The sequence below is a fragment of the Pelobates fuscus genome, chromosome 7 (genome assembly GCF_036172605.1).
Source record: "Pelobates fuscus isolate aPelFus1 chromosome 7, aPelFus1.pri, whole genome shotgun sequence".
NCBI lineage: Eukaryota > Metazoa > Chordata > Amphibia > Anura > Pelobatidae > Pelobates > Pelobates fuscus.
Window position 1 is genome coordinate 59,704,176 of NC_086323.1, and position 144,179 is coordinate 59,848,354.

General features: G+C 41.8%; 1 protein-coding gene across 1 annotated transcript; it reads left to right on the forward strand.

Annotated features, from left to right (window-relative positions):
- Nucleotides 1–60,029: 60,029 nt before the first annotated feature.
- Nucleotides 60,030–108,434, forward strand: PTBP2 (polypyrimidine tract binding protein 2). The gene is made up of 14 exons (XM_063428338.1): nt 60,030–60,137; nt 67,558–67,588; nt 71,634–71,709; nt 80,843–81,015; nt 91,063–91,206; nt 94,574–94,738; nt 97,060–97,170; nt 97,323–97,518; nt 100,526–100,668; nt 102,546–102,579; nt 103,015–103,107; nt 105,654–105,870; nt 106,792–106,869; nt 106,957–108,434. The coding sequence occupies exons 1-14, from the start codon at nt 60,130–60,132 to the stop codon at nt 107,084–107,086; spliced, it is 1,599 nt and encodes a 532-aa protein (XP_063284408.1). The 5' UTR covers nt 60,030–60,129; the 3' UTR covers nt 107,087–108,434.
- Nucleotides 108,435–144,179: the final 35,745 nt, after the last annotated feature.

Here is a 144,179-nt window from a genome sequence, read left to right on the forward strand (position 1 = left end):
ACACCGGAACCACTTCATTAAGCTGCAGTGGTTCAGGGGACTATAGTGTCCCTTTAATGTGAGGTTAATTAGAGATTAGTGTCACTAATAATATACTAGATTGCCTACTTACAACCAGATGAAGATGGTGATGGGCACTGGCTGCAGTTTCGCTCCACTGGTCTGGTGTAGAACCGGATCTCTGGAGGCTGTTTGTAACTGCGGTCACAAAATTAAATGTTCTGGGAGAACAGGAAGCAGCTCAAGGTCTGGGCCCCAGGGCCTGACGGTGAGTATTCCCATAAGGCCCACCCATAAGTCCACCTATATGTTCCACCCATTAAATTCGCTCACAGGGAGTGTAGTGTGTAGGGGATGTGTTATGTGTTATTGTAGAGGATCTAATGTGCGTGCTTATGGAATGTAGTGTATAGGCATACCAGTTTGTGTAGGTGATGCAGTGTGTTTGTGTGTAGTGGAAGCAGTGTGTGTTTGTGGTTGTGTGTAAGGGATCCATTGTGTGAATCTGTGTTTGTATGCATAAGGGATGCAAGGTGTGTGTCTGTATGTGTGTGCATTGAGTGTGTGTAAGAAATGCATTGTTTCCGTGTGTATGTAAGAGAAGCAGTGTGTGTATGTGTGTTTGCATGTGTGTGTAAGGGATGCATTGTGTGTTTCTGTGTATGTATAGGGATGCATTGTGTGTGTGTGCGTGTAGTGTGAAAGAGCTCTCCCTTCTGTCCCTTAGAGCTCTCCCCGCCCCTTAGTGGTCTCTCCTCTCCCCCCACCCTCCCCTGGGGTTCTCTTCTCACACCCACCCTCCCTGTGTTTTCCTCACCTCCCCTTCTCCTCATCTCCACTTCTCCTCACCCCCTCTCCTGTGTTCTTCTCACTTCCCCCCGTGTCTTCTCACCTACCCTTCTCCTCGCCCCCCTCTCCCTGTGTTCTTCTCACTCCCCCCCTCCCTCTGTTCTTCTTGCCTCCCCCTCTCCTCACCCCCCTCCCTGTGTTCTTCTTACTCCCCCTCCCTGTGTTCTTCTTACTCCCCCCTCCCCTCTTCTTCTTACCCCCCTCCCCCTTTCTTTTTACTCCCCCCTCCCCCTTTCTTCTTACTCCCCCTCCCCTCTTCTTCTTACTTCCCCCTCCCCTCTTCTTCTTACTCCCCCCTCCCATCTTCTTCTTACTCCTCCCCTCCACTTGTCTTCTTCTTACTCCCCTCCCCCCCTTTCTTCTTACTCCCCCCTCCCCTCTTCTTCTTACTCCCCCCTTTTCTTCTTACTCCTCCCACCCCTCTTCTTCTTACTCCCACCACCCCTCTTCATACTCCCCCTCCCCCCTTCTTAGCCCCCTCCACTTGTCTTTTTCTTACTCCCCCCTCCCTTGTATTCTTCTTACTCCCCCCTCCCTTGTTTTATTCTTACTCCCCCCTCCCTTGTTTTCTTCTTACTCCCCCCTCCCTTGTTTCAAACAGAACTTCTGGTCTTTCCTCCCTCAAGTGTTACTACTCCTGTGTCTGTCTCCTTCCAAGTCAACGGCGCCACATCACCTCTACCTCGCAGGCTCGCTGCCTAGGTGTTCTCTTTGACTCCGATCTCTCCTTCACCCCTCATGTCCAGTCGATCGCCAAATCATGCCGCTTCCATCTCAAAAACATAGCTCGCATCCGCCCCTATTTTTTTTTGTATAATATTTTTTATTGAATTTTCAAATATATAATACCTTTTATACAACTGAACCTTGACAATGCATGTGGTACATTCCATTCAACAGTTAGGATATTGTTTCACAGATATTTAAACTTTAAACATATAGAGATTGAATATGTAAATTAGTAATGGATTTCACAGAGGAGATCAACACAATCTATAGTATTTTACACCATAGCCATACTAACGAAGTTATTTAATACATGAACCAAAAATTTAGTTACTTTTATGTTTAGCTGCCGAGTTTCCGAATGCTAGACATTGCAGCTCTACATTAATGAGTTAGGTTCAGTTAGCACCTGTTATTAATTTTAACCAACTGGTGGGAAAGGGGAAGGGTAAAGGGTTGAGGAGGGGGGGAGGGGGAGGAAAGGAGTTTTAAGACCGGACTGTGCTGAGGAATCAACTTTACTCAGGATTCCCTGGGTGCACATTCTATTGGGCTGGTTTTCTCCAAATATCCCACTTTTCCCATGCTATTTGCCAAAATGGGTTCCTTGTTTTCATCTGCCGTGCTGCTATTTCATATGATTTAGTGGTCTCTACTGAGTCCAGACACTTATCAATGTCCGGGGAGTTTGTTGTTAGCCACAATCTACCTATGCACATGAGAGCTGCAATAATGACATGGTACATGAGATATAGGTCTATTTTCTTTAAGCCCTGAGGTAATGCTAATAACAAGTACGTTTCTGGTGTGAATGGTATGTTCCTGCCAGTAAGGCCTTCAATGGCTCTCGAAGTATTCTCCCAGAAAGGTTTCAGAGTGGGGCATGTCCACCATATGTGGAGCATCGTGCCCAGCTCATTGTTGCACCTCCAGCAGAGTTCAGACTTCCCCCTGTCGTATTTGTGTAGTGTAGTCGGTACTACATACCAACGATATAGTACTTTTCTACTTGTTTCTACGTGGGATGCGTTCAATGTTAGTTGTTTGTGGGCTAGTATTATTCTTGACCAATCTTCGTTTGATATATCTACCCTCAACTCTTGTTCCCACGCCCGTACAAATTGTAGAGTCTTGGGTGGGGTATTAGTACTAAGCATTTTGTACATAAGAGACAGTAGTTTTTGTGGTTGTGTAGTAGTGACACATACTTTCTCTAATAATGATAGGGTACCACTTTGGCTACGTGTCCTATCTACCGTAACATGTTTCTGCACCCACGAGTGTAGTTGTAAATAAGCGTAGTATGTTTTATGGGGCAAGTTAAACGTTTTGGAAAGTGAATCATAAGTAAGCAATTGGCCTCCCGACATTAATTGGGATAGGCATTTGACCCCATGGTTTTGCCATAGTCCATGGTCAAATCCCGGTATCAGAATGCCGAATGCTTGGATTGGTAGTGCTGGGGAGAAATAGGCAGCTGGATAGTGTTTTGTAATAAACTTGTCCCAGACGGCCAATGTAGCCGTTATAGTTGGGCTGACATTCCTGTATTTTGGCCTTTTGTCTTTGGGAATCCAGGCCAGTGTGGACATCGCTATGCCGCCCACCTGTGCCATTTCGATCTGGTGCCATGGTGGTGTCTTTACATGGTGAAATGTCGCTACGAGCGTACTCGTGAGAGCTGCCGTGTAGTACCTCCTAATCTCTGGTACCCCCATCCCCCCTTCTCTGAAGGGTTTGTACATAGTGGTTGCGGCCACTCTGGAGCGCTTTCCTCCCCAGATATATCTATTTAGTAAGCGTTGTGTGTCAACAAAAAAGTTATTCGGTACATGGATTTGAAGCGTCCTGAATAGGTATTGCAGCTTGGGTAAGATCATCATCTTTATTGCTGCTATCCTACCCATCCAGGAGACATATTTGCCCTTCCAACTGCATATCTGTTGCTTAATATTATTGAGTAATGGTAGGTAGTTTGCTTTATATAACTGCCCAGTCAAGGGTGTGAGATGAATTCCCAAGAAAGTTAAGTGGTCTCGTCTCCAGTCAAATGAGTGTCTTTTTTGTAGGCTAGTAATTTGGGTAGCTGAGAGATTGAGGCCCAGGGCTTGGGTTTTGCTAACATTAAGTTTGTAATAGGAGCAGTTCCCAAACTTTGTTAGTATATTTTGTAATTTTGGCAATGACTTATCTGGTTGTGATACGGTCAACATTACATCGTCGGCAAATAAGGTGATCTTGTGCGTTTTCCCCCCTATGGTTATCCCTTCAATAGCAGTGGATTCTCTAATATGCTGGGCCAGCGGTTCCAATGCCAGGATGTACAACAGTGGGGATAGTGGACATCCCTGTCTAGATCCATTTGAGATCCTAAAAGTTTTGGAGGTAAAACCCCCATTAGCTATTTTTGCTGACGGGTTGTCATATAGCGCCGATATTAGTCTAATTAAACTCTCCGGGAAAGCGAATTTCTGTAGTACTGCCGTCAGATATCCCCAGTGTAGCCTGTCAAACGCTTTCTCCGCATCTAATGACAGTGCCACACTGGGTACCCCGGACAGCTGGATACTGTGAAGGATGTTGATCAGTTTCCTGGTCCCATCTGAGCCCAGTCGGCCCCGTATAAACCCCACTTGGTCGTCTTGGATTAGCTTGGGTAGAAGTGTCCCTATTCTATTGGCATATATTTTGGTTAATATTTTTAAATCCGTGTTTAGGAGCGATATAGGTCTTAGATTTTGGCTTTTGTGTGGTGGTTTCCCAGGTTTAGGGAGAGTGGTGATATGCGCTAACAACATTTCTTGCGGGATTTTACCTGTCTGGATGATCATGTTATAAAGTTTCTCTAGCATAGGGGTTAATGCGTGAGAGAAGCTTTTGTAATAAGCGTTAGTAAACCCATCAGGGCCTGGGGATTTCCCTTTCGGGAGTGCATGAATTGTAGTTGCTATTTCATTTTGGGTAATGGGTTCTTCTAATAGAGATCTCTCTTGTTGTGTGAGTTGTGGTGTGCGTATACCTTCCAAGAAGGAGTTAATGTCCGAGGGAGTTGGCTGGTGCGTATGTACATCTTTTTTTAGGTTATATAATGTATCATAATAATCGGCTAGTAGGTTATTAATATCACAGGGGTCGTATACTCTATTTCCTTGTGGATTAAGTAAAAACGGTATTTTGGAATTTTGTCTTTTGTGACGCAAAAGAGTTGCTAAAGCTTTCCCCGCCCTACTACCCTGTGTATATGTTCGGAGCTGAAGTCTATTGGCAATAGTGGCTGATGTGTGGAGGTGGATGTCGTTCAATTGTTTTTTAATTTGATCTATATTTTGTTGGGTGGCCATGGACGGGTTGGACGTCTGTATAAGCGTTTCTTTTCTAAGCTGTCTCACAAGGGAAACATAATTTGCTTTTGCTTGTTTATGGAGGTAGGACGCCTGACTAATCAGGAGGCCATGGATGAATGCTTTGTGCGTTAACCATGCCGTGACCGAGGAGACATCTGGTGTGTCATTTATATCAAAAAATGCGTTAATCTCTTCTGTGAGTTTAGCTGTGAATTTAGGGTCTCGCAGGAGGGCCTCATTCAGACGCCACTGGGATGTTGCACGTGATTTAAATTTATCTAGTAGTGTTAGCGTGATGGGTGCGTGATCAGACCAAACTATATTACCTACGTCACTTTGTAAGGCCGTCGTTAGTAGGTCCCCTGACACGAATATAAAATCAATTCGAGTGTACGTTTTATGTACTGAGGAGTAATAGGTAAACTCCCGATCATTCGGATGGTGTGTTCTCCACACATCATATAAGTTATATTCCATAAGGAGTTTTGTTAAGGCCGTAGCCTGTTTGCATAGTGATTTACATCGTAAGGGACCTGCTGTCTGTGTGGAGTCCAGTTTAGGCTGTAGAATGTGGTTTAAATCACCACATACAATTGTGGAGGATGGGTATGTAGTGGGAATTTTGTGTAATACTCTCTGAAGGAAATTCTTCTGATTAGTATTTGGGCCATATATCCCAACCAAAGTATATAAATCATTGTTAATACTACAGTGCAGTATTAGGTATCGGCCTTGTGCGTCTTTTCTGAGGCTCAAAAGTTCGAATGTGACCGAAGCGTGGATAAGGAAGGACACCCCCCTGGATTTTGAGGAATATGTGGAGTGGTATTGTATTGGATACTCTTTGCCTGCAAATGTAGGGACCTTATTATGTTTAAAATGAGTCTCCTGTAAGCACAGTATATCAGCTTTAGTGTGCTTTGCTTCATCTATAAGGATTCTCCTTTTGTGCGGCGTATTCAGACCTCGTGTGTTAATAGACATTATTTTCACCATTTATGAATAACAAGTAAGCTCTGCTGCAGAGTGGTCTAATATTAAAATACCTCCACCTCTATGTGGGGGGGAGGTTTGTTGCACCTCGTGTAACGACCATTTAGGCAGATAATAATGAAATACTTGGCAAAGTAGCACTGCATTTTTGGGGTGGTAAAGGAAAAGATTGGGTGTGAGATTCGGCCCTGTATGGGTTTGTTGCCGGTCTATGGCATCTTGGGGTGGGGTGGATAAACTGGGGTAAAAACTGAGAACTATGTACAGAACGTCTCGCGTGGAGACAGTAAGTGGTGTTACCACTAACGAGGGATGGAAGAAATAATTTTCTACCATAAACGTGGCTATTGGGCGCCTATGGGTATTTTGATAGGTGCATCCACTGGGTGTAGGGTGTGCCGTGTGAATGGCTTATTCGCCTCACAGTTTACTGGGTTCTGGGGACTTCCGTCCGAGTTTGGGCCTACCTTCCGCCCCTTTCTAGAGACCTGTAATTTGTTAATTGTTCTCGGTCACCAGAGGAGACTAAGTATGGGTGGTATGGGGATGATTCGCCATAGTATGGGGTTACCTCGTTATGCATGACACCCTCTTAACCTAACACATGAGTGATTTTCTAGTTTACATAACACAACATAACCGACTATCACTCCTGTCGCTAGCTTCCCCCTCTATGCTTCAAATGCCCTACATAACAAATCCCAATACATTTTCAGGGAGCCTGGAGTGCAGGTCTCCGTTACCTCGGGGTCACCCACGACCCAGGTGAGCCCCAATTATTGGATTATGTCTTTTAGCAGGTGTCTCCTGCTCAGTCCGTTTAGCGGGCCGCTCACTCTGCAGTTTGCATGCTCGCAACATCCGAGCGTGTGTGGGTTCAGGGTACTCGCCTTCCGAAGGTTCGTGTTCTTTAAAGGCAGTGTCGGGTCGGAATGAGGGTATTCCTCCACTACAGGCAGATGGCCAGACCCGGCCCCCCCGTGATTGCCACTGCTCTGCGTACGCTTCGTCACAGGGATGGCGGGAGAACCTGGTCCGACCTCCCCGGCCGCCAAGACCCCCTGAGGAATCCCGCGCCCGGGACACTCCAAGCTTGTCGCTGGAAGCCAAAAAAAAGACTAAGAGAGAAGGAAAAATCACAGTGTCTCTATAAAGTTTTTTAGTCCTTGTTATAAGGCCATAAACATTCGTAGACCAGGCCTTCAACTGGTATTAAATTAGCGCTTAGGTTTGTCCCAGTCCCGTTTTAATGTACCTGCTTGACTCGTAGAGTTGGTCGCTGGTTCCATCGGTATATTCCATGCGAGTAATTTCGTTGTGCCTTCTATAGGGGTGTTCATCACCGTCGTGCCGCCATCTTTAGTAACAATCAGTTTAGTGGGGAAACCCCAGCGGTATCGGATGCCTCGCGACCGCAATGTGGTAGTGACTTGGGAGAACTCCCTCCGTTTTTTGAGGGTAGCAGCTGACAAGTCCGCATAGATTTTGATATCGGGGTAATCAGTTGGAGGTTGTTCCCGCATTCTGCTGCTTCTGAGTACATGCTCCTTAATGTGGAAATAGTGTGCCCGAAGTAGTATGTCTCTGGGCGTCGTCTGTGGGAGATGCCGGGGTTTCGGAATACGGTGTACTCTATCTACCAGTAGCATGTCTGCCGGTATTTCTGGAACATAAGCGTGCAGTAGCTTCCTCACATAGGCCTGCAGTTCGTCGGTGGCAACCTCTTCGGGGACTCCCCTTAATCGGAGGTTGTTCCGGCGTGACCGGTCCTCCAAGTCAGCTATTTTATCCTCCAGTCTAGTAATTTCTGTCGCCATGCGTTCCACATTTGTGGCCAAATCATTGTGCGCGGTAGCGAACTCGTCGCACTTGTCTTCCATGTGCGACGTCCGCTTGCCAAGTTCTTGGATGTCCTTGCGCATAGAGTCCGCCGTGTGCTGCCATGTGGTGATGAGCTTAGTGGAGAGTATCTCCATGGCTGCTGTTAGATCTGCTTTCGTGATCGGTGACTTGTCTGGTGATTGTGATGGGTTAGTGACCTGGTCGCCATCCTCCATTTCAGGATCCGTGGTGTCCGTCGAGGCCTGTGCCGCCAGAGACGCATGGGCGCTTTTCTGGCTAAAAAAATTGAGCTTGTCCGGTTTCGCCGAGCTCCTCTTATTCCTGTGGTGCGACATCATTGATTAATTTCAGTGGATGCTGCTTAGTTCGTTAGGATAGCATTGGATTAGGCGCCCTGTTGGTGGAGCAAAGAGTTCATGCGACCATCTTGCTCCGTGGTTAGCCACGCCCCCATCCGCCCCTATTTAACCCCAGACACAGCTAAGGAGCTGGTCCATGCCATTGTTCTTTTTCGTCTTGACTCCTGCAATCCCCTTCTTAGTGGTCTTACATGTTCCCAGATTGCACTGGTGCAATCTATTATGAATGCGGCGGCAAGGCTCACTTTCCTGTCCGCCCACACCTCCCAACGCCTCCCCCCTCTGTTAGTCCCTACATTGGCTTCCAGTTAGATATAGGGCTCAATTTAAAATTCTGGTGGTTGCTTACAAGTCTACATAATGCTGCTCCAACCTACCTTTCCTTCCTAATACACAAGTATGTCTCATCAAGGCCCCTGCACTCTGACGAAGACCTTCGTCTATACTCTGTCCATACTCCCACATCTGATGCTCGCCTCCAAGATTTCTCCAGGGCTGCACCTTTTCTGTGGAACTCCCTTCTCTGTTAGACTTTCACCCAGTCTCCACTCTTCACACTTCTTCAGGAAAGCATTTCATTTAAACTGTTAGCGGAGTTTCATCCCCCCCCCCTCCCCCCCATGACTCCTTTCCTGCAACTGTCAAAAAATAACCTACTAAGTTTCCAGTGAATACTTTTCTAGCAACCTATTTTATTACCCCTACTCATACCCTTTGTGTCACTATACCCCATTCCCTCTAGCATGTAAGCTCATTGAGCAGGGCCCTCAACCCCTCTGTTTCTGTGCGTCCATTTGTCTGGTTACAATTACGTGTCTGTTAGTCCACCCATTGTACAGAGCTACGGAATTTTGCTGGTGATATATAAGTAATAAAATAATAATAATGTATTGGCAGTGTGTGTGTGTGTGTTTATATTGGACAGTTTCTTTTTTCCCCTAAATGTTTGCTCATTGTGTTGATACCGGAGAAACTGACGGAAGCCAAGCACAGAGAGATGGACACAGGTTTCTTCAGGAAGGAAGAGATTCTTTATTGGATCACCGATCGGGACTCAGAGGGACTAATGTCACCAAAATACAGCAAGTTCTGAGCCCCGGACAATAGTGCAGGCTCCTTATATAGGCACATAACTCCTCCCATATTAAGCTCCACCCGCACATTCTCTTGACCAATCAATACAAATAAGAATTAACTTCCTGCTTGACCGCATGGCCTGTCCAGCACAATGGAGGAGGGGAATACTACATCCTATATTCTTGCACATGCTCCGTACACTACTGATCGTATCTTGCCTCGTGCAACCAACTGATCGATACGTCAGCATATGCACGTACACATGCCACGTGGTAATCTCGGCCTACTAAATTTATTTTTACCGAGATTCCACCACATTCCCCCCTTTGATGCCTCTTGATATTTCACAATTACTTGAGGCATCACTTAACCTTAGTTTGTATATACCGCAAGTTACCATGAACCAGACCAGACTTATCTATGATATGAATCTTCAACACTCATCTTCCTGCATTGGTTCTCCCTGATCTAGAGCCTTATATTTATAAATTGCCATTATCTGTGCAGCAGCCTTCCTCTCTGCTATATTTTCTATCAGGCTTTGCACAGACCTAACTACTAAGGGTATTAGACATGGCAGGAGTAGACACAACATTAAAATCAGTAGGACTCCACCTACCACTGCCTTAAGCCCTCCAAACCACTCATACCAGCTACCAAACCAACTACTTGGATTATACCCTTTCCATACCTGAGTAGGCACATGCGCTAGTTTAACCATATGGCTAGTAAGCTCAGCTATTGCTTGCCCTTCGTCATCTATTTGAAGACAGCAATTGCTCAGGTTAAACTTCCCACATACACCTCCCTCTACTGCCAAAAGGTAATCCAAGGCTAACCTATTTTGGTATACTGCTGTCCTCATCCTGGTATTATGCTTCGCTAGAAGATTGAGCGCTTGTGAGGTCTCGTTAGTAATGATCTCAACCACTGCCTGTAATCTTATAATACGGTTGAGCATATAAATTGGGGTTCTATAATCAAAGGTACCATCCTCTGCCCACGTGGCTGGCCCATAGTAATCTATAATACGCTGGGGAGGCCATTCATTATCTTCCCAGGTGCCTATCTCTATGGGTCCCCTTTTCTTCCTATGATTCACATCATACACTTTAACACCTAAAGTCTCACCTGTTTCGATAGGTAACAAGAAGAAGGATGGTTTGAGCATACCCAACACACATGCCCCTTCCCAGTCCTGTGGCAACTCCGAATAGGCTTTCTTACCACAGATCCAGTACAAATTTGCTGGGGCTCTCCAGTTAGATGTGATGGATAGATCAAACCACACATCCTTTAAATTGGCGTATCTTGCAAACGGGTTAGATGGTTCTGAGACATTTGAAGCCGACCACCAAGTTGTATTCTTTGTATCATCATCATAAGCTTTTTGCCCTAGACAAGTTAATTCTCCTACAGAAGTATTATACATCATCCCTTTCCTTGCTATGCAAACATAACCTATGATGGAGGTCTTTAATCTCCACTCAGATTTACCTCTAACACTCATATGATAATCGGCTTGTGTAGATATTAATTGGTCAACTGCCTCAGAACCGGACATTACCTCCTTTGCTTCCCAAGGCCATTGGTCTCCCATGTTAGTACCTCCACACACATAGCAGTTGGTAACATTAAGACTACCGGCAATACTTTCGGCTAAATCAATAAACAGGTTTTTAGCATTATGAGGGATCTTATTATCTATACTCATCTCTTCATAAAAGGAATGGTATACTTGATGAGTTTGGGAGGTTACCGTATCAGTCTCTATCCCTATAAACAATACTGTCCCAGGATCTAAACCCGTCCCATATATTTGAAACCCAAATAAATTACCATATTTATCTAAGAACTTGTCGGGGTAATTTATAAGTATATGGATTGGATTGCATTCCATAGACTTACAGTATGGATTGGTAGGCAACTTAGTCACAATCATGTCCTTGTCTACTGTCTGTCCCCAAGTTGCCCACCCCACACAAGACCAATATGGGCAAAAGTTATAATCTCTATTTGGGCATCTAGGACTCACATACTTATTTTTTCTACTGGGACAAATATATTTATCGTTAGACCCATACGTCCTCTCCCATCTAAGATCCCCACATACATTCCACGGCTTTCTACCACTTGATATCGCTTTACACGCATCAAATAGCAGAACACCTGAAGAATATACGGATTCTAATACCGTTTTATTAATTAGGGTCCCCTGAGGATCTCCATTCCTGAGAGTCAACCAAATCGTACGGGGTTGATACTCTGGACTGAAGCACTTAGGTTCTCCTACTCCTAAATGGCACACACTATATTCTATATTTAAGTATCTACATCTTGATACATCTCCTTTACACTCGTATTGCGAATGCCAAATTAGGGTCTGGGAAATATGGTTACCTGTTCTTGTAGTCTTAATGCATACCTCACAGCTAGGAGTGTCGGTACCTCTACCTTCCTGAATATAAAAATACACATATAAAAACATTATCAGAAACACATCTTTCGTCGGCATCCTCAGTCTTCGTCCGTGTGAAGGCACCTCAGCTTCCAGGCTGTAAGGGCTGCAGGGAATGGAGTTCTGCTCGTCTTCACAGGGGTCCCTTCGAGACTTTTCCTGACTTATACACTCGTTGGTGAGCGGACAGGCTTTATTATGGCCTTCTCACTCACTTACCAAATCTCTGAAACAATAAAATTTGTAATCCACAAGGTTCCTCGTCACTCCGACTGAGTCGTGCGTTTTAACAGGGATTCTCTGGATCTGCTGTAGCTTGCCAAGAATCGACTGCTGCTGGTTTAACCCTGGAGTGATGTATCCACGGAGTCACTTCGGCTACTTTTATCGCTGTAGGGGTAGACAAAAGAACAACATAAGGACCTCTCCACTTGGGCCCTAACGGTACATTATTCCACTCTTTAATCCACACTTGGTCTCCTGGGTGGTAACTATGAACAGGGGGATAAATATTCACAGGTAATCTATCTTGTACCCATTTCTGTACCTCCTCCATAGTCTTACCCAACTCTACAACCTGCTGCCGGGTAATTCCTTCTCCCAACTGACTCAAATCCCCCCTTAAGTTACCAAGTACGGGAGGTGGTCGCCCATACATGATTTCAAAAGGAGAGAGGCCCATCCTTCTGGTAGGTGTACTGCGGATTCGCAATAGAGCTATGGGTAAGAGAACGTTCCACTTAAGTTGGGTTTCCTGACACATTTTAGCCAACTGATTCTTAATAGTTCTATTCATTCTCTCTACCTTACCAGAACTCTGGGGTCTATATGCCGTATGAAGCCTCCACTTTATACCAAGCATATGAGTCAGTTGTTGTAGGCACTGATGAACAAAAGCTGGACCATTGTCCGATCCTATAGAGCAGGGTAGTCCATATCGGGGTATTATTTCTCGTAGCAGGAATCTCACAACTTCTCCTGCTTTCTCTGTACGAGTAGGACATGCTTCTACCCAGCCTGAATAGGTGCACACAACTACCAGTAGGTAGCGATGTCCACCAGATTTAGGCATTACTGTATAGTCAATTTGTAGATCGGACATGGGGAGTCCCCCCATAAACTGGACTCCTGGTGGCTTTACTGGTCCTTGCCTTGCATTATTTTTAGCACACGTTACACATCTTCGTACAATGGCCTGAGTCAAGTTGGACAATCTTGGTATGTAGAAATGTTTTCCGAGAGATTCTTCTGTGCTGTCTCTCCCAGAATGTGTCCCGTTGTGATAGTTTTGGACAATTTCTACCGCTAGTGATGCTGGAATGTCTATTCTTCCATCTTCTAACTGATACCATCTGTTCTCCAAATACTTTCCAGGTTCAGTTTTTAACCACTCCTCTTCTTGAGCTGTATAAACTGGAGTCCATTGAGACAGTGGAGTTGGTATAAGAGCAGCTATATGCTCCACATACTCCTGTCTTCCCGATTCAGCGGCACGCTTAGCTGCACTATCTGCCATCCGATTTCCTTTGGTTACATCACCATCTCCTCTCAGATGCGCTCGGCAATGTATAATACCGACTTCTTTCGGCTCCCACACTGCTTCCAGTAGTTGTAGGATTTCAGCTGCGTACTTGATTTCTTTGCCTTCTGAATTCAATAGTCCTCTTTCTTTATACAAAGCTCCGTGGGCATGAGTGGTTAAAAACGCATACTTGGAGTCCGTGTAGATGTTCACTCTTAAACCTTCAGCCAATTGTAACGCTCGTGTCAGTGCTATCAATTCTGCCTTTTGTGCTGATGTTCCTTTTGCCAGTGGTCGAGCTTCTATCACCTTGTCTATCGTTGTTACTGCAAATCCTGCATAGCGGATCCCTTCTTTCACATAACTACTGCCGTCGGTGTAATATTGAACATCGGGGTTCTGGATGGGAAAATCACGAAGATCTGGTCTACTTGAAAATACTTCATCCATCACTTCCAAACAATCATGTTGACTTTCAGTAGGTTGTGGCAAAAGGGTAGCTGGTTTTAAGGTATTTACAGTCTCTAAATGCACTCTTGGGTTTTCACACAACATTGCTTGATACTTGGTCATACGGCTGTTACTAAACCAATGATTTCCTTTGTAATCCAACAACGTCTGTACTGCATGTGGAACTCGTACATAAAGTTCTTGACCCAGAGTGAGTTTATCGGCTTCAGCTACTAGCAGGGCGGCTGCAGCTACGGCTCTTAGACAAGGTGGAAGTCCGCTGGCCACTGCATCCAGTTGCTTAGACATGTAGGCAACAGGTCTTTGCCATGATCCCAAGTACTGTGTCAATACTCCCACAGCCATTCTTCTTTGCTCATGTACATACAGGTAGAATGGTCGTGTGTGATCAGGTAGACCTAATGCTGGGGCACTCATCAAAGCCTTCTTCACATCTTCAAATGCCGTTTGCTGTTCTTGAGTCCATAAGAAGGGGTCGTGCTCTGTACCTTTGATAGCTGCATACAGAGGTTTTGCCAGTATCGCGTAGCTGGGAATCCATATCCTACAGAAGCCTGCTGCCCCCAAGAATTCTCGCACTTGTCTTCTATTCTTGGGTATCGGTATTTGGCACACAGCTTCTTTTCTCTCTGGCCCCATAATTCTTTGACCTTCAGAGATATGGAATCCCAGATATTTGACAGTTGGCAAACACAACTGAGCCTTCTTTCTAGACACCTTGTATCCTGCCTTCCAGAGAATGTGTAGTAGATCGTGCGTTGCTTGCTGACATATTTCCTTTGTAACTGCTGCTATCAACAAGTCATCTACATATTGTAACAATACACACTCTCCTGGGATGGACTCGAAATCCAGTAGATCTTGACTTAGAGCTGAACCAAATAGGGTAGGTGAATTTTTAAACCCTTGGGGCAGTCTTGTCCAGGTCATTTGGCGTTTTGAGCCCGTCACAGCGTTTTCCCATTGGAAAGCGAAGATACATTGGCTTTCTGCGGCAATTCGGAGGCAAAAGAAGGCATCTTTGAGGTCTAAGACTGTAAAATAAGTAGCCCCGCCCGGAATTAAAGCAAGCAGGTTATATGGATTGGGTACAACTGGATGTATGCTAACAACCGCATCATTGACTGCTCTCAAGTCCTGCACAGGTCGATACTCATCTGTACCGGGCTTTTGAACAGGCAGCAATGGGGTGTTCCAGGGGGAAGTACAGAATTTTAGGATACCATACCGTATGAACTTATCCAGATAAGATTGGATGTTCTTCTTAGCCTCCTGCGGGATGTGATATTGTCTTAGGCTCACTGGATAAACCCCAAGTTTTAGTTCGATTTTAATAGGTGGAATATTGCGGGCCAGTCCTGGTGGGTTGTTCTCTGCCCAAACTCCTGGTATGTTGAATAAGGATTCATCACTCCTAGGGTTTTGGATAGTCAACGCTGTATAAAGTCGCCACTCTTCTTCCTTTGGTACGGATAATGTCATAATACCTGAAGGTCCATTAAACTTTAAGGATGTTGTTCCATTTGGTAGGAACGTAATCTGCGCTTGTAATTTGGATAGCATATCACGTCCCAGCAATTGGACTGGACATTCAGGCATGTAAAGGAATTTATGTTTTACTACGTGGCCTCCCAATGTACAGAGTCGACTTTTAAGAACCGGTTTTGCAGCACTTCTTCCAGTTGCTCCTATTACAGTAATAGTTCTTCCAGATGGAGGAGCAACTAGATTAGTCACCACCGAATGTTCAGCACCAGTGTCGATCATGAACGCACTCCTTTTTCCCCCTATTGATACATCGACCATAGGCTCCGCTCGACCAAGGGGGATGGAGCCCGGTCGGTATCAATAGTCCTCCATGACTGTGTCAGCAAATCCTACAAAGTCCCTACCTTCTCTATCGCGGGACCTTTGCGCTACTGGATAGTACCTATCTTCCCTTACACTTCCTCTGTTCCCATTACTTCCTCTATTACCATTGCTCCCTCCGGGGCCTCCTCTACCTCTCGCTCTGCCTCTAAAGTTTCCATAACCTGCCCTGGGTCGGTCTCTCTCGTACTGCTCTCTTTGCGGATACTCGTTTCTCCAATGCCCTTCTTCCTTGCAATACGCGCACTGATTCCTACTCAAAGGCTCCCTATTCCATCTACTATCGCCTCTATCTGGGCCCCGTCTATCTACGCCTGCGATTGCTACCGCTAGCATATCAGCCTTTTTACGCATCTTGCGCTCTTCCTCTTTCTTACTTTCTGTTTCCCTGTTCATGTACACTTTATTTGCTACCTCCATTAGTTGAGTGATAGACATTCCTGCAAACCCTTCTAACTTCTGCAGCTTGCGCTTAATGTCTCCGTAAGCTTGGCTGACAAAGGCGGAGTTTACCATTCGGGAATTATCAGCGTCTTCCGGATTAAAGGGGGTATACAAGCGGTATGCCTCCAATAATCGGTCATAAAAGACACTGGGCGCTTCATCACTTTTCTGAATCACCTCAACTGTCTTCGACATATTAATAGCTTTCTTCCCTCCGGCTTTCATGCCAGCAATTATAGCGTCTCTATAGGCTTTTAGTTGAACCATATTTGCGCCATTAACATTCCAGTCGGGATCGGTGTTAGGGTAATGTGTTGCGGCCCATGCTGCTGGATTGGCTTGGTTTAAAGCACGGGCTTCATCCTCTAGCGCTTTAATGGCCGCTTGGTTAATCCTTGTCCTTTCCTCATTATTGAACAATGTCATTAATAACTGCTGGCAATCAGCCCATGTCGGATTATGTGTCTGAACTATCGAGGTGAACAGATCGGTCATAGCTTTGTGGTTTCTCAGTGTACGAGGAGTTGTGGGTCTTCCAATTCAAGAGATCGGTAGTCGTGAACGGGACATATACGAAGACTGGGTCAGCATATGCCATTTGACCTGCGGCATCGAGATAGGCTGACCCAGGATTCAGACGAAGAGGCATCTGGTAATGTTTGAGTTGTTGGGTACCGGTCAGTTGTCGGGTTAGTATAGGGCTACGTGGAGGGGCGTCAGTTATGGGTTCCAGTTGGGGGGTAATAAAGCATGAGGATGTGGGAGCTTGATTTTGGGAAAAGTCGGTGAATAGAACACTCCGAGCCGAGCTAGAAGAAGCTTGACCGGAAGTTTGAAGTGGCGCCAAATCAGGATATTCAGATCTAACGGGGGTTGGTTCTGGTTCCGGAAGGGGAGGTTTAATACGAGGGGGTGGATTCTGCACTGGAGGAGGAAGCGGAAGTGGATGGGGGCAATGGGGGAAGGGGTGTAGAACTTCCTGTACTCGTACCATTTCCTCCTAAAGGGAAGTAAGGGGGCGGCAAAGGGATCTCGGACTCAGGGGGCGTGTCCAAAATGGGCCTAACCATAGTCCTAGTGGACAAACAAGTCCTGGCCACCATGAGGCGACATTGCTCCTCGTGGCATATCTGAATCCATCTTGGCGAGTCGTTTACGGCCTGTCTCCAACAATCAATATATGGAAACTGTCCGTAAAGTTCAGGCCTACCTGATACAGCCACGTGTACACGCTGTACCAGAGTTGGATCCAAACTGCCACGTGGCGGCCATGCCGCAACCAAAGTAGGCCACTCCCTAGTGCACAAAGTGACCAAACGTACAGGAGACATTTTAACCCCAAAATCACATGTTTTAAATCCCTTTTTAAAATGCTTTACCATACAACCTAAGGGATCCAAAATCGTTGACTCCGACGCGCCCATACTTATCAATGGAACGTCGTTGACAATGAATACTATACACACACTCTATGCAACAGTCACACCCGTTTCCTTCGACAACAGCACCACGTGGTACAGTTACCAAGTGAAACGTACACAATAACACAATAAACACTCAGGGAATTCCCGTACACACACAGCTGTTACACCAGTCACTAAATAATCAATATTATGCCCTTTGGCGAAACTATACAGTCACCCACGCTATAATTCTCTATATATGAATTACCCGTCTATAACACACCCCAGTAACAGCGTCTTTTAAAAAATAGCGGTTACAGTACGGTTAGCATAGGTCAAAGCACAATTTAAGGTCACAATACAATTATTAGTGGTTATGGTGTTAAACATGCAATAGACGACAATGATTAGTACTTATATACAGTGTCAGTAAATATACAGGGTTATGGTACCGTGCACTATGATACAGCAACACACTATTAACACTCTCGCTAGACGGCTGAGCTCGCGCTATCTAACAAGATATACACTTTACCAACAATCTTTAACACATATACAATCCCAACTAAACTATTGGCCAGTACCTTGAATGGACTACCTAAAACTATCTACACCCGTTTTGGTTAGCCACACTGCCCAAGCACCACATATAGCGAACTAGAGGGCGGAATTTACAACAGAACCCTCTTAGTCTATTTACTCTATCAAAAATCTAGTGGGTTCCAAATTTACACGCCTTCCCACTTAGCCAAGATAGGTTGAGATCTAGCGAACCGAATTTACACAGGCGCCGCTTAGTCTCCCGGTCCCTCCGACCTAGCGAACAAAATATACACCCTAGAACGCTAGTCTAGACAAGACACCGGTGTCCGGCTAGGGCTATTTAAACAGGACCCCGCCTGACTCCAAACCAAATCAAACGGTCTTACTAAAGAGCATACGATTGAGCGGTGCACCTTCGCTCCTTCCCTCCGACAGAGGGGGCAGATTCCATACACAGATTTAAACCCCTTTTGGGCCTACCGCACAATCGGTATACCCCTAGTGGGTCTGCCGTCTAAAACAGCTGTTGTCTTACCTCCTCGTTCCTGAACCTGAGTTCACACTCATCGACGGGGACACCCCAGCACTTCTTACGTAGAGGCCGATGATCTCCTGGACAACAGACCAGTGGCGCCGAGACGAAGGGAAGTCCACGCAGAAGTTCAGGGGTGCAGTCGTAGAGAACGTGGGCAAAGATAGACCATCTCACGCCTCTGCCTCTCAGCTACCGTTGAACGATGAGCTTCCCGGCCAATGCACCAAATGATACCGGAGAAACTGACGGAAGCCAAGCACAGAGAGATGGACACAGGTTTCTTCAGGAAGGAAGAGATTCTTTATTGGATCACCGATCGGGACTCAGAGGGACTAATGTCACCAAAATACAGCAAGTTCTGAGCCCCGGACAATAGTGCCATAGCCCCAAAATACAGCAAGTTCTGAGCCCCGGACAATATCTCCTTATATAGGCACATAACTCCTCCCATATTAAGCTCCACCCGCACATTCAAAATAGCCCCAAAATACAGCAAGTTCTGAGCCCCGGACAATATCTCCTTATATAGGCACATAACTCCTCCCATATTAAGCTCCACCCGCACATTCTCTTGACCAATCAATACAAATAAGAATTAACTTCCTGCTTGACCGCATGGCCTGTCCAGCACAATGGAGGAGGGGAATACTACATCCTGTATTCTTGCACATGCTCCGTACACTACTGATCGTATCTTGCCTCGTGCAACCAACTGATCGATACGTCAGCATATGCACGTACACATGCCACGTGGTAATCTCGGCCTACTAAATTTATTTTTACCGAGATTCCACCACAGTGTCTCTCCTAAAATGTTTCCTACTCTGTATCCATTTCCTAAATACCTCAACAATCTTTCTATCCCTTTCCTAATTGCCCTCTCAGTCTGTTCCCTTTCCCTAAATTTCCCACTGGTCTTTCGGCTTTCCCTTAGACACCTAGGAGTCTATTCACTAAACAGTGATTTTAAAAAGGTGAGATGATGACATTATACATCTCCTCTGTTATTCAATAAGTGAGAATTGTTGGGAATTCAAAATTAATTAAAGGTTAATTTCAAGGGCAGAGTAGCCAGATCTGGAGAATGTTAACGGGTGTTATGGTCTTAAATTAAAAAGTAATTTTAAATTCCCAACAATTCTCAATTTATTGAAATACCCTTTTGGAATAAAGAAAAACAGTCTGTAAAGAATCTGTGGCGTAGAGTGAGCAGAGAAATCATGAACCTAGAGACTGCAAGCTTTGTGAAACAGAAACAGAGGAGAAAGATGTGGGTAAACACTAATGAGAGGGATTGGGCACTATGGAGGAAAGGGACAGCTGATCAGACCTCATTAAAAACCAAATGGCAAAATTTATACCAAAATAGCTGATTTAGAAGTATTCTCCAACTCAGCTACAGTCACAGCTCAGCTGTTTTTGCTTAAACTTTGTAATTCAGTTTTCAATGCACTTTAACCCACAGTTTAATGAATACACTTCTGAGAGAATGTAGTTACATTCAAGAGGGGAGAAAAACTAGTAGCAAGAGAGGTGAGAAGGGACAACAGCTCAATTAGCCTGCCCACCGGTGGGTCCCCCGCTCAGATCTCAAGCTGCTTTTAGCTCATCTTGTGCCATTACAGAGAGAATATATCTGAAACATATCAGACTGGTTGACCAGTACGGGCAGTCCAGATCCGAAATGCCAGCAAGTTCCCTCTGCATGAGAGATACAGCAACACCAAATGATCATTTCAACCTTGTAAGGTATCATCAGTGAGGTATAGCCAATATCCCTCAAGGCACCATGAGCAAGGGGTCCATGTCTGGATTGCCCTTTAAACTTAAAGAGAGAAAAACTAGTAGCAAGATAGGTAAGAACGGACAACAGCTCAATTAGCCTGCCCTTCGGTGGGTCCCCGCTCAGATCTCAAGCTAGTTTTAGCTCATCTAGTGCCATTACAGAGAGAACATATCTGAAGCATATCAGACTGGTCCCACCCGTACAGGCAGTCCAGATCCAAGCATTCAAGAGGGGGCGGCAAAACGGATCTTTGCCTAGGGCGGCAAGAATCCTTGCACGGGCCCTGAATGCATGCCATCCTTCGTTATTCCTGCAGCATCACCTGCGCGTGAAGATTTTTCGCACAGGGCGCCCAAATGCCTAAGGCCGGCCCTGAGTGCAGTTATAAGCTTAGGAAAGCTTACAGGTACACTCCAGGCACCCAGACCACTTCTGCTCATTGGAGTGGTCTGGGTGCCAATTCCCCCAACCCTTAACCCTGGATGTGTAATTACTGCAGTTTTTATAAACTGCAATAATTACCTTGTAGGGTTAACTCCTCTAGTGGCTGTCGATCAGACAGTCACCAGAGGGACTTCCGCGTTCTTAGAACACAAAAAGTGTTTTAAACTATGCTGGACGTCCTCACGCTATGCATGAGGACCTCCAGCGTCACCGGAATCCCCAGAGGAAAGAATTGAACAATGCTTTCCTATGGGGAGGTCTAATGTGAGTGGCCATTGCCGCGCATGTGCATTAGGTCTCCCCCCGCCGGCTGACGTCAGCGGGTGAGTAGCATGGGCACAGCCAGGCACAGCCGGACCCAGCGCCGAAGACAGCGGCACTGGATTCAGATAAGTCACTGAAGGGGTTTTCGACTTGTATACTTTTTCAATTTGTCAAACGTACTTTTTTATGTAAACATTGTTACCTCTCTTGTGATTACTAAATGACAACAATACAAAAAAAAAACATTGACCCCTACACTGCTAATACTAAACATTAACCCCTACACTACAACTAAACATTAACTCCTACACTGATGGCACTAAACATTAACCCCTACACTAACACTAAACATTAAAACCTACACTAACACTAAACATTAACATTAAACATGAACTTCTACACTAACACTAAACATCAGTTCCTACACTGCTAACACTAAACATTAACCCCTACCCTACACTAACGCTAAACATTAACTCTTACACTAATGTGGTGGAATCTCGGTAAAAATAAATTTAGTAGGCCGAGATTACCACGTGGCATGTGTACGTGCATATGCTGACGTATCGATCAGTTGGTTGCACGAGGCAAGATACGATCAGTAGTGTACGGAGCATGTGCAAGAATACAGGATGTAGTATTCCCCTCCTCCATTGTGCTGGACAAGCCATGCGGTCAAGCAGGAAGTTAATTCTTATTTGTATTGATTGGTCAAGAGAATGTGCGGGTGGAGCTTAATATGGGAGGAGTTATGTGCCTATATAAGGAGCCTGCACTATTGTCCGGGGCTCAGAACTTGTGGTATTTTGGTGACGCTAGTCCCTCTGAGTCCCGATCGGTGATCCAATAAAGAACCTCTTCCTTCCTGAAGAAACCTGTGTCCATCTCTCTGTGCTTCGCTTCCGTCAGTTTCTCCGGTATCATTTGGTGCATTGGCCGGGAAGCTCATCGTTTAACGGTAGCTGAGAGGCAGAGGCGTGAGACGGTCTATCTTTACCCACGTTCTCTACGGCTGCACACCTGAACTTCTGCGTGGACCTCCCTTCGTCTCGGCGCCACTGGTCTGTTGTCCAGGAGATCATCGGCCTCTACGTGAGAAGTGCTGGGGTGTCCCCGTCGATGAGTGTGAACTCAGGTTCAGGAACGAGGAGGTAAGACAACTGCTGTTTTAGACGGCAGACCCACTAGGGGTATACCGATTGTGCGGTAGGCCCATAAGGGGTTATTTGTGTATGGAATCTGCCCCCTCTGTCGGAGGGAAGGAGCGAAGGCGCACCGCTCAATTGAACGCTCTTTAGTCAGACCGTTTGATTTGGTTAGTCAGGCGGGGTCCTGTGTAAATAGCCCTAGCCGGACACCGGTGTCTTGTCTAGACTAGCGTTCTAGGGTGTATATTACGTTCGCTAGGTCGGAGGGACCGGGAGACTAAGCGGCGCCTGTGTAAATTCGGTTCGCTAGCTCTCAACCTATCTTGGCTAAGTGGGAAGGCGTGTAAATTTGGAACCCACTAGATTTTTGATAGTAATCGACTAAGAGGCGCCTGTGTAAATTCGTTCCTCTAGCTCGCTATATGTGGTGCTTGGGCAGTGTTGCTAACCAAAACGGGTGTATATAGTTTTAGGTAGTCCATCAAGGTACTGGCCAATAGTTTAGTTGGGAATTGTAAATGTGATAAAGATTGTTTAGTAAAGTGTATATCTTGTTAGATAGCGCGAGCTCAGCCGTCTAGCGAGAGTGTTAATAGTGTGTTGCTGTATTATAGTGCACGGTACCATAACCCTGTATATTTACTGACACTGTATATAAGTACTAATCACTGTCGTCCATTGCATGTTTAACACCATAACCACTAATAATTGTATTGTGACCTTAACTTGTGCTTTGACCTATGCTAACCGTACTGTAACCGCTATTTGTAAAAGACGATGTTACTGGGGTGTGTTATAGACGGGTAATTCGTATATAGAGAATTATAGCGTGGGTGACTGTATAGTTACGCCAAAGGGCATAATATTGATTATTTAGTGACTGGTGTAACAGCTGTGTGTGTACGGGAATTCCCTGAGTATTTATTGTATTATTGTATACGTTTCACTTGGTAACTGTACCACGTGGTGCTGTTGCTAGAGGAAACGGGTGTGACTGTTGAATAGTACGCGTGCATAGTATTCGTTGTCAACGACGTTCCATTGATAAGTATGGGTGCGTCGCAGTCAACGATTCCGGATCCCTTAGGTTGTATGGTGAAGAATTTTAAAAAGGGATTCAAGACATGTGATTTTGGGGTTAAAATGTCTCCTGTACGTTTGGTCACTTTGTGTACTAGGGAGTGGCCTACTTTGGTTGCGGCATGGCCGCCACGTGGCAGTTTGGATCCAACTCTGGTACAGCGCTTACACGTGGCTGTATCAGGTAGGCCTGAACTTTACGGCCAGTTTCCTTATATTGATTGTTGGAGACAGGCCGTAAATGACTCGCCAAAATGGCTCCAGACATGCCACGAGGAGCAATGTCGCCTCATGGTAGCTAGGACTTGTTTGTCCACTAGGACTGGTGTTAGGCCCATTTTGGACACGCCCCCTGAGTCCGAGATCCCTTTGCCGCCCCCTTACTTTCCGTTAAGAGGAAGTGACGCAAATGCAGGAAGTCCTGCAACCCTCCCCTCATTACCCCCATCCACTTCCGCTTCCTCCTCCAGTACAGAATCCACCCCCTCTCGTACTAAATCTCCCCTTCCGGAATCAGAACCAACCCCCATTAAATCCGAATATCCTGATTTGGCGCCACTTCAGACTTCCGGTCAAGCTTCATCTAGCTCGACTCGAAGTGTTTTATTTACAACCTTTTCCCAAAACCAAGTTCCCACATCCCCATACCCTATTTCTCCCCGACTGGAACCTATGACTGACGCCCCTCCACGTAGCCCCATACAGACCCGACAACTGACCGGTGCCCAACAATTAAAACACTATCAGATGCCTCTTCGTCTGAATCCTGGGTCAGCCTATATCGATGCCGCAGGCCAAATGGCACATGCTGACCCAGTCTTTGTATATGTCCCGTTCACGACAACCGATCTCTTAAATTGGAAGACCCACAATTCCTCGTATACTGAGAAACCACAAGCTATGACTGATCTGTTCACCTCAATAGTACAGACACATAACCCGACATGGGCTGATTGCCAGCAGTTATTAATGACTTTGTTCAACAATGAGGAAAGGACAAGAATTAATCAAGCGGCCATTAAAGCACTAGAGGATAAAGCCCGTACTTTAAACCAAGCCAATCCATCAGCATGGGCCGCAACACATTATCCCAACACCGATCCCGATTGGAATGTAAATGGTGCTGATATGGTTCAACTCAGAGCCTATAGAGACGCTATAATTGCTGGCATGAAAGCCGGAGGAAAGAAAGCCATTAATATGTCGAAGACAGTTGAGGTGATTCAGAAAAGTGATGAAGCGCCCAGTGTCTTTTATGACCGATTATTGGAGGCATACCGCTTGTATACCCCCTTTAATCCGGAAGACGCAGATAATTCCCGAATGGTGAACTCCGCCTTTGTCAGCCAAGCTTACGGAGATATTAAGCGCAAGCTACAGAAGTTAGAAGGGTTTGCAGGTATGTCCATCACCCAACTAATGGAGGTAGCGAATAAGGTATATATGAATAGGGAAACAGAAAGTAAGAAAGAGGAAGAGCGCAAGATGCGTAGAAAGGCAGACATGCTAGCGGTAGCGATCGCAGGCGTAGATAGACGGGGCCCAGATAGAGGCGATAGTAGATGGAATAGGGAGCCTTTGAGTAGGAATCAGTGCGCGTATTGCAAGGAAGAAGGGCATTGGAGGAATGAATGTCCACAAAGAGAGCAGTACAAGAGAGACCAACCCAGGGCAGGTTACGGAAACTTTAGAGGCAGAGCGAGAGGTAGAGGAGGCCCCGGAGGGAGTAATGGTAATAGAGGGAGCAATGGGAACAGAGGAAGTGTTAGGGAAGATAGGTATATCCCAGCAGCGCAAAGGTCCTGCGATAGAGAAGGCAGGGACTTTGTAGGATTGGCTGACACGGTCATGGAGGACTATTGATACCGACCGGGCTCCATCCCCCTTGGTCGAGCGGAGCCTATGGTCGATGTATCAATAGGGGGAAAAAGGAGTGCGTTCATGATCGACACTGGTGCTGAACATTCAGTGGTGACTAATCTAGTTGCTCCTCCATCTGGAAGGACTATTACTGTAATAGGAGCAACTGGAAGAAGTGCTGAAAAACCGGTTCTTAAAAGTCGACTCTGTACATTGGGAGGCCACGTAGTAAAACATCAATTCCTTTATATGCCTGAATGTCCAGTCCAATTGCTGGGACGTGATATGCTATCAAAATTACAAGCGCAGATTACGTTCCTACCAAATGGAACAACATCCTTAAAGTTTAATGGACCTTCAGGTATTATGACATTATCCGTACCAAAGGAAGAAGAGTGGCGACTTTATACAGCGTTGACTAGCCAAAACCCTAGGAGTGATGAGTCATTATTCAACATACCAGGAGTTTGGGCAGAGAACAACCCACCAGGACTGGCCCGCAATATTCCACCTATAAAAATTGAACTAAAACTTGGGGTTTATCCAGTGAGCCTAAGACAATATCACATCCCGCAGAAGGCTAAGAAGAACATCCAATCTTATCTGGATAAGTTCATACGGTATGGTATCCTAAAATTCTGTACTTCCCCCTGGAACACCCCATTGCTGCCTGTTCAAAAGCCCGGTACAGATGAGTATCGACCTGTGCAGGACTTGAGAGCAGTCAATGATGCGGTTGTTAGTATACATCCAGTTGTACCCAATCCATATAACCTGCTTGCTTTAATTCCGGGCGGGGCTACTTACTTTACAGTCTTAGACCTCAAAGACGCCTTCTTTTGCCTCCGAATTGCCGCAGAAAGTCAATGTATTTTCGCTTTCCAATGGGAGAACGCTGTAACGGGCTCAAAACGCCAAATGACCTGGACAAGACTGCCCCAAGGGTTTAAAAATGCACCTACCCTATTTGGTTCAGCTCTAAGTCAAGATCTACTGGATTTCGAGTCCATCCCAGGAGAGTGTGTATTGTTACAGTATGTAGATGACTTGTTGATAGCAGCAGTTACAAAAGAAATCTGTCAGCAAGCAACGCACGATCTACTACACATTCTCTGGAAGGCAGGATACAAGGTGTCTAGAAAGAAGGCTCAGTTGTGTTTGCCAACTGTCAAATATCTGGGATTCCATATCTCTGAAGGTCAAAGAATTATGGGGCCAGAGAGAAAAGAAGCTGTGTGCCAAATACCGATACCCAAGAATAGAAGACAAGTGCGAGAATTCTTGGGGGCAGCAGGCTTCTGTAGGATATGGATTCCCAGCTACGCGATACTGGCAAAACCTCTGTACGCAGCTATCAAAGGTACAGAGCACGACCCCTTCTTATGGACCCAAGAACAGCAAACGGCATTTGAAGATGTGAAGAAGGCTTTGATGAGTGCCCCAGCATTAGGTCTACCTGATCACACACGACCATTCTACCTGTATGTTCATGAGCAAAGAAGAATGGCTGTGGGAGTATTGACACAGTACTTGGGATCATGGCAAAGACCTGTTGCCTACATGTCTAAGCAATTGGATGCAGTGGCCAGCGGACTTCCACCTTGTCTAAGAGCCGTAGCTGCAGCCGCCCTGCTAGTAGCTGAAGCTGATAAACTCACTCTGGGTCAAGAACTTTATGTACGAGTCCCACATGCAGTACAGACGTTGTTGGATTACAAAGGAAATCATTGGTTTAGTAACAGCCGTATGACCAAGTATCAAGCAATGTTGTGTGAAAACCCAAGAGTGCATTTAGAGACTGTAAACACCTTAAATCCAGCTACCCTTTTGCCACAACCTACTGAAAGTCAACATGATTGTTTGGAAGTAATGGATGAAGTATTCTCAAGTAGACCAGATCTTCGTGATTTTCCCATCCAGAACCCCGATGTTCAATATTATACCGACGGCAGTAGTTATGTGAAAGAAGGGATCCGCTATGCAGGATATGCAGTGACAACAATAGACAAGGTGATAGAAGCTCGGCCACTGGCGAAAGGAACATCGGCACAAAAGGCAGAATTGATAGCACTGACACGAGCGTTACAATTGGCTGAAGGTTTAAGAGTGAACATCTACACGGACTCCAAATATGCGTTTTTAACCACTCATGCCCACGGAGCTTTGTATAAAGAAAGAGGACTACTGAATTCAGAAGGCAAAGAAATCAAATACGCAGCTGAAATCCTACAACTATTGGAAGCAGTGTGGGAGCCGAAAGAAGTCGGTATCATACATTGTCGAGCGCATCTGAGAGGAGATGGTGATGTAACTAAGGGAAATCGGATGGCAGATAGTGCAGCTAAGCGTGCTGCTGAATCAGGAAGACAGGAATATGTGGGGCATATAGCTGCTCTTATACCAACTCCACTGTCCCAATGGACTCCAGTTTATACAGCTCAAGAAGAGGAGTGGTTAAAGACTGAACCAGGAAAGTATTTGGAGAACAAGTGGTATCAGCTAGAAGATGGAAGAATAGTCATACCAGCATCACTAGCGGTAGAAATTGTCCAAAATTATCACAACGGGACACATTCTGGGAGAGACAGCACAGAAGAATCTCTCAGAAAACATTTCTACATACCAAGATTGTCCAACTTGACTCAGGCCCTTGTACGAAGATGTGTAACGTGTGCTAAAAATAACGCAAGACAAGGACCAGTAAAGCCACCAGGAGTCCAGTTTATGGGGGGACTCCCCATGTCCGATTTACAAATTGACTTTACAGTGATGCCTAAATCGGGTGGACATCGTTACCTGCTGGTAATTGTGTGCACCTATTCAGGCTGGGTAGAAGCATGTCCTACTCGTACAGAGAAAGCAGGAGAAGTTGTGAGATTCCTGCTACGAGAAATAATACCTCGATATGGACTACCCTGTTCTATAGGATCGGACAATGGTCCAGCTTTTGTTCATCAGTGCCTACAACAACTGACTCATATGCTTGGTATAAAGTGGAGGCTTCATACAGCATATAGACCCCAGAGTTCTGGTAAGGTAGAGAGAATGAATAGAACTATTAAGAATCAGTTGGCTAAAATGTGTCAGGAAACCCAACTTAAGTGGAACGTTCTCTTACCCATAGCTTTATTGCGAATCCGCAGTACCCCTACCAGAAGGATGGGCCTCTCTCCTTTTGAAATCATGTATGGGCGACCACCTCCCGTACTCGGTAACTTAAGGGGGGACTTGAGTCAGTTGGGAGAAGGAATTACCCGGCAGCAGGTTGTAGAGTTGGGTAAGACTATGGAGGAGGTACAGAAATGGGTACAAGATAGATTACCTGTGAATATTTATCCCCCAGTTCATAGTTATCATCCAGGAGATCAAGTGTGGATTAAAGAGTGGAATAATGTACCGTTAGGGCCCAAGTGGAGAGGTCCTTATGTTGTTCTTTTGTCTACCCCTACAGCAATAAAAGTAGCCGAAGTGACTCCGTGGATACATCACTCCAGGGTTAAACCAGCAGCAGTCGATTCTTGGCAAGTTACAGCAGATCCAGAGAATCCCTGCAAGATCCGGTTAAAACGCACGACTCAGTCGGAGTAACGAGGAACTATTGTGGATTACAAATTTTATTATTTTTGGGATTTGGTGCGTGAGTGAGAAGGCCATAATAAAGCCTGTCCGCCCACCGACGTATAGTTTATAAGCCAGGGAAAGTCTCGAAGGGACTCCTGTGAAGACGAGCAGAACTCCATTCCCTGCAGCCCTTACATCCTGGAAGCTGAGGTGCCTTCGCACGGACGAAGACTGAGGATGACGGCGAAAGATGTGTTGATGATAATGTTTATTTATGTGTATTTTTATATTCAGGAAGGTAGAGGTACCGACACTCCTAGCTGTGAGGTATGCATTAAGACTACAAGAACAGGTAACCATATTTCCCAAACCCTAATTTGGCATTCACAATACGAGTGTAAAGGAGATGTATCGAGATGTAGATACCTAAATATAGACTATAGTGTGTGCCATTTAGGAGTAGGAGAACCTAAGTGCTTCAGTCCAGAGTATCAACCCCGTACAATTTGGTTGACTCTCAGGAATGGAGATCCTCAGGGGACCCTAATTAATAAGACGGTGTTAGAATCCGTACATTCTTCGGGTGTTCTGCTATTTGATGCGTGTAAGGCGATATCAAGTGGTAGAAAGCCGTGGAATGTATGTGGGGATCTTAGATGGGAGAGGACGTATGGGTCTAATGATAAATATATTTGTCCCAGTAGTAAAAATAAATATGTGAGTCCTAGATGCCCAAATAAAGACTATAACTTTTGCCCATATTGGTCTTGTGTGGGGTGGGCAACTTGGGGACAGACAGTAGACAAAGACATGATAGTGACTAAGTTGCCTACCAGCCCATATTGTAAGTCTATGGAATGCAATCCCATCCATATACTTATAAATAACCCCGATAAGTTCTTAGACAAATATGGCAATTTATTTGGGTTTCAGATATACGGGACGGGTTTAGATCCTGGGACAGTATTGTTTATAGGGATAGAGACTGATACGGTATCCTCCCAAACTCATCAAGTATACCATTCCTTTTATGAAGAGATGAGTATAGATAATAAGATCCCCCATAATGCTAAAAACCTGTTCATTGACTTAGCTGAAAGTATTGCCGGTAGTCTTAATGTTACCAACTGCTATGTGTGTGGAGGTACTAACATGGGAGACCAATGGCCTTGGGAAGCAAAGGAGGTAATGTCCGGTTCTGAGGCAGTTGACCAACTAATATCTACACAAGCCGATTATCATATGAGTGTTAGAGGTAAATCTGAGTGGAGATTAAAGACCTCCATCATAGGTTATGTTTGCATAGCAAGGAAAGGAATAATGTATAATACTTCTGTAGGAGAATTAACTTGTCTAGGGCAAAAAGCTTATGATGATGATACAAAGAATACAACTTGGTGGTCGGCTTCAAATGTCTCAGAACCATCTAACCCGTTTGCTAGATACGCCAATTTAAAGGATGTGTGGTTTGATTTATCCATCACATCTACCTGGAGAGCCCCAGCAAATTTGTACTGGATCTGTGGTAAGAAAGCCTATTCGGAGTTGCCACAGGACTGGGAAGGGGCATGTGTGTTGGGTATGCTCAAACCATCCTTCTTCTTGTAACCTATTGAAACAGGTGAGACTTTAGGTGTTAAAGTGTATGATGTGAATCATAGGAAGAAAAGGGGACCCATAGAGATAGGTGCCTGGGAAGATGATGAATGGCCTCCCCAGCGTATCATAGATTATTATGGGCCAGCCACGTGGGCAGAGGATGGTACCTTTGGTTATAGAACCCCTATTTATATGCTCAACCGTATTATAAGATTACAGGCGGTGGTTGAGATTATTACTAACGAAACATCACAAGCGCTCAATCTTCTAGCGAAGCATAATACCAGGATGAGGACAGCAGTATATCAAAATAGATTAGCCTTGGATTACCTATTGGCAGTAGAGGGAGGTGTATGTGGGAAGTTTAACCTGAGCAATTGCTGTCTTCAAATAGATGACGAAGGGCAAGCAATAGCTGAGCTTACTAGCCATATGGTTAAACTAGCGCATGTGCCTACTCAGGTATGGAAAGGGTATAATCCAAGTAGTTGGTTTGGTAGCTGGTATGAGTGGTTTGGAGGGCTTAAGGCAGTGGTAAGTGGGGTCCTACTGATTTTAATGTTGTGTCTATTCCTGCCGTGTCTTATACCCTTAGTAGTTAGGTCTGTGCAAAGCCTGATAGAAAATATAGCAGAAAGGAAGGCTGCTGCACAGATAATGGCAATTTATAAGTATAAGGCTCTAGATCAGGGAGAACCAATGCAGGAAGATGAGTGTTGAAGATTCACATCATAAGTTAAGTCTGGTCTGGTTCAAGGTAACTTGCGGTGTATGCAAACTAAGGTTAAATGATGCCTCAAGTAATTGTGAAATATCAAGAGGCATCAAAGGGGGGAATGTGGTGGAATCTCGGTAAAAATAAATTTAGTAGGCCGAGATTACCACGTGGCATGTGTACGTGCATATGCTGACGTATCGATCAGTTGGTTGCACGAGGCAAGATACGATCAGTAGTGTACGGAGCATGTGCAAGAATACAGGATGTAGTATTCCCCTCCTCCATTGTGCTGGACAAGCCATGCGGTCAAGCAGGAAGTTAATTCTTATTTGTATTGATTGGTCAAGAGAATGTGCGGGTGGAGCTTAATATGGGAGGAGTTATGTGCCTATATAAGGAGCCTGCACTATTGTCCGGGGCTCAGAACTTGTGGTATTTTGGTGACGCTAGTCCCTCTGAGTCCCGATCGGTGATCCAATAAAGAACCTCTTCCTTCCTGAAGAAACCTGTGTCCATCTCTCTGTGCTTCGCTTCCGTCAGTTTCTCCGGTATCACTAATACTAAACAAAAATTCCTACCCTGAACTAACACTAAACATTAACACTTAACCTACACTAAGACTAAACATTAACCACTACACTGTTAACACTAAACATTAACCCCTGCACTAACACTAAATATTAACTCCTACACTAACACTAAACATTAAAACCTACACTAACACTAAACATTAACTCCTACACTAACACCAAACATTAAAACCTACACTAACACTAAACATTAATCGCTACACTGATAACACTAAACATTAACCCCTACACTACATTAACACTAAACATTAACTCCTGCACAATGCATTAACCCCTATACTAACACTAAACATTAACTCCTACACTACATTAACACTCAGGGCCGGACTGGGAAAAAAATTAGGCCCGGGCATTTTTCAATCAGAGCGGCCCCCTAAGAAGAGGGCGGGGCCAGAGAGGGTGTGTTTTGTCATCACTAATGACAAGCACACCCCCTCTCAAAGTGAGCAAGTTGGTTCAATGCACAGAGCTGCGCTGAAGAGCTCTGGCATTAGAAAAAGGCTTGCACTGTGTTTGCTTTTAAATTGTCTCTGGTGTCTCCACAAGTGGGATACCAGAGGACAATTGGGCCAGGAAAGTGTATGGTGCATGTGTTTGGAGCCTGCTTGTGAAATTGCGTGTGTGTAGAGTGTGGTGTGGTATTGTGTAAATAGGTCAATTTCATTTGTGTTTGTGGTGTAATATGTGTGGCTAGGGGCTGTAGATAGTGTGTGTATAGGGGGCATAGTGTTATAAGGGATGTAGCGAGTGTGTGCATACAGGCTGTAGCGTGTGTGTGTGTGTATAGGTGACGTAGTGTGTGTAGGGGTTGTAGAGAGGGTGTGTAGGAGATCTAGTGTGTAAAGGACCCAGAGTGTGTATAGGAGATTGTGTGTGTGTGTGTGTGTGTATATAGAGGATTAAGAGTGCATATAGGGTAAGGGATCTAGCGTGTATCTGGAGCGTAATGTGTGTGGTGGTGCAGTGTGAGGGATGCTGTAGTGTGTGTGTGTGTGTGTGTATATATATATATATATATATATATTTGGACGTATTGTATGTGTGAGGGGCGCAGTGTGTGTGTATTTAAGAGGGGTGCTGTGTGTGAGGGTGTTTTTATCTGCCATCACATTCTAGGTTTCTAATTTTCTTTGTCTGTTAACTCACTGAGGGTTATTTTATATATGTGTATGTGTGTGAGCGAGGGTGCGGTCTGTCTGAGGGTGCTGTCTGTCTGAGGGTGCTGTCTGTCTGAGGGTGCTGTCTGTCTGAGGGTGCTGTCTGTCTGAGGGTGCTGTCTGTGAGTGAGGGTGCTGTGTGTGTCTGAAGGTGATGTGTGCTGTGTGTCTGGGTGCGCTGTGTGTCTGGGTGCGCTGTGTGTCTGGGTGCGCTGTGTGTCTGGGTGCGCTGTGTGTGTCTGGGTGCGCTGTGTGTGTCTGGGTGCGCTGTGTGTGTCTGGGGGTGCTGTGTGTGTCTGGGGGATGCTGTGTGTGTCTGGGGGTGCTGTGTGTGTCTGGGTGCTGTGTGTGTCGGGGGGGGGGGCTGTGTGTGTCTGGGGGGGGGCTGTGTGTGTCGGGGTGCTGTGTGTGTCTGGGGGGGGGCTGTGTGTGTGAGGGGGCTGTTGGTGTGATTTTTTTTAATTTAAATATTTTAATTTAAATATATTATTAATAATTAAAAAAAAAAAAAGTTATATCCCCCCCTCCCTTCTTACCTTTAGCATGGTAGGGGGGAGCCGTTCTGCCTGCGAGGAGCCGTTCTGCCTGGGGGGGATCCTTTCTGCAGCTTCCTTCCCTGGTGGTCCAGTGGTGAGAGTGAACTCTAACCTGCCGGCTAGAGTTCACTCTCGCGAGATCTGAGCGTTGCCGCGGTAACCGCGGCAACGCTCAGACCTCGCGAGAGGACCCGGCGGAGCTGCTGGATTGAGCTCCGCCGGTCTTCTCTGCTGCCTCCCTCACACCCCACAGCCGGCGGCCGCCTGTCAATGTCTCTGGGCCGGTGAGGGAGATCTTTGATCTCCCCACCGGCCCATGGAGGCTCAAAGCAGGGCCGGCGCTCGGGTAGCGCGCTGGCCCTGCTGGGGCTGGCAGGGGAGATCCTGTGATCTCCCCTGCCGGCCTCGGCCCCACGGCCATCGCGGCCCACCGGGCATTTGCCCGGTGTGCCCGATGGCCAGTCCGGGCCTGTTAACACTAAACATTAACCCCTACAATAACACTAAACATTAACTCCTACACTGATAACACTAAACATTAACCCCTACACTAACACTAAGCATTAACTTATACACGGTTAACACTAAACATTAACCCTACACTAACACTAAGCATTAACTCCTACACTGATAACACTAAACATTAACCCCTACACTAACACTAAGCATTAACTTATACACTGCTAACACTAAACATTAAACCCTACACTAACACTAAACATTAACATTAAAGATGAACTTGTACACTAACACTAAACATCAATCCCTACACTGCTAACACTAAACATCTTAAGGTTCTGAAGACATTTTTAATAATTCTGAATATTATGATGTCTGCAGAACCCTGAGATGACATTATTTCCCCACGATACACAGTTTAACATTGTGTATCCTCTATATATATATATATATATATATATATATATATTCAAGACACTTACACTGTGTTCTTTACAGAAATTGTACTGAAGCTGATTGAAAGCCTGCATGTCAGGGGGTTCAATATAATTTAATACCTATGTCACTAGAAAGCAATGGATTTATCACAGGTCACAGGAAAGGTGAGCAGTTTTGGGATAGCGGTCTAATAACAGGACAGTCAGCAGGACCATTACTTTGGTTTCTATAGTTTCCATCTATTTCTGTTAACCTCATAGGATTCAAAGCTGTACTGTGTTTCCCAAGACTGGGATAGGTGCTGTTAGCAAACGATTGTCTTACTCACACTTTGATATAAAAGTCCATATTTGGGTAAAACAGCTGCCTGTCGGAGTATTTACTGCTCACTGTTTTCAAAGCTGTGCTATAAAATACTATATAAATATGCAGAGAGCCTTTTAACATCTAATATGTCCACATTCTCCATAGCACTGTAAAGTTGGAAGATAAAAATACACATATTGTGACAAGTAGTTATAAACCAATATTAATGGACATGAGTGATCTGCTGGAAAGATGTTATTATACCCAAAAAGTTTGGGTATTCAACTTACTTTTTTCTTTTTATATATTATTATAATAAGTGATTATATGTTACTTTGCAGGAAGGAACCAATATAAAAAGAGGAATTTAATAGACCCAGGGATAAATAGATAGATGGCTACCCTGAGTATAGAATAACATTATGAAATGAAGTCACATGGAATGTTGTAAACACATTGATGATTCTGTGTGATTGATGGACAGACACACAGAGACGTGGACACATCAGGTCAATCAGATTTCTTCTGCAGACTTCTCTCTCACTGGGTTGGATGGAGCTCTTTCCCAGAGACCTTGGGTGCCTGTCTCTCTCATAGCTGCATCATGCCCCATGAATTTACATTTCCCCCCTATCTTCTATACTTATCCTATCCTCCAGACTCCTCTTCCTTGCCCTCTTTCTGTATCCCCCCCTTTTTTCCCTCTATGTTAGTTTTTTTATGGAGTGAAAGTGCACACTTTAAGATAAGTACCGTATTTTTCGCTCTATAAGACGCACTTTTTTCCTCCTCAAAAGTAAGGGGAAATGTCTTATGGAGCAAATGTGTTTGCGCACCGCGGTACAGGAACTTCTGTTTCCTGTACCCGGCCAGGCTGAAAGGAAGTGCTAACTGAGAGTTATGGTTGATTGAGTTATGGTCGTTAAAGTCCAAGAAAAAACAATGATAAAAAAAGAACAAAGATCCCAAAGTTGAAAAAGGAGCAGCTAACTTTTTTTTTTCTCCTGTTAATAAAGTATCAAAAGAAAAAAAACACAGAAGATTTAGTACTATCATTGTCTGGTATAGATGACTCTCCAGGCGGTATAAATTTTTAAGAAATTGCCTTCAAGAACAACTAGAAGCTATAGCCAGTCAAATAAATAAAAATGCTGAAGATATAAAGCAACAGTTGGGAGGTCTGACAAATAGAATTAAGGCGGTGGAGGAAAAAGTAGAGAACTTAGATTTCCAGGAAAACTGGCTGAAAGAACAAAATACTTCACTGAACAACCAACTTAAAAATCTGGAAATAAAGAGACATGGAGGATAGAGCGAGAAGAAACAACCTGCGACTGAGGAATGTTCCAGAGTCAGTCACCCAAGAAAAATTTATCGTCATGGGAAATTCATATAACAAAATATAATGCCAATATAGAGAGATGCCATTGACTGTTTAGACCAAAGTCAATATCAGAAAAACTGCCAAGGGATATTAAAATCAACTTCCAATCCTTTGAGTTTAACCTCTTAGGGACCAAACTTCTGGAATAAAAGTGAATCATGACATGTCACACATGTCATGTGCCCTTAAGGGGTTAAATAAATTATTCTCTGCAAGAGTAGAACTAAGCCTCTTAAAGAAGAATAATTTAAAAATATAATTGTAATACAGGATTTATCCTTCTTCACTCAAACTCAAAAGGAAAAGATTTTCGTCAATAATGAACATATCGAGAAAAAAAATAACATCAGTTGGGGTTACCCAACTGCAATACGGATTTCATCAGATGGACACTTGACTACGTTAAAATCTGTAGAAGAAGCAAATATCTGGATTAATGAAAAAAGTTTTACTTAAAGATTTAAGTGGGGAGGTAGAGAGACATGTGATAAGAGAGAAAGGGTTTTTTATGCTTTAATTTTTAAGAAAAAGAGGTTATTTGCTCTAAATTGCTTATAGTAATTCACAATATGTATTTAAATGTGTATCGCAGTGGGACTTTGGTTAATATTCCTATAATCAAGATAATTTTCACTATAGAGGGGAAGGGATGGTACTTAACAGTCATTGTTTTCACAGAATTATTATAAAAACCCAACAGGGGGGAATGAGAGTGGAAATATTATAAGGTAAACTGAAAGGAAATATTAAAAAATTAAAAACAATATATGACTATAATAAGTTGTTGTGGCTGGGTACGGAGTAATAAAAAATTGTATTAGACACGTTTTTATGCTTAACACAGAAGTTTAAAATCTTGAGATATTAACAACACATTAGTGTGGTGATTATTTCACAATAAATGGCATATTATACCGTAATTTGTTCACAATAAATTATATATAGAAAGAGGAAGTAAGAGGAATGCCAGACACAAGTTCAGAGTTAATTGTTTCAATATACATTACTATGGAAGAAAATTATAAAAAAAATTGAACTAACCTCTAATATAAGGAATTATATAGTTGGGAACTTTTCTTTTCTTTCTCCTTCCCATCTCTCATTTCCTTACTATACTATAAAATCTTTTCTAGGGATCTCCCTAAAAGAGAGTTAACTGAATATAAAGAATTGAAGAGTAGAGATGGCTAAACCCAAAGTGAAGGAGAAGGGAATACATAGCTAACAATATAAGATAAAAGGTTTGCCGGACTAAACTTATCCGCCTTAAGTTCTCAGTAGAACTTAGTGTGTGGACACACAAGAGGAAAGTAGAGTGGAAGCCTTTAGACAAGACTTCCAGTATGAGAGTAGTGGATATTGTATGTGTATGTATTTTGTGGAAAAAAGTTTTTGTTTAGGTTTTTGTGCATCTTTTTTGCATTATGGCGAGTAAACAAGTCGGTCTGGGGAGGTCCTCAGACTTATTTGGGAAGAGATACTGCTATGATTTAATTAAACTCTATAAATATCCAGGGTCTTAATATTCCGCCAAAAATATGGGCTTTTAATGATTATTTGCAAAAAGAAAAGATACAAATTGTCTTCGTCCAAGAGACGCATTGACGTCAAATAGACAAAAAAAATGGCCTGGAAGACAATTACCCATAGTCGTTAGGGCCTCTAGAAGCAAAGAGAAGAAAGGGGAAGGCGGGGTGGCTTTTTTTTTTTTTTTCAAGGTCTGTACAAATTGATATCAAACACCAAGATCGAGATCCTGAAGGCAGATTTTTAATTCTAGTATGCACTATCAATGGCGAAATGTTTACCTTGATTAATGCTTATCTACCCAATACAAATCCCTTAAGTCTTCTAAGATCTATTCTCATTAGAGTTGAAAAAGTCGCAATAGAAACACAAATAATAGCAGGTGATTTCAACTGTGTAGTAGATGTGGCACTTGATAAATCCAGTACTAAAAATAAAAATGCAGATAAAAGAAGCTTTAAATATTCAAAAACATTTAATAAGCTGTTGAAAAATAATGCATTATTTGATATTTGGCGTGTCCAGAATCCATATTTAAGAGATTATTCTTTTTATTCGTGGCCTCATGCCTCTCAATCAAGAATTTATTTAGTTTTAGGGAATCAGAACTTATTAGAGAGAATCAAGAATTTCCAAATCAGACCCATGATTTGGTCAGATCATGATATTGTTGTAATGGAAATAAAAGAGAATAAAAAGTGCCACCCTAATTCAACATGGAGATTGGACGAAACTATTTTAGCAAATAGTTTGAATAGAGAGTTCTTAAAAAATATGTCAACATGCTTCTTTAACGAGAATCAAACCAAAGAGGTCAAAGAGGTTATGATTTGGTGCACATACAAAGCGGTGATTAGAGGACATTGATTAAAATTAATTAAAAAAAAAAAGCAGGGTTGAGTCTGTCAGAGCTGTACATCCAATTATATAAACTATCCAATCATCTCAAGATAGATTCTAATAAAGTCATCTTAAATTAATGGAAATCAAAAAAAAAAAACTAGAACTATAGAAAGAATAGATAGTAATATGCTTAAAGGACCACTATAGCGCCAGGAAAACAAACTAGTTTTCCTGGCACCATAGTATTAATAGGTCCCCCCCACCCTCATGGCCCCCCTCCCGCCGGGCTGAAGGGGGAGGAAGGGGTTAAACACTCACCTTTCTCCAGCGCCGAGTTCCTCCTTTGGTCGTCATCGTCTGAATGCGCATGCGAGGCAAGAGCCGCGCGCGCATTCAGTCAGTCCATAGGAAAGCATTCTCAATGAAAATCACAGTGAGAAGCGCGGAAGCGCCTCTAGCAGCTGTCAATGAGACCGCCACTAGAGGCTGAATTAACCTATATGTAAACATAGCAGTTTCTCTGAAACTGCTATGTTTACAGCAGGCAGGGTTAACCCTAGATGGACCTGGCACCCAGACCACTTCATTAAGCTGAAGTGGTCTGGGTGCCTATAGTGGTCCTTTAAGATAAAAGCAAAGTACTATTACAGAAGTAATAGAGTAGATCGGAAATTAACTATCAATTGGGGGAAAAAAAGATCAAACAATAGAATTGATAAAATAAGGCAGGGTAATGAGGTGTACATCTCTCCGGGGGAAATAGGGGAGGCTTTCAACAGGTTTGATAAAAAAAACTATATGATTTGCCAGAGATCAATAGAGGAAGAAAAATTAATAATTATGTCTCAAAGCTAAACCTCCTAAAGATTCCTATAGAACAACTCGACATAATTAATAAAGAAATTACTAAAGAAGAGGTAGAAAAAGGTATAGACAATCTAGTCCGTTTTAAAACTCCGGGTCCGGACGGATTTAGAAACAGTTTCTATAAAGTAATGAAAAATATAATATCAGAGAATTATAAGATCTTTAATAATGCGGTTAAGGAGGGAAGTTTTCCCCACGAAATGCTAAAAGCCAATATACTACCTATTTTAAAGATAGTAAAAGAGCCTTTGGATGTGAAAAGTTACCGTCCCATCTCACTTATTAATGTTGATGTCAAATTATTTGCCTCTATTATCGCACATATGTGCTTCTTGTTTGAACTGAAAAACGGGATGAGACAGGGTTGTCCCCTGTCTCCTATCCTATATATTCTAACTATTGAAGCTTTAGCATCTAACATAAGGTATATGAAACAAGTTGAGGGAGTAAAAATCATCTGGTGAGATGTACAAATTTCGTTATATGCGGATGATATACTTCTATATACTTTCAATCCTACGTCTAATCTATCTTAAGTCTTAAAAATCTTGGATGAGTATAGTAACATCTCTAATTATTAGTTGAACAAGTCAAAATCTATAGCACTATACAAAAATATGGTAACAACTGAAATAATTAAAATTCCAAAGTCTTCACATGTTTGGGGGTCAAAATATGTGGTGAATTAGACAGATTGATGGAAAACTATTTTCTATATTTATTAAAGGAAACAAATAAAGATGTGAAAGAATGGAGCAGAGCAGAAGTCTCGTGGTGGGGGCGGGTTAACATCCTAAAGTCATATGTACTTCCTAAATGGATTTACATGTTTTGAATGTTACCCCTGAACATTCCCATACCTTGGCTTGCTATGATTAAAAGATCTTTTGCTAATTTTATCTGGAGAGGGGAAAAACCCAGGATCAAACAGTCGTTACTGTCTAATGGAATTAAGAAAGGTGGCATGTGTTTTCTGGATATTGAAGCTTATTACCAAGCTGAGTTAGTTTTTCATATAGCCCTTTTAAATAAAGAACAAATAAAAACAGATACATGGTTTAAAATAGAAACAGAGATTTGTAACCTTGAAGACCTCTCTATTTTGATCTGGAGCTCCAAAGAAGGGAACTATTCTTCATCCTTTATATTAAATCAGCTTATACCAACTTATATATCAGCTTATTCTCCTGTTCGCTGTTCGCACCCGTACAGCCAACTTACGCTTGCAGGACTTCTCCCAGGCGGATCCTTTCCTATGGCATAGCCTGCCTACCACCATCAGATTCTCCCTTAGTTAAATCGTTTAAGAAGTGCCTTAAAACCTCTCTCTTTAGGAAAGCTTATGGCCTTCCAGAGTAACCTCTACCTTACATGCCTGTCTCTTGCACTCTCCTAAAGGGCAGCACTCTACTCTCTCCTCCAAATCTAGCAGGTGACAATATTAAAAAGCAAAGAGATGAAAGCAATAAATCACATGTTTATATAAATATTCCAAAGACAAAACAAACTATAGTAGAAAAGCCTTTGCCAACAGGTGAAGTGCGAGTGATAACAGTCAAGGTGATATAATAGTCTGTTTGGGAGTAAATGTCTCTCTCCTCCATCAATAGTGTCTGATAATTATAGAAAATAGAGCATCTCGTATTTGATTCAAGGCAGATGTCTGCTTCAAGAGAGTCCACAGCAGAAAAAACACCCTATGATAGAATGGCTTGATCTTACTGCACTGCCATAAGGTATTAAATTGATACTGTCTCTCACAATTTGTATTGTACAGACTTCTAAACGTATACTTTTGATAAATTTTGGTTTGTTGGAGTAGAATGTCTTAGCACAAGTTTTTTAGACTTGCAGTTCAGTTATCAGACATCTTATGATGACACATACAACTATGTTGGGCATTGCTGGCTTCAAGAAAGGGACATAACGGGAGCTATATGTAAACAGAAAAAATTAATTATTTTAAAATGGGGAAGTGAAGTTATGGGGTTACCACTCCTCTCAGTCAGTTCAGTCTGTGTCGAACATGTGCTGATCATACCGATAAGAAGTTGTGCCCACTTCTCTGGGTGTCTCTCCTGTTTGAAATCAGCCTAAGGAAAAGTGATGCCTGCAAGGGGAAGTAGGGAAAAGGGACAGGCTCTGAGAGCAGCACCAGCTGCATTGCGAGAGTAGGGAAACAGTCAGAATGATTTATTGCAGCAGCTTTGGACAGGCAACTTCAGAATGGAGAAAGAACAGATTAGTTTTATTTACACAAAGCCAAAATAAAGTGTTGGGGACTTTTGACTTGTTATGGGAAGCTAGTCTGTGTTTCTAAACAGGGATATACAGGAGAGATGTGTCTTACAGCAAGTGTAACACCCATAGAAAACATGACTGATGCTCTCAGCAGCTGACATGAGTAATGAATATAAATAAAAACATGAGCTTTTAATAGTATTAAGGGAAGAAACCCTTAGTTGTATAACATGATTTATACAAGATGATTAGAAAACTGCAACCCTCTATCTCTTATGACAAGTTCACTTTAAGATGCAGAATCCTACTAAATATTGGGACTAAAGTTGGGCATGCAAAAAATACAAAACACACTAAAACAAAACAATGCAAATTAAATACATTATTACATTCCTGATTAGAGAACTAAGAGAAAAAACAAATAAACAACATAAAAAGAGGGTTATTACACACTCTGAATCACAATCTGTCAGTGCACTCAAGTTTGCTTGAGCCTTCATAAACTGACTTAAGCATAGAGATTCGAGTAAAGGTAATGTAGCATAACGGGTATACAGTGAATCTTCCTCTATGATCCTCCAAAGAAAGGGAGAGACAACCAATCACAATAAAATATTTCACATTTATTCAAAAAAAGTGCAGATATCTTACATATAAGTTGATACACTGATGTTCCCAAAGTCTCCAACAGCATATAATTAAATAAAACCAATCACACAATGCATTGCAACAAGTCTCTGCTTCTTCAGGTAAGTACTCAAAACATTCCGAAAGTCCATATATAATCTAGTCAATTAGCCCTCCCCATGGACGTTGATTGCTATACGTTTGTGAATGTCGCTTCCTCTAATGCCGTCCCATCCAGTATGTCCTATGTCTCATTACTTCTGGAAGCCATTTTCCAAACATATTTAATCTTCCGTTGAGGTCTATGATGCCATTTTGAAAGTCAATGATGTTACGTACACGTTATTTACTAAAGTGAGAATTTAAAGAGAATTGTGTAGGCCACAGAAGACTAAATGACAGGATAACTATTTTGACATTAAATCTGAAGATCACTTTGAATTCTCACTTTAGTGAATAATGCTTTTAGAGTCCATCGTTACCTTAAAAGTTCATAAAAAAGTACAGATAGCCACCCTAGAGGAACTAAAAATACATGATCTCCAAACTCTCCTTTTACCTATCTCAAACGTCACCTGTCCTAGTTCTGCAACCTCCTTCTACAATTCCACCCTCTCCTCTCAACTAGACATCATGGCGCCTTGTACATTTAAACGCCGCAGGCCCCCCCAACAGCAACCCTGGCACACCAAGCTCACTTGATATTTCCAAAAATGCTCCAGAACTGCTGTTGGAGAAAGTCTCAATGTGCATCTGACTTTCTCCACTATAAATTTATGCTGAGCTCATACATCTTGGCTCTTTCCTCTGCAAAAGTTAATTACTTCAATACCCTCATAAGCACACTCTCCCACGAACCCAAACAACTATTTCACACATTTAACTCTCTTCTACGCCCTGCTGTTCCTCCTCCACCTACTAACTTGACTGCCTCAGACTTTGCAACTCACTTCACTGACAAGATCTCTACAATCAGAGAAGAGATCTCTCATCTTTCTTCTTCCCCTTACAATACTTCCCCTAACTTCACTCCCTCTGCTGTTCTATGTTCATTCGCACCCGCTACATTGGAAGAGGTTTCTGCTCTACTCCAGTCCTCCCACCCCACCACCTGCTCCCTAGATCCAATTCCCTCGCATCTCATCCGTACTCTGTCTTCTTCTCTTTCTCCACCTCTCACTAAAATTCTCAATCTCTCTCTCTCCTGTGGTATATTTCCATTGCCCTTCAAACATGCAACTGTAACCCCAATTCTAAAGAAGCCCAATGTTGACCCTAACTCCCCATCCAACTATCGGGACGGCGCTCTATAAATATCATAATAATAATAATAATAATAATAATGATAAAATACATATATACATACACAACCCCAAATAAAACTATCCCAAAAGTGGAAGATGTAAATTTATTTAACAAATTATTTATTTCAAAGTCAATATTTAAACCCATTTGAGAGAGGGGTTCCATATTAAGCATCCGTCTCATTTCTCCTTTACTTAATTCTTTCTGATGGTCAACACTTTTCCAATATCTGTCCACTTGCGGAATACCTAAATTCAAAATGCAAAAATCACAGCTAATGTTGTTTAGGACAAAAACTATAAAATGCATAAAATATAGGTTAGTGCCTGTAGAATCCCGTCAATACTTCTTAATAATTCAGTTTATGACCCATTTAGCATTTAGTACTTACTACCTTTGATGTCACAGATATGATGAGAAGTTAATGAGGTGATATATCACAAACTGCGCATCACTCTCAGAGCTGAATATCTAAATTATGTTAAACTCTTCCAGGGTAATGTTTAAATGATTATGGACGTATGTGTACTATATTGCACAGTAACAGCATCATGCAGTTACTGAAGATTCCATGATCACACTTTTACCATATAATGATAATGCACCTCATTCCAGGTAGCCATCAAAGTATTTAGATTTGGAGATAGTTTTGTAGGCCATTGAAGTAAACCAAAGGTACAGTCCGTTCATGGAGCCATCTTTACAGGAAGCTGTCACTTTTTTTTGAATTTACACCACTGTTTAAAACACTGAGCATCACCTATCAAGTCTGTTTACCTTTTTTTCTGGGGCTTCAAAGGATAGTGTAAAATGCATACATTGAGGAGATTGCTGTACTCAGAAGATGTAGCTGAACACAATATGAGGTTTTGTGTAGCATACATCAGGTTTATATAATACACACCAAAAAAAAAATCTTATATTTTTATCTTTATATTTTTGTAATTAAATAAAAAAATCTTAGCAGATTGGCAGTTAAATATCTATGAAAAAAGTACAAAATAGCCTTACGTAAATAACCTGTGATGTATAGTTCATTTAAATATATACTTTTGTGAGGCAGCTCTGTTTATTGTGATGTTTATTAAACTGAGAAAACAAACATACTAAATTGTAAAATTGTTATACATTAAAATTTATTTTATTCCACTGTGGGGCAAGAGCCAAATGCCTTCCTGGCCAAACAGCATCTCCTCATAGATATGCATTGAATCAATGCATCTCTCTAGGAAATAATCAGCGTCTCCATGCAGAGCGTGGATATGCTGAACCTCAGTGCTGTACACTATGCAGCACTGACCCAGTAGGCAACTCTGAGGAGTGGCAACTGGAGGTGTCCCTAGGCTGTAATGTAACATTATTTACATTAAAAAGCCTGCAGGGACTGACTATAATCACATTAAGCTGTAGTTTTTCTGGTTACTTTAGTGTCCCTTTAATTATTTTTCTTAAACTAGATTAATGATGCCAAACCTGTGAACAATTGGTTTGTTTGTTGCATTTGTTTGCAATTTTTGTACTCTATTATAATAACTGAGAAGTAATATATATAAATGTGACATAAAATTAAAGCCTTTTGTATACTTTAAAACAGTATATAAATTATGAAAATTGCGGTTGAACACACACAAATATAGCAAAATGATTGTGCCCATAGGCGTGCGCACGGGGTGTGCCGGGTGTGCCTGGGCACACCCTAATCCCCGTGGCACGCCTATGTATTGAGTCCTGCAGGAACAGCGTTCCTGCACTTTTATTTGAGCAGGAACGCTGTTCCTGCAGGCACTCAGCTCCCCCTTCCTCACCCTATGTTCCCCCTGTCATTGGGGTCGGTCAAGCGCCGGTCTCCACTCAGCCGCGGTGAGAGAGCTGTGTGCTCTCTGCTTTCTCTCGCCGCGCGCTGTTTGCTGATGCTGGGAGCCGGAATATGACGTCATATTCCGGCTCCCAGCTACAGCAGACAGCCCGCGCGGTGAGAGGAAGCAGAGAGCACACAGCTCTCTCACCGCGGCTGAGTGGAGACCGGCGCTTGACCGACCCACTGGACCCCAGGGACAAGTCCACGCCAGCACTCCAGGTAGGGAGGCTGGGTGGACTTTTTTAATTAAAAAATAATAATTTGTATGTATGTGTCTGTGAGTGATTGTGTCTGTGAATGTATGTATGTGTGTGTGTGTGTCTGTGTGTATGTGTCTGTGAGTGAGTGTGTCTGTGAATGTATGTATGTGTGTGTGTGTGTCTGTGTGTATATGTCTGTGAGTGAGTGTGTCTGTGAATGTGTGTGTGTCTGTGTGTATGTGTCTGTGAGTGAGTGTGTCTGTGAATGTATGTATGTGTGTGTGTGTGTGTCTGTGTGTATATGTCTGTGAGTGAGTGTGTCTGTGAATGTGTGTGTGTCTGTGTGTATGTGTCTGTGAGTGAATGTGTGTATGTGTCTGTGTGTCTGTGAGTGAGTGTGTCTGTGAATGTATGAGTGTGTGTCTGAGAGTGTGTGTCTGAATGTGTGTGTGTGTCTGTGAGTGTGTGTGTGTGTTTGGGTGTGTGTCTGTAGGTGTGTGGGTGTCTGTGAATGTGTGTGTGTGCATGCATATATATGTGTGTCTGTGTATGTGTCAGTCTGTGTGTGCACGCATATATATATATATATATATACACACACACGTGTATATTATTTTTTTGGGGAGGTGGGAAAAGAGTTCCCACACTTTATTCCCCAGGACTTCACCGGAGATCTCCGGATCTCCCCTGTCGGCTCACGCAGAGTCGGCGCTATCTGAGTGCCGGCTCTGCTCTAAGCCTCCATGGGCTGGCGGGGAGATCAAAGATCTACCTCACCAGCCCACAGCAACATGGAGGGAGGCAGTAGAGGACCCGGGGAGCTCTAGACAGCAGCTCCGCCAGGTTCCTCTCACGAGATCTGAGCATTGCCACGGCAACACTCAGATCTCGCGAGAGTTAACTCTAGCCCCGCAGGCTAGAGTTCACTCTCCACTGGACCACCAGGGATGGCACATGGCAGCAAGGATCCCCCTCTCTATATAAGGTAGGGAGGGGGGATATTTACTAATCTGCCCCCACCTCCACAATCCCTCCAAACATACAGCCTGCACGCTCACACACACAGTACACTAACTGCACCCTCACAAACACACAACACCCTCACACACAGCACACTAACAGCACCCTCACAAACACACACAAACAGCACCCTCACAAATACACGACACCCACACACATCACACAAACGGCACCATCACACGCACACATCACACAAACAGCACCCTCACACACACAGCACCCTCACACAGCACAGTAACAGGACCCTAACAAACACACACACAAACACCCTCACCCACATAGCACACTACCAGCACCCTCAAACCACCCTCACACAGCACACGAGCAGCACACACATACACAGCAGTGTATGTGTGTGTGTGTATATGTGTGTATGTATGTATGTATATATATATATATATATATATATACAAAATACAGAATCCAGCGCACTCGCTTATTAACTAAACAATGCTTTTTAAATCTTAGAGATTGTAATAGTTTTATTTAAAAACACCTCACCTAGGCAAAAAATGATGGGGGTTTAGTTACATTATATGATCATACATTGCATAAGCCTGCCAACTACGTCAAAGTACCCCATATTCGGCAGGTCCTATCCTAATAGCAGCCTAATGCTTGCTCTTATGAGATTAATCCACTTACTTGGGAAATACTTCCTTACTGGGACTCTCTGCAAGTCAAGGCTAAATAGGGTCCTGTATTTTGTATATTTTGGCCCCAGCAGCACCCTATAATGTATGCATGTTTAGGTGAGTGCAGCCCTCTTGGTTTCTTTTATATATATATATATATATATATAAATATATATTACATATATACACATGCGCCGTGTGTTTGTGCTTTAGGGTGCACACCCTAATGCAATAGGCTGCACACGCCTATGATTGTGCCCTTGAGCACAAAACATGCAACTTGAAGCTGTGTTAGTAAGGGGTTAATAATGGTTCTATAACGTTGCAAAGATTTTTTTAGTGCCCCATTATATATTGTCATAATAGTGAAGGTTGCTTTTTAAAAGTCATAATTTTTATGTTAACATTTTTAAATGTTTCTCTTACTGAAGTTCTATATTAACAGAGGTTACTTGACTATTGTTAAAGCACAGCTCCCAGAATTCTCCGGCAGTATAAAGTATCCTAGAACTTTTGGATCAGTGACAGCCACAGGCTTTTATCCTGCCCTAATATGTTTAATATACAGTATATGATCACACGGGGGCTACATTACAAGGTTGATGTTGCCATTTAAGGTGGCATTCCTGCCAAGTGTTAAAAATAACAATGATTAATCTCAAATGTGTTGTACTTTGCTAAATTTCCATACAGGAAAGAGAACTGAAACAAAAGATGGCCTTTTTCTTTGTTCTCATAAATTACCAACAAAAAAATGGCTGTAGTTTTTCGGTACGTGGAATTATCTTGTCTATAAAATGAACAATAGCGTATAAATCCCATCATTAATCTTTCCACCTGCAGATTATTGATGAAGGAAATTACCACAGAAACCCTAAAGCACTTTTGTATGAGCGCAATATGTCGAATTTCTATAATGGACTTAAGCACCATGAACACATTTGTCCTCTTTAATAACAATTCATCTACCATCAGCTATCAATTACAATTTGTCAGGGGTTATAAAACAAAGATGTGACATAAAATAAAGCTTTGTAATTGTTAAACTAAATGAAGTTGACTATATGAAGTAAGAGAAGCCAAACAGTATCAAACATATAAAACATATAGTTTCAATGCCACACTGCAGAATAAGTTGAAATGATCATGCACAAAATATAAATGTATACATTATTCTCTAATGAGAAAACTAAGAATCTAAGAATGTGTCCAAGTTAGCTTAGTTAAGGGAATGTGAATCAGTGGTAAAGGATGTTTCTCTTTAGTGCTACCACTAAACCAAAAGCCCCCTGTTTCATACCTCCCAAGTGTCCCTATTTACCCTGAACAAAATTATAAATGCAACACTGGTCGTCCTCATCGGGGTCTCGACCTGACTGCAGTTTGTCGTCGTAACCGACTTGAGTGGGCAAATGCTCACATTCGATGGCGTCTGGCACTTTGGAGAGGTGTTCTATTCACTGATGAATCCCGGTTTTCACTGTACAGGGCAGATGGCAGACAGCGTGTATGGCGCCGTGGGGGTGAGCGATTTGCTGATGCCAATATTGTGGATTAAGTGGCCCATGGTGGCTGTGGGGTTATGGTATGGGCAGGCATATGTTATGAACAGCGAACACAGGTGCATTTTATTGATGGCATTTTGAATGCACAGAGATACCATGATGAGATCCTGAGGCCTATAGTTGTGCCATTCATCCATGACCATCACCTCATGCTGCAGCATGATAATGAACAGCCCCATGTTGCAAGGATCTGTACATAAATCCTGGAAGCTGAAAACATCCCAGCTCTTGCATGACCATCATACTCACCGGACATGTCACCCATTGAGCATGTTTGGGATGCTCTGGATGGGCGTATATGACAGCGTGTTCCAGGTCCTGTCAATATCCAGCAACTTTGCACAGCCATTGAAGAGGAGTGGACCAACATTCCACAGGCCACACTAAACAAACTGATTAACTCTATGCAAAGAGATGTGTTGCACTGCAGATACTGACTGGTTTTCGGACCCCCCCCCAATGTAGTAAAACTGCACATTTTAGAGTGGCCTTTTATTGTGGCCAGCCTAAGGCACACCTGTGCAATAATCATGCTGTCTAATCAGCATCTTGATATGCCACACCTGTGAGGTAGATGGATTATCTCGGCAAAGGAGGAGTGTTCACTAACACAGATTTAGACAGATTTGTGGACAATATTTGAGAGAAATAGGCCTTTTGTGTACATAGAAAAAGTCTTAGAGTTCAGCTCATGAAAAATGGGGGCAAAACAAAAGTGTTGCGTTTATAATTTTGTTTAGTATAAAATGGAGAGTCACTATTGTGGGCCCTAATCCCTCTGTCCCTCTTTTCTATCCCAATGTCCCTCTTTTCTAAGAGTTCCATATTGTTGGTGGAGTGTATAACAAAGCTCCACAGCAATAAAATTCACAGTAATGTGTCTTTAAACTTCAATAAATGTGTTTAGAAATAAAATACATTGTTCTTGTTCTGAAACACTTATATTTGCATGAATCTTTATTTGTAAGTCTCCTAAAATTTCTCAGAAACTCGCCCCTGGCCTCACCCCAACTCACACCCTTAAAATTAAAGTGTCCCTCTTCGTCCATTTGAAATGTTGGTAGGTAGCACAATGTTTCCTTGGCACTGTAATGTCAAAAAAAAAGCATGGAAACATTTATTGCTGTACATGTATCTCCCTCACCCACACGTACCAAGAAGTTATGGAAAGAAAATGTTTAAATGGCTGCCATTTTTATTACTGCAACAAACTGAATATTAACGTATCCCACAAAATATACCACTCAACACAATGCAAGTGGATGAGGAGAAGGAATAATTGTTCTATATGGTCTTCACTCCCTACACAGTGCAGTGACATCAGATCAACTAACTGTAAATTCAAACACTGTCTGGCCCAAGGCATATATATATATATAGTTGTGAAATCCTGTTATATAGCATATGTAGGGATGAGTTTTTGCCATTTTTTATATATATATATATACCGTATATACTTGAGTATAAGCCGAGTTTTTCAGCACATTTTTTGTGCTAAAAAACCCCAACTCGGCTTATACTCAAGTCAATAGTCTGTATTATGGCAATTTACATTGCCATAATACAGACAGGGGCTGTTGGGGCTGGCAGAGAGTTTACTTACCTCTCCTGCAGCTCCTGTCAGCTCCCTCCTCCTCCGCGCCGTCCGTTCAGCACCTCTGTCAGCTCCCAGTGTAAGTCTCGCGAGAGCCGCGGCGGCGCGGAGGAGGAGGGAGCTGACAGGAGCTGCAGGAGAGGTAAGTAAACTCTCTGCCAGCCCCCCTCTCCCCCCCACTGAACTGCCAATGCCACTGGACCACCAGGGAAGGAGAGCCCCCCTCCCTGCCATATATCAAGCAGGGAGGGGGGACGAAAAAAAAATATATTAATGATAATAATTAAATTAAATAATAATAAAAAAAATAATAATAATGAAATTAAATAAAAAATAATAATAAATAATAATAATAAAAAAATTAAAATAATAAAAAAAATGAAAAAAAATTGCCCACCCCCCACCAAGGCTCTGCAACACACACACACACACACACACACACACACACACTGCACTCATACACACACACTGCACTCATACACACACTGCACTCATACACACACTTCACTCATACACACACACTGCACTCATACACACACACTGCACTCATACACACACACTGCATTTATACACACACACTGCATTCATACACACACTGCACTCATACACACACACTGCATTCATACACACACACTGCATTCATACACACACTGCATTCATACACACACACTGCACTCATACACACACTGCACTCGTACACACACACTGCATTCATACACACACACACTGCACTCATACACACACTGCATTCATACACACACGCTGCATTCATACACACACACTGCACTCATACACACGCTGCACTCATACACACACGCTGCACTCATACACACACTGCATTCATACACTCACACTGCATTCATACACACACACTGCATTCATTATACACACACTGTAAATAAATATTCAATGAATATATTTTTTTTAGGATCTAATTTTATTTTGAAATTTACCAGTAGCTGCTGCAATTGCCACCCTAGTCTTATACTCGAGTCAATAAGATTTCCCAGTTTTTTTGGGTAAAATTAGGGGCCTCGGCTTATATTCGGGTCGGCTTATACTCGAGTATATACGGTATACTTCATTTAACAAAGAATCTATTTTTCAAGCTTGATAAAAGGACCATCATGTTAAAATATAGTGTTGAGGTTACAGTTCTCCTTTAAGTGCACAACATTCAAAAGAGTTCTTTTATTTGCCTATAGCCTTGAATTGCCCCACAAAAGCCAGCACTTAAGCCAAGCACTACTTGAGTGTTAATTTTAAAACACTGGTTTTATATGAAGATAATAAAAACTGACTATCTGTGTAAATTCCTGAAATATTCCAAGATCCCATGTTTATTTTTTTGTTTTTTAAATTTATGAATTACATGTTTAGATTTGTGTGCTGTGGTGTGATGAAGATGAACACGGGGATGTAGGGAGACGCACCATGTGGGGAACTAGAGGTGATACAGTGTGGGAAAAATCAACGAGGATGTAGGGAGATATATGGGAGGATGCACAAAAGGAATATTGGAAAGATGTTTAAGAAACATAGGGAGATGCGTATGGGGGATGTGAGGAATTACACATCAATGATGTGATATATTTACATGAGGAAGTGGGAAGCTGCCCTGGGTGATGTTGGTAAATGCACATTGGGATGTTGGAGAGCAATGGGGGATGTAACAAGCACTGGGCGATGTGGAGAGACTACAGGGGGATGTGAAAAGTTTCATATTGGTTGATGCCCAGGAGATGAACATGCATGGGTGTGGGGAAAACCCACTGGATATGTGTTGAACATGCAGGTGGTATACAATGTAAGGAAGATGTACAAGAAAATATAGGGAAGTTTACATCGGGTATGTGTGCAGAGATGCACTCAGAGATGTTGAGAAAAGCACTCATAGTGACGAAAGTTAGTCCACCATGGCATTGTGCTGAGGTGCATTCATGGAAGCAAATAAGCTTGTTTACATCATTTTCCAAAATTTAGATTTTCATAAGAATAACTGTGTTTGAACAGAAAGTGAGTCTCCATTGTGCAGCACCATTAGGTAATAACTCTTCTAATTTTCGACTTCACCCGTGTTTGCATTCCACTTGGATTCATGTTCTCTATCTGACATTATTCAAAATTATTCTTCTGCGACTGTTGAATTCAAGATCTTATTAATGAAGCTGTTTTGTTATTGCATCTGCAACTGATACCTGACTTCTCAGCCCTGCATGAACAAATGTGAGGCTCCAACATATAGCATGAGATTCATGTCCATAATTGGGCATTTCTTGGTTGGCCTCTGAGACTTTTTAATTCACTCCTGCATGCCAGATCTCTGGGGATAGAAACTTAAACAAATCATTTTATTATCTCTCAAGATATAATTTTCACATAAGTACAGTGAATATTTTAATATTCCAATGTATAACCTGACCTCCTAGTAACAAGGCATGGAGAAAAATAAACTTCTATTGCAGCAAAACTGACTAATATTAAGGATGTGAAGGAATATAACATTTTATTATTATTATTTTAAAAAAAAAAAAAAAAAAGCTCAGTGTGATGGGAGTACTAAGGGAAACAAAGTTGTATTCCTAGCACAATAGTGCCCTATCATGCCCCCCCCCCCCACTCTCCCCCACGCTACAGTCTAACTGCAATAAGCAGATCCTATGTATCTATGTCAATAAGGCTAGCTACAAAATAATTGACATATACACTATGAAAAGACTGTACGAATACTTTCTGTCATATCACATTGTAGCACATGGTATTGTGCTACATGGCCTGTACACTAGCCTGAGGTATATTGAGTGTTACTAAGCAAATGTCTTAGCATTACTACTCAAATCTACAAGTTATGTTATGAGCTTAGACGGGATCTCATAACGAGCTGTTATATATGTTGATTAGCTTGTGGAATGCTGTTGGGGCACCTCAAGCCTGCTTGTACACCTATGCCACTGCAAAGATATAAAATAAAATTAAAAAAATATTAAAGATCATATCTTTATGATAGATTCTGTGACTACCTTCTATGTCATTTAATAAAGATCATATCAATGTTAAGATATCATGTTATCCAGACATCCTTATTGCTTGTAAAACACCTACACACCTTTTATGACTGCAAAATCTTGTTACCCACAAAACTGACAGAGAGAATCAGTTAGAGTTGCAGAGTGAATCAGTTGCAGGAAATTGCAGGAGAGTGTACAATATTAGAACCTCGGCATGACAAGCATCCTCATAGAATAGACTAAACACAGTCTAAGTCGTATCTAAACAGAGTAATTTGACATATAGGCTACAATGCAGACAATATTGACAATATTGACAGTTTTACTTAACTGCAGTAACTTTTATTAAAATGAACTTAATGGGGTGGGATGTGCAGCAGAGGTGGGTAGAAACACACTTACCTCTGCTGCGCTTCCAGTTTAATGGAGTGACTTTATATTCCCAGGACATTTTCGTTATATTATAGGTGTAAGAGTAGAAGTTCTCTGTATTGTTGCATTTATGTGCAACAGTTCTGGTTTCCATCCAACGTTCTATATTGCAAAGTTTGAGAAAACAGGTGCAGGTCTTATGTTATGCCGGCAAGCAGTTAAGAGTCAATGCAATATTCTCAGGTACTTGAACCAATATCATAGGTTCATACAAAGAAATGTGTTACATGAATCACATTTAACATTAATCATATATTAGAGTTACTCATTGAAGATTGGAAGCTCATGCGAGCAGGGTCCTCGTCAACCTATTGTTCCTGTAACATTTTGAAATTGTCTCAGTTATTGTTACTATTCCCTCTTTTATAATATTGTAAAGCAATATTGTAAAGGAATAAGCTGACGCTATATAAATGCCAATAATAATAGTATTAATCAACGCTCATAGGATCTCTGTCTGGAATGTCCCGCTGCCACAGCTTGAGTGGGCTGAGAAACCTTACAGTGTAGCATTATTATCCATAAAGGGTTAGTCTAAGTCACTTGAAGTGGTCATGGTGCCTTGAGTCTGTATGGAGTTTATAGAGAGTTTAAGCCCTTTGCTGCTGAGTTGCAACTCCACCTTTGTCAGCATTACTGGGGCATCATTAGCCATCCCGGAACAAGAGTGGTTGGCTAGTGGGATGTTGTCCACCCAGCATCATAGAAGACCGGCGGGGACACAGGTAAGAGGGCAAACTATTGCAAAACAATTTGCTCCATTAGCAGGGAATGACGCCAGGGTACTCCTCACATCACTACAGCAGGCTGTGATGATTAGAATGCTTGGAGTGACTCTATTTTAATACTATACATTGCAGCAATTGCACCAGGCTCCCCACCAGGAAGCCCAGCCAGTGACCACCCAGCAGCAGGCTCGCACCACGGCTAGAGTGAGCATGGCTAGAGTGAGCACAGATCAGGCTGGGCTAGAGGGGGAGCGGTATACTTGGGAGAAAGGGTTATTATATTGCATTGCAGAAAGAGGAGTGGGGGGGGTCAGTCACGGTAACAACTAAACAGTTGGTAGTGCCCCAAAAGTATAGACAAGAACTGCTTAGAATAGCTCATGACATTCCCTTGTCTGGGCACCTGGGAATGACACGCACCCGATACCGATTCACCCACCTCTTTTTCTGGCCCGGGATCTCTAAAGATGTACGGCGATACTGCACCTCATGTGACATTTGCCAGTGAGTGGGCAAATGAGGGGACCGCCACAAAGCTAAACTGTGCCCTCTGCCCATTATTGAAGAACCCTTTAGCAGGGTGGCCGTTGATATTGTAGGGCCCCTACCCAAGCCCAGCCCCTCAGGGAAGAGGTATATTTTAACCGTAGTGGACTATGCCACCCGGTACCCAGAGGCCATCGCTCTCGCCAACATTCATGCGGAGACGGTAGCCGAAGCCTTAATGAAGATATTTTCTAGGGTGGGGTTTCCCCAAGAGATAATATCCGATAGGGGCACCCAATTCACCGCCGAGGTCACCCAACAACTTTGGAGGATATGTGGCATTAAGCCAATAGTAAACTCTGCTTACCATCCCCCAGTCGTTTGGGTTATGTGAAAGATTTAACGGTACCCTGAAGCAGATGCTCCGTACGTTTGGAGAGGCTCATGAAGACTGGGAGCGTTTGCTACCCCATCTGCTCTTTGCCTATAGGGAGGTACCCCAGGAGTCGACAGGTTTCTCCCCGTTTGAACTGCTGTTTGGGAGAAGGGTGCGAGGGCCGTTAAATGTCATTAGGGAGCATTGGGAGGGAGAGAGTAGCCCAGATGGGACCCCCATTGTATCTTATGTGCTGGAGTTCAGGGACTGACTGGAGGCATTAACCCAGGCCGTACGCACCAACCTCCTGGTGGCCCAACAACGCCAGCGCCGCTGGTAGGATAGGGGAGCCAGAGACCGCAGCTTTCAGGTGGGACAAAAGGTTTTGATTTTAAAACCCGTCCGCACAGACAAGCTGCAGGCCATCTGGCAAGGCCCATACCAGGTGGTGGAACAGAGATGTGACACCACCTATGTGATTGGCCCCTGCTCAGGGGTAGGGAAGAGACGCATGCTCCATGTGAATATGCTCAAACCCTACCATGAGAGGATAGAGGACGTGGCGACGATATGCGCCTCCGCCTCTGAGGATCAGGAGAATCTGCCCCTACCTGACCTATTGGAACAGGAAGAACAGACAGAGCCCTCCAAGGGAGTTCAGCTGGGAGAGCGGCTAAGCCCAGGTACAAGAGCTGATCGTAGCTAAAGTGGCTACCTTCTCAAATTCGCCTGGGTACACTCCGCTAGCCACTCACCGAGTCGAGACCCCGGTACAGCTACCTATGCGGCAGACTCCATATTGTAGAAGAATGAGATTGAGGAGATGTTGCAGCTAGGGGTTATCGAACCTTCCGATAGCCCCTGGGCATCGCCGGTAGTGCTGGTACCTAAGAAGGATGGCACGACACGTTTCTGTGTCGACTACCGGAGGCTAAATGACAAACGGTGTCTGATGCCTATCCGATGCCCCGGATAGACAAGCTGCTGGATAAGATGGCACGGGGCCCAGTATCTCACTACCATAGATTTATGTAAGGGATACTGGCAAATTCCACTAGCCGAGGATGCCATCCCCAAGTCGGTGATTGTCACCCCGTTTGGCCTGTATCAATTTCGGGTCATGCCATTCGGGATGAAAAACGCCCCAGCAACCTTTCAGCGGATGGTAGATCGGCTATTGGACGGGTTCCAGGAACGACATCGCCATATATAGCCAGACCTGGGCAGAGCACCTGCAACACATAGGAGCCATTCTGGATCGTATCGGAGAGGCAGGGTTAACACTGAAACCTAGCAAGTGCCATATAGGAATGGCAGAAGTGCAGTACTTGGGGCACCGGGTGGGGAGCAGGCAACAGAAACCCGAACCAGCCAAAATTGAAGCCGCAGCCAAATGGCCTACCCCTAGGACAAAGACCCAGGTACTAGCGTTTCTAGGTACTGCAGGGTACTATAGAAAATTCGTGCCCAATTATAGTGCCCTGGCCAAACCCTTGACTGACTTGACCCGCAAGAACCTTCCTCGACAGGTTGTCTGGGGCCCCAGAGTGTGATCAGGCATTTAACCAACTTAAGACGGCTCTAACTAATGCACCTGTACTTGCTGCTCCTGATCCAACTAAATGTTTTCTTGTCCTCACAGACGCTTCAATGTTTGGATTGGGAGCAGTGCTAAGCCAAGTTGGAGCAGATGGCGGAGAACACCCGGTAGCTTACTTAAGCCGAAAGTTATTGCCCCGTGAAGTAAGCTACGCCGCCATTGAGAAGGAATGCCTGGCCGTGATGTGGGCCCTCAAAAAGCTGCAGCCGTATTTGTATGGACAACCTTTTTCCTTGCTCACAGATCACAACCCATTGGTGTGGCTGGACCGTGTGGCTGGGGACAATGCCAGGCTGCTGCGCTGGAGTTTGGCGCTGCAGCCTTTTGACTTTACAATCCACTACCGCCCAGGGAAACAAAACGGTAACGCCAACGGGTTATCTAGACAAACTGAACTTGAAAAGTCATCTGTGGGTACTTCCCCGGACATCCCCAAGCCGATCCGTTGGGATCAGACTGTGTATGCCGGCTTGGTTCTGGGGGAGCATTGTGGCAAACCTAGCCACTTCTAGGATACTGGACTTTATGTAGCAAAAGGTTGTCTGTATGTACTGCTATGATGTATGTATAATTGAAATGTGTATTGTGCTGCCTATAGAATTTGTATGCTAGCAGCCATAAGCCACTAGCATTCATGTAGTTCATTTCACGAACAGCGACTGTCTGGGCTGTTCATGAAACAAATACGGACCCCCCCTGGTAGACCACCCATAGAGGAACGTGTGGCGCTCGTTAACCGATTGCAACATTGTTGCAATCGGTACTTAAGGGCTCTCCTATGTGGCCGTCGTTCGACTACCGACCACGTGGCGGTCGGCCATCTTGGATCCTTTGTCCCACCAGCGGTGTTTGGTCGTCGAGCGCCTGGAACTGAAAACGGCTACTCGACGACACGAACACCGCTGGACTTCTAGGCCGTTCGGGAGTTCCGCCCGTGTCCCATCCAGGTTCCCCATCGGTGTTCGGTGGTTTTAAACTGAACTCGATAACAAAGTGTATTTCGTGCAGCGTTCGGTAGTTTTAGCTGGGATCTGAGCGGTATTCCCACGAAATGTAACCCCAGACCCCAGCTATCTACCGAACGTCCATTCCTGCAAATCAGGTGAATTATGTGGAAGTTACAGATTTAAATGTGAAATGCCGGTTCTGCTGCACGGAGGGATAATCCACTTAACGGTGTATCCCAGTGGGAGTATCCCTCTCGTGCAGCAGTGCCTGATGGGAGAAATGCCCAGAATGTGAAGTCCCTCATGTAGTCCCCCACTGTATTACCCCTGTTTGGAACCTCTGTCTGGAAACCCCTTGCATGGGGACTTGCATAAATACTGGAAGCCTGTGAATAAAGCCTCAGTTGACTCCCAGAACTGTGTTTCGTCTGGTTACTGGGGGATTTGGGATATTGCCTTACTTTTCAGGGCTTGACTGTGGATTACCTACTGTACCAGCGGAGATAGTGGATTTTAATATTGCAGCTCCGCTACAGCTATATTTCAGAATTTCACTATGTGTTCTTTTTTTTTTTTTTTTTTAAATCTGGCATCAAACCAGCTTCCTACTCAATGTCCACATGTCTCCTTAGCAACAAATGATCTAAGTGACAATAAACATATGGCGTGTTCAATAACAATCAAGGTTAAGAGTAGGAGTGAAGAAAAAAAAAAGTCTACACATCCAGACTAAAATTAATTTCAGGAACTAGCACAATTCAAATGCAAACACTAAAATGTGCGTTACGAAATGAAAAGCGACACCAGAAGGATCTGAAAGAGTGATAGAAGTATTTTACCTGAAAAAAAAAGTAGCAAATAATTTTAGAGTGAAAAAAGAAATGCATTTGTGTTTTCAAACGATTCCTCATACCACTGCATGAAAGTGGACTTTACCTGACACCAAAAACAACATTTTCATTTAAGAGTAAATGATACTTCCCCACTTTTGTCAACCATTTAGCTAACTGAAAGTAATTTCTTTAGATGAGCTAAATGAATATTTTTCCTAGATTTACGTGTCTTTTCTGTTTAAACATTCTTGGAGACCTGGGTGTCTCACCACTCTTTACCTGTGGATTGAAAATGTTCTTAATAAAAAAGAAATTTGCAAAAGGTTATTTTTCCATTTTCATTTCTTAATACGTCTTTCTTTCTTAAAATTACAGTAAGTATTGTATAAATCTTCCTTATTCTGGGCTAATCATGGCAGCATCACTTATGGTTAATACCATGCTAAAATTTTAAATGAAATGTGAGGATAAAACAGATAGGACATAATAAATACCCACCAATACAGCTGAATAACAAAATTTAGTTAATAAAAGACACAGAAGACAAAACACCTCTGCCAAACGAGGTGGAAGGAAATGCAACATCCAATTTATAATGTTTGATGAACGTCATAGGAGATGACCAAGTTGCTACCCTGCAGATGTCATCAGATGGCTTTCTTTATTGCAAGTTCTGTTTAATTAAGATTTTCTTATCCCCGTGCTATGCTAATAGCTTGCTAGACCCTGCAAAAGCCTCCTGTATGTGATTAAAGTTCAATTTAGAGATTGAGATACAATTATTTAAGGTAAATTACATCTGTTTGAAAGTGAAACCAGTTTTTTTTTTCATGCAGGTTCTGTCAATCATAGCCAGGGAAGGTGTGGCTAGGGCTGCATAAACAGAAACAAAGTGATTTAACTCCTAAATACAGTGAATTGAGCAGTGAAATTGCAGGGGAATGATCTATACACAAAAACTGCTTTATTTAGCTAAAGTAATTTAGGTGACTATAGTGTTCCTTTAAATTTGCAATCCCTTTGCATGTTATCCACATTTCCCAATTCGTGGAATAAACCCCCATGTTAACATTAACAAAAAGAATGCTTCTCACCGACGTACAATTCTCCCTATATAATTTATACATTTACAATAATACGTCCCACATCTAAAGAGTGAGACATTTTATGTTTTTTTTATTTTAAAAGAGAAATAACACAACACAGATTTTTTTTTGTTCATTTCAGGTTTTGTCTTTGCACATGAGATAATAAAAGGGGGAGGATGAGAGGAAACAGCAGACAGAAACATGACAGTGTCTGTCTATTCTCCAGAAGTTTACTTTTCCAGTCTTTCGTAGTTTTTTTTTTTCCATTTCTTTTTATTGAGCAATGAATGTGTCTAGCAGTCTGTGTGTGCAATTGCAAAGAACATTTCTCTCTCCCTTCTCCTCACTTCAACCGTCTGCAGCCACAGACAGACTGACACACACACACTGAAACACACACACAGCATTGTCTGACTCTCCAGGCACTGGCTCGGGCGCTCGTGCGTTTCCGCCGAGTGTCGACGCTCGGCTCAGCCCCATCTTCGGCAATTTCCGTCCTGTTGGGGAGCGCCATTTTGTTGCTGAGTGGAGACGGTGGCAGTGCTGTTCAGGATCGGTAATTGGAAGCATTGTCCTCACCGGCAATGGACGGGTATGTATAGAGAGCAACGCCCTCACCGGCTTTTTAATACTTACCGTCACAGAGGAGGGGAGCGGGTGGCAGGTCTCTGTTAATGATGTACGTGGACACGGCTGAGGGGAGGGAGGGGGACACACACACACCGCCCCGTTATGGCGGGAAATTGAGACATGGGGGGGGGGGTGAGGGAGACTAGATCTGCCGTGAGCTCGCTCGGGACCCCCGTTAACGTCCCCATTCGCCGCTTAATACATCCTGTCTGTGACGTGCGGGAAAGTGCAATGTGGGAGCCGGAGGGAGGCTGCAAGAAAAGGCCTCCATTTTGAGGCCGTCCCCTCTATCCGGCTTCCCTCAGGTCCACCTTGTTATAAACCTGTTATTACATTGCAGGCTTTCTAGCCTCTGTCACCTCTCCTGGGGGGCTGGGGTATATGTTCACTGTGGGGGGCTTCCTTCTCTGACTTCACCTATGCTGATATAGTTTGTATCGCAGGAAGGGGCCTGTAACCTGCCCCAGGCCTTGCTCTTTATTGCCTTTGTTCTGGAAGAGGCATGTCTACTTCCCTAGTGCTCCACAATGGCCCTGGACTGCAGCTCCAGTCATGCTCAGCCAGCCTTGTGGCATGCCAGCTGTTATGGAGTACCATAGGACTTGGTGGTTCACACATCACCTGAAGTGCTAGAGATTAGATATATTTTGCTAAACATAGAGACAAAAGGGTAGAAGCACGTTTGTTTGTTTTTTTCCCTTGGGGGAGTTTAGTTTCACAACAGCTGTTATCTACCTTGTTGGTCACCTTTGCTCTGGCAGTGACATTAATGATAACATGGGTATTCCTCCCCCCCCCCCCCCCCCCCCCCAAGTAAGAAAGTTTCTCTCTGAAACACTTTTTTTTTTTTAAATGTTGCTATAAGCAAGTAATTCATCTCTCTGGCTCTCGGGCACATGTAGTAGCAATTTTAGAAAGTTTGATCCTCTTATAGGATACAAGAAAAGCTTAAATATAAAATAAACAGTAATGTTGTCATTCTGTTGGTCTGGTGTACTTTATACTGTTATATCTTGCACCACAATCATCCCTCGGTACAGATTGAGCTAAAAATTTTATACTGTACACTTTTTTTTTTTTAAATATATATATATATATATAAAATTGCTTTTGCACTTGCAAGCTGTGGCTTTGTTTACCCTTCTTTCACATTTTAGTAGAGTACCATTCTTTCTATTTTAATAAAACAATAGTTGGAGACGGAAAGCTTTTCATGTTTTGAGGGAGGCTTGTAGATTGATGCTTTACCCATATGGAATAGGTCCTTTGTGTCCAGGCTGTCTGCCGGGGAGTGCAGTCAGCACATTACATTGTTCTGATGGAGAAAAGGAATAGGGACAAGTACTTCTGCTGTAGCAAATACTGCATAACGGAGATAATTGAGCCTTCTGTCAAAAGACTCATGAAGAATAATGTGTAACAAACAGTGTTGCCTATTGCTTTGCAATGGTTAGCTCAGGAGAGCTAATGGAAGCTTCTGCTTAGGAGCTGACGGCTCTTCTTAAAAAGTAGTTCATGGAGTCGCCTAGTTAAGACTTCAAACTGATCTGAAACAGTTTGACTACTTACAACGGGGGAGGGGGAAGGGTACCTGGTACAATAACCATTTCATTGTGATGTAGTGATTATGGTACTTGGTTCATTTAAAAGAGGACTAACATCTAGTGGAACTATAGTTTTTGTTTTTAAACATATGCGATGCGTACTTACTTTCTGCTACAGAGTACGGCTTAAAGAGACCATCTAAACCTATCTGGGGCTGCCATGGCAACTTTTATAAGTTATGGGCTATTTTGTTTTTCTTCTGTTTTTGTTTGGTTTTGCCTTGAACATTAAAAAAAAACAAAAAAAAAACATTTATTAAATTACAATTATTTTATAGCCAAGACGGCCTCTTCACAACAGTGTGATTCACCTGCTCTGATGTACTCCAAGCTTGATGACTATGGCACTAGTCAAATGCTTATCTTAAAGAAGTGCTGGATGCTAAACTGCATGTGTGAGTGGTATTCGCAATCATGAGCGGAAAGCTGTGTGACTGTTTAGCTTGTTGTTTATTTTGGATATGCAAGCACCCTCTCAGTAGGCTGCTTGCAGTTTCATAAAGCCACGTCATTCATGATGACACAAAATGCGAATAGGGGAAAGCTGATGTACCGGTAATCACTTTCTAGTAAATCACCCCTAGATGTGTGTCCTGCTAAGAGTACTCAGATATGGCATTTTTTTTTCCTTTAGGTTAAGTGTTTTGTGTGTGGAACTTCACTGAAAGTGACATTTTGTCCAGCATTCACTTGAATGAGTAGAATAGTGGAAGTTGGTGTAAACACTGGACTTTTTGTTTCAAGCAATGTCAAAATATGATGACTGATTAGTGCACACCTGTGCATTCATGGTGCTCCCTCTCATGGCACCATGGGGATTATATTCATAAAAGGAACACTATAGTGTTAGAAATACAAAACTATTTTCATAACACTATATAGTGTGTCTCTCTACCTTTGCAGCCACCCTTTGGTCATAAAAGGATTAAAAACCCTTTTTTCCACTTACCTGATTACCACACTGAGGTCCCTTTGTACTGGATCAGGCTCTTCCACCTGCTACATCACGGCGATCCATCAAATTAATGCGTGGCAAGCATTAGGCCACGCACACAGCTATCCCCTGCTATGTTAATAGCTTGCTAGACCCTGCAAAAGCCTCCTGTATGTGATTAAAGTTCAATTTAGACATTTAGAGAACATGCCCCTGCAGCCTCACTGCTCAATCCTCTGCCATTTAGGAGTTAAATCCCTTTTGTTTATGAACCCTAGTCACACCTCCCAGCATGTGACTTGCACAGCCTTCCATAAACACTTCCTGTAAAGAGAGCCCTATTTAGGCTTTCTTTATTGCAAGTTCTGTTTAATTAAGATTTTCTTATCCCCTGCTATGCTAATAGCTTGCTAGACCCTGCAAAAGCCTCTTGTATGTGATTAAAGTTCAATTTAGAGATTGAGATACAATTATTTAAGGTAAATTACATCTGTTTGAAAGTGAAACCAGTTTTTTCTTCATGCAGGCTCTGTCAATCATAGCCAGGGGAGGTGTGGCTAGGGCTGCAGAAACAAAGTGATTTAACTCCTAAATAACAGTGAATTGAGCAGTGAAATTGCAGGGCAATGATCTATACACTAAAACTGCTTTATTTAGCTAAAGTAATTTAGGTGACTATAGTGTTCCTTTAACCATGCAATGCAATCAGTTTCCCTACACTTCAGTGTTTTACATTGCAGGGTTAAAGGGACACTATAGTCACCTGAACAACTACAGCTTAATGTATTTGTTCATGTGAGATCTATAGCTCCCTGCAGGCAATCCAATGTAAACACTGTATTTTCGGAGAAAATACAGTGTTTGCATTGATTGATAGGAATACCTCCAGTGGTCGTCACTCAGACGGCCACTAGAGGCACTTCCTATCATGCAGGGCCCTAAAAAGGCCTTGTACACGTCAGACGTTTGAAAATACGTCTGACGTGTACAGGAGAGAGAAGGCACTGTGTCAGAGAGGAGAGGGGGCGGGCAAAGACCGCGAACTGGCTGTCAGTCAGCTCAGCTCGCGGCCGCTCACACCGCGCGCATGCGCGGTAGTGCGCTGAGGACTTCAGAGGGCGGCATGAATGCCGACCTCTGAAGTCTGTGCGCATGTGCGGCGAAGCGGCGCATGCGCACAAGGGAGCAATGACGCTTCCAAATGGAAGCGTCTGATTGCTCCCTGCTCGCGCCCACCTATTTCGTCATTTTGATGAAATAGGGGGCGCGGCTTCACGAGGCTCCCGGCGCTGGAACCAGGTGAGTAAACAGGGGCTGCCTGGAGAGTCCCTTTAATGAGACAGGGACTCTGTACCCTGAACACTTCCGTGCGTTGAAGTGGTCTGGGTGCCTATAGATACCCTTTAACATTTTTTTTCTTTTGTGCTGTGAGAACAGAGATGCCTTAACAGCAGGGGTAAACAAAGTAATCACAGTTAGTAACATATGTATGGCATAAAAGTAAAAACATTTTTGAAAAAGAAATAATGAAATAATCTGAGAAACAGTAGTTCAATTGTTTTAACACTATCATTGTATATCTTAAGCTGGTTGGTCCCAACCTCTAGCTGTCTGAGCTCTTGTGTTATGGGAGCGGTGAATCAGGAAAAAAAAATTAGTGGAATAATACCTGGGGCTAACTGTGAGCTGTGTCTCTGGTACCTGCTATATATGTTGGGGTTAAGGTGTGTCGCTGGGCGATTAGCCTATTAGTAGCTACTAGATCCTGTGCTGTGCGGGCCTAATGGAGAGGTCTGATTGGGCTCTTTAGTGCTCTTTGGGATTCCATGTGTGGGTGCTGGCTGAGTTGTCAGGAGATGCGTATAGTCCCAGTTTCCCAAATAGGGCTGGAGCTTCCTCTGCCGAGGATAGAGTGTGACCTGTCCCATTGTGGAGCATGCTGAGTGATCTTGGTGGCTTTATTTTTTTCTTTCTTCTAAAGCTTGACTAATAGCTAACTTTTAAGTACAGTAACTTTATTTATTTTTTTAAACTAGGTGACAAATTAATTTTAAAGGGACACCCCAAACCTATTTTTCTTTACTTTACAAAAAGTGCTGATTTCAATAGATATTGACATTTATTACAGGGCTCAATAAATCCCAAGTGCCAGGTCACCATGGCGACTAGGAAATTTGTCTTGGCACCTGGGATTTGTGAGCCCATTCAGCCCCAGAGGTGAAAAAGGGTTCACAAATACCCTGAGTTTGGAGGCAGGCTTGCAGACTGCTCATGGAGAGTGGAGGTAGATGGTTGGATGGGTGAGCTATCAAAATCCCCTAACGGAAAACGTGGGCGGGCGGCTCTGAGTGTGGAGACGGCAAGGGAGCTGTAATCTCCCTGCTCTGCTCCCTCGCGCGCCCCGCAGTGATGCCGGGAGCCGGAGTATGAGGGCTGAGCAGGAAGATGTTCTGTGCAGCAACACTGGACCCACAGTATCCACTCCAGCTCTCCCAAAAGGTACGGTTGCTGGGTGGACACATTTAAATAAAACAAATGATACTTTGTCAGTGAGTGTTGCTGTGTCAAGGAGTTTAGGTGACCTGCAATCATATCGGAAAGGTGTTTTTGCTCATTTTTTTCCCCACACAGTGCTGGTCTTGCCATGCCTGGTGCCACCTCTATGGCTGAGTTAATCAGTTTTTATGATCACAGCCAATCCAATGCTTCCCCCTTATAGACAAGCACTGGGAGACTATTGTGCATGTGCGGCAAAACACGTTACGCCTATCAACATCTCATAGAGTTGCATTGAATTAATTGCGCCTCCATGCAGAGCGTGGAGACGATGAACGTAGGTGCTGCACCTTGTGCATACTGACCCAGAAAGCACCTGTAGAAGTTACTAGACAGCAATTTAAACATTGCTTTTGTCTAAAAAGACAGTGTTTACATTGAAAAGCGTGCATGGACAGACTATAGACTTCAGATGAACTGCGTTAAGCTGTAGTGGTTCTGGTGACTATAGTGTCCGTTTAAGAACCTGACCCCTAATATTTTTAGTTGGGTCCTAGATTTCAAGCAAGTTTTTCAAGCCCTGATTTATTATATGAATTAACCTTGTTACAGTGCCCTGACTATCAATCAGACAACTGGTCCTGTTACTTTCTGGCAGTTCAGTTCATTTGAACTACACTAGAGGCAGGCAATTGTCAATACTGCTAGCATGTAGAATGGATGGTATTTAATGTACATCTGTTTTTCGTGTTTAGGTGTACCATGACAGGTTCACTTTATGGTTAAATATCATATTTTGGTACTATAAATGAACACTCCAGTCACCATAACTTATTGTTGTTAAGTTATTAGGGGGCCAGGATGCCCCCGGGCTCTTTTTGATGAAAACCATTCTTGAACAGCAAAGGTTGCCTTCATCACTGCTATGGAGTATCAAACATAGTATGAGATATTCTTAATTGTATGCTGGCTGGAGATTAGTTGCTCCCCCAGCACACATTACTTAGGCAGCCCAGAACTCTGCCCCGGGCTGCCTAGTGTCAATTCTGTACATAAATGATATCTGTTGTCAGCATGCACTGCATGCTGACAACAAACATGAACTTCTTCTCCTTGCAGGCACTCTAATAGATCTCCCACCCTACCTTCATTGCGTATTTATTTTAATAATCCCTCTCTCCGCCTCCCACCCTCACCAGCCTGAAGTACGTGCATGCGCTCTGATACAGGGAATTGTTCCAATTACAGGCTTCTCAAAGAGATTGAACAGCGCACAGCCCAAGTGACATCAGGATGGGGCGTAAAACAAATCTGTAATAAAAGGTTTTACTTACATAAAATCCATCATTGGGCACTGCTTCCGGCACTGGATTTTAGGTAAGTAAAACCTTTCACAACAAGTTTTACAGCGCCTTTAGATGGGGTCCTTCTCTATAATACCAAATAGGGTATATTACATCTAATGGGTCAACCCTCACAAAAGGGTTTTGGTAACCCTTTAACATACTTCATGCATTAAATATCAACATACACATAAAAACAAAATGTGTGCAATGTCTTTTAATGTGCTTGCAAGTTGAGGCTGGGTTTTGTAAAACAATAAAAAATGAATAAAATAAGTAAAACAAAACCATTCATACCATTTGATTTGACATGATTCCAATAATTTCTGATGGTCGCTGGAATGATTAACATAAGATATGTTAATAGCGCAGTCATGCTGTTGTAATGTTTGTTATGCTATTCGGCAGCGGGAGCGATCAACTGATTCTGAGTCAGACTTTTTTGACGAAGACCAGGGTCCCAGAGGAGTGTCATAACCGCGTGCAAGCTAGTTCAGAAGTACTCCATTAATAAGAAACTTGGAAAATAAAGTTACTGAGAGCAATAACTAGTACAGTTATTGAGTATGTCAGACCATTGCCCCTACACATATTAATGGCTTGTAATCAAACATACTTAAAGATATTCACCTTTTTTTTTTTTTTTTAAATTCTTTATTTTTGCATACAATGGGTAAGGCAAGAATTAGACAATTCGAAGGCTTGCGCAGAAGCCAAAGTACAAAAGAACAGTAATGTGAACGTAATAATGCAAATATGCCCATAACACAAGCCCCCTTGTAAATGCTATACAACTTGCCCCCCATCGAGGATTTTGTGTTTTTTATATGGCATCAGTATTTAAATTCCTCACTCTTGCCTGCAAGATATTCACCTTTTTGACGCTCAATTTCCCTCAAAATGAATTCCTTTGTTACTCAGTGCTGTAATTTTCACAGAGTATTCATGTATTAATGTAATAATTTATCGTTTGTCGTTTTTTTTTTTTTTTTTTTCTCCCTACAGCATTGTTACTGATGTTGCGGTTGGCGTTAAGGTAAGATCTAATCTGTTTTGAAATTTCCTCGTCCATATTTCTTACACAAATAAGTCATGACTGTGTGTACAGTGAAACACAAATTTAATTTAAAGGGACATCACTTGACAATTATGTTTTTATTTATTTATTTTAAACCAGCAAGAAAGCACTTTAAAACAAATAAAGCAAAAAAATACTTTGAAAATTATGTAAGATTGCATTATGGTAACTAAACAAAATCAATTGGAAAAAGGCTGTAGTTCACATAACATGTATGAGTACTATCTTAAAGAGGAATCCCTTAATGCCAAACAACATCGTACTATATACAAAAAGATGCACAACTTAGTTAATAAATTAAATCTTTCTTATATATTTGTATATAGTACCAGATTGCATTATTGAGCACATCTTTCAGCTAGGTGTGTTTCTCCGCCTTCCCGCCCCTCTTTCTTACCCTCCAGTGTTCGTTACAGATCGGTCTTTAAATGACAAAAAGGGCATCATTGTTTAGCAACAGGAGAGGGAAAGTCTCTAAATTTATACTAGCCATCGGCGAGTGAAATTTTAGCCTTGGCGAGTAGAAATGTACACCTGCTGACTTGCAATGGCGAATAACTTTAGAGACCTGGCAAGTAGCATAGTACTTAAAATTGTAAACACTGTAGGATTGTACAATTTCCTTTAATGTAAGTAAGAATTTGAAAAATAGCCACAAATGTCTATGCATTTTGACTTCATCTTGTCTTTTTGTCATCAGCATATATCATTGCTATACATTCTTAAATGTTACACAAAATTAACATTTCAGAGAGGGCTTTTTAAAGCGGCACTGTAATGCTGAACTTACCTTTCCCCAATCAATTCCTCTTCTCTCCCTCTCTCAGGATCTGTTCTTCATTTCTTCCTGTCTGCTCTAGTTTTCTTAAAAAATTAAGACAAAGTAAGGACTATTTCTCTTCTGGAGGTTTCCTACGCCATGACCAGCTATGACCAGCGGAGGAGCAAAGTGTGCTTTGTTTACGGTGGTCAGAGCAATTTTCTCACAATCCTTAGCTTTCCTCCCTGTTCCCACGATGCTTCCTGTCATTTAGACAGAACGCCGGCAAAACTGCTGAATTGCGTACTAACAGAATGAGAACAGTAGGCCTCCCCCATTATCTTTATGGACCCCACCTACCGCTCAGGGGTGGGAGCCCGAGAGGGGGGGGGGGGGGGAGGGCAGTAGAATACATAGAAAATACACTGATCAGCCACAACATTAAACACACCTGCCTAATATTGTGTAGGTCCCACATAGTACTGTTGAGACGGCTCTGATGCATCGAGACATGGACTCACAAGACCACTGTACGTGTTGGATGGTATCTGGCACCAAGACATTAGTAGCAGAACCTTAAAGGGACACTATTGGCACCCAGACCACTTCAGCTTATTGAAGTGGTCTGGGTGTACTGTCCCAGTCCCCTTTATCACTGCAATAGGCATTATTGCAGTTATTGAGAAATTTTGCCTCCACCACTAGTGGTTGTCTACCAGACAGCCACTAGAGGGACTTACAAGATGTTAAGCAAATTTTGGTTGCCTCACTGATGCTGGATGTCCTCATGCTATGCTATGAATGAGGACAGCCAGCGTCAGCCAAATCCCCATAGGAAAACATTATACAATGCTTTCCTATGGGGCTGACCTAATGCGCTTGCCACACATGTACATTAGGTCCTCGAAGTGGGGGAAGGAGGAGCCAAGGCGGAACCTGACCCAGCACAGAGGGACATCAATGCTGGATTTAGACAAGTGATAAAGGGGTTCTGCGCTGCAAAGGGGGCACTATAGGGAGCTATAGTGCTAGGAATACAAGTTTGTATTCCTAACCTATAGTTTTCCTTTAAAGGAACACAATAGTCACCAGAACAACTACAGTGTATTATATTTGTTCTGGAGAGTAAAATCAGTCCCTGCAGGCTTTGTGCAGTAAACACTGTCTTTTCAAAGAAAAGGCAGTGTTTACATTACAGCCCAGAGATACCACCAGTGGCCACTCCTCAGATGGCTACTAGGGATGCTTCCTGGGGCAGTGTGTACAACACTAAACTTTCCTCATAGAAATGCATTGATTTAATGAGGAGATGCTGATTGTCCAGGGCTGTGTTTGACTTGTTCTGTCTTTTGCCCCTGATCTGTCTCCTTGACAATTACAGCCAATCTAATGGTTTCATATGGGAAATTGTGATTGGCTGAGATCAACACTTCTGATATTGTCAGCCAAGTAGGCAGGTCAGGGGCAGAGCCAGCAGCAGCAGACTGGAATAAAGGTAAGACGTTTCTATATTTAGGGGTACAAGGCGGGAGGGAGGCTACATAGTGGTTTTTAACACTTTTGGGTCAGGAATACATGTTTGTGTTCCTTTTAAGTTCTGCAAGTTGCATGGATAGGATTTGCTCAATCAGACTGAAATCTAGAGAATTTGAAGGCCAAGGCAAATTCTTGGCGGTCATATTCATCAAACAATTTCTGAAGAATTTTTGCAATAGGGCAGGGTGCATTATCTTGCTGAAAGTAGCCACTTCCCTCGGCGAACACCATTGACATGAAGGGGTGTATGTGGTCTGCAACAATCTCTAGGTAGTGGTACGTGTCAAAGTAACATCCGCATGAATGCCTGGACCCAGGGTTCCCCAGCAGAACATTGTCCTCAGCATAAAATTGCCTCCTACTGTCATCTCTTCCCTAGGTAAACAATGAACACCCAGCCAGGCAACCTTCTTCCATTTATCCATGGTCCAGTTCTGATGCTCACTTTTGTCAGTGGACAGGGTCATCATGGGCACTCTGACTAGTCTGCGCAAAGCAGTCCCATAGACGGCAAACTGCAATGTACTGTCTGACACCACTCTGTCATGGCCAGCATTAAGTTTTTCAGCAATTTTAGCTACAGTCAGCTCTACAGTCAGCTCTTATGTGGTTGGACCAGACGAGCTAGCCTTCACTCCCCACGTGCACCCATTTTGGTACGTACTAACCACTGCAAACATCCCACAAGACTTTCTATTTTAGAGATGTTTTGACCCAGTCGTCTAGCCATCACTATTTGGCCCTTGTCAAAGACACTTGGATCTTTTTTTGGTTGCCTTTTTTTCCTTCTTCCTACATGAAATTCAAGAACTGGCAGTTCACTTGCTGCCTAATCTATACCACTCCTTGACATGTGCCATGGTAGCTATACATAATCAATATTATTCACTTCAGCTGTCAGTTGTTTTGGCTGATCAGTGCATATTGGAGCTGTACTATTCCGAAGATAATCTCACAATCAACTAATCACTTCTATAACGAAAAAATACATGTGGAGGAGAAAAATTATTATGAAGGGATAAATGTTATACAAAAAATCAGGGTTATTTACTAAAATTATAATTTTCGGGAATTCAAAATAAATTTCAACCTTAAAGTGTCACTATAGTCACCAGAACAACTACAGTTTAATGTAGTTGTCTATTGAGTATAGTCCGTCTCAGAGAAATGTAGTGTTCACATTGCTGCCTAGGTACACCTCCAATGACAGTCACTCAGATGGCCACTAGAGATGTTTCCTGGGTTTTAGTGCAGGAGATCAGGGGCACGGCCAGAGCCGGCCCACCTATGCTTCCCTGGAATAAAGGTACGTTTTTAACTTGTATAAGCTGTGTAAGAGGCGGACCAGGAAATACACGTTTGTGTTCCTGACCCTCTACTCATTAGGGTGTAGATAAAGAACAGATTATATTTTAGGTCAAGGCAATATAAAAAAAATTCTGACCATATCAACAACTTTATCTCACCTCACTCTGGTTTAAATAACTTTTTTGCAAATGTATACTACTTTTGGTTAAGAATTACTGTTCTTTTATATATAAAGTAATAAAGGTGACACAATTTGTAATCAGCAGCTGTTTTGAAGCAGTGCTCTTTTGTTTACTCATTGACATTATTTGTTAATGACTTTTTCTGTTATTTTTTTGTTTTGTTTTTTAATTACTGTGAATGTTATTTTGTTAATTTAATATTCTCCTTTTTATTTAGAGAGGGTCAGACGAGCTGCTTTCTGGAACTGTGCTTAACGGGCCAAGCACAAATATGAGCAGTATAGTAGTAACTGGTAAGCTTCTGAATCCTATTTTGTTTTACGGTCTCATAGGCAACATAACCAATCTGGCAAATTTCAATGTGTAAAACTAAAATGGACTAGCCCTATATTTGACCCTGTAACTTTCTAAAACCCCGTAAAACCTGTGCATGAGGGGTACTACTATTGTACTTGTGAGACACCACTGAACACCAATATGTGTGTTTTATTGTCATAAAAGTTAAGTATTGTGACATTGACAGTTAAAATGCCATGCAGAACAAAATAACATTTTCTTAATTTCTCAAACTTTTTTTATTCATATAAAATTGTGTCATATATAAATATTGACATGACCTGAAAGCCTAGTTTCTCCTGAACAAAATGATATATAATAAGCGTGAGTGCATTTAATATGAAACTGGTGAATTACGGTTGAACAGACATGTAGCACAAATTCAAGGTTTTGTTTACGTTTTGTTTTGATCTGAACTTGTACAATTTCCTCCGTCCTTAAAAGCTAAAGAACATCTTTTGTATATTGTTTGTATATATGCATTTATTTTTGCAGATGATGCTACCAGAATCCAGGTTATTTATGAGATGTGTAGGTGTGTGGCAGAGGCAGAGATCTATTCATGCATGGCCAATTTAATGCCATAGGTATTGCACATTGTGCAAGAAGAACATGAATGTGAAATTTATATTGCCTGAAATTGGGCAAGTAGTTTATAGTCTTACTCTACGGGGATGGGAAGGGAGTGGTATTTTGGTCCAGTGGAAGGACTGACCAACTTCACCTAGAGCCGGCTACAAGCCACAAGACTGCCAGGTATGGGGATGTGTAAAGAGTGTCAACCGCTCCTTGTGATGTAGAGAGCTGATGGCCACCAAGATAGAGCATGACCTCATATCCTGGCAGCCATCTCTTCTGCATGGAGGGTGGGGAAGGGGCTAAGAAGGGAAGGGGTCAAGCTGCAGAGCAACTGCAGGATTATAGCTGCTGATTTTGCAAAATATGGATTTTGGACTGTACAGTACATGGGTCAGTGTATGAGTATGCAGTTAATGTGTGTGGGTCAGTTATTGTGTTTTGGAGTATGTGTTTCAAAGTGTGTAGGTTTTTGTGGACACTGTCAGATTACGGTACATTTTGATGCATCCCTAGCATTGCTTATATATGTGTAAAACACTCAAATCATAGAGAATAACAATCTGAATCACACGCCCACAGTGTACATACAGCACACACAATGTACATACAGACACTCTCCCCACCCCACACACACACACTGTACATACAGCCGACACACTAAGATAAAGGGAGAGACTACACTCTTTTTTTTTTTTTTTCTCACAAAGTGTTCATTTTAATAAAAAACTCTTGGCAGTGCTTTTTTTTTTAATGCTTAAAGGGATCCCATAGTGCCTGGAAAACAAATCAGTTTTGTTGGCACTATAGGTTTAATAGTTCTGCGGGGATGAATGGGTTAAAACCCTTTCTGCCACTTTCCTGATACCAGTGCCAATGGGTCAGGCTCTGTCCACGCTTCTCCCCCGCCCCCTAGGAAAGCTTTATTCAGTGCAGAGCGTGAGGACGTCCAGCATCAGATAACGGACCAAAGGTCCGTTTGGATTCCGGAAGCACGCCCAGTAGCTGTCTAGTAGACAGCCATTGAGGGCAGACTGGAACTGCAATGTTTTACATTGCTGCACTAGGTGCAATAGGGACACTGCACCCAGACAACTTCAATTAGCTGAAGTGGTCTGGGTGCCTCCAATGTCCCTTTAACTATTTTATAGATCTTTGATCGGTATATCAAATTGTAAATGTAAAGGGGCAGTGTCCATACTCAATGTTGATTTTGGTGTGGATAGTCTGGGGTAAGACACGCAGCAGTGCTTTCAATACTACTTTCCCACAGTCTAGTCAACAGCAACAGCAGAGATTTTATTTATTTTTTTGCATTTTTGCAACTAGAGAACCCTATGATACAATGAAAAGTACAGGGTATTTCATTGCATATTGCAGTGGAAGATTGGATCTCCTGATGCTTCATTCTGAAATATGGATGATCCAAGCAAGGGCTTTAGTACATAACCTTGACAGATGCACTGAGCTTTAAGCTTATATGGGCTATGCATGTGGGGAGCTGATTAGAAAGAGCTGATTAGAAAAAAAAAAAATGTTCTTTCAGCCACTCCATGGTTAGTGTGATTTCACTGCTTATATGTATGTTTGCATGTTAAAGTAGTCACATGTTTCCCCAAAGGTTTTGTGGCTTAAGGGCACCACCACCTGTCACTTCATAAGTGACCAACAATCTCTTGTTTGTGTATCTCTTGCTACATAAGACAATGCCGCTTGTTCGTCTCTTGCTACATAAGACAATACCTTAGTCCAAGTAACCCCTCCAATATCAGAACAGAGTATAAACGTTTCTATTTTATTTTTTTGCAGTATGAAATTTAGTCCATAAAGTTTCATTCACCTTCATTTATACTGTAGTAATCCATTACCAGCCTGTACAAATTCCCCCCTGACCCATTTTGCAGTCTCTTGGTGTTGCTTGCTCCCCTCCCTCTGAGCAATTTCAGTGGCACTTGCTCCCCGGTCCCATTTCGGTGTCTCTTGCTTCCCCCTCTCCCGGGCCCCATTTGTGTGTGTCTTGCTGGCTCCGGGGCCCCATTTGTGCGTGCCTTGCTTGCTCCCGGGCCCCTTTTGTGCGTGCCTTGCTTGCTCCCGGGCCCCTTTTGTGCGTGCCTTGCTTGCTCCCGGGCCCCTTTTGTGCGTGCCTTTCTTGCTCCCGGGCCCCTTTTGTGCGTGCCTTTCTTGCTCCCGGGCCCCTTTTGTGCGTGCCTTTCTTGCTCCCGGGCCCCTTTTGTGCGTGCCTTTCTTGCTCCCGGCCCCCTTTTGTGCGTGCCTTTCTTGCTCCCGGGCCCCTTTTGTGCGTGCCTTTCTTGCTCCCGGGCCCCTTTTGTGCGTGCCTTTCTTGCTCCCGGGCCCCTTTTGTGCGTGCCTTTCTTGCTCCCGGGCCCCTTTTGTGCGTGCCTTTCTTGCTCCCGGGCCCCTTTTGTGCGTGCCTTTCTTGCTCCCGGGCCCCTTTTGTGCGTGCCTTTCTTGCTCCCGGGCCCCTTTTGTGCGTGCCTTTCTTGCTCCCGGGCCCCTTTTGTGCGTGCCTTGCTTGCTCCCGGGCCCCTTTTGTGTGTGCCTTGCTTGCCCGGATGTGCCCCTTTGTGTATCTTTTTCTCCCCCGGATGTGCCCCTTTGTGTATCTTTTTCTCCCCCGGACCCATTTTGCTGTATCTCCCCCACGACCAATTTTGGTAGCTCTTGCTTTCTCCGTGCCCCTTTGTGTGGGTCTCTTGCTCCCCCCAGGCCACTTTGTGTGGGTCTTGTTCCCCGCCACATTTGGTGTCTCTTGCTCTACCTCCAGGACCCATTTTGGTGTCTCTTGCTCTACCCCCAGAACCCATTTTGGTCTCTCTTGCTCTACCCCCAGGACCCATTTTGGTGTCTCTTGCTCTACCCCCAGGACCCATTTCGTTGTCTTTTGTTCTCCTCCAGGACCCATTTTGTTGTCTTTTGTTCTCCCTCAGGACCCATTCCTGTGACTCTTGCTCTCCCCAAAGACCCATTCCTGTGACTCTTGCTCTCTCCAAGGACCCATTCCTGTGACTCTTGCTCTCTCCAAGGACCCATTCCTGTGACTCTTGCTCTTCCCCCATGACCCATTTCGGTGTCTCTTGCTCTTCCCCCATGACCCATTTCGGTGTCTCTTGCTCTTCCCCCATGACCCATTTCGGTGTCTCTTGCTCTTCCCCCATGACCCATTGCGGTGTCTCTTGCTCTTCCCCCATGACCCATTTCGGTGTGTCTTGCGCCCTTCCCACGTGACCCATTTCGGTGTCTCTTGCGCCCCTCCTCCCGACCAATTTCAGTAGCACTTGTTCTCTGGTCCCATTTCGGTGTGTCTTGCTCCCCCCTCCCCTGGACCAATGTTGGTGTCTCTTGCTCTCCTCCTGGACCCAAAGCTAACCGCTTCAGGCAGACATCAGATAAGCCTACTGTTCGGTAGTGGTTATGGTACTTGGAGTGTTTATCTTTAATCCTCACAGTTTCACTCTGCTTTACAGTTCAGTTTGTCTACAAAGCCTCTTACAAATAGCTGAAATTCTGCCAAGTGTTTACACGCTGACATAAAAAAATTTGGGTAATTTTTAGTTTCATTGTTAAACACCTCTTTATAGATTTCAAACAACATGGATGATGAAATGCATCCAATTTCTAAATCTTGATGCCCATGTATTTCTTGTCATTTTCCTTGAAACAGCTATCATCTGGCCCTCCAAAGGGGAGCTTGCTTTTCTTTGTGAGGTTGTACATGTTGGATATGAATAGCGGTTTTGTAAAGGCTTACATTTAGGACACTTTAAAAGTAAAGCTGTCCAGAATGTGTATGGTCTTTTGTTAGATAGTAAATGGGATTCAGTCATACAGTGTAGAATTATTTCAATGATTATGACATTGTAAAGAAGCTATTCATTGGTACATTCCTCACTTATTCCAAGGTCATATTCTCCTGAGAGATGACAGTGAAACAGGTGCAGAAATGCCCATGAAAAGAGACCTAAACGTTTTACATTTAGTACTTTTTTAAACAAAACAAAAAAAATGTTCTGCTCTGCAAAAACAAAACCTCTATTGATATGTGCTGTGGAAATTGATGTACTTCCTTAAATTCTCTCCTTCCTCCACATCTCTTCAACACACTTTTACACACACAATGTATTTTCTATTTTTTTTTTTTAGGATGGTGAATATATTGGAATGAAAATTGCGTATGACTTTATTGGTACATATATACATATATATATATATATATATATATATATATATATATATATATATATATATATATATATATATATATATATATATATATATATATATATATATATATATAGGAAACATGGGGGGATGGTTGCACTCACCTAAACATGCTTAAATGGGGTGCTGCTGGGGGCCATATTATACAATAAATACACAAGATCCAGCGCACTCTCCTATCTACTAAACAGCAACTTCAATGTTGACAGATTTTATTAGTTTGTAAAAGTTTTTTTTAAAAACACCTAATCTAGGCAAAAAAATGGGGATTTAGTTACATTATATGATCATACATTGCATAAGCCTGCCACAACGTCAATGTACCCCATCTTTGGCAGGTCCTACTCTCACAGTCTAATGTCTGCTCTTATGAGATTAACCACTTACTTGGGAAAAAATTCCATCTGAGGCTCTCTGCAGTACAAGGCTAAATAGGGACCTGAGATGAGGCACCTGTAACAGGGAGGGGTGCAGAACCAAGGAGTTGGCTAGACTCCCAAATATATATAGGAAACATGGGGGGATGGTTGCACTCACCTAAACATGCTTAAATGGGGTGCTGCTGGGGGCCATATTATACAATAAATACACAAGATCCAGCGCACTCTCCTATCTACTAAACAGCAACTTCAATGTTGACAGATTTTATTAGTTTGTAAAAGTTTTTTTTAAAAACACCTAATCTAGGCAAAAAAATGGGGATTTAGTTACATTATATGATCATACATTGCATAAGCCTGCCACAACGTCAATGTACCCCATCTTTGGCAGGTCCTACTCTCACAGTCTAATGTCTGCTCTTATGAGATTAACCACTTACTTGGGAAAAAATTCCATCTGAGGCTCTCTGCAGTACAAGGCTAAATAGGGACCTGAGATGAGGCACCTGTAACAGGGAGGGGTGCAGAACCAAGGAGTTGGCTAGACTCCCAAATATATATAGGAAACATGGGGGGATGGTTGCACTCACCTAAACATGCTTAAATGGGGTGCTGCTGGGGGCCATATTATACAATAAATACACAAGATCCAGCGCACTCTCCTATCTACTAAACAGCAACTTCAATGTTGACAGATTTTATTAGTTTGTAAAAGTTTTTTTTAAAAACACCTAATCTAGGCAAAAAAATGGGGATTTAGTTACATTATATGATCATACATTGCATAAGCCTGCCACAACGTCAATGTACCCCATCTTTGGCAGGTCCTACTCTCACAGTCTAATGTCTGCTCTTATGAGATTAACCACTTACTTGGGAAAAAATTCCATCTGAGGCTCTCTGCAGTACAAGGCTAAATCTTGATAAAGACCTGCGGGTCGAAACGTCGATCTTTTCACACAGATAAAGTTTGTTTCAAACAAGTCCTTTGGAGTGCTCTGAATCATTGCTTCCTATATACCTACGCTCTGCAGCACCAAGGCAATTTTTGAGGATCATCACTTAAAGGTAGAGTGCCAGATTTCGAATTTGTTATATATATATATATATATATATATATATATATATATCTCACTTTGTTTTTAGGCTGTTTTTCTGAGGTTAGAAGGAGAATTTTAGGTGTTCTGATTTCATTAACTAATTTCAAATATTAAAAAGTCGTGCTAGGTATGTTTTTATTTAAAAGAGATGACAATTTAGATGTTGTACTATGTGCAATAAAAAAAATCAGTTTTACTTTCCTTTCTTCCCTTGAAACTGCGGTCTCACTATTACTATTACGCCTCCCCAACTGAGATTATCATTTCTAAAGATTTTTGCCTCAAAACCATTCAGATTGGCCAAGAGCCAGAACTTGCAGGCTGAGCCGTGTAAACGCTGCCTTTTCTGAGAAAAGGTCATGTTTGCCTAATGTTACACCTAGTGGCTGTCATTCCAACTCAATTCCCGCATACAAACTAGCCTACCCCACAGGAAGTCCCTCTAGTAGCTGTCAGAATAACAGCCACCAGATTTGACATTAGGCAAACACTGCGTTTTCTTAGCCTGCAGGTGTCTTTGTCTCAGAAGCATTACATTAAACTGTAGTGGTTCCGGTGCTTATAGTGTTCCTTTAATGCAACACTGTCACTTTTCTGTTTTTGCACAAGGATAGTTTATATTTAAAATTACATCTTCATATATCATAAGACCAAGACATATTTAATGCTATGCAGTAGATGCAAATGTCTTGTTAATCTGAATGTGCAAGATCTATGCAGGATTCTGCTATATTGTAGGATGTGTCCTAGGACTCCATTTTTTTTCTTTTTTTGCAGTGCATATCAAGATTACAACGTGTGCGAGGTACCCCAGCGGCAGTCCTCATGCATTATCAGAACCCTATATAACAATAGGGTAGTCAGGAATACGTGCACTAATTTTTGTTTATATATTAACAGAAATATAGTAGGAACATTCGGTCAGCCTGTGTGTAGTGTATGGTTAGTGGTCATTTAGCCGCAGTAAATGGTGAGGCTAGTCCAGCCGAGATTGCTTCGGGTGTTAGAGCTGCTAACCTGTCGTATATCTAAGCGTGGATTATATTGAGGCCCTGTATGTTTGGTCCAGTTGGGCATAACATGGTAGTGAGTGGCTCAAAAGGTTAATCTATGTGATTTGCGTGTGGATGAGCAGGGTTTCATGCCAGTATGTTTAATATTTGATTATAGGGCACATTCTTCTGGTTAAAAAACAGCTTGTCATTGGTGTTAGTAGGTTAAGTGCAAGCTGGTAGTGCGTGTGTTGCTGTACTGAGATGAGACATGAATAAGGAGGGGTAACATAATAGGGAGCAACAATGAAAAATAAATGCAATGAATGTACTCAGCGGCAGCAAACAGAGTCCCCGCGGCTGCAACCATTCACCCAATGCCACTAGTGTGCAGGTACAAATAGTCCATCCTTTGGCCCGGTATGGTGGTCTTTTGTGCCCTCTTGCTGAGTTGCGGCAGATTTTGGTCTTCATGTGTGTCAGGCGTGGATCGTTGTGGTATCCCAAAGTCCAGCTGCGTGAGTCCCTGCTTCAACCCCATCCGCTCGGCGCCGTGGGGGTTTGCGCTTGTGGCATAGGGAGGTTGTCGTCGTTGGTGATTCCCGTGATCTCCGTGGATATGTTATGATCTGGTGTTGTGAGTGTGGTCTACCTCTCTGCAGGTGTTCAGCAGGTTTCTTGCTGGTTTTAGGGATTGTCTGTGGCACCCTTTGAGCTGGCTCCGCTGCTTTGTTCAGTAGTGTCGGTTTGCGGGCCGGCGGGTCTCCCTTTTCGGCGCCATCTTGAGGCCCTGTTCAGACGGAGGCCTGCATAGCTGTGTCTGGGCCGTGCGCGCTTTTCTCTGTGTGGGTGATATTCAGGTATGTTATTCTGCTGTCCACTCCTCTCCAGCTTTGCCCAAAAGGCGTTGAATAGGGCATTAAGCCTGGTCAGGATGTTGGGCCGTTCTTTGCGGCAGGTGTGGTTTCACGGTCTGTGTCCGTTGTGGCCAGGCTGCTTGGAGGGGTTGGACCGGTGGGGGAATTACCCCCACCGGTCCTGAGGGGGGGGGGGGGGAGTGGGCAGTCAGTGGCTCTGTACCCCCGGCGTAGGGGCGAGGAGAGCGGCCGCCTCCCCCCAGTCCCATCCGCCATTGGCCGCTGTTTGCCATCTCGGTTTCTCATTAGCGGGAGACACTCGTGTCTGGTGTCGGGCGATTCCCCTGGGTGCCCCCGATGTGGGGAGCGTACCCTGGCATCTGTACAAGCATCGAGTCGGTGAGTATCTCCATTATTTCAACGTGGGCAGTGGGAGCCCCTTCAACATGCGTCCATTCCGTTTGCAGGTCAAGCCCCTGCAGGTCAAGCCCCTGCAGGTCAAGCCCCCTAGGACTCCATTTTGTGCAGGTACTAGAGTACACCAATTACACTGCTTCGGGTAGATAATGCTGCCAGGACTGAAAATTGTTCTTTATGAGAAAATGATTCAGATAAACACATCTACCTTCCCTTGGTTGCCACCATGTAAGCTAACGTCAAATTGGGGAGTTGTTTGAGAGGAGAAGGGATCGGTCACTGCTTTATAGTGTACCAGTAATCCATAAAATTTAAAAATGGATTAATTCAAAAATGTAATGATTGTGTTTTGTTAATATGCAAAAAATATATAACATTGTTGAGAAAATGTTTTAAAGTAAGATGTATGTACTAGTCCTGACAGTTTGTTTTGGTGATGAATGTAGGAGATAATTTGGCATGATTCCACTGAAAAGTTTAAGGTTTTTTGTTTTCTTTAAATATTTAGATTTTTGAATTTATGTTTCAGCTAATGGTAACGATACTAAAAAGTTCAAAGGAGATGACAAGATGGAAAGTGCACCTTCTCGGGTGCTTCATATCCGAAAACTTCCAGGGGAAGTAACAGAAACTGAAGTTATTGCTTTGGGGTTACCTTTTGGGAAAGTAACCAACATTCTAATGCTTAAAGGAAAGAATCAGGTACTTCCCTCCCCTCTGCCATATGTTTATTTTGTCCATTACTATGTTTGAAAATGATGAAATGTGTTTTTCTTACAACTGTTGAAAATGCTTTATTATTTAAATACCGTATATACTCGAGTATAAGCAGAGTTTTTCAGCACATTTTTTGTGCTGAAAAACCCCAACTCGGCTTATACTCGAGTCAGAGTCTGTATTATGGCAATTTGCATTGCCATAATACAGACAGGGGGCTGTGGGGGCTGCAGAGAGATGTTACTTACCTTTCCTGCAGCTCCTGTCAGCTCTCTCCTCCTCTGCGCGGTCTGTGCAGCTCCCTCTGTCAGCTCCCAGTGTAAGTCTCGCGAGAGCCGCGGCTCTCGCGAGATTTACACTGGGAGCTGACGAGGTGCTGAACGGACCGGCGGAGGAGGAGAGAGCTGACAGGAGCTGCAGGAAAGGTAAGTAACGCTCTCTGCAGCCCCCACAGCCCCCTCCTACACAGTGCCCATCCACTGGACCACCAGGGAAGGAGAGCCCCCCTCCCTGGCCAGCTAGCAAGCAGGGAGGGGGGACGGAAAAATGTATATATATTAATAATAATAAATAAAAATAAAAAAAATAATAAAATAAAAATAATAATAAAATAAAAAATAAAATAATAATAAAAAAATGTAATGAAACAAAAAAAATATTAAAATAATATTTAAAAAATAAAAATGCCCACCCCCCACCAAGGCTCTGCATCACATTCTGCATTACACACACACATACACACATACACACACAGCATTCTCATACACACACACTGCACTCATACACACAGCACTCATACACACACAGCACTCATACACACACAGCACTCATACACACACAGCACTCACACACACACTGCACTCACACACACACTGCACTCACACACACACTGCACTCACACACACACTGCACTCATACACACACTGCACTCATACACACACTGCACTCATACACACACTGCACTCATACACACACTGCACTCATACACACACTGCACTCATACACACACTGCACTCATACACACACTGCACTCATACACACACTGCACTCATACACACACTGCACTCATACACACACTGCACTCATACACACACTGCACTCATACACACACTGCACTCATACACACTGCACTCATACACACAGCATTCTCATACACACAGCATTCTCATACACACACTGCACTCATACAAACAGCATTCTCATACACACACACTGCACTCATATACACACTGCACTCATATACACACTGCACTCATACACACACACTGCATTCTCATACACACACTGTAAATAAATATTCAATTAATGTAATTTTTTTAGGATCTAATTTTATTTAGAAATTTACCAGCAGCTGCTGCATTTCCCACCCTAGTCTTATACTCGAGTCAATAAGTTTTCCCAGTTTTTTGGGGTAAAATTAGGGGCCTCGGCTTATATTCGGGTCGGCTTATACTCGAGTATATACGGTAGTTATTTGTGATATTCTGCATTGTTCCATATATAAACGTTTATTATTAATATAGAAAAAGCATTAAGTCCTCCTCTTCAACTGTTTTGTGAAGCAGCACAACTACTTAAAGGGACACTGTAGTCATCAGAACTACAGCTTATTGTATGTGTTCCTGTGAGTATAATCATTCACTACAGGCATTTTCATGTGAACACTGCCTTTTCAGAGAAAAGGCACTGTTTCCATTGTTCCCTAGGGACACCTCCAGTTGCCACTTTGTAGATGGACACTGGAGGTGCTTCCTGGCGCAATGCTGCACAGTGTGCAGTCCGCTGTTCAGCATTTTTTCCCCTTCTTCCACCATGCATATTTTTTTATTTGATTTTATTTATTTAAATGGCAAATATTATAGCAGGCTAATGGTGCTGTCCCCCTATTTCTGTGGCAAATTCTTTGACGGTGGGTGCAGGACGTGGGTCTAGATAATTCTTTGTCCCTCCGTCTTACACCATATATAGATCCAAGATAAGGGAAAATAGGTGAAGAAAAATACTTCATTGGACAAAATGATCTAAATAAAATCAGAGCTCACACACACTACACAAGTCCACTGGCCCCACTTACCTATTTTCCTGCATCATGGATCTATATATGGTGTAAGACGGAGGGACAAAGAATTATCTAGACCCACGTCCTGCATCCCCTGGGTACTCCAGTTAAAGATTCTGGTCTGAGCCAGCTTTGTTAAAGTGGCTCAGAATCATGTGAGTTGGACCAGCAAGCACAAATATATTTTTATATATTTACTGTATAACGCTATGGTCTTCTCTTTTTATTGTTATTTTTAGATTCCACATAATTCAACATTTGTGGTATATCTATACTGTGTGCTCTCACCTTTTTATTGTATTCACTGTAGTTGTGTGTTTTCGAGTGACCCACACAGGTGATTGAGCACTCCTCTTTTATCACATTCTTACTTCTATATATTTAAATTAAGTTATGGTGCCAAGAGGTCATTGGTGCTTCCTCACTAATGAGGGGTTAAGCTGTTCACAAATTGTTTAACCCCAGTGTCTGTGCTCAACTGCCCTTGTCTTTCCACTTTACGAAATTCTCCAGAATGGCGGGGTGCTGATTGACTTAGAGTAGTCTGCTGACTTTCTAAGCCAATTGTTTGCTCCTCATTCATAAACCCGGCTTCAAAAAGGTATCTAACTTTTTTTTTTCCAAGGCATTTTTATGAATAGGGAGTTACTGATTGGCTTAGAACGTTAGTTAACCGCTATAAGCCAATAAGCAATGCCCCCACCTCATGCTGCCCAACCCTCTATTCTGAAGATTCAGTAATGAAAGAACAGTGGGACAGAGCAATATGGCACTTAGGCACAGACTTTGGGTTGAACCATTGGTGAATGGTTAAACCATGTAACCCCTAATGGTAAGGAGACCTGGTACTGTAACAACTTTATTTCAATGAACTATTCCTTTAAAAAAATAAAAGACGGGGCGTGGCTACCAGCGGAGCAAGATGGCCGCATAATCTTTAGCTCCAGCACATGGGCTCCAAAAAATGGCAATTAAACTTTAATACGGGGGACCTGGACTTCCACAAATACACCATGTCGCAACCTAAACAGAAACGGCAGACCACCAAAGCCGACAAACACAATTTTTTTGGGCAAAACATGCCGTCCACCAAACAAACAGCGCTGCCGCGCCAACAAGATGGCGGAGAGGACTCGACGGCTGCACCTTAACCGAAATAGCCGACCAAACACTGGAGGAACCTGTTACCAAACAATTCCTCAAACAATTCCTCATGGATGCTTTCTCGAGCAGAATGATGACTAGCTGGATGGCTGGCCTGTCAGGCCTGAAAAAAGACATAGGCGACCTGGGCGCCCGAACTTCCCGCGTGGAAGAGAGAATGGAAAACAATCTGAGCTCCCATAACCAGCTAGTGGAACAAGTAAACACGCTACAATCAACTATACTTACCATGGAAAACAAACTTATGGACATCGAGGACAGAGCACGGAGAAACAATCTGAGACTGCGGGGTATACCGGAGACGGTAACTCCTGATTTACAGGCCTACTTACATGACTTCTTCCATACGCTGTCGCCGGATACACCATCCGCTATACTGCTTCTAGATAGAGCGCACAGAATACCTAAGCCTCGGCACTTACCGGACGCAATACCCCGGGATGTAATCCTATGTGCCCACTACCACCACATAAAGGAACTTATCTTGAAACAAAGCAGGTATGCCAAGAATGTAGCCAGCAAGTATGCTGACATCAAAATATATCCAGACCTGTCGGCGGCGACACTGAGGAGATGGAAAGCCTTCCAACCGATTACCATCATCCTCAGGCAGCACCAAATAGCCTACCGGTGGGGATACCCTCTCAAGCTTCTGATCTCCAAAAACGGAACCACAGAGACGATACACTCACCGGAGGACGGAGAAAGACTTCTCCAGGAATGGAACATGCCCCCACCGAACAAAGCACCGCGTGCAGCCACTAAAATGCCAAGAGAATGGCAGAAAGCATAACAGCCATGGACTCGCACCAGCTGCAATGCATGATCGCTTTACCCTACCACACAATGGCTGGTAAAGTATTATCACAACCCCCCCCCCCCCCCCCCCAAAAAAAAAAAACATTTTATGATTTCCACTGTTGAATCTAGTTTTACCAAGTTTCCCCTGAAGACACATACCTCCAATCATAATTGTAATATGCCTATACATCCCCGTACCCCAAAGAGACGAGGCCTGCACTCTACCTAGCATAGCAGTACCCCCCACTGGTTATGAGAAGAGGGTTTTGAATTGACAACAGCCCTAGTTTGCCTACGAGGGAAGCTCTCATAAGCCACTGAGTAGGACCGCTGAACTAGGAGTGATTATAAATAAATCCACCTATGCAGCTAGATAACCACAGACATGGTACTAAACAAGCAGACAGAATTAGGCACAGCAACTCTGCTTACATACCCAGCAGAATATATAATTTAAGTTATCGTATTACAAAACAAAAAAAAACAACAAAAAAAAAAAACCTTCAACCTCGTGACCTCATACGACCCTATGCGGAACTTCATACCCATTAATGTATAATAGCATGTTTGGGACCCAATTGTGATCCTATTCCCATAGACCGCAGGGCATACTGTAGCTTTATGCAGGGGTAACCAATAGATTTTATACTGCTGTATTACTGTATACGAAGGTTACTATGAATATTGTTGCTATGAAACTGTATACATATATCTGCCATGCTTAACACTAATGTAAACATGTATTGCACATTTAGCTTATAGATCCCATGAACCCTGCTCCACAAGCTACCCGACACAGGAAGCACTAATATTGACTAAGGCATATTCCGCATACACTATGCATGGGGAGTCGGCCCCACGTACTACTCGGGGACTACCAACCACACCAAACTAATGAAGGAGCCCAGGTAGCCTCTTCAGTGAGCAATGCACGCATGCTCACCACCCCCACGGTGCCAACACAGGGTACCAAGCCCACCACCTGGGCCATATTGTATATAGTTGAGCTCTCACTGAGACTCCAGTTTCTCCCTTCCTTCACCCTGACCCAGGTTACACACTACTCAAGCAACCAAAGTACACCCGCTAATCTGCACACAGTTCCAGAAATCAACACACCAAATAAATACCCACAAATGCCAGGGATCGCTACGATCTCAAACCACACATGCATAATGAATACTACCAGACACCAGGAGAGAACGAACACACGACGATCTGCTTATACGCATACCCAAAAACCGTTATTGGTATACCACTGCCAAACACTACCGAATATTAGATGATGCAACCCAACGACTAACACCATGCATACAATGAACTGCACCCTTAATGAAAATATATTCACATAATGTACGGGGACTTAATTCTCCCCAAAACGCCAAATGCTGAAAACAGACATGAAGAAACACAACGCTGACGTGATATGTCTCCAAGAGACTCACTTTCAACGGTTAAAAACACCATCCCTGGGTCTTACACTATTCCCACACCAATACCACTCCACTTACAGTCGCAAATCAAGAGGAGTTAGCATCCTAGTGCACCAATCGGTAGCATTTGAACCAATCAAAATACTTACAGATAGTAAAGGAAGGTGCCTTATACCAATATGCAATCTTAACAATGTAACATATACCATTGTGAATTTTTATGCACCAAACGACAACCAGAACCAATTCTTCCATAGCTTAATGGCTAGACGGGCAATATACAGCAAGGCTTACTAATATGCTGCGGAGATCTGAACCATATTCTAGACCCCGAAATAGACACAACGCTAAATACCGCAAAACCTAGGTCAAAATCCCTCATCTCCGCCTGTACCTTACTCAATAAAACCCTAACCCAATTTAACTTGTATGACGTATGGCGCACCTTACACCCAGGTGACACAGACTTTACCTACTTCTCACACGTGCACAAAACTCACTCTAGAATAGATTATTTTTTCACAACCAGTGCAGGGCTCCCACAAACTCAACAATGCACACACGGGGACATAACCTGGTCTGACCGAGCACCTGTAATCCTGGCAGTGACAGACGCATTCTCTTATAAAGGCAAAGGCTCATGGAGGCTCAATAACTCACTTCTGTACGACCAAGAATTCACCTCAATAGAACAAGAACTCAAACACTATTTTGACACCAATAGCTCCCCGCATATCACAGCTCCGATATTGTGGCAAGCTCACAAGCCAGTCGTGAGAGGACTATTAATTCGTAGAGCATCACATCTCAATAAACAAAAACGAGCCACACTCAGGAAACTACTCATGGAACTAAGAGACACCACACAAACCTACTACCAAACAAGGCAACAAGACCTCCTGACAAAAATACAAACCATAACCACTAAGATCAATGAACAACAATTTCAAAAAACAGCGTATACCTTACAAAAATTTAAAATGACCCATTATGCCCAAGGAAACAAGGCTGGCAGACTACTAGCCAACATGCTACGCAAAAAACAATCAACTGCTAAAATCCCATACATACTATCCAAAGATAACCACAAACTTTGGAACCCACAAGACATGAACCAAGAACTAGTAACATTTTATAGCAATCTATATAACTTACGAGAAGACAAAGCCCTTCACCAACCTACCCCCTCCGACATTGATGGATATCTGCAGCAGATACCATTACCGACGTTGACAACTGAGCAGAAGGACACACTATCTAGACAAATCATGACGGAAGAACTGCAACTGGCGATCTCCCGCTTACCCACGGGGTAATCCCCGGGTCCAGATGGCCTAACAAACTACTATAAGACTTTCGCACCCACACTCGTCCCATACCTACAACAGGCATTCCTACATATAGTTAACACAGGCACCATGCCACCAGAGATGCTTATAGCTCATGTGGCCACACTGCCTAAACCAGGGAAAATACCGGACAAAGGACAAAATCTTCGCCCCATCTCGCTTTTAAATACCGATATTAAACTGCTAGCAAAAATATACTCCAATAGAATAGCCACAATACTCCCCAAGCTAGTACACGAAGACCAAGTAGGCTTTGTGAAAGGCAGACAAGGCACGGACGGCACTAGGAAAGTCCTGAACCTCATATATAGCCTCCAAAAACGTAGCACAGGCAGCTTATTTTTTATCATTGGACGCCGAGAAAGCCTTTGATAGGTTTAACTGGACTTTCCTAAAGGCAGTACTACTGGAATTTGACTTCCCACCGGCATTTATGAACACTTTACAGGCGCTATACAGTAACCCCCCCGCTAGAATATCAAACGCTGGATTCCTCTCTGACCCATTTCGTATTACAAATGGAACCAGACAGGGATGCCCCCTTTCGCCCCTCCTGTACGTCCTAGCGCTAGAACCCCTTTCAACTCTCATTCGGAAACATCCCTTTATCACGGGCATTCACACTCAACGCGAAGAACATAAACTAACACTATTTGCAGACAACATTCTCCTGACGATCCAAAACCCGGACACCTCCCTGCAATGCTTTCACTCCATCCTGGACACTTATAGCAGGATGTCATACTACAAGTTAAATATATCCAAGACGCAAGCCCTAAGCAAAGGACTCCCTCTAGACGTGACTCACAGACTGAAAAAAACATACAACTATGACTGGAGAAGCGACCACATCACCTTCTTAGGCATACGCTTCACTAAATCGCATGCAGCATTATTTCATTCCAATTACGGCAAACTCTTGATAGAAGTAAAAAAAACAGCTGCAAGACTGGAAAAAATCCTTCATTTCCTGGTTGGGCCACATAGCAGCGACCAAAATGATAATCCTCCCTAAATTACAATACTTATTTCGATCCCTACCGATACATATACCCCCAACTTACTTTACAACACTACAACGCTGGGTGACCAGATTTGTGTGGTGCGACAAAAGAGCTCGCGTAGCACTGAAAGTCACGCATAAACCGTTAAACGAAGGAGGCATGAGCCTGCCAAACTTTAGACAATATTACCACGCTGCTATATTAAGCAGCATAATACAAGCGAGACCGAGAACACAAGAACCACAATGGAAGCACCTAGAAGCAGAATGGGCTAACGGAGCGAGCACTGACAGCCTAGTGTGGATCCCGACGACAAACAGACCACAGATACTGGACTGTCTCCCAACCAACAACTGCTCGACAATACCCAGAGCCACACCACTCAAATCCTTAGCATATCTCATCCCAGACTATAATTTCAGAATATGGGAAAGACATGGCATATATTTCTTATACCAAATGCTTACACATACCGGTTTAACACCATTCCACAATTTGCAAGACTCCCACAAACTTCCATCAACTGCACCCTATTCATATCACCAACTAAACTCATGGTTCCACTCACAAACTCAAGAGAACGACATTACAGTTCTGGGAAAACAATTGACGGAGTTTGAAAAAATGTACATGGGAACTAAACCCCCGTTGAAAATCATCTCCTCAATATATGCAACACTACCCTCAAAACACTCATTGAAAGAACACAAATTTATCAAAGCATGGGAGGGGGAGCTACATAGGTAATTCAACGACTCTGATTGGGAACGGGTGATTTTAACCCCCAAAGCCTTCTCACTCTGCTCTAGACACATAGGACTATCTAAAAAAAAACTCCTTTACAGGTTGTACTTTACACCGACGAGACTACACAAATATAACTCGACCATCTCTACACAATGCTGGAGATGCAAAACCGGTATAGGTTCCATGTCACATATCTGGTGGACTTGTCCACTCTTACAGCGATATTGGAAAGATATAACCAAACTCATTACAGACAGTACGGGACACACCCTGCCCCATCGATTGGAACACTTCGTTCTATTTGATATACCGAGATCGATCCCCAAACCGGATAGATACCTGATATTCCATATCAACATAGTAGCCCTGGGAGCACTAGCACGGCATTGGTCTACACACACGATACCCAATTTGCCATTATCTATCCAGCACATAAACCAATCCCGCCACTTCAAGACCACTATGAGGCGACACAATACACCCCCCAAAAAGAATCATAACAAACACAGACCATACTGGGAAATAGCCTGGGCAAAGTGGGAGAATTACAAAGTGATGAAAATGTTACATGTTTGACTAAAACGTGCCATAACCCACAACTATTCCCGGAACACCGGCACTATCACCAAGAGACAGACCTAACTGGCCACACGTTAGGATGTCCTCTTAACCCAGGTCTCCAAGCCCTGCAATACCAAACTCCCCAGAGTGTCAAAACAGAAAGGAACAAAACAGGCTGAACACTAATACTAAGACATAACTGAGCACTCCACGGGGCAGAAACTGAATGATTCCCCAACACACGCAACACATCACAGCACCTTGCCCTCACACCGGACTAATCTAGCACCACAGAGACCAAGGCACAATACGTTGTATTATGAAAATCACAGTTGCCTACTGTAAGCTACACAGCGATGGAATGTAATTTTTCATGTGTGTACCGACAACGTTATAAAATATGTATAAAAAGTGATAGAAATGTACATGTTAGAAATTGATCTGATGTAATTGTAACCTACTTGCTAATATCAACTACCCCCCCTCTCTTCTTTTCTGTATCCCCATGTCTTACTAATCGACAAAACAATAAAATTTGTCAAACTCAAAATAAAAATAAAAGACTCTAATACAGCGTGCAGAGAGGAAAAAGAAAGTGATCTTTGCATTTTACTGTACAACTACAGTGATAGGAGACACTTGATTAGAATAGGTTGCTGGCTGCAGTCCATTTTTATCACCCAGCTTATATACATTTTCTCTGATAAGACGTGTATTAGGGGGTTACCTCACGGACACCCAACAGATTGTTGCTTAAAGAGGCTCATTGTCATTTATATTTGTCATTGACAAAACAATATATTTGCAAAGATGATATAATTTACATAAGAATTACATTTGTATTGTTTTTAAAATGTCTTTTCAGTTTAAAGTTTGTTCTTTTTATTTAATGTTTATTAAAAAATACATTTCAGGCTTTTTTGGAGTTGGCAACTGAAGAAGCTGCTGCCACAATGGTTAATTATTACACTACCATGACGCCTCATCTACGCAACCAGCCTATATACATTCAGTACTCCAACCACAAAGAACTGAAAACAGACAGTGCACTAAATCAGGTATGCACTGCTTAGGTTTATGTATACATGTTAGTATGCTGAGGAACAAATGAAAACGTGTGTTTTGTAATGCTTTTATTTTTGTGTATTTTCATTAATATTTGTTTGACTTGTTTTATAGCTTAAAGGGACACTATAGTCACTAGAACAACTGCAGCTCATTGTAGTATTTCTGGTTAGTATAGTCAGTCTCTCCAGGCCTTTGCAGTAAAAACGGTCTCTTGAGAGAAAAGGCAATGTTTACATTACAGCATAGGGACACCTCCAGTGACCACTCCTCAGATGGCTACCAGAGGTGCTTCCTGGTTCATTGTGTCTCCACCCTTTACATGGAGACACTGAACTTTCCTCATAGAGATACATTGATAATGTGCATCTCTTTAAAGAGATTCTGATTGGCCAGTGCAGCATTTGGCTCCACCTACCGAGCCCACCTCTTTGGCTGAGATAATCCGCATTGACAGTCTCAGCCAATCCAATGCTTTCCTATGAGATCATCACTTCTGATGATTTAGCCAAGGAGGCAGACCAGGGGCAGACCCAGCATCAGCAGACTGGAAATAAACTAAGATTTTACTATATTTAGGGGGGCAAGGAGGGGCCATGGGCTTTTTTATTTGTCTAATAGTTTATGAACTATCTCTCAATTTTTGTGCATTGTAAATTACATTAAAATAAACAGTCAATGAAAGCAAGCACATCTAAAAACAGCACTGACTTTTCTTCTTGCACTGTTGGTCCTTTAATCTTAATGAGTATACTACCCCTTCCCACTTATCTTTTCTGTCTTGTGTCAGGTCTCGATATTGGGCCTTCTCCCTTTTGTTCTCCTCCATCAGTATTATGTGTAGTTTACCATTATGTGGGATTTTGTTGACTGATGATTGTGGGTAAATTACCTTGGGAACTGACAAGAAATCGTGTTTACAGAAATACTGCAGTGCCCAAATACAAAAGAAATACAAATCACTGTTTAACAGATATACCCCTTAATAAAAACGTGTATGCTGTTAAATATGCATTTTTTACATTGGGGGTACATTTAAAAACCTTCTAACCCCGCCCAGACTTTGTCTGTCCAATCACAGACTTCCCAATGCATCTTAATAAGAAGTCTTTGCAAGGCAGCTGTTCTGTTCAATTGCTGCCTCTTAAGTTTAGCTTGACTGAGCTAACCAAAGCAGAAAGTAAAATGCAGAGGAGGTGTAACACAGTTAATTTATAAATGTGTAAATTTCTATTGAAATCTGTACCTTTTGCAAAATAAAAAAAAGCGTGCACACTCTTCACACAAAAAGCTTTTTCAGAAGGCTAAAGTGAGGTCTGGAGTGTTCATTAAGGCTTTGTTTATTTCAAAAGATTATTCTTCTCTATAGAAGAACAAGTAGTGTGTGTGTATATATATATATGTATGTATGTAATTTTCCTTTTTTTTATTTTTTTATTTTATATATTGAATGGCACCCATATACTCTATATTTGTTAAATTAAGACACATTAAAAAAAAAAGTACATTAAATTATGTTCTAGAATAACAGACCACTTAAGATAGGTGCTGCTAAATATTGTAGACTACTCTATATGCATTCTCTAATTACACTACACCAAACAACTAAAATGTAATAATAAAACAAAACTTGGATTTCTCAAAAATATGAGTAAGAAACAAAATCTTTTTCTCAATGCTTCAAACTCAGTTCACTGCAGAATATCTTGGTATAATCCAAGATAACCACCAAGTTGAAACAGTCAGTTTATTTTAGTGGTAAATTACTTGAATGGTCGTGTATAAAGGCCCTTTTCCTTTAACCCCTTAAGGACCAAACTTCTGGAATAACAGGGAATCATGACATGTCACACATGTCATGTGTCCTTAAGGGGTTAAAGCAAGCATGTCAAACTTGCGGCATGTGTCCCGCGATGAATATATTTGCGTCCCTCCTGCCCTGAGGCCGCTTTGTGCCGTGGCTGCAACCAGCTGCAAGACAGGAAAGATCTTTCCTGTCTGATTCTTGTCTTCCCGCACGCAAGAGCGCAGTGTGGCTGTCTGTCTAAAGATCAGGTCAGCCACTTCCCCTTCCCTCCTGCTTGCAGTGCCAGAGGAGCAACTGGCCTGCTTGAGCAGAGAAGAGCAGAGCTGGAACTGGAGGATGGGAGGCTCACCTTAAGGTAGGGGAAGAGGGGCTTAGGGTGACTATCCTGTATAGTGTTAAATTGGGGAGGGGGTCAGTGTATTAATTTGAGGGAGGCAGGGGTCAGTGTATTAATTTGAGGGAGGGAGGGAGGGGGGGCCAGTGTATTAAATTGGGGGAGGCAGTGTATTTGGGTCTGCATGGAGGCTGAACACTCCCCATTGAGATGCTCATTGGCTGCGCAGCTTTTTGCCACAGAAGCACAATAGCCTCCCAATGCTTTCCTATGGGAAAGCATTGCATTGGCTGAGATCATCAAATTTGATGATGTCATCCAAAGTGAAGAACACACTCATAGGACTTCAAAATCAACAAGATAACGTAAATTGTTGTTAATATGTCAAGGTAGTTGGCCTGAAACATTAGTTATATGCAATATACACGTCTCCGTAAAATAAATTCATTCATACTTTATTTTACTTTGAAGCCCTAGGAAGGCGAGTATGTCCAGTGTCAGCCAATTTTTTTTATATATATTTTTCAATACTGTACTTTTCTAAATAAACCTACGTTCTATGAAAACTGAAGTTTTCGTTTTTTGCGGTCCATATAAACCTTGTTTATTTGGCCCGTGTTAGCCTTTGAGTTTGACATGCTTGCTTTAAAGGAACACTAAAGTGTGTTCCTGACACTGTAGGGGCAAAACTACCGTTTAGGCACTTGATCCAAACAGGACAAGTTTGTTGATCCGCACTCATAGGGAATCCCCAAAAATACATCCGGTAGAAATCATAGAAAAAAATGCACAATTATTCCCCCATGAAAAAGCCAGTCTACTCACCCTTTTCCAGTACCACGCGGGTCTGGTCACATCTAGCCCATGCTCCACTTCCATGGCAGAGATCACCAGTCTCCTTGATCTCTTGTTCCTTACACTATAGTATCCACGAGACAGCTGGGAGAAAACAAACTGTTTAATTTTCTCCTAATCTCTACATTTCCTGGCAATCTTATGCTCAATCTAATGAGCATAGGTTGTTTGGTGCGTGGCAGGTCCCCTTTAATATGTTTTCTGTCAGCACTGGTATCTGTAGCTGACCTGACTAGAGGTTTTTTTTAATCCCTGTGTCAGGGTAAGTTGTTGGATATATGAGTTGCATCTCAAAAACTGTAGTGTTGCATTTTTTTGTATTTTCTTCTGTATTTGATTTAATCATTTTATATTTTTATTTCAGCGTGCCCAAGCTGTACTGCAGGCTGTAACAGCAGTTCAGACCTCTAATTCATCTGTTGGCACAACTGCTGGAAGTGAGAGTGTGCTATCTTCTTCACAGAGTCCAGTGCTGAGAATAATTATTGACAATATGTATTACCCAGTCACTCTTGATGTTCTTCACCAGGTTTGTACATCTTTTGTATGCAGCAGCTTTAAGAGTGGAAAAGGGCTATGTTATCCTATTATTAAAATCTACTCCCCCTTCTGGTGTATGGCTATTTGGGCACCAGAGGGTTCAGTGCTAAAAAGTATTTTCCAATCAAAGCATCAATTAATTGATTCTCAAAAATAGTTGTGCATTAATGCCATAATTCAAATGAGTCTCTAATTAGCAATTAGGCTACCCTTATTTCACCTGGGATGCCCTACAAAAAGGGTTCCTTCCCCTAATTTGCACATTGTGTAGCTTTTGAGAAAGTAGTCAAATTGTTTCAAAAAATACTGCAGTTTGTATCTGAGATCTGTAATTAATATACAGCTAGTGAGAGTATCTGAAGAAACACTGTTGATAATAGTGATTACTTTAATAGCAATCTGCAATAGATGTGCAATCTTCAGTGCTGTTGGTCTGGTCCCTATCCTACATGGAAAACCTCTGGATCTAATTGTATACCAGTGTAAATTTAAAGAGTCGATCTAAGCACCAAAAACACTTTAATTTGCTGAAGTGATGATTGTGCAAATGGACCGTGCCTATGCATAATTTCAGCTAGAAACGCTGTCATTATTTTATTCTATATGTAGGGCTGTCCGCCTCAATCATACAACCCCTAAACCTTGTTTCCAGTCTGGTTATATCCGCTTTATCCAAATGTGTCAATCTCTGGCTGCTTGCTTATACCGATTTTTCACATTCTATTAACTTGCCGGTGAATTGTTATTATTGCTGCACATGTGCAGATGGTGCTTTTCTTTGAAAATCCTTTGAGTAGTTTAGGCCTCAATGTAATATTTTTGGATAAGCTTTTCAAATAATTTAATATTTTAGGATAAGCATTTTATATTTTGAAAAAGATTTTAATATTTATATTTATATATATATATATATATATATATATATATATATATATATAATATACCTTTTTTTGTTATAATTTTAAAAAGTTTATCCAAAAATTTTAAATGCTTGGCCAAGAATATTAAATCAAGGCCTTAGTCTGATACTTTGAGCAACAGCTGTAAGTGAAAGGAAAAGCAAAACAAAGTAAAGTTTTGATTCATGAACCTGAGAGGAATGGATTGGTGTCCACTTGTGTTCAATACTAATCCAATCCACAATAAAATTTATATTGGCAATACATTTATTACATACATACATACATTCTAACTTTTTGTACAGAAACACTCCAAGCTCCATAACCAATTCAGTGTGCTGTACTGCTTATGATGCCAGGAGAACCCTGGTGCCCTTTCAGTGTAATAGTTAAGCCATTTAAGAACGGTTTGATGACTTGTCATGAGTCTGTCTAGTGCCTGCTGCAACCCTCTCTTAAGACTGATGCTCCAGCACTGAACTCACTGTACAAGGGCCACTTGCATTGGCTAAGAGCATTCAGCTAACTCTCCAAGCCAGGTACTAGCAAACTTCAGCACTGCATATGTGAACTACATCTCCCCTGAAGCTTTGCCAGCATTATGACTGTAAAAGCATTTTGGGAGATGTAGTACACAACATTATTAGTGCCTACCTCTTATGTAAATAAATAATAATAAAAAATAACATAATAATGTAAACCAATGAACCTATTCTTCACTGAAGAGGTGGCAGCAGCAGGTACTTGGTGGCCACAGTTAAGCTGTTAAACAGTTCTCACACAAGGAGTGGCTCAGGATCCACCACTCAGTTACTTAAAGAGAAAGTGTCTTTCTAAAAAATAAATGCTATAGTTTTTTGTTTTGTTATTCATGTGTATAAATAATCATTGTGCGTTCTAGTGAAGTGGTCTGGGTGCCAGGTCCATCTAGGTTTAACCCTTTTTGTTGTAAACATAGCAGTTTCAGAGAAACTGCTATGTTTACAAATGGGTTAATCCAGCCTCTAGTGGCTGTCTCATTGACAGCCGCTAGAGGCGCTTCAGCGCTTCTCACTGTGATTTTCACAGTGAGAAGACGCCAGCGTCCATAGGAAAGCATTGAGAATGCTTTCCAATGGACTGGCTGAATGTGTGCGTGGCTCTTGCCGCGCATGCGCATTCAGCCGATGACAGCGAAAAGGAGGAGGAGAGTTCCCTGCGCCGAGGGAGCCCGGCGGGGGAAAACAGGTAAGATTTAACCCCTTCCACCCCCTAGAGCCCGGCGGGAGGGGGACCCTAAGGGTGGGGGGGGGACCTAGAGACCCTATAGTGCCAGGAAAACGAGTGTTTTCCTGGCACTATAGTGGTCCTTTAAATGAACATACTAAAGCAAATGTATTTTGCAATTTAAGTGTCTTTATTTATTTAACAGATATTTTCAAAGTTTGGTACAGTGTTGAAGATCATCACATTCACAAAGAATAATCAGTTTCAAGCTTTATTGCAATATGGGGACCCTGTGAATGCACAACAAGCAAAACTAGTGAGTGAAATGTTCAACTTGTTATTCTATAAACTTTACACAACTGTAACAAAATGATAACTTGCAATATATCTGTGTGTAATGCTTAATTGTGATCTGCATATTAATTACTAATCTGTAAAGCACACCATAAACTATTTTTTTATTTTCAGGCCCTGGATGGTCAAAATATTTATAATGCTTGTTGTACCCTTCGGATTGATTTTTCGAAATTGGTGAACTTAAATGTAAAATACAACAATGACAAAAGTCGGGACTATACTCGTCCAGATCTTCCGTCTGGCGATGGGCAACCAGCCTTAGATCCTGCAATAGCTGCTGCATTTGCTAAGGAGACCTCCCTTCTAGGTATGAGTTTGTTTTTGTTGTGCTTAAAATGGATAATTGTTAGAGTAATGGTTTTGTAATAAGAGTATTTTGAGGTTTCTATTGTATTCATTTTATTGACCTATATTATGTTGAAAAATAAAAAACTGTTAACCTTGCTTTTGATATGCACCTCTGAGGCTTGAATACATTTTAATAACTTGGATAACCAGTTATGTGTTCATTTTGCAATCTTGTTGGTAAATCGCTGCTGTAAACTGTCACTTGTAGTAGCTACAAATGATCACTTTGTTACTGCATTTTTGTAGCCTATCGCTAACAATGACTGACGCTACATATATAGACTACTCTATTAGTGACTTAAAGCACAGAAACACAGAGCTGAGCATGTGCATTTCACCCCGTGTGGCCTTTTGTGACAAGCAATTAGTGACTGGCTGGTTAAACTTAATGAACGGATTGGAATAGGATGTGTAGAAATTTTTACCAGGCTTATAGGCTGATGTTAAGTAATTTTGTTTAGTGGTGGCCAGCAGTGAGTATTGGTAAGGTTGAAAAACAGTCTCTAAATTGTGGATATCTATAATAAGCCCATTTGTCGAGCCCTAAGCTCGACACATGCCAGGTCGCCATGGCGACCAGAAAATGTGTCCTGGCGCCTGTGTTTTATGAGCCTGTTCAGCACCCAAGCTGACTGGCTGCTTGAGAGCAGAGGCTGGCAGTTGCCTCACCAAGGGCTGGGGCAGGCGGGCAGCGGCGATGGTAGCCGGCTCATGTAGATCTGAGAGAGGGAGGTGAGCGACTTACGGAGCGCTGAGACGGTGAGGGAGCTGTAATCTCCTTGCTCTGCTCCATCGCAAGCTTTGCAGTTTTGCCGGGTGCTGGAATAGGACGTCACTCCAGCCCCGTGTCACTGAGGAGTGCATGAGAGGGAACTGAGCAGGGGGATGACAGCAGCCCACTGGACCCCAGGGGAAAACCTATCTACTTCAACTTTACAAAGGTATATAAATTAAAATAAAAAAAGTTATTATTTGTAAGTGAGTATCTGTGTGTGTGTTTAGATGATCTGCCCCCTCCAATCACATGGGAATGTTTTTTTTACTCACCTTTTTTCCCCACACCGTGCTGGTGACACAGCAGCTTGCCCCACCTCCATGGCTGAGATAATCAGTCTTGACGATCTTAGCCAATCCAATGCTTCCCCATAGGACAACATTGGGAGATTATTGCGCATGCACGGCAAAATGCCACTGTCCCAATCAATTTCTCATATAGATGCATTGAATCAATGCATCCCTATAGGGAACATAGAAACATAGAAACATAGAATGTGACGGCAGATAAGAACCATTCGGCCCATCTAGTCTGCCCAGTTTTCTAAATACTTTCATTAGTCCCTGGCCTTATCTTATAGTTAGGATAGCCTTATGCCTATCCCACACATGCTTAAACTCCGTTACTGTGTTAACCTCTACCACTTCAGCTGGAAGGCTATTCCATGCATCCACTACCCTCTCAGTAAAGTAATACTTCCTGATATTATTTTTAAACCTTTGTCCCTCTAATTTAAGACTATGTCCTCTTGTTGTGGTAGTTTTTCTTCTTTTAAATATAGTCTCCTCCTTTACTGTGTTGATTCCCTTTATGTATTTAAATGTTTCTATCATATCCCCCCTGTCTCGTCTTTCCTCCAAGCTATACATGTTAAGATCCTTTAACCTTTCCTGGTAAGTTTTATCCTGCAATCCATGAACCAGTTTAGTAGCCCTTCTTTGAACTCTCTCTAAGGAACATTAACATAGTAGCTGCACAGTGTGAAGCATGTGAAGCACTGACCCAGGAAGCACCTCTAGAGGCTGTCTGAGTGACTGTCACTAGATGTGTCACCATGCAGCAATGTTAACAGTGGAGGTAGATAGTTCTGCTATACCTAATGTAACACACGGAAGAGAGGGAGTCTGACTAACACTATGTCACTCAAAATGGAAGCAATAGGGATTCACTAAAACCTATAGAAAAAATGGGCAAAGGGAACACTCTAGAGAATAGTGTAAAGAATCCAGGAGCTGAAAATGCAGTGTTTACATTGAAATGCATGCAGGGACAGGATAAAGACTTCAGAGCAACTACAATAAGCTGTAGTGGTTCCAGTGACTGTAGTGTCCATTTAAGAATTGTATTTTTGGCGTTGAAAAACCTGGCTCCTAACTTTAGCTGACTTCTAGATTTGAAAGAAATTTGTCACGCCCTGCTTTAGCCACTACCTTGCAACTGACTCTCAGAAGCAGCAGCTGGTAACTCCCTGTCACTAGTTGAGAAAATTTTCAGTCGAGAAACAGACACTGAACAGTGGCAAGAGGCACAAGTCATTAAAAGTAGTATTGTATCCTTTTTTAAACCTGCTAAACTGAAGACACTGGTCACCTTGAGGTACTCTAAACTACTCGCAGTAGTACTTATGGTTGCTCCAAGTATTAATGGTGTCTTTTCTACTTCAGACTAATGACTTTATCATGATTTCAGTTAGATTGGTTGATGAAGTACTTATCGATGTTTACCTTATATCTTGGTCTCTAAATTTTGCTATAAAAAGATACCTGTTGATGACTAGAAAGCTGTTGCCCTCATGTTTAATGTGCATAAGTTAAGAACTGTACCAAGCTGGCTAAATCAATGCATTCAGATGATCCATTTTCAGCTGCCTAAATGCTGTTACTGCGGTCTTTGCTAGTTGATCAATATGAGCAAAAGTTTACTTGGGTGGGGCATTTGAAGGAACCACAGAATGGGTGGAGGATGTCAAAGTGTGCTGAAAATCAGGTTCAAGAAACGTATATGTAAATCATATTGCATATAAAAGTGAATAGACTGTTCCTAGTACGTCTTCCTTGTTCTCCAGTGATATTTTTCTTTTCACCCAATTATGCTGTTATTGTCTAAAATAAAACATGCATAAACATTAAGCTCCTTTTACATTTTGGTAAAGTAATGTTTGTTTTTTATTTATTTTTTTATTTTTCTTAAGCTGTTCCTGGTGCATTAAGTCCTTTGGGAATTCCTAATGCAGCGGCTGCAGCAGCAGCTGCTGCTGCTGCAGGTCGAGTTGGTATGCATGGAGTTTCTGCTGGTAGCAACACTGTACTCCTTGTAAGCAATTTGAATGAAGAGGTCAGTGATAACTCATTTTATCCTGTGTAATCATGTTCACATACCATATATACGGGTTAATCTTTTTTCTCTTGACTTTTTCTCAAACCATCTTTTATTCCTTCACGTTTTTAAAACTGTAAAACCTACCTAATACAACTTTACAACAGTTACTGTTCCATGACATAGCAATAATTACAAATATTAAAATCCTTTTTAAGGAATGCTTTTAATAGCTTCAACAAGTTAAGCATCTCTTTCTGTATATAAACCTCCAGTCATTTTAATTTTGTTTGTTGTTATTGTGCCAATAATATAAGTGCCAACAAATTCCATAGTGCTGTACAATTATCATACATGAATGATTTCAACTGGTCACTTTTTCTGCTGTTTGGCTGCTTGTTTTGGCGTTTTATTCTTAAGCCTTAATCATTTGTTTTAAAAATGGCACATAATTCAAAAGATACATAGTACTGTTTTATATATTCCATAAATGTTCGCAATAAAATACATTTCATTGCAGATTGGTTGAAATGCTGAAACAGCGGCTTTTGTAATACTTTGTGTCATGTACATTTGAATTGGTTTTAGTTTGGAAACCACCTTTTGTTGTGGGGAGAATTAAGCCAGTTTTGAGAATTGTTCATGTGATTGATGTATGCTGTCTTATATTTTGTATCCTTCCACTTAGCTTAATTAGATATATCATAAATTGCAAAGCAACATGGCAAGATTTTAGTTTTCTAGTTAAATTATGTTTTTGCTATTCCACTTTCTGTAACATTTATGTTTTCATTTCATGCTTCATTTTGCTTTTTCTTTTATTTTATACAAATTTATATTTGTCAACCTATCTAATACATTTTTCTTTCAAGGTTCTTCCAAAGAGTTTGATGAAGCTCTCTTCCTGTCTTTTTAGTAATCTTTATGTTCTTTCCAGTAACTGGGCATTCTTTCACTTTCTCAAACTGTCTTTCTCTAAACCCTGCTTTTCTTCCTGAAAGCTGTCCTTTAACTCACTCTTTCTACATTTTGCGTTTGGGTGCTCCGTATACTGGTATGAAATGTGGGAAGTTCAATAATCAGGTTATTGTGATGGCCATAATTTATTATTTAATAATTGCTCTTGAAGAGTATTAATTCTATGCTGCTGTCTAGACATTGCAACATATTTGAGTGCTCCTCTATAGCAAACATTGTTTAGCGTTGATCTCATTTGACATGTTTTATTGTCCTGACTGTTGCATGTTTAGAGAATCAGCCACCCATCATTTAAGAGGCTTCCCGTACATTTCAAAGCCAGCTGTGCTAATGCAGTAAATCAAAAAAACTCAGAATTCTACTGCATGCTGTTCCCTGTTGAGATTCTATACTATGATGTACTCTGATATGAATGTGTTTACCCATATTTGTCTTGGATGACTACATTTATTCAGTTTCTCTTGTACAGTACATAAACCAACCATTTTTCTTACCAAACTCCTGCATTTCCTTTGTACTGACCTTTTATTTTATTTTCTCCCCAATTCTTTTATATATTTTTTTTCATTTTTATTTTTTTTTGTGTGCTGCATCATCGTTTACCTTCCCCTTTTACATCCTTTCCCTGTGTGGTTGTCTTCTTCCTCTTGTTCCTTGTCTTCCAAATTCTGTGTCGAATCCTTTCCCACCTGGTGTTTGTCATCACCTTCCCCACTCAAAATGTTCATGCTCCTCTGCCTGAACAATGTGTTCCTCGGACCAACTTGCCCCAATTAACTGCCTTGAACCATGACCCATGACCACCTTCACCATTCTACGGGAACCACCCTTCGTTATGGATGATCTGTTCATCTCCGCTCTTCCTCGACTCTTCTCTCTTCTTGTCTTACGCTGCTTGCTCTTCTCTCCTTCTAAAGACGGTTTCGCCCCAAAGTCTGTTTACCCTCTTCGGTATGTTATTGTTAGCACTATACTTTTATTATTCATTTTTATTTCACCTTTAATTCTTATTTGTAGCTAGCAGTCGGGCTTAAATTTGAATAGTGATTATTTTGCTATTTTATTTTTGCTATTTTATTTTTTTATTTTAAAAAACAAACAAACCAAAAACTCACCATAGTCGCATTATTTTAATGCATGATGATTTATTTTGCATGGTCTTTTAATTTTATCATTCACATAGCTTTGAGGGTATATCAAATTTGTATTCTTATCCAAATTTCACTGTTGAAAATCTTGATCTGCTTTTCATTCTTGTGAATGTTAGGACTGATTGATAACATTGATGTCTGATTGTGTCATTGATATTTGAGCTGTGTGGTCTTTCATAAACCTTGATTTACATGTATACTCTTCTTTATATTGCTTCTTGTGAATTTGAAAAAGGTGTTTATGGAGATGTGCAGCGCGTGAAGATTCTATACAATAAGAAAGACAGTGCACTTATACAAATGGCTGATGGGAACCAATCACAACTTGGTGAGTGTTTTTTTGGGGGGGGGTTGTTTTTTTTTAAAAAATCTTTTTACATTCTTGTAAAGATTTACAAAGGTGCCAGTATATTTGGAAAACATTGCTTACAATTCTGTTTTTTGTTTTGTTTTGTTTTTTTTGTTTGTTTTTTGAATGGTTAATTCTTAATAGTCAAACCAAAATGAATTTTCATGTTTGACAAAAGCAATTTCTTTGCTTTTTTAGAAAGACCAATAATGCTTTTGCTCTATAATAAAATGACACCTTACTACATGAGACTATGTATCTCACAGTAGCTTGACTGTCTCTTTTTTTTACTTGGACAACCACTGACCTGTAACCTGGGAGCACAACCACATACTCACTTTTCTAATACCGCACTCTTTGCTCTTCTTGTTAGATCTTACACAATGATCAGTCTTGATAATTGATTCACCATCTGTATTCTACATAATACTTATTGTATTAAGATGAGTAATAGTTTTTAAACTGTTCATGTTGGGTATACATGGCAGACACTGACTTCGTAAAATTGGTTTGATTTTGAGTGATTGTATGAGTGGGATCATTTATTTATTTTTTCTTGCCCAATTGTTAGTTGTATCGCGTACATGTTAGCTTGTTTTTAACTTGTTTAAATATATTAGTCAAAAATTATTTGAGCTGTAAACTTTTAGTGAAAACTGATTGGAAATGCATGGTTAAAGTGGCATTCAAATCACATGTATGGGAATCATCTCTCCATTTTTATTTGCCAAACCGTTTGACAAAGACTGTTTTTCCTTGGTATTTATAGACTACCCCCTCTTCAGCGACCTTAATATTGTGAAATTGATGCTTAATTTCTGTTCAGAGGCCAACCCACTAAACATCACAATAGAAAATAAGGAAAAATAAAAAAAATGTAATCCCCATCCTGTCAACTTTTTTTTTTTTTTGCCTACTTTTAGCAAACCTCTTCTGTTGCTCGATATCTTCCTCAATTCATTCCCTTTTCATCTTAACCGTGTCTGCAAATATTCTATAATTCTCTATGGAAGTCGCTTTCAAATTTCCCCTGCTACCTTTTTGTTTCAACTCCTATTATAATCTTTAGAATATGAGAAAAGGTGAGCTGCGGACACCCTGCCAATCACTGTCCTCTTTTTATCTGTCTAGTCAAGTGCATCAAAGCAATGGTAAGAGGACAGTGAGTGCCTGGTATAGGGTCATGTCAACAACTCTGCTCACACTGATCTCTTATTGGCTGGACAAAGTATGTCTTATAAAGAACATAAAGAGAATGGAGTTACACAATAGAAATCTGAAAACTATTTTTTAAAGAAACTTATCTGATTTGAATGTGTAAAATAGAGTATGACTGTAAAGCCAAAATTAGATTCAAATGCTCTTTAAGTTCATTTGATTTCAACAAAACCCCTTTAAGGAACACTACAGGGTCAGGAGAACAAACGTGTATTACTGACCCTAGTGTCATAAAAACACCATCTAGCCTCCCTGTCCCCTTAAATATAGTAAAATATTACTTTAATTCCAGTCTGCTGCTGGATCTGCCACGATCAGCCTCCTTGACTGACATCAGAAGTGATCTCAGCCAATCACAGTGCTTTCACTTAGGAAATCATTGGATTTGCTGAGATTGTCAATGAGGCAGGTCAGGGGGCAGAGCCAGCACAAGCCAAACACAGACCTGGCCAATCAAAATCTCCTCATAGAGATGCATTGAATCAATGCATCTCTATGTGGAAAGTTTAGTGTTTCCATCCAGTTGGTAGATCTAGTCATTGTCAGTGCTGCACAGTGTGCAGCACTGCCCCGGGAAGCACCTCTGGTAGACATCTGAGGAGTGGCCAGTGGAGGTATCCTTAGGCTGTAATGTAAACACTACCTTTTCTCTGAAAATATAGTGTTTACAGCAAAAAGCCTGAAGGGACTGATTATACTCCTCAAAACAAATACAATAAGCTGTAGTTGTTCTGGTGACTATAGTGTCCCTTTAAAGTGCTTCTTCAACTAGTCAAAACACATACTAAGACAAAGTGGGAACTACTATAATGCTGGTAATACAATTTTGTATTCCTAGTACTAGAGTTTCGCTTTAATTTGTGTTAGTGACGGCCGTGAAACCAGTCCTCATTACCAACCAACAATCCAGGATTTTCTATATTTCATCTTTGATTCCAATGGAGATACTTACAAAACTTGGACTGTTGCTGGGTGATGAAGATTGATTTGGGAACCTCTTTTTAAGCTAATTTCTAACTTGTGAATATAATGCTTAAATCTCATTCTATCATGACAATATTTATTTTGTTTAAGTTGCATAATTGTGGTTTGCGTTGCATAACTGCAATTGAAAAGCGCAAGTAATACTATTTAAGCTAGTTCTATGAACAAACAAATTTTCAGCTTTACAAGATTAAAAGATTTGATTTTGAAAGAGGTTTCTTGTTTTCCCCAATTCCTTTCATTTTTAGACCGACAATAACACCAATAATTTGTATAGCAAATTTACTGTTTTTTTCCTAATTGAGGCTGCATTTTGTTTTCAGCAATGAGCCATCTTAATGGACAAAAAATGTATGGGAAAATTATTCGGGTTACATTGTCAAAACACCAAACTGTCCAGCTACCTCGTGAAGGTCTTGATGATCAAGGGCTTACAAAAGATTTTGGCAATTCCCCTTTACACCGTTTTAAAAAACCTGGCTCAAAAAACTTTCAAAATATCTTCCCACCATCTGCAACTCTTCATCTGTCCAATATCCCGTAAGTAAATTTAGTCTACTTCTACTCACAACTGCGCTAAATACTCTGTTGAGAGAAAAATGCAATCTCTTTATTTATTTTTATTTTTTATTAATATGACTATTTAAGACCCTATATCAATTTCCACAATGCTGGACACAGAGTATAAATATCAACTGTTCATGCTAATATAAAGCACATTGTATTCATACTAATTTTTTTTTTTTTTTTTTGTGATGGTATTCAGAAGTAAATATCAAGTCGTATGGTTTTGTTTGTTTATACTGCCTGTACCAATATTCAGATGTGAATTTCTTAAATATAAAGTATGGATTTAACACTTAATTTTACTAATCACAATATTGGCATTATTTTATATTAAATGTATATTTATCAGTCTGTCTTTATAGAAAGACAAAATCATGACCTCTACCAATGTCTATTCAGTTATTCCCATTCATAAACTTCTTTCCATTAGGCTAAAGTATGCCCACAAGCAAGTCAGGGGCATTGCAAAGTGTATACAGTGGCACGATTTTCATTTGCAAAAATGAAGGGCAGCATCTGCACCCCAAAATAAAGTCTTTTTGGTGCTTACACTATCCAATTAAACTGGTCACATTGTATTTGATATTATTTTGCAACTTTATTGCGGTTAATGCTCAGTGTAAAACTGTAAAGCACTGTGAATATGTTGAGATATAGAAGTGTTAATAACTATGAAATTGCAGCTGTTTAATTGGAATGACAGGTCCACTGTTTAAGAATAGACAAACCACAATAATAAGTAAAGCAAGCAGAAATAGCTTTCCAGTATGCTTGGCTGGTGCCTCATTAACTATGGTCCTTCAAAAACGTTTTTTAGTAATTATCTGTGAAGTAACTGCAAAAAGCAGCTGTTCGTCATCAGTGCTGTTTGTAAAGTAATGTTCTTCTTTTTAGGCAAAACATAACTGAAGAAGACTTACGTACACTGTTTACAAATACAGGTGGCACTGTGAAAGCATTTAAATTTTTTCAGTAAGTATGCTTTATTTTTTTCCCTTGATCGTTCGTTTCTTTTTGGTATAAAATTAGTTATTTACATTTTTCTCCTAACTCACACAGGGATCATAAGATGGCCCTCCTTCAAATGTCTACAGTTGAAGAAGCCATCCAAGCATTGATTGACCTCCACAACTACAATATTGGCGATAACCACCATCTGAGAGTTTCTTTCTCAAAATCAACAATTTAAAAAAAAGCAGAGCGTCAGGGTTTATTGCATTGTTAAGTGTATTGTCACCAATGGACTGTTCAGGAAAGTTGGGACCAGAGTCTTTGTTTTTCACTCTGTTATCATTCCTTAGTTCATGAAATTACATAATTTTGTTTGAAAAAAGCGGTTAAATTTAACTGCACTTTTTTCCAAGATCACTAGGGATGCCAATTTGTTAAACATTTTTAGGTTCAGTTTTTTTTTTATTGTTTATTTTGCTTTGTGTAAATACATGGACATGTGCCTTACAGAATTAGTATGATTTCTAAAATGTTAACTTTTAGAATATCTGTGAATTACAATGTTCAAGGCACATTGTTACATGTGAGTTTAAACATTTTGCACCAGGAGGTGTGTAAAAAGGTTAAGCTTTGGTTCCTCCTCCTTAGAACTTCTCATTCATTGGCCTTTCAACTTTCTATATCATTCTATTTTATTTGTGGGTCTTTTAAGCATACAATGCATTTGTGAGGAGGGTTTATTTTTTTTTTGTTTTGTTTTTTAAATCCATCATCGGCCTTGATAGTTCTGTTCTCTTTTGAATTCTGCATGAATTCATTATGAAGTTTTTTTGTGTTTTTGTGTTTTTTTGTTTTGTTTTTCTTTTTTCTTAAAGAAAACAAAATCCCTAGAAGTTTCAGATATGTGGAAAGCATTGTAGAATCTTAACCTTTTTGTACACACTCTTGTGAAACGTATCATTTAAATGTTGGCACTAAAGTAATGTCTTGTTCGTGGCTGATATTTTCTGTAGTTTTTGAAGTTGACATGACTGATGTGCATTTATCTATATCTTGCCATCTTTTCGTTTGTAATTATTGTTGGAAATATAGTTGTGGATTTCTGAGCATGTACAGACTGGTCTAGCAATTTTCAGTAACTGGTGCATGTATCTTACAATGATAAGGAGAGCCTATGACAATAGAATAATTTGTGGCAGTTTTTTTTTTTAAACTGACAACCAGGTGGGACCAAAGTTTATGTGCCTTTAGTCTTAATTTACCTTGCATTGTAATATTCTGTTTTAATAAATCTCTTCAAAAATATTTTATATTTAGAAACAGACCAGACTAAAGACATGGCTCAGAATCTACAAGTTGCAATCTTTGAACAGTTCACTTGCCAGGTTAGCTGTTGGCTCGATACTGTAAGGACAAGTACATTTTTGAAATGAATGTATTTGGCCTCATTATCCATAGATTCTGTTATCTATGTAGAAAGAAAATGGTCATGTATATTTTCTATTAGTTGAGTTTTTACATCTTTAGAAATGTAAAATTCAGTATAGTTTCAAAGCGGCACAATTAAAAATTAATTTTCTAACAAAGTTGGGAGGTTTGATGGTGGTTTGATTTCATCTTGTGTACTCTGCTTACCTCTGTAGCATGCTCAATAAACACTTCTGTAGCTCTGTACTCACCTCTTCTGTCTATCTCTGCTTCCTTTTCTTTCTACTGCTCTGTTTTCTATCTACTGTGCTTCTAAATTCATATTTCTCTGTCAGGGTGGGAAAAATCTATTTTTTGGAAAGTCTTTGTTAATTTTCAGCTTAAGTGCGAAATCGTGGCATTTTAAACCATTTCATTGGCAGACTCCCACACTGCTTCAAAACGGTAGTGGTTGGGTTAAACAATAGCATGCACAAAATATTTCCCACCCTGTTTAAATCTATTGCTTTTACAGACTTTACTTTTATTACAGCTTGTTTGTTTCTCTCTATTTGGTAGTCTCTTGAATATCTACAGAAATAGATCTTCTTGGTATGTCATTCTCTCTTGCTACAATTCATTTTCATTCTTTATGTCTCCCTAGTATCCCTTAATAACACAACCAAAACAAATGAGGCAATACACACACTATGGTTTTTAAATATAAATATTACCATGGTTTGAGAAACCATGTTTAATGTGTTTTGTATAAACAACAAAGTATTCATTTTGAAGACATAAATCAAGATAAGTTTCTTTATTATATTATCCATTGATTGCTTAGTTAACATTTGCCTGAAATATCCTATTTTAAGTATGTAGCATTTGAAAACTGTTTTTATGACCTTGTCATCCAAAGAAGAATTGATTAGGTTTCCCTATCTCTGGGCAAATTACAATTATCTAAAAATCAGAAATGAATGTATCTGCATTAGTTTGGACTGTACTCTTGATTATGGAGAACCAGTCTTTTCTCAGTAGCTAGAAAGTTTAAGTAAATGGTGATGCTCCTTTAAAGGAACAGTTTAGCCACCATACCAATATAGTTGTTATGGTGCCAGGAGGTTCCTGGCATTGGCTGCAGTATCAAGAAAAAGGTATGTATCTTTTCAAGCCGATTTTATGAATGGGAATTCACTGATTGGGTGAGAGTGTTTGCTGACCGTTCTCAGCCAATCAGTGAGGCCACAGCTGATTCTGCAAGAGCCTTCCAGTTTAGAGATTTTCAGAAAACTGAGAGGCAGGGAGATTCTGCACTGAAAAAAAAGACTTTGGGGTTAAATATTTAGTGCCAAAAGAACTGTTGTAGATTTTCAAATCTTACACATTGTGATTGAAGACAATTTAAAAAAAAAAAAAATTGTGTTTGTTTACATGCATGGAAAGTTTAACTTGCCCTTACATTAACAATTTTTTTTATTTATTTTTTAAGGGCTTTCAAATTTTTCAAATTACTCATATTTGGTGGTTTAGAATTTAGTTTTTTTTTATATGACAACAAGAATGTGTGTCATAAGGTAGTTGTAAATAGCCAACTTGTGGAGGCATGCAGAAACAAGCTGCAACTGACTAAATAGTAAAATCATGCAGTATGTTGAGGGAAGGTGCAACCGTGATCTTTATGGCAAATTATTATTTGCATCTCAACCATCAATAAATAAATTGAGATTTTTCTACTGAGGTAAAGACTTTTGAAAATATTTCGGATAAACTGGTATTCATCCATGTGGCATTTTCAGTTTGGATACATTTCGCTCCAGAGGTAGTTTTGGGGGAAAATGATTCGGATGAATCATAAAGGTGTGAAAATATGCCTATTAGTGTGCTGCAATGCAAAAACTGCTGCAGTATTGTCAAGACTAATGGTTACTCAATTAGATATTTTTGCAATTCTAACTGAGTTGTAATAATATATTGAATAAAAAAAAAAAATCTATTGTATAAGTCAGAGAACTAAGCCTTAATTGAATGTTGTTGCATAAGCTCTCCAAATGATTTATTACTTTTGCATAAACTTTTAAAATTATTTAATATTATGAAAAATATATCTTTTTATATTGCTATATTTTATAATATATATATATATATATATATATATATATATGTGTGTATGGATATTTTAACATGTTGGAAATCTTATTACTGAAAAAGAGGAGCATTACATCACAGGAATAATTTTAAATTGAAAATCAGGGTTTTAACAAAAAAGGAAAATGTGATTGGGCAATTGACGACCCACTCAATGCTTTCCCACTTGTTGAGTTTGTAGTGTAAGTGACAGTCCTTCAGTGTGGGGGAATTGCGTGTGCAGATGTATCAACTAAAGTCACACTGCAAGACTCAGCCAGGCATTTTAAAAAAGGAACAGTGGCAGCATGTCATTTAAAAAGTTACTTTTTTATTTTTTTAAAGTAAGTACGCTGTAAAATAAAGAAAACTGACATGGAATCTAGTTGTGGGCGAAGATCTCCTCACTGCCACATCACTCCTTCCCTGTTCATGTTACCATCAGATGCTTCTCATGAATTATCATTAAAGCGGCACTGTCATGCCGAATTCCGTTTTTTTTTTAACCCCCCTCCCGCCTCAACTACATCCAATCGACCCCCTAGTCATCCCCAAATGCCCCTATGCCCCCCACATTACCTATTTTTTATTCTTTATTTTCTGCCCGATCTTTATTCAGGGCGCCGCCATCTTTGTGTGGGTAGGTGAAGTCCCTGTGGGACACGTCATCTGCCCACACTAGATAGCCCTGAGATTCCCGCACATGCCCAGTGAAACACCTGGACATGCGAACGGGAATTTCACCTATTCATTCATTCATCAGACAGATGAATGAATGAATAGAAAAAATCAGACGGACAAACTAACACTGTGTATCAGTGTTAGTTTGTTCGTTCAGTTTATTACAAGGAGGGAGCTACCGGCGTGCAGCTCCCTCCTTGTAATATGTAACTATAGAAGCGGCAGGGAGCAGAGCTCCCCACCACTTCATAAGCCCCCCAGGTCCCCCCCTCACTCTATGGGGGTCAATATGACCCCCATAATAGCACAAGGGAGATTAAAATCTCCCCAATGCCCCTACTCGCTATATCGCGAGTAGGGGCATGTCCACTAAACAGTGAGCAGCCTGTGGCTGCTCACTGTAAAAAAAAAAAAAAAAAAAAGGGTAATAAGGGGGGGACGGGGGGCCTACTGTCCTCCCCCGCCGGCCCCCACCCCTGGGCGGCGGGTGGGGGCCATAACGATAATGGGGGGGGACCTACTGTCCTCCCCCCGCCCCCACCCCTGGGCGGCGGGTGGGGGCACTAAGTAAATTCCCCCCCCCCCCCATCAAGGTGACTAGGGGTGCCCAAGCCCCTAGTCACCCACCCCCCACCCAAATAAAAAATGCCCCTACCTACCCCCCTCACCCTAAAAAATAGTGAGGGGGGAATAAAATTGCTAACCTGTAAAGTAAAATTAAACTTACCATTCGACGTCTTCTTTTTTCTAAAATCTTCATTTTTCAGCCCCAAAAAAGGCCAAATAAAAAAACCATCATAGCCGTCGAACTAAAAATAAAATAAAAAACCCGAGCGCAAAAAAAAAAACCCGACGAAAAAGAAAAAACCCGAGCGCACAAAAAAATAATCCATCTTCACCCATGGAGGGCTCCGCGCAGACTGAGCTCCGCAGGGCGGGGCAAGGCTTATAAAGCCTTGCCCCGCCCTGCAATTAGCCTAAGAACACTCTGATTGGTGGGTTTAAGCCAATCAGAGTGCTCTTTGTCATTTTACAAGCGTGGGAAAGTTCTTTGGAATTTTCCCACGCTTGTAAAATGTCACAGAGCACTGTGATTGGATGGCTTGAAATCCATCCAATCACAGTGCTCTGTGTCATTTTACAAGCGTGGGAAAGTTCTTTGGAATTTTCCCACGCTTGTAAAATGACACAGAGCACTGTGATTGGATGGATTTCAAGCCATCCAATCACAGTGCTCTGTGTCATTTTACAAGCGTGGGAAAGTTCTTTGGAATTTTCCCACGCTTGTAAAATGACACAGAGCACTGTGATTGGATGGCTTTAAATCCATCCAATCACAGTGCTCTGTGTCATTTTACAAGCGTGGGAAAGTTCTTTGGAATTTTCCCACGCTTGTAAAATGACACAGAGCACTGTGATTGGATGGATTTCAAGCCATCCAATCACAGTGCTCTGTGTCATTTTACAAGCGTGGGAAAGTTCCAAAGAACTTTCCCACGCTTGTAAAATGACACAGAGCACTGTGATTGGATGGCTTTCAAGCCATCCAATCACAGTGCTCTGTGTCATTTTACAAGCGTGGGAAAATTCCAAAGAACTTTCCCACGCTTGTAAAATGACAAAGAGCACTCTGATTGGCTTAAACCCACCAATCAGAGTGTTCTTAGGCTAATTGCAGGGCGGGGCAAGGCTTTATAAGCCTTGCCCCGCCCTGCGGAGCTCAGTCTGCGCGGAGCCCTCCATGGGTGAAGATGGATTATTTTTTTGTGCGCTCGGGTTTTTTCTTTTTCGTCGGGTTTTTTTTTTTGCGCTCGGGTTTTTTATTTTATTTTTAGTTCGACGGCTATGATGGTTTTTTATTTGGCCTTTTTTGGGGCTGAAAAATGAAGATTTTAGAAAAAAGAAGACGTCGAATGGTAAGTTTAATTTTACTTTACAGGTTAGCAATTTTATTCCCCCCTCACTATTTTTTAGGGTGAGGGGGGTAGGTAGGGGCATTTTTTATTTGGGTGGGGGGTGGGTGACTAGGGGCTTGGGCACCCCTAGTCACCTTGATGGGGGGGGGGGGGGGGAATTTACTTAGTGCCCCCACCCGCCGCCCAGGGGTGGGGGCGGGGGGAGGACAGTAGGTCCCCCCCCCATTATCGTTATGGCCCCCACCCGCCGCCCAGGGGTGGGGGCCGGGGGGGAGGACAGTAGGTCCCCCCCCCCTTTTTCCATTAGGGCCCCCACCCGCCGCCCAGGGGTGGGGGCCGGGGGCTGGAGGACAGTAGGTTCCCCCCCCCCTTATTACTATTATGGCCCCCACCCGCCGCCCAGGGGTGGGGGCCGGGGGGGGAGGACAGTAGGTCCCCCCCCCCCCCTATTACTATTATGGCCCCCACCCGCCGCCCAGGGGTGGGGGCCGGGGGGTGGAGGACAGTAGGTCCCCCCCCCCTTATTACTATTATGGCCCCCACCCGCCGCCCAGGGGTGGGGGCCGGGGGGGGAGGACAGTAGGTCCCCCCCCCCTTTATTACTATTATGGCCCCCACCCGCCGCCCAGGGGTGGGGGCCGGGGGGGAGGACAGTAGGTCCCCCCCCCTTTATTACTATTATGGCCCCCACCCGCCGGCCAGGGGTGGGGGCCGGGGGGGGGACAGTAGGTGTCCCCCCCCCTTTATTACTATTATGGCCCCCACCCGCCGGCCAGGGGTGGGGGCCGGGGGGGGGGGACAGTAGGTCCCCCCCCCCTACTACTATTATGGCCCCCACCCGCCGCCCAGGGGTGGGGGCCGGGGGGTGGAGGACAGTAGGTCCCCCCCCCTTATTACTATTATGGCCCCCACCCGCCGCCCAGGGGTGGGGGCCGGGGGGGGAGGACAGTAGCCCCCCCCCCCTTTATTACTATTATGGCCCCCACCCGCCGCCCAGGGGTGGGGGCCGGGGGGGAGGACAGTAGGCCCCCCCCCCCCTTTATTACTATTATGGCCCCCACCCGCCGCCCAGGGGTGGGGGCCTGGGGGGAGGACAGTAGGTCCCCGTCCCCCCTTTATTACTATTATGGCCCCCACCCGCCGGCCAGGGGGGGGGGACAGTAGGTCCCCCCCCCCCTTTATTACTATTATGGCCCCCACCCGCCGGCCAGGGGTGGGGGCCCCTCATTATCTTTATGGCCCCCACCCACCGCTCAGGGGTGGGGGGGGGGGGGGACAATAGGTCTCCCTCCCTTATTTTACTTTACGGCCCCCACCCGTCATTTAGGGGTGGGGGGCAATATTTTTTTTATTTTTTTTCTACAGTGAGCAGCCTGCTTACTAGACATGCCCCTACTCGCGGTATAGCGAGTAGGGGCATATTATTTACTAATACCAAGTCATTTTTACTTGGTGTTAGTAAATTTGGCTGAAAGACCAATTTAGGTCTTTCAGCCTTTTAGTAGATAGCTCCCTGATACCGTGGGAATTAGGGAGTTATCTACTAAGCGGCTGCAAGATGCAGCCACAGCAATGAATAGGATCGGAGTTTCATTCATTTGAATGAAATTCCGATCCGAACAAAGTACCGAATTGCATCCTAACACCAATGGAGAAACGGTACTCATTCTGTTAGGATGCAATTCGGCAGTTTTGCCGGCGTTCTGTCTAAGTGACAGGACTTTCGGCAATACTGACAGGAAGTATTGTGGGAACTGGGAGGAAAGCTAGGGATCATGGGAAAATTGCTCTGACCAGCGGAAATGAAGCACACTTTGCTCCTCCGCTGGTCAGAGCTGGTCAAGCGGAGGAATCCCATAAGACAAAGAGTCCCTACTTTGTCTTATGGTTTTAAAGAAAACTAAAGAAGACAGGAAGAAAAGAATAACAGATCCTGAGAGAGGGGGAGAAGAGGAAGAGATTGAGGAAAGGTAAGTTCGGCATGACAGTGCCGCTTTAAAGGGACACTATAGTCACCAGTGCAACTACATGTATTCCTGACCCTTTAGTGTTAACACAACCATCTAGCCCCCCTGGGCCCCTCATGCCTCCATAAATATTGTAAAATTCTTACTGTATTCAAGCCAGAAGCTGTAAATCTGCATGCTGTTGGACTCGGGAAAAACACACAGTCTGCTGACATGTGATAGCCTGATCCAATCACAGTGCTTCCCCATAGGATTGGCTGAGACTGACAAGGAGGCAGAACAGGGGCAGAGCCAGCATGATTCAAACACAGCCCTGGCCAATCAGCATCTCCTCATAGAGATGAATTGAATCAATGAAAAGTTCAGTGTCTGCATGCAGTGGGAGGAGATACTGAATCACAGGATGCTCGTGCACAGCATATTATGCCTCCATCAACTCAGAAGTCCCTCTGGTTCACTCTGACTGACAGCAACTGGAGGTGTTCCTAGCTTTCAATGTAAACACTGTATTTTCTCAGAAAATACAGTGTTTACATGAGAGGCTGCAGGGAGCTATAGTTCTCACCTGAACAACTTCATTAAGCTGAAGTTGTTCAGGTGACTATAGTGTCCCTTTAAACAGTCTATAATAGTCAAATGTGTAAGTAGCCCGTAGGCCAAATATATCTGCTTGAAATACTGCACAGACTCATTCCTCATGCAGAAAGTGGTGATTGGGTTTGGAGTGAGTTTTTAATCCCTCCCACCTTCTCTGGTTCTGCTTCTTCTCCCAAAACTTCTCTCTTTTGGTGTCTCCCAAGGTTCAGTCCCTGGTCCCCTACTGTTCTCCATATATACTGCCTCCCTGGGTAAACTCATTAGCTCCTTTGGCTTCTAGTATCATTTATATGCAGATGACACGCAAATCTACCTGTCCTCTCCTGATCTCTCCCTGTCCCTCTTGACTAATGTCTCTGACTGCCTCTCTGCTATTTCTAACTGGATGGCTGCCCACTTCCTTAAACTCAACTTGACCAAAACTGAAATTCTGGCCTTTCCTCCCTTAAGTGCTACTCCTGTGTCTGTCTCTCTCCAAGTCAACGGTGCTACCATCAGCTCCACCACGCAGGCTCGTTGCTTAGGTGTTCTCTTGACTCCGACCTCTCCTTCATCCCTCATGTTCAGTCTAGCTTTAAATCCTGCCGCTTCACTCTCAAAAACACTGCACGCATCTGACCCTACTTAACGCCAGATGCAACTAAGATGCTGGTCCATTCCACTGTCCTTTCTTGCCTTGACTACGGTTATCCACTTATCCAGTGGTCTTACGTGCTCCCAACTTGCGCCGTTACAGTCCATAATGAATGCGGCGGCAAGGCTTATCTTCCTGTCCTCCAGCAGCTCCCACGCCTCACCCTTCTGTCAGTCCCTACATTGACTTCCTGTAAGATATAGGGCTCAATTTAAAATTCGGATTCTTGCTTTCAAATCTCTACATAATGCTGCTTCCACCTATTTATCCTCCCTAAAACACAAGTATGTCCCGTCTAGGCCCTTACGCTCTGCTGAAGACTTACTGAAGATGCTCGCCTTCAAGACTACTCGAGGGCTACACCGTTCCCGTGGAACTCGCTTCCCTCCTCTGTTAGATGCTCACACAGTCTCCACTCCTTTAAAAAAATCATTATAAAACCACTTCTTCATAAAAGCGTATCAATTAAACTGGTAATAGCTCCAGACTAATTACTCTCTTGCAACTGTCATTAGTTTAATACTATCCTTACCTTTTGTGTCACTTTACCCCACTACTCTAGCATGTAAGCTCATTGAACAGGGCCCTCCACCCCTCTGTTCCTGTATGTCCAGCTTGTTTGTTCGTCCACCCACTGTAAGGTGCTGCAGAATTTGTTGGCGCTATATAAATAATAACAAGGGGGTGATCTGTCCCTAACTAGCATTATTGTGGCTCAAGTTTTCTGTGACATACCTAGTCTGCCACTAGCTGCCCTGTTATTGTCCAGTCATGCCCCAGTAGGGGACCAAACATCTGTGTACTGCTTGTAATATAGACTATGGAATGGATTGCACTTTGCTGTTCCAAAATTCTGTATATCTTAGGACATCCTTTCACTTAAAGGGATTCTGTAGTGTAAGTAATACAAAGTTGTGATCCTTACACTATAGTTCCCTCCGCCCCCTCCCCTCTTTTCTCCTCGTAAACTCCATCCTCCCACCTGTCTTTTCCTAAACTCCACCCTGCTTCTGATATTAAATTTTAGAAACCATACAAAATCCATCAAATATCACAGCCATTCTTTTTAAGTTTTCTACACATGATGATTTCCTGTTCATGTGTTTATGTAATGCAAGGTAAGGTGCTTTTTTTTTTATATATATAATATATATTAGTCAATATAAAAAAAAATTGGCTTGTTTTGTGTAAACTCATTAACATGTCACATAAGCACACAATCCATCAAATGTCGAAGCTATATTTTCTACATATGACTTATACATATTCAGGAGTTTATATCTACAAACTGAGGTGTAGTTTTTTTCCACCTGACTACTGATATTGGACAGAGTTTGCAAGGAGAAAGTATAGAATTTCTGGAGAATGACTGGAGTAGGGATTGACTGATATTGATTTTTTTAGAGCCAATACCGAAGCCGATAACTTGCCAATATTCTGTACAATTACCATTTTGAATAAATAAACTATTTCTAAAGGTAAATGCATAAAATATACAAGCCGCATGCACTGGATGCAGTGTGTTTAGACAGTGAAGCTGTGTATATTTGTGTAGTGTGTATATATAATGAATGCAGGGTGTGTTTGTGTAGTGTGTATAGTTAATGCAGTGACTGTGTAGTGTGTATAATCTGAATGCGTAGTGTGTGGTATGTAAAGGGAATGCAGTGTGTAGTGTGTATAGCGAACGCAGTGTGTAATGTGTGTGTATAGTGAATGCAATGTGTTTGTGTAGTGTGTGTGTGTGTATAATGCAGTGTGTGTAGTGTGTGCATTATATATACACACTGCATTATATACGTAGTGTGTGTTTATATAATGCAGTGTGTGCATTATACACATACACGCTCTGCATTATATACAGTGTGTGTGTATATAATGCAGGGTGTAGTGTATGCATTATATATACACACTCTGCATTATATACAGTGTGTGTGTGTATAATGCAGTGTGTGTAGTGTGTGCATTATACACATACACACACTACATTATATATACACACTCTGCATTATATACAGAGTGTGTGTGTGTGTGTTTTCCTGAAGGGATGTGATTTGTGTAAAATGGGGAGGCATTTTTTTATATTCATTTTTAATATTTGTTTGTTTTTAATTTTTTTATGTTTATTTTTAATATTTATATTTTTGTTGTCCCCCCTCCCTGCTTGTTGCCTGGCCAGGGAGGGGGTATATGACAGTCCCTGGTGGTCCAGTGGCATTGGCGGGGCCCGCAGGTAGCGTTTACTTACCTTCCCTGCAGTGTAAATCTCGTGGTCTGTGTGCCGCGCGGAGCGTTGCCACGGCAACCCATGGCAACTCTCTGACGCCCGCGGGTCTCGTGAGATTTACACTGGGGAGCTGGAGGAGCTGCAGGGAAGGTAAGTAAATGCTACCTGCAGGACCGCCGGGCATGTAATGAGCCTGGTGGTCCTAGGAGGTATTATCGGCAATATCGGTATCTATATTGGCCGATACCGATATTGCCGAAAATATCAAATATCGGCCGATTATATCGGTAAAACCGATAATCGGTCGATCCCTAGACTGGAGTTTCAAAAGGAGGGTGAAGGAATGATTGTTTGGCTTTTTTTTTTTTTTTTAGGTGAGAAGGGATGTCCTACTGTAACCACAAATTGATTCAACTGTCCATCCGGCAATCTTTTACGTTAACCCAGGGCTTGACAACTAGGAATTTATCCTGACGCCTGGGATTTGTCAGCCTTCATGTCTCTCGATCTCTGCTCCCAGGGAGGAAATGAAGGGAACTGTGTAACAACTTCCTCTCAAAGCTGAAGCCGCGCAGGGTAATGGCAAGCTGGCAGGGCACCGGGTAAAGATGTCTCTGCTTGCCGCCCACACCCATTCAGTAGAGCCTCCCGCCTCAATTCCCCTGTGCTGATTCAGCGCCAGAAGGAAGTAGTTGTTTCCTTGGGCGCAGAGAGAGATGCACAAGGATACACTGTACCTACCACGTAGTGTACCATTAATTATTTTATTTTTTTGCTTTTCCATTTTCTGAAACCAAGGACTCTGTAGCTTTGCTATCAACTATTCCATCTCCTATCTACAAATTCATATTCTCTCTGGAGTCTACATCGAGGCAACATTTGATTTCCCTCTCATCCCATCTTCAGACACTCTCTGAAAAGTATTTATTGTATATAAGTTAATTAATGTCAATATTCACAGACCCACTAGTTACCATATTTTTTTTTTTGTCAATCTTATTTTTATTAAAGGCATATAGTATGGGATACAAAAGAGAAATCGGAGGAAACGTTTAAGCGATTTACAATATAGGGTTGGTACAACAATACGCCAAGTTAGATTACATTTCCAGATTTTCTATGCCTCATTTTTTTTATATGTATTGTAGTTAAACTTCGGTTTGAAAATACAAGCTAAGGATCAAAAGATCCGGATTGGTAACTCGCTAAGTCATGTTAGTCAGGCGTCTGGTGACACATGGGTGAGAAAAACATTGGTTTCACAATAGACGTTAACACAACAGTACATCACCCAAGAATGTTAATTTTTACGTTAAACATAAGCTAAACCATTGCTTATAAGTATCCCATATGCTGTATTATGCTTTTCTAGGCTTTAATCGTGTGCGTCAGGGTTGGCTACAAGTGTGGATAGCAGTGATTAACAGGAAACAAGCATGGCCTAGTGATGGGGTTCATACATCAGAAATACAGTGTAGTACATGCTTAAATTGTTAACACCTTAGGTGATTGAAGGGTAGGAGACCATAGGTAGTGTGTAGAAACAAGAAAAAAATATATATATCATGGTGTGCATCATTATTTATCGGCATATGTAGCTTAATTTGTGGTGTCTAGAGTGAGACAGTCCTCTCGGCCTGTCAGGCCACTGTGGAAAGTCCAGGATTAACCAATGCCCTGGGCTGGTGGAGCGTAGAAGTTGGCATGAAGTGCAGCTATCCAACCTATGCCCAGTGCAGGAGTGTGCCTCTTGCTGTTGGTGTTGGCCTCAGGGAAAACGCTGGTACACGCTGGTGGGCTGTGTAGGGCCTCTGCTGTGCAGGTGCGGGAAGAGGCGATCCTCCAGCCCCAGGCTGGTGAGCAGGCCTGCATCACTGAGCCACAAACCCGGTGACTTCCAGAGTCAGAGTTTCCTCCTCTTGTGGGAGTGCTGGGGGGTCTGGTGGTATGCTGCCGTTTACGGCGCTGGGACCTCCGCCGCTGTGGAAGATGCTTACGGGCTTTAGCCCTGGTGGCCTTCAGCCCAGGTGGGCTACGTGGAGTAGGGGAGTTTGGCTGTGAAATCGCTGTGCCCGAGGACACCCTCCTTGCTCCCCGCTGCTTGTGCCCCACCTCACCGGCGCGTGTCTTGGTTTGTAAATCAATCTGGGCTGCCTGTATGCGCTGGTCCAGTTTCTCCCAGAACCGGAGGAAGATTTCCTCGAGGCGTTGCAGGGTGTCTGTGGCATTACTGTGACTGGGCATGTAGCTTAGAGGCAGGCTTCTAGTATGCGGTGAGTGTGCAGCCGCCATCTTGGATGTGCCACGAGGCAGGCGTTTGTAGTGCCGTGCTGGATGCTGATGCAAGTGGTTCTCTACCGCAGTTCTGTATGGTCCAGGATAACCCCCACTGGACCGAGGGGGGGGGGGGAGGTGTGTGTGCGAGGCTGCAGTCACTGTACCTGTGCCCGGAAAGCGGCCGTCTCTCCGTGGCTCAGTTCGCGTTAGGCCGCAAGCCTCGGCGTGTCAGTTTGGCTGTGCAGGAGTTCGGGGGAAGCACCCGTCGATGCAGCAGCCTCTCCTGGTTTCAGTCGTCGTGGGTTGCCCTAGTTACCATATTTCTTTATGTTGACTATGCATGGAATGTGACCGCAAATAAGAACCATTCGGCCCATCTAGTCTGCCTAATTTTCTAAATTCTCTCATTAGTCCCTGGTATTATCTTACAGCTAGGATAGTCTTATACATATCCCCACCCTTCACTGTGGTAACCTCTAATACTTCAGCTAGAAGGCTATTCCATGCATCCACTACCCTCTCAGTAAAGTAACACTCACTGATATTTTTAAACCTTTACCACAACAAGAGGACATAGTCTTAACTTAGAGGGGCAGTTTTTCTTATTTTAAATATGGTCTCCTCCTTAACTGTTGATTCCCTTTATGTATTTAAATGTTTCTATCGTATCCCACCCCCCCGTCTTGTCTTTTCTTCAAGCTATACATGTTAAGATCCTTTAATCTTTCCTTGTAAGTTTTATCCTGTAATCCATGAACTAGTTTAGTAGCTCTTCTCTGAACTCTTTCCAAAGTATCAATATCCTTCTGGAGCTACAGTCTCCAGTACTGCATACAATACTCCAAGTGAGGTATCACCAGTGTTCTGTACAATGGCATGAGCACTTCCCTCTTTCTACTGCCAATACCTCTCCCTATACACCCAAGCATTCTACTAGCATGTCCTGCTGCTCTATTACATTGTCTGCCTACCCTTAAGTCAGCTGAAATAATTACCCATAAATCCCTTTCCTCAGATGTTGAGGTTAGGACTCTATCAAATATTCTATACTCCGCCCTTTTGTTTTTACATCCAAGATGCATTATCTTGCACTTATCCACATTACATGTCAGATGCCACAGCTCTGACCATTTTTCTAGTTTACCGAAATAATTTGCCATTTAACTTATCCCTCCTTGAACATCAACCCTGTTACATATCTTAGTATCATCAGCAAAAACACATACCTTACCATCAAGACCTTCTGCAAAAATATTAAAGAGAATGGTTCCATGTACAGATCCCTGAGGTACCCCACTGGTAAAAAGACCATGCTTCGAATATACTCCATTGACTACAACCATCCGTTGCCTGTCACTCAGCCACTGCCTTACCCATTCAACAATATTGGAATCCAAACTTAAAGATTGCAGTTTATTGATAAGCCTTCTATGTGCAGCAGTCTCAAAAGCCTTACTGAAATGTAGGTAAATACACAAAGAGAAAATGTAGGGATCCTGCTGCTGTACCTAAAATGAAGGACATAACAGTGCAAACATATATATATATATATATATATACAGTATAGATATATATATATATATATATATCTATATATACCTAATCTAAGTATTTTTATTTATATATTCACACAATTCGCTGGTATTTAGGTGGATTGATCACAATTCTATCTGAAATTTAGGTAAGCAATGTCTACTGCACCACCCTAAACTATTATTTTAGTTAACCAATCAAGATAATCAATAAGATAAGTTTGGCATGATCTCCCTGAAGTAAACCCATCCTGTCTCTGATATTGCAATCCATGTGATTTGAAATGTTCAACAATCCTATCCTTTAACATGGTTTCCACCACTTTCCCCACTACTGAAGTAAGGCTTACTGGCCTATAGTTGCCCGACTCCTCCCTACTACCTTTCTTGTGAATGGGCACAATGTTCACTAACTTCCAATCTTCTGGGACTACTCCTGTTTATAATGTTTGGTTAAATAAATTTGTTAATGGTTTTGCTAGTACACCACTAAGCCTCTTTTAATAATTTTGTAAAAGGAAAGAAGAGGGTTAGCGCTTAAAAACAAAACAAGGCTGCAACTTTAAAAAGGGAATCCCTCAAAACCCTTTAAACACAAATAGGTAAAATAGAGATAAAAGCTGCGCCAAACAAATCAAAGAAATAAAAAATAATAAAAATAAATAAAATAGTCCAAGTAGAAAAAGTCCCAATAAATCCAAATAAAATAAGATAAGATAAAAGTTAGTTGGATATATCTTCTTTAACCCCTTGAGGACGCTAGACGGTTCAGGACCGTCATCGGCATTTTTCCCTTGCCGACCGACAGTGGTCCTGAACCATCCTAAATTTAAAATGTACTTACCCGATCGCTGTCGTTCCCCCGGCGGCGATCGGCGGTGCTCCCGGTGTGGGGAGACTGCCTGCAGCCCAGACAGTCTCCCCATGGCGGTTTAGGACCTCTGTGGCCATGTGATCGCCCAACAGGGCGACCACATGGTCACAATAGGTGTCCTAGTCTCTGCCTGCAGGGGGACTGTCTGTGCTGACAGGCAGTCTCCCTGCAACTGTAAAATCAAAAAAAAAATTTAAGTGAAAGTTAATAAAAAAAAAATATTATTATATATGTGTATATATATGATATATAGACATATATTATACCTATATAATGTCATGCTAAGTGTATTTTTATATTAATATGTACATATATTAATATAAAAATACACTTATAATTAATTTACACACGTATATATATAATATATATAATTATATATATTGTATATATATATATTATTATAAAATACGAATAATAAATAATTTAAATGAAATAAAAAATAAAAAATTAAAAAAATTATATATCTATACGAAATTTTATTCTAACTGTATTTTGATATTAATATATATATATTTATATCAAAATACACTTAGAATGAAATTGTATATATATCTATGTATATATAAATAAATAAAAAGAATGCGAACTATTCATATGTCCATATACAAAATTACATAAATAATTATATAAATATACACGTAGACTTCAAATATATAAATATGCATATATATTTAAATTCTACGTGCGTATTTATGTAATATTTTTACATAATTAAGTTATTTTATTGATTGCAATTTAAGGGACCTGCCTGCCAACCCAGGCCGAAAGTTTAGAGAATTTAATTTGCTATCACTATTTTACCCTGTAATGTTCTACGACACCCTAAAACCTGTACATGGGGGGTACTGTTTTACTCGGGAGACTTCGCTGAACACAAATATTAGTGATTCAACACAGTAAAACATATCACAGCGATGATATTGTCAGTGAAAGTGACTTTTTTTTGCATTTTTCACACACAAACAGCACTTTTACTGATGATATAATTGTTGTGATACATTTTCCAGTTTTGAAACACTAATATTTGTGTTCAGCAAAGTCTCCTGAGTAGAACAGGACCCCCCATGTACAGGTTTTATAGCGTTTTTTAAAGTTACAGGGTCAAATATATGGGTCAAATATTTTTACATTGAAAATGGCCAGGTTGGTTACGTTGCCTTTGAGAGCGTATGGTAGCCCAGGAATGAGAATTACCCCCATGATGGCATACCATTTGCAAAAGAAGACACCCCATTTGCAATACCTTGGGTTATGTCCAGTCTTTTTTAGTAACCACTTAGTCACAAACACTGGCCAAAATTAGCGTTCAATTTAGTTTTTTACTTTTTTCACACACAAACAAATATGAACGCTAACTTTGGCCAGTGTTTGCGACTAAGTGGCTACTAAACAAGTCTGGACATACCCCATATTGAATACCCTGGGTTGTCTACTTTTAAAAAAATATGTACATGTGGGGTGTTATTTAGCAATTTATGACAGATAATAGTGTTACAATGTCACTATTGATACATTTTAAAAATGTATGTTTTGAAACCGCAATATCCTACTTGTACTTATAGCCCTATAACATGCAAAAAAATAGCAAAAAGCATGTAAACACTGGGTATTTTTGAACTCAGGACAACATTTTGAATCTATTTAGCAGTTTTTTTCATTCGCTTTTGTAGATGAGTAAAAGATTTTTCACATAAAAGTCAAAAAACATGTATTTTTTTTCAATTTTTCATCATATTTTTTCATTTTTTTTTAAATTAAATTACATGAGATTATATAAATAATGGTATGTAAAGAAAGCCCCTTTTGTCCTGAAAAAAACAATATATAATTTGTATGGGAACAGTAAATGAGAGAGCGGAAAATTACAGCTAAACACAAACACCACAAAAGTGTCAAAAAGATGCCTGGTCGCAAATGTACAACATCGCAAAAAAAGTCCGGTCCTTAAGGGGTTAAGATAAGTTGCTACAATGGTGGTATCCACGTAGTCCTTCCTCAGGTAATCCAGTGATATGAAAAGATAAAAACAGATATCCAAAATAGTGTAATATGTCTCTAAGGTATAATATATAAAAAAAGGAGAATGATGTCGCACTCATTTAGTAGAGCTATAACAAGCTCTAGCGTAACTAGCGTACAGCGGTACAAATCCCCGCTTATGGGATACGATGTGGTGTCCTTTTCTTCAGGGGTAAATTCCACTCAAAGAAAATATAAAACAAACCAATAGCGTTCTCTGTATGAAAACAGTATGGAAATAAAATAAATAAATGAAATGTTACTCACAAGAGTGGAGCAGGCTGACTGCTCCTTGATGACCGCGTAGGTAGAATAATCCCCACCAAGGATTTCTTGGAGTCCAGAAGTATAAAATGGCAGGTAAAAAGATGTCTCTAAAGATACTTGGTACAAACAAAATAGTGACCAAAGAAATCTTTAATAATTAAAATATACAATTCTAAATCCATAAACGCGTTTCGCCTACAATGGCTTTATCAATATGGAATAAGACATATAACCTGGCACCGTGATTTTAAATAGGGGTACAGATGTTTGTAAATGGGGCCTAGATATAATAATAGGTACAGGTAGCACTTTAAATTCAATGTAAAACTTTGAAAACGAGCGTTATATAATAAAATTATAAAATTGTTGATTGCGGTCATGTGACCGGCTGACCGCAATCAACAATTTTATAATTTTTTTTTTTTTTTTTTTTTTTAATTCTTTATTTTTGTTGTGCGGGGGGTTACAGACATATCAACATACGCCACAACAGCGTGTCACAGTTTGTACATAGAATAAACACTGGCGTGAGGGTTCGCACATTTTTGTAGATTTGGTAAGTTCAACTAAACAATTATTTCAACAGAGTGAGAAGTAGCTAGGAAGGCTAGCATTTTTAAGTATAATTATGAAAGTAGCATAAGTAAACGTTGCTTACATAAAACATCATAGGAGAACACGTTGAAGTTCGCTTTAGGTTTGGTTTTGATGTAGTGCACTCTGCATGCCCTGTGAACCAAATGTTAAGTGTGGCTGGTCGTTAGGTGTCGTTATATCAAATGCATGTAGTTTTTTGTTTGGGTTAAGCCTAATTAAATGAAGGCAAATACAGGCGTGTGGTTAAATGTTATACAAGTTATGGAAGTCTGAGCCACAACAATAAACATACAAAGATGAAACAAAAAGATGTGGCAGAGATAAAGCTATACTTGCTTTTTCTAACTTAACTGGATTTATTGAGTCTCTCATACTTGGACTGCTTTGTTAAACTCATATAATAAGGAAACCATTTCTGAATAAAAAGTTAACTTGGCAACATGTGGCTGCTGGTGTCAGGGAGGAATAAGCAGGATAACCTTGCAACATTAGCTATGCAGGTTGGACATTGTAATGCTATTGAGCGAGCTAAGTCTAAAAGTGGCAGTGTCGCTAGTATTACAGGCTAGGTCGTCTAATTACATAGTTTGCCAAGTTGAAGCGATCAAGTCCAATGAGACTCACTGAGTGCCGACTTAGTCGTCTAGAAAGCAATGTCCCGGTGTGGATAGCCATTAGAGGTTGCCAAATGGTATCCTCACGGGCAGAGTAGGCTGTGCCCCAAAGTGACTGAGCTAGTTGCGCTTGACATTTAAAATACATCATGTAAACAGTTGCTGGCATTTGAGGGTACTGCACATTTTGTTAGAGTACATCTTACATGAGGTTATGATTTGTCCTAAGCTTGTCGAACTGCTTACAACTAATAAAATTTAACATAAACTAGGTAGGTTATAACAAACGGTTAGTTGTTGGATGATAGTAAATAATAAGTAATAAGAGATAAGTAATAAGACAGATAAACAGTCCAGTTTGAGGTTGATACATATCAGTCTGTGGAGTAACAGCGAGCCACTAACTGAGGTGTGCACATCAGGCTGCGTGTAGTTGAAGTTTCACCCTATTCCCTGACTTGGCTTCTGTACACTTCGATTTGAAGAAGTCTCAGTGGCCCCAAACCCGTTGTTCCGTCTGCCCCAGGTTTTTATTGGGACCCGGTTCCTGCTAATCCAGTTGCGTGTTGCTCCTCCGCCGGTATCCCGGTGAGGTTCAGCGTTGGTGCGAACCCGAAGTGTCCCCCTCTGGAGGTGTGGGTCGTGCTCTCGCGGGCTCCCCTTTGCGGCTCTCCGCCCAGGATTGCGGTGAGGAGTTTTGGTCCCCACGTGGCTCCGGTAAGTGCCAGGGGGTCGGTCAGATCGTCTCCGTTGGTGCCAGGTGCGCGGCGTAGAGATTTTATGCCTAGTGAGGTGAGGCGTGGGTCGGCAAGTGTTAGGGGGTAAGCCTTGCAATGAGGTGTCGCTCTTCTCTGACTCTACTCTTTGTTTGTGCCTATCAGATAGTTTGGACCCAGGGTTAGCGGAGATTGTATCCGGGTGCCTCTTAGCTGCCTCTGGGCTGCTATCACCGGGTGCAGTGCGTGGCTCGGTTGCTCTTTTTGGAGCCGGTTTAGCAGGTGAGGTGGTGGGTTGCTTAGAGACCGTTTGGGCTGCTCGCATCTGTGGCACTTTGGCCCACAGCTGTGTCCAAAAGTGGTCGAAGGCTGCCGCTATGCGGTCTGCTTGGGGGGTCCCACTCACATGTCGCGTTTGAGGAGGCTGGGTGAGAGCAGGCCCAGGAGCGTGGTCAGTAGCCGCCATCTTGGTCACACGATGCGGGATGCTTGTGGTCACAGAAGTTTGTAGAAGCTTGTGGCCCAGCGTGGTGTGGACCGGGATGACCCCCACCGGTCCATAGGGGGGGAACGTGGGCTCTGCATTGCTTCAGCTGGGTGTGGAAACGGCGGGAGAGCGGCCGTCTCTCCCGTGCCGCTCGTGTGAGTAGGCCGCATGTTGGTGCCCAGCGGTATTTCCACTTTTGAGGTATCTTTGTGTAGGTTTCAGTTTTCTCTGCCTATATCCAGCTTCCAAATGCCCGATTTGGGTGTCTGTGTTGGCAGATGTAGCTTATAATGTCGGTTGGCACAGGAGCTGTTGCAGCCTGCGTCCGCTCAGCTCAGCGGTCAGGCCCCGCCCCCCTACAATTTTATAATTTTATTTTATGTTATATAAGGCTCGTTTTCAAAGTTTTACATTGAATTTAAAGTGCTACCAGTACCTATTATTGTAATCTTTTAATATATATCTATTTTAAGTATATTCATAATCTATTTATTTTAATCGAAATTTCTGTAATCTGATTGTAAATGGCGCCTAAATCAAAGGTTGGCCAATCAGATTACAGAAATTTCGATTAAAATAAATAGATTATGAATATACTTAAAATAGATATATATTAAAAGATTACAATAATAGGTATTCGAAGCACTTTAAATTCAATGTAAAACTTTGAAAACGAGCGTTATATAACATAAAATAAAATTATAAAATTGTTGATTGCGGTCAGCCGGTCACATGACCGCAATCAACAATTTTATAATTTTATTTTTTGTTATATAACGCTCGTTTTCAAAGTTTTACATTGAATTTAAAGTGCTACCAGTACCTATTAATTTAATCTTTTAATATATATCTATTTTAAGTATATTCATAAGCTATTTATTTTAATCGAAATTTCTGTAATCTGATTGGCCAACCTCTGTTTTAGGCGCCATTTACAAACATATGTACCCCTATTTAAAGTCACCGTGCCAGGTTATATGTCTTATTCCATATTGATAAAGCCATTGTAGGCGAAACGCGTGTATGGATTTAGAATTGTATATTTTAATTATTAAAGATTTCTTTGGTCACTATTTTGTTTGTACCAAGTATCTTTAGAGACATCTTTTTACCTGGCATTTTATACTTCTGTACTCCAAGAAATCCTTGGTGGGGATTATTCTACCTACGCTGTCATCAAGGAGCAGTCAGCCTGCTCCACTCTTGTGAGTAACATTTCATTTATTTATTTTATTTCCATACTGTTTTTATACAGAGAACACTATTGGTTTGTTTTATATTTTCTTTGAGTGGAATTTACCCCTGAAGAAAAGGACACCACATCGTATCCCATAAGCGGGGATTTGTACCGCTGTACCCTATCTACGCTAGAGCTGGTTATAGCACTACTAAATGTGAGTGAGACATCATTCTCCTTTTTTATATATTATATCTTAGAGACATATTACACTATTTTGGATATCTGTTTTTATATTTTCACATCACTGGATTACCTGAGGAAGTCTACGTGGATACCACCATTGTAGCAACTTATCTTAAAGAAGATATATCCAACTAACTTTTATCTTATCTTATTTTATTTGGATTTATTGGGACTTTTTCTACTTGGACTATTTTATTTATTTTTAATATTTTGTATTTCTTTGATTTGTTTGGCGCAGCTTTTATCTCTATTTTAATAATTTTGTGTCTATTCCATTAGGCCCTATTGACTTATAACTTTACTTTGGACAGTTGAAATAGAACCTCTTCCTCTGTAAACTGACATGTAACAAATTACTCATTTGTCCTTTTTCCTAACAGGTCCCTTTCTTCATTTCATTCTGTACTGAACAAAAATATTAATTGAGGCAGTCAGCTAGACCTTTATCCTCTTCTACATACATTCCTTATCTATCTATATAATCCTTGTTTTACTTTACTTTTCTCATTTATGTATCTGTTCCCTTTTTTTTTTTTTTTTTTTTTTGCTGACTGTGCTATTTTCTCTTCTGTGTGTTATTTGGAAGCTCTTATAACTTGCTTAGCCTCTTTCTGCCTAATCTTATAGATCTGTCTATCTTCATCTCTGTATTTTTTTATAATTACTAAATGCTAACTTTGTTTTTTACTATGTTGGCCACTTCTGTGGAGTACGGCAGTGGTTTCTTAAATGCACTCTACATTATACACTGAATGATAGTGAACTGCAACCCAAACTGCCAAATTAGGCTAAAATCTCCAAGCTGTGAATATAACTATAACTCATGCTTGAGAATCATTCCAAATTGGCTTCTGGTCCTTAAATTTTACAACTCAAGTTCCAGTTTATTACAATTCATTGTTGTGCAAATAAAACTTTTATCATTATTTTTGTGAATTGCATTCTATTCCTTTATTCAAAGTGTGGATCTCTTAAATACGCACAATATATTTTAGTGTGTTATTTTAAAATTGATCCCACACCAGCAGAAAGGTCTATGTTTTTGGACCAATTAAATGTCTCTGCCTTTTATTCATAAAGGGGCATCTGACTGCAGATGTTATGGTGCTATGGGTCCCCTGGCTCTGTCCTAGTTTGACACTGGATCCCTTACAGTCTAGCACCTCTTAACAAATCAAGCTAAATTGAAAATTCCCCTTCCGCATTAGATATGTAACGTGTCCTGTTTTGACTTAAAGGGACACTATAGTCACTAGACCCACAACAGCTTAATGTAGTGATCCTGGTGTCTATAGCCAGTCCTTGCAGACTGAGCACTGTAAATGCTGCCTCTTCAGAGAAAAGGCAGTGTTTACATTGGTGCCTAGCAACACCGCTAGTAGCAATCACAGTGTGCAGCACTGGTGTTCAACGTCTCCACGTTCTGCATGGAGGCTCGGAATGTTCCCCGTAGAGATGCACTGATTCAGTGCATCTCTATCCAGAGAAACCGATTAGCGTTGCGCAGCATTTTGATGTCCATGTGCAATAGCCTCCCAATGCTTTCCTATGGGAACGCATTGGATTGGTTAATATCATCAAGATTGATTGATGCTAGCCATTGAGGTGGAGCCAGGCAAGGCCAGCCACTGCGAGACTGGTATGGCGTGGGGGAAAAAAGTAAGTAAACTCACCTTTCCCAGGTGATTGGAGGGGCCTTAATAGCTAAACACTATTATGTCTAAAATATGTTTGTAGTCCTGACACTATAGGGTTTCTTTAATTCAGCATTTCAACACGTCAGCAGACATTTTCAGCTAATGAATTCTGTCCAAGGACCAACAGAATGAATATGTGAATGCAGAGGATGCACGTCTAATGATGTTGGTGAGCAGCTGAATGTATTCATCTAGGGAACCCAAGTAAGTGTCAAACATTTTGAAAATGAGCTGGTGTGATTATGTAGCTGTAACAGAGCTCCCTGTACCCCTGGCTGGGTACCTCCACCAAAGACCGCTTCCTAGTTGGAACAGGGGATAAACTGCAACACTTCTGCCCACAGTCTCTGTGGCTTGACTGGGGTTCTGGAACCACTGCCTCCTGGAGCGGAATGGGGAATTTGCTCTAGACACCCCCCGGCAATGGACGACACTCAGTCCTGGGAGCTCTAGTCCTTACAAGGACGTTCCCTGTTGAATCCTCCACACTGGATCAGGGATTAAAGAGTAGCCCTTTCCCCTCCCAGTAACCAGATGACAAATAGTTCTGGGAGTACAAGCTGCAATACATTTATTGGCAGCCACAACTGCCCTTATGTGCAGGTCCCCATGCAAGGGGCCCTGCCCCCCTGGACCTGAGAGTAGACTACAGTAAAAACATACACACAATTACATCCAGGACACTCCCATACAAAACAAGATAATCCCTCTCCCATGCCTGGGAGATAATTGAGTCAAGCACAGTATTAAACTCAATTATCTCCAGGTACAAAAGACACACATTTCCCAAACACCCTAAAGTACCTTAACCCCTTAAGGACTAAACTTCTGGAATAAAAGGGAATCATGACACGTCACACATGTCATGTGTCCTTAAGGGGTTAAACATACATAAAACCCAGGGGGCGGGGCCGGGCGGCCATGCCGACAGGCTGCAGATCACTGGAGCTCCTGCTGAATCAGGCTAATTTTGGGGAAAAAACCCACCTTATGCTGCATGAGAGATCTGGAGGTTTGGGGAACGGAGTCCTGGATTGTCCCGGTGCAGCTGGAGCACCTGTTACCGGGTGACTCTAGGTCCTGGAGAGACATTTTGGGGCTTGAGACCAGAGGCCTACCCAGGAGGAGAGCGGGGCGGACGGCCGCTGCCTCGCATTCCAATCTGGCTACTGTGTTATAGCTGGCGTCCTCCCGGTCTCGTTCTCCCCCCTCTGGGCCGGCGGGGGTTATCCCGGCCCCCACCAGACAAGATGTCATCAACACCCAACTACAGGGTGACTAAACGTCGAAGGTAAACGGCTCCCATGAGGCCTCCTTAAAATGGCCGACGGCGGCTTAACATCTCCACCAGCCTAAACATGGAGAACCCCCTAGGGCGCACGGAAGCAGACTGTTCCACCACAATACACCTAACCAGCGCTCCCTATCACCGGGACCAGAGACTAACCAAGGGGGTGTACCCAGAGAAGGCATACCCAAGCATCGACCCTAATACAACGCAGCCCGCACCTGAACACAGTGGCTTAAGTGGCACCGCGTTTGCACCCACCAGACGACCGGGAGACCCGGCAATCCGCAACCACGGTGCCCTCTGGCAAGACTTTGGGACTCAAAGGACCTTCTCATAGGGACTATCCCCAAGAATGGGAATAAACTGCCTTTCAACATCTCCTATGCAACCAGAGCCGGAGGCAACCCCAACATCCCACGATGACTGGCACCTAAGGCACACACCACGGAACCTACCGACAGTCTCAAAAGCGGTTACTGCGGCTGCATTTTATAATTAAACATACTGCAATGTCATTCATGTTATAATCACCGTTATAAGAAATGCCAGTTTGTTTTTTATGCCTAATGCTGACAATGACATAGTCTACCCTGCTTTGTCTGGTGGTATATTACTTTACTTTTACACTTAATTTAGTTAAGCTTGTTACTATATTATTTTCTAACATGTCAGCAAGTCAATCTGTATTTAAGCCTGTATTTATAACCTTACCTGACACACTAGACTAAAGCTCGTAAAAGCGTAACTTAGCATACAAACTACAACTTAACTTTTTTTTAAATGTACAGATATCTCCATGCCACTAATGTACAAATGCTGTGTATACATCTCATAACTCTGCCATTGTGGCATGGTCAAATGATCTGTAAATCTCAAGCAACACTCACCCACTGTTTATATTTTCTCTTACAAAACTAAAAATGTGCTGTATACTCAAATGCCACGTTATGTTTCAACTGTTCGTTACATTACTGCTTGTGACTGCTATTGTGGCTGAACAAGCCTATTGTTATACCATGCACAACAAAAATAAAGAATGAAAAAAAAAAAAAAACATACATAAAACCCCACAAAAGTTACATCCCCTGATAGCCCCGATCTGGGTGACCAACATATCCAAAAATCACCCAGATCGGTTCAGGAATGCCCAAAACAGTTCCAGAGAATCAAGGCTTGCGGTCGGTCTAGTTCGGTTTAAAAACCGAACAAACTACCGAACATAGTCAATAATCAATAGCCTGGAGCTTGTTCGTGGGGATGTTTCCAACTAAGTGTCTTTCTCAGGGTTTGTAGAACCGAACTCAGACGATCATGGAAGTCCAGTGGTGTTTGGGAGTTTGTGTCCGAAATTAGTTCCATAAACTTGACAACCAAACACCGCTGCATGTGTTCATGTGAACGAGATGGCTGCCACACAGTGGTCGTCCAAAGAAATTGCGGCCATCCAGACGAACACTTAGAACACTGCGGTGGAAATCAGTACAAAGTATCATTTAGACTTAACAAGCTCCAGGGTGGTCTCCGGGTGGTTCGGTTCACGAACCATATAGTCCAAATACACGAACGGAGACTTTTACATCACATTTTACAGGGTCCATAGTCTGTGGGCAGGAGGCTGGCAAGCAGGCTCCTCCAGGAACTCGTGGCAAACTCACTTAGAAAGGGGTGTTTGTCACAGTAGTTTAGAGTGACACCTTTAAATTTAACTGATATTTGAATGCATATTTTGGCAAGATCACTATAAAGAGTGTAGCTGTTAAAGTTGGTGACTATTTCTAATGGGGATACCCCCTAAACTGAAATGACTAAAATTTAAAGTGGACTGTCAGAATGGGAGCCCAGCTTGTTTATTACACTCTCTTTAATCTGGCACAACTTTGAAGATCTGAATAAAATAGTTGCTTTGGAACTCTGATTCTAAGTTGAGTGATTAAAACTATTTTAAAATGTAAATTCAGGAAGGCGACTGAAAATATTCTAGTCCTTCAAAATTAACCTTTTTTTCCCCTCAAAATGTGCAAACTACAAAAAACATGCAAATAAAATATGAGAAATAATGAGAACCACTGAAAAAAAGGTGGTCAATAAGTAATACAGTATGTGTTTATCATTCATCAAGTGCAGGCATATGTAGCACTATCTGAAATATTGTGTAGTGATACAAATGAAACTGATCATGACTTACAAAGTGAACTAAAATTGAGGATGGTCTCGCTTGAAAGAATTTAAATTCTATCTTGAAAGTACAAGTACACAAAAGGTATGCATACAAATGAAAGGAAGAGAGATTTTTATCCAGAGTAAAATCTGGTTTGGCAGTGTAGCTGTAGAACAGGAATAGTAGATAGGGTGATCCAGTCTACATTAGTATTTTGAAGTTCATTGGAACTTAAATTTACTTTCTTTAACCCCTTAAGGACACATGACATGTGTGACATGTCATGATTCCCTTTTATTCCAGAAGTTTGGTCCTTAAGGGGTTAAGGAACACCGCAGGCACTGTAATTGTTTTATCTAATTGAAGTGGTTATATTGTCTGGAGTCCTGTGGCACAATCCTTATAGTTTGTGTTAAAACATTTAACTTTAAAGAAAATAAAAGAATTTATGCTAAACGAGAGAACTCAGCAGCGTGTCACCTCTGTCCTGCTCTGACCAATGAGGAATAATGAATTTAAACTTCAATGGGTGGCTATGATCGTCTGAGAGTGTTAACTGACTGCTTTCAGCCTATCAATGTACATGTTGCTGTAAGGAATGGTGTGGCTAGAAGTAAGCGTGTAATCTCTGCTTTAGCCGTTCCTCCAGTCCTCCGTCAAACTTCTCGAAAATGGTTTAACACTGAATAGAACAGCATTGCCAGGGGACTCCTGGCATTATTCAATAAGATGAAATGTAGTGTGGTGCCTACAGTGTCCATTTAAATAGTATAGCTATTGGGATGTTGGTAGAGTATTTTTTATCTAATTATTCAACAGCTAATGTTTTTAAGAAATCCATAAGTATAATTTAAAAAAGAATTTAAGGAATTCATTTGCAAACTAAAAGGATTATTCACTAGTGTAAATCGTAAGGAATTCAAAGTGAATTAAGTTTGTACGTTTTTTTTTTTAATTTATAATGTATAATGTAATTTATAATAACCAACTTGGAAAATATTTTCAGCTATGCTTTAAGTTCACCTCTTTCAGCCTACAATTTGAAATACACTTTGAATTCTAGACCATACCCACTTTGTCTTCTAGGTGTAGTTCGTGGGACTTGAGACTGGTTAGGTTTGAGAAATAATAAATAATTAGTATGAGCTATATGTAATAATTTGTATGAATATATGAGTGATATGTTTGGGTAGCTGTTAGTGACTTGTGTCAATGCGTGAGTAGCTGTGAGTGAATAATATTGCTGTGTGGGTAGATGACAAGAAGGATTTGGAAATTGTTATAGACAAACAGGGCAACAACGTGCAATGTCAATTGGCATTTGCTAATGCCAGTAACATATTGTAAGGTATTATAAAAAAGGGCATTAATTCCCAGGATGGAAATATAATTTTGCCTCTTTATCAATCACTGGTAAGACAACACCTTGAATATGCTGTGCAATTTAGTTTATCTGTTCTAAAGAATTATATTATTGCGCTACAAAAAGTGCAGGGGCGGGCTACAAAATTATGCAAGGTTAACAAATTTAGTTTGTAAAAACCGCACATCAGATGGGGCATGAAAGCATTATACAAATAAATTCCGGGCCAATACAAACCATTTTCTGGAAATCTATTAATAAACAGGTCTACACATAGGACACAAGGTCACGCATTTAGACTGGAAGAATATGGAAAATTGTTTCATACTAACAATAATTTTCTTTTCCTGATCATACATGACAGCATTTACTCATGGGTTAGTGCCTCCCCTCACAGCAGAAAGGACAGGAAATAGAACTCTGAAATTAGTATAAATAGATACTCCCCCTTCCCATCAGGCAGTCTTTGTAACTAGCTTCACAACTCACATAGTATAGGGGTGGGAACGTAATGCTGCCATGAATAATGATCAGGAAAAGAAAATCACAGTAAGTATGAAACAATTTTCCATATTCTTGATCATACATGGCAATATGTATAATATGTCCAAACAGAATACATAGTGGGATGAACAGAGTTCAAATATATACAATAGTTGTAAAACAAACAAACAAACAGACAGACAATATTTGAGCTGTAAAAACATAAGAAGCCTTAAACAGCTAAACAAGTAATAAATAGGATATTATCATAAAAATCTGTTCAGACGAGTTATTTTACCCAAGAGGTTGCTAGGTAAGCAACCCTCTAGCATTCAATATTGGGAATATCCTGGAGAATTATAGTGCTAGGTAGGAATTATGGTTATGATAAACAAACCTATAATAAAAACAAGACTAGACTAATGCAAGACAAACTCTTGTAAGAAATAAGGCACCCTTCTTGCTATGTAGATTAGAGGAGAACCTCCTTAAAACAAAGACACGGACCAGAAATTATAGACCTACATCATCAAAAAATAGAAGGTAATGTCCTTCTCTGATATAGAATAAATACCCAATGGATGACTCCTTCACATCAGAACCTTGTCAAAGACATAACTTCTAGAGGTCGGACTTGAACAAGCCCTGATTTACACAGCATGGAGAATTAAACTGAAAATCCCACTGTTCTCTGGAAGCATAAAATTATTAATGACAATTCACATTGCTTCATCTTGCCTTGTCAACTACTTACCTGTAAATCAAACAAATCCATTTCTGCCTGTAAAAAAATGCAAAGCTTAGTAGAGTAGGTATAGTGTTATTAAAATACAACAATGACTATATATTGTAAATATCAAACTCTAAACTACACCTCACACTGTCAATATATTTTTTTTTTGCTGCAGTAATGATAAGTTACAGACAACGTAGAAACCAATAACAAAAATAGTAGATCTTACTAGGCAAAGGCATGAAGGAGCACATCATTCAGATAGTAGTGACAAATATCAGGATGGACCATAGGAATTGTGGCAACTACTAAATTATAAGCAGAAAATGTAGACAAACATCAGGGCATACATTCAAAGATTAAAATACTGTATATAGTACAAATTATGCCAAACAGTAGACTCAAAATGATTCGAGACTATTGAACAACATAGGTAGGTAAACTTTAATAGGTAGACATCAATAAAAAGCTGGTAACCAGACACAGGATACATTGTGGCAAGATACACACAATAAGTAGAACAGTCAAAGATATTCAGTTGTCCTTATGAGAACAAACAATTACATACTTACTCTGACCTTATCTTCAGATAGTGATGAAGGACCTAAAGGGACACTGTGGGCACCCAGACCACTACAGCTCATTGAAGTGGTCTGTGTGCAATGTCCCATCACCCTTAATCCCGAGCAGGAAATTATTGCACATTTTATAAAGTGATAGGGGAACAGGAAGAGCAGAGGGATTAGTGGTCAGATGGGGGTGATAGGAGGGGAGGAAGAGATTAGGTGTCAAAAATAATTTTTCAAAAATCCAGAGCTCCACATTATAAAATATAGGATTTAATGATGTAGAGCTCTGTGCAGTGTGCCCTTGTGCCCTCCCAATGCAGCCCATAACCCAAACGACAGCCTCTATCCCCACACTACAGCACCTAGCCCCACACTTAAACCCTATTCTTCACTAACCTCTAGTGGGGGATAAGGGCTATAGTGGGGTGGGGGATATGGGCTTTGTTGGGGAATAGGGGCTGCGAATGGTAGGTTTAGGGCTGCACGGGGGTATAAGGACCGCAGAGTGGTCAATAGGGGCTTTAGTGTTGGGTATAGTGGCTGCAGGGGGGGTAGGGGGAACTGTGGCTGCAGTAGATGTATAGAGCGGGGGGGGGGGGACCTTTAAGTTTAAAAACCAAAAACGAAACCCTAAATAAACTAAAGTCTATTGCCTCTCCCTGACGCTTATCTTAGACCAGGAATCCTAATCATTGGTGGTCCAGTGGGAGATGCATGGATATGCCCTGGCAGCATTATAGGTGCCTCCTCTCCACAGTATTCATATACTGAGCAGGGCCTAATCAGAATGTGAAAGGGGATGTGATATCAATGTTGCACTATACTACCAACGATAAGTAGCAATGTGTTGCTGCATCACTTTGGGCCACCCGCAACCTAAAATAATACACATGGTATCTATCTGCATCATGTTAAACTAAATAACTGGGGCAAAGAGCTGGTCCTGCTTCTTGGGTGCGTTAGGGCACACCCATGAATGTTTACTTTTTCTAATAATGTGTCTTTAACTTAGCACTGCCATTCTCTAATGATCAACCTTTTTTTTTCCCCTTCATTTCAGACGTTACCAGCCTCTTATATTCTTTCAAGCTTTCTGCACCTCAGGCATTGGTATATTAGTCATCATCAATGTTTTCTCTCCCCTCTTTTTCCTATTTATATGACTTTAATTTATATAAAACATTAACATTACTCATTAATAGTGATGTCGCGAACATAAAATTTTCCGTTCGCGAACGGTGAACGCGAACTTCCGCAAATGTTCGTAAACGGGCGAACTGGGCAAACCGCCATAGACTTCAATAGGCAGGCGAATTTTAAAACCCACAGGGACTCTTTCTGGCCACAATAGTGATGGAAAAGTTGTTTCAAGGGAACTAACACCTGGACTGTGGCATGCCGGAGGGGGATCCATGGCAGAACTCCCATGGAAAATTACATAGTTGATGCAGAGTCTGGTTTTAATCCGTAAAGGGCATAAATCACCTAACATTCCTAAATTGTTTGGAATAACGTGCTTTAAAACATCAGGTATGATGTTGTATCGATCAGGTAGTGTAAGGGTTACGCCCGCTTCACAGTGACAGACCAAACTCCCTGTTTAACGCACCGCAGACAACAACAAACAGTCCATTTGCACAACCGCAAACTCCCCATTTGCTCAAGGTTGGATACCAAGCTATCCATGTCCCGTTCCTTGTCCTCACTGATGTCATTGAAGGTCTCTTCCTCCACCCAGCCACGTACAACACCAAGGGTCCCCGAAAGGTGACAACAAGAACCCTGTATTTTTTTTTAAATGTACACTACTGTTAGACCAGATATGAGTTGCACTGGTGTGACACTGTGCCCTGGCAGGCCCTGAAACGCAAAAGGCGTCGAAGACGGGACTGGAGGCACAAACAGAAATGCAGAGCCTGCCTCACGTCAAGCACTCGCCTCCACCTTAAGCCACCACAATCCCGCACCGGACGTGAAGCACCACCAGGACAGATCCGACCACCCGACAAAACAAGCTTCCACCACCTCAAGCCGCGAACCCGGCACTCAGCCAGAGACTTGCCTTTGTTGTTCCAGGTATCAGGGACTCCCAGGGTCTGCACCTGGCGCCCAGAAGGGATTGGATGAGCACAAGCAGTAAACAGCAGCCTGCCAAGCATGTCCCACTATAGCCGATCCTCCACACCATGCCTTTGATCACATGAACTGCTCTCTGCACATTAACTAATCGCAAAGTAGCAAGCGTTTAAACATGTCATTATTTTACCTCCTAAAGAGTTTATTGTCGTAGTTCCTTACATGCCTTTACCTTAACCGTTACATAGTTACATAGTTACATAGCTGAAAAGAGACTTGCGTCCATCAAGTTCAGCCTTCCTCACATATGTTTTTTGCTGTTGATCCAAAAGAAGGCAAAAAAAACCCAGTTTGAAGCACTTCCAATTTTCCAACAAGCTAGGAAAAAAATTCCTTCTTGACCCCAGAATGGCAGTCAGATTTATCCTTGGATCAAGCAGTTATTACCCTACATTGAAAGATTATATCCTTGAATATTCTGTTTTTGCAAGTATGCATCTAGTAGCTGTTTGAACATCTGTATGGACTCTGATAAAACCACTTCTTCAGGCAGAGAATTCCACATCCTGATTGTTCTTACAGTAAAAAAACCTTTCTTTTGCCTTAGACGAAATCTTCTTTCTTCTAGTCTAAACGCATGACCTCGTGTCCTATGTAAAGTCCGGTTTGTGAATAGATTTCCACACAATGGTTTGTATTGGCCTCGAATATATTTGTATAATGTTATCATATCCCCTCTCAGGCGACGTTTTTCTAAACTAAATAGGTTTAAATTTGTTAACCTTTCTTCATAGCTGATATGTTCCATTCCTTTTATTAATTTTGTAGCCCGCCTTCTTTAGAACAGGTGCCCAAAATTGCACAGCATATTCAATGTGTGGTCTTACCAGTGATTTATAAAGAGGCAAAATGATATTCTCGTCCCGAGAATGAATGCCCTTTTTCATGCATGACAATACCCTACTGGCCTTGGCCACTGCTGATTGACATTGCACATTGTTGCATAGTTTGTTGTCTATAACAATTCCCAAGTCCTTTTCGTGTGTTGTTATCCCTAATTCGCTTCCATTAAGGGTATACGTTGCTTGTGTATTCTTTACGCCGAAGTGCATAACTTTGCATTTTACAACATTAAATTTCACCTGCCATTTGAGTGCCCAGTCCTCCAGTCTATCTAAATCCCTCTGCAGCAAAGTAATATCTTGCTCACATTGTATTATTTTACAAAGTTTTGTGTCATCTGCAAACACTGAAACATGACTTTCAATGCTGTCTTCAAGATCATTTATAAACATGTTAAATAGAAGGGGTCCCAGAACAGACCCCTGAGGGACACCACTTGCCACCTCTGTCCAGCTTGAAAATTTACCATTAACGACAACTCTTTGTACTCTGTTTATAAGCCAATGTTCTACCCAAGAACAAGCATTTTCATCTAGACCGATTTCCTTGAGTTTGAACACTAATCTTCTGTGTGGAACTGTATCAAATGCCTTGGCAAAGTCCAAATAGATCACATCCACTGCAACATCCTGATCTATACTTCTACTTACTTCTTCGTAGAATGCAATCAAGTTAGTTTGACACGACCTGTGCTTCATAAAACCGTGCTGATTTTTGCTGATAACCATGTTCTTCTCAAGGAATTCTTGAATATAATCCCTTAATAACCTTTCAAATATTTTACCAGCCACAGAAGTTAAGCTCACAGGTCTATAATTTCCAGGCAAGGATTTTGAACCCTTTTTGAATATAGGAACCACATCTGCCTTCCTCCAATCCTCCGGAACACTTCCTGAAAGAAAAGAATCTTGAAAGATTAAAAACAGAGGTTCACTTATTTCTACACTTAGTTCCTTAAGTACACGTGGATGGATACCGTCAGGCCCTGGAGCTTTGTTTATATTAACTTTCTTTAGTTGCTGCAGCACCTTGTCTTGAGTTAACCAATTACAATTATTCTGCAAGTTTTTAGTAGCAATCATTTGCACATCTATTTCCATGGGTTCTTCCTTAATATATACAGAGGAGAAATAGTTATTTCAAATTCCTGCCTTTTCCTGGTCTTCATTGACTAACACCCCTGTTTCAGTTTTTAGTGTAGCTACACTTTCATTTTTGTTTTTTTTTAGAATGTATGTACTTAAAAAATGCTTTAGGGTTGGTTTTGCTCTCTTTAGCTATCATTTTTTCATTTTGAAGTTTAGCAAGTCTAATTGCCTTTTTGCTCGCATTATTTGCTTCCTTATATCTTTTATAAGATGCATCTGATTTGTCCGATTTAAATGCTTTAAATACCCTTTTCTTATTTTTAATCTCTTGTTTTACTTTTCTAGTAAGCCACATTGGTTTTAATTTGTTTCTTTTATATTTATTTCCCAATGGTACATACTGAGAAATGTACCTTTCTAATATTTGTTGGAAGATGATACATTTATCCTCAGTGTTCTTTTCACTAAAGAGTTTATGCCAGTCAATATATTGTAAAGCTTCCCTTACCTTATTGAAATTGGCCTTTTTAAAATTATATGTTTTAGTATACCCCATGTGCTTTTGTTTTTTTGAGTTTATTTCAAAGGACACTATATTGTGATCACTATTTCCCAAGTGCCATTCATGTATTATGTTATTCACTAGTCTCATCTCATAGGGCGACTCACACTTGATTTATAACTAGTGGTGGAGCTGCTGATATAAATACACAGTTGATAACGTGCAAGCTACACCCTAAACATGACAGCCATCTTTCACAACAATGTACTGCTATATACTCATACCCTCAGTGCAACTAGCCATGATATACGCACGTTCAGCCTAGCATGCTCAAATATAGCACACTTCTGTCTAAAAAAAAAAAAAGAATGCAGCTTCAGAATTAATCTAAATTGTATGCTGTCTAGGAGGTGGGAGGGTATGGGAGGGAGGGTCTGCTGCTGATTGGCTGGAATGTGTCTGCTGACTGTGAGGTACAGGGTCAAAGTTTACTCAATGATGACGAATAGGGGGCGGACCGAACATCGCATATGTTCGCCGTCCGTGGCGAACGCGAACACGCTATGTTCGCCAGGAACTATTCGCCAGCGAACTGTTTGGGACATCACTACTCATTAACAAATTTTTTTTTTTTTTAATACTATAACATAAAGCAGACAAACACAACATTCACACATGATGATGAAACCCTCTTCCCCAGTCTCTCTGCATTGCTATTCATAATACTGATATATGAGATAAAAAAAATTCCTTCCCTTTTCTTTTCTCCTCACCTTTCCCCCCTTTTTTTTCTCTCTCTCCTTTTTCCCTCCCTTTCTCCCTCTTTCTTTTCTCTTCTCTTCCTTTCCTCTTCTATGTATATTAATCTACTGCCGACAATTTTTTAACCACTTATTTATGTGAAATAAAAAAAATTTCCTCAGGTTTCTATTCAAACCTCCCTCCATCCTAAGTTGCGAAATTAGTAGGTTTTTTACTATGTCCCAATTAGGTATATTTTTAGTTCTCCACCTTCTAGCAATAGAAATCTTTGCTGCTATTAATGCATGGGTAAAAAAAGTGTTGTAAATCTACATTATACTGATAAATATTTAAATGTAATGATCGACCTTAATTTACTATATTATTCTAAAATATGTTTGTAATAACAAAGAAAAGCCGTTAGCAACTCTTATCCTGAGTGATCATGAGTATATCTTGATAACAGAGCCAGGTATGAGAACAATCCTTCTTCAGAATATAGTATATTTCATGGGTTCCAGGGTCTCTTAGTGTCCTTTGGTTGCCCGTTCTCTAATCCTCCGTTGCTCCTGGATTCAGCTACAGCATACAGTGATTCTAGTCCTCTGGAAAATTCCACAATATAGTGAACCAAGTCGTATTGGGAAAAACAAGAGAACTGTTTATTTCAGAGAAAAACACATGCATTTATCCCCCTACACACAACAGGTGGTCTTCAGCCAGCACAATGCAAAACACTCCTTGGCGTCTGGGACATATTTGGGTCAAGACATGATAACGTAATTTCCTGCTGGACACCAAGACACATAGCACAATAGCTTTTACATAATACAATTAACACAATAGCTTTCATCCAGCTCAACATTTTACATGATAACTCAACATTAACACAATGTACCCCCATATCCTATAAAGTCTGTTACCAGGCCCATAGTCTGTGGGCAGGAGGCTAGCTGTTATGCCTCTCCAGCAGGCTGTGGCGTGGGAGCTTCCGTGGCAGCATATAACAGGAATTACTCAATTCAAGAAGTACTGAGGACTCCAGGATATGTTGTCATATAGTGGTGTCTTTGCTTTATAGAAGAATAGCAATCTAGAATTTGGAATTTGGAAGAGCTTTTACCCCACCTATGGAATAATCACGATATCTTCATAAACATCTCATTCATACCTTGTTTTAGCATTCTAAATTATTTGCTTGTGGTTTCAACAGTAAAACACTACATGCAAACAAATAGTTTCAAATTTTAAAGATAAGGCTTTGTCTATTTTAGATTTTTACTCCCTGATTAGCCGGAAGGCATGACTGAAGTCAGTAGTTTGTTTATACAATCCACAATCCCAGCTCTGGGGATCTGTGTGTTT

Coding starts and splice junctions, on each gene's coding strand:
- PTBP2 (XM_063428338.1), top strand. Junction 102,580..103,014: donor AAGTCTGTTTACCCTCTTCG/GTATGTTATTGT, acceptor AATTTGAAAAAG/GTGTTTATGGAGATGTGCAG. Junction 103,108..105,653: donor TGGGAACCAATCACAACTTG/GTGAGTGTTTTT, acceptor TTTTGTTTTCAG/CAATGAGCCATCTTAATGGA.